The sequence below is a fragment of the Anolis carolinensis genome, chromosome 4 (assembly GCF_035594765.1).
Source record: "Anolis carolinensis isolate JA03-04 chromosome 4, rAnoCar3.1.pri, whole genome shotgun sequence".
In the NCBI taxonomy this organism is placed as follows: Eukaryota; Metazoa; Chordata; class Lepidosauria; order Squamata; family Dactyloidae; genus Anolis; species Anolis carolinensis.
Genome location: NC_085844.1, coordinates 52258571 through 52372017, shown reverse-complemented (window position 1 = coordinate 52372017; position 113447 = coordinate 52258571). Strand labels below are relative to the sequence as shown.

The following is a 113447-nucleotide window of genomic DNA, read 5'->3' as shown; positions in this document are numbered from 1 at the left end:
TTTAGAGACAGCCCAAGGTTGTACTTTCACAATGCTATCTGTCCATTTGATATATTGTCACCTATACCCATAAAGAAACAAAATGCTCTTGCTTACATATGACATTGTCTCAGCTAGCAAGATTTTTCAGTGTGATTGCTATAGATGATTCAGGTGCTTTCCTTAACATGTCTCTAGTAAAATTTAGAAAACATCGGGTTTTTTAAAATTTCAAGTTCCTAGAATACTGCTGCCATAATTCTAAGAGCTATGTAAACCTCCTCTCTATCATCTACCTATCTTTCTGCCTACCTATCTATCTAATTTAGCCATATCAATTCATCTGTTTAACACCAAACTCTGTTTTCTAGTCATATTAGAAATTGTTTTTATACACAATGATAATAATGCATTGTGTATCAGCCAATATCTTGAGTTTCTGTGTCTAAATGGGTCATGGGGTAGCTGAACCTGGAGTACTACAGCTTTTCATAAACATTGGAAAGCAGCCTGTGTATTTTTTTTTCTTTTGTAGGAACAGAGAATTTTCCAAAATGACCTGCTTTACTGCATCAAAGGAAGCCATTTCTATTCCTTGGCTATTATTCCTTGCTGGCAGTGATGGGGAAAGGTATGAATAGAGGGATACAGGGCTCCAGAATCTGAAAAAAAAATGGGCTGTTGGCAATATTTTCAAGCAAGCATGGAGATCAGTAGCAATGTGAGGAAAGTATCATTTGCATCTTCTGCCTTTTCTAAGATAAAGGAGTCTTAATCCAAGGATTATTCCAAATGGTTGAAACTAACAGTGCTTCACAAAATGACACTTTAACCACAATGTACATGTAAACACTTGATCATCAAACAAGGATCAAACTAAATCAGATTAAGGTCATGTTCACCCTTGACTCAATTCTTTGCAATACAGACTCTCTTTCCACAAAAAGGCATATAGTTAGACAAGATTCCTTCATTTATTCCAAGCAGGACTTTGAAGTTTCTCATAAGCAACATCCTCCTTTCTCCCCAGTTCCACGTGAGCTGGCCTCTAGCTGATGACTAAAAAAAGAAAGCCATTTCCCCACAACTTTGCCTCTAGCTGATGACTAAAAAAAGAAAGCCATTTCCCCACAACTTTGCTTTTGCAATAAGAGCAGACATATCTCTGGGTGCTCATGACAGCATCCTCTAATTGCCCACACATTGACATGCAAATGAAAAAAACAGGGTAAAAATAACTTTTTTTCTATCTGGGCACACTTATTAATTATCCACAAGGAGAAAAGTAGGTCAAATATGTGCCTCAACAACCCAGGCTGTGACGTTTGTTCAACAACCATAGTCAGCAGCAAGTGACAGGTGGCTCCACATGCAAGCCTGAAACACTTCTTCAGCAGCGGCGTACATGTTGTGAATAAAAGTAATGCCAAGCTGAGATGACAGCCTGTTACTTCATTGGAGCTGGGCAAACCACAGCTTTCCTTAGATTGAAACAGGCAGAACCTTTTCAGTTGCAAATTCATTCAGCTTTTCTTCACTTCTACTTGGAAGCAAATATTCAACTGATAACATTTTCAGCTATTCTAGAACGCTGAGTTGCATTAATACAAGATTAAATATCAGACACAGAAACCTTGACATATACACATGGATTATGTACATAATGAGATGCATATTCATTTGTCACATTTGATAAACCAACATGCATGAGTCATACCATTGCCTTGTAGAAATAACTTATCTGTAAAAGAAATCAATCCCCTGGCAATGTGGCATAGTGCACTTCTAAACAAGAGTCAATATGATGTAGTGGTTTAAGGGCTGGGCTAGGTTTCTTGGGGATTTAGACTGAAATCTCCACTCGGCCATGAAAATCTGCCTCAGAGTAGGGCAATAGCAAACCTACTCCAAACCGATCTTACCAAGAACTCTCCATGATTTACTTGAGGGTTGCCATAAATAAAAATGGTTCAAAGGCAAACAACAACAGCCTTTGTAGGGATAAAGAGTACAACCATCCTATTATATTTACCCCTGAGTTATTTCAAGTGTTTTTTTCTTGTGGCTTTCCATCCTTGAAGACACTATTGTGGTGTCTTAGCATTCCTTGTTGCATGAATGGTTTAAATTAATTAGGCTGCCCACATATCTAACTTATTATTTGCTAAAAGGCACTTCAGACCAGGAGCCAGTGTGGTATAGTATTTGAAATGTTGAAAGTACTTACAGTATGATGGCCATATCCCATAATTAGGCATGTTCTTTCAAGTGTAAAACAATATTTTTACTGCTGGGTTGAGAATACACAACAGTCATTGTGTACATATAACTGTACACTCAAAATAAAATAGAAGTGCAACAGTCCCGCTACCAAACATATGTGCATACATTTAGGTGATCATAAATTATATCAGGTTAGGCAAGCAAATGGGCACATCCCACTCAACTACAAAAATGAGAAGTCATATGGCTGTCACTCCTAGAACTTACACAGAATAAAGCAAGATTGTGTACCCTAGAAGGATCAAAACCTGATCATTCCCCAAAAATATTCCAAAAGGTGTACACAGACCCAAACGGATAAAAGTAGACTGCTAGGCTCAAGAGAAGAAGAGATAAGCTGAGGGACAATTGGGGGGAGGGGTGAAGATTTTCCCAAAATCAAGCAGCGGGACCTTTGGCAAGCAGAATTCTTCCCCTAGAGAAATGTAGATCCTGGATCCAAACCAACAGACCTTCCTTTCCAATACTATCACACGAATCTGCCCAGATAATCACACATAAAGAGTAAGGTGTTCCAAATATATATTAGCAGTTCTGAATTTTGCAAGGGTTGCAAGGTGACAATAAATGTTATAAATCCTTTAAAACATTATTCCTTTATAATAGCCCCCAAATAAACCTAGTCCTCACCATGATTTTGCTCTGGCTGAATCTTACTGTCAACGGTCTCTCCCTCTGTCAGCACAGAGCCTATTCCATTTGTGACATCATAAATGGCATCATAATGCCATATTGTGATTCAGTCAATGTGATCTTTCAGCCTTCAAAGAAAGTAGTGTCCCAGATTTTGAGAAAAGAATTGATACAGATTTTGTGGTACTTCTAAGGAAATCAGTGAGAAATTGCTAACTCACTTCCTAATAATAATAATAATAATAATAATAATAATAATAATAATAATAATAATAATACATTGTTTGCTGTGTCATAAAATAAAATAATAATAATAATTATTATTATTGACACAACAACATAGTCTGACACAGCAAACAAGATAGATATGCTGGATTTCGTATAACAAAATCACAAGTCGAACACTTCCCAAGTGTTTAGGACTGTGTGATGCATTTTTAGATGATGCATGCAGATCCCAGTAAGGTGGCCTTTTGCAGTTGGCAGATCGTGATTTTGTCAATGTCTATTGTTTCCAAATGCCGGCTGAGATCTTTTGGCACGGCACCCAGTGCGCCATTACCACTGGGACCACCTGTACTGGTTTATGCCAGAGCCTTTGCAGTTCAATCTTGAAATCCTGATAACAGCTGAGTTTTTCCTGTTGTTTTTTGTCAGTTCGACTGTCACCTGGTATGGCGACATCAATAATCCAAACTTTTTTCTTTTCCACAACCATAAGGTCTGGCGCGTTGTGTTCTAAAACTTTGTCAGTCTGGATTCAAAAGTCCCACAGTATTTTTGCATGCTCCTTTTCCACTACCTTTGCAGGTTTGTTTTCCCACCAATTCTTTACTGCTGGCAGGTGGTACTTGTGACATAGATTCCAATGAATCATTTGGGCCACATAGTTGTGCCTTTGTCTGTAGTCCATCTGTGCAATTTTCTTACAGCAGCTGACAATACGATCAATAGTTTCATCAGCTTCCTTGCATAGTCTGCATTTTGGGTCATTAGCTAATTTTTCGATCTTGGCCTTAATTGCATTTGTTCTGATGGCTTGCTCCTGGGCTGCAAGAATCAGGCCTTCTGTCTCCTTCTTCAGTGTCCCATTGGTGAACCATAGCCAGCTCTTCTCCTTATCAGATTTTCCTTCAATTTTGTCAAAAAAATTATTATTATTATTATTATTATTATTATTATTATTATTATTATTATCATTATCATCATCATCATCATCATCACCTGATTTGTTCAACTCCATACTGTACTAGAGCCAACCATTTCCCTGTGTTTCAGCTCAAGAATATATAATCATAAATAGACCCTGCATTTTCAAATAAATAGAAGACCAGTGAAATTACAGTACAATTCCTGAATTTCTGAGGAATATGTTACTGGACTTTGTGATGACATTCAGAACCTTTGATAATAGCTAATCCTATTGAAATGAATTACTTCCTGCTGAAAAATATCAAGGAGTCATGCTGGAGGATCTAGAAAATGCATATAGAGAACACATTTTATTAGATATGAATAAATGGAACTACAGATACCAGTCATGTGGATATGAGGTTCATACTGTAATTAGAATCCCAAATTAACTGGAATCCTCCTGTAGATTAACCACTTTGGTTTTTAAAGCCAGGTAAAAATATGAATGGTCTTAATGTACTTTTCCTAGTGATAATTGCCATACTCCATGGCCCATCACCAAACAATTGATCAATGACATATCTCCCATATGCTGTGCATGCAACTATTTATATTGGGACCTGTTTTGTATTGCATTCTTTGGAGATGCATTCTTTTTGTTGGGCTAAAAAGATGTCCAAAATAGAACCTAGACATGTGGGAAAAATCAGTACATCTCTGCAAAAGATCCTCTTTATAAATTTATCAAGTTGACAACCAGCAAATTTGATGGGTACTATCACAGGCATCATGACTTTGGAAAGCGTCTGAGTTCCTTGCCCTTAGTACCATTCCCATTAACTGCATCCCCTTAACTGCGACATTTAATAATCCAATGCTTTTCAAAAGAGAAGAACATGCCATATCTTCTTTGGCTTTCATGATTATCTTTTTTTGCTCCACAATCCATGACTTTTTGAAAACTACTCCAAGTGGACCATCTGGCTAACATTAGTTACAAATCCAAGCCCCATGAGGCCGTGCTTTCACACAGTGCAGTGCCCCAAGAAAAGAAAGACAAGCAAAGCAAACATCTTCTTGGTGGAAATTAATGTAGTCACGCTCTAAATAAATTCAATTTGCATGATCTCCCCTGTACTTTCCTACAAGAAAACAAGACAAAGAACAGCCTTGAGAACACAGGGCAATTTTGAACATGATTATCATAAGACTTGTCCCAACTGAGAGGATCTTAGACATGTGTGACGCTATCAAGGTCTACTGAAATTAGTGAAGTGTTCGTCATTGCTCTTAATCAAATTCAGACAGTGCCCTATTTACTGTAGTATCTCTAAAAGAATAGTGTTGCTGTTTCATGTCAGTTGGGGAGGATGCCAAAAAAAAATTCCAGTATGGGATTTATGAAAGGTTTTATCTACTAAAGGTCTTGAAAATAACGATGGGTCACTATGGACATGTTTCAAGATATCTCTCTCCAAACTTTTTTTTTTTTCCGTGTCAGGAGCAACCGGAGTTGCTTCTGGAGTGAGAGAATTGGCCGTCTGCAAGGACGTTGCCCAGATGTTTTGATGTTTTACCATCCTTGTGGGAGGCTTCTCTCATGTCCCCGCATGGAGCTGGAGCTGATAGAGGGAGCTCATCTGCACTCTCCCCGGGTGGGATTCGAACCTGGCAACCTTCAGGTCAGCAACCCAACCTTCAAGTCACAAGGCTTTTATCCCCTAGGCCATCGGAGGCTCTCTCCAAACTGCCCTACATAGACATTAGTAAAGATTTTATTTGTAACATAGCCAGTCTTTTCACCCATAGTTGTTTCCAGGTATCAATCACTGATAGGAACAATGATACAAGGAGGATAATATTGCTCTTAAAAAGAAGAATCTCATTAAGTAATACTTGTTGCAGGATTTATGACCTGCCATTGCTAAGATGCTTGCCCTCCCACAACCCCATCAAGTCTTCATCCACTTCTTTCACAAACATTATCAGCTTGCAGGTATTTAGCAAGGGTGGACATGTGACCTGCCCAAAATTGTTGAGCTCTAAACTACATGGTCAGTGAGTAGGAATACTGGGAACTACAATCCAACAACTTCTAGAGCCCTGTGTTTTCCCCACTCCTGCTTGGAGTATCAATTCCCACAAAAAGTTGAGTTCATACTTTTAAATGTGTGATTGGGTCCTTGAAACTGCATGATAACTGTTCCATCAATATCAGTTCATCTGTTATGGCTCTTTCACATCACCAAATCATCAGTCCCACATTAACCTTATAGCCTCATTCTGAAGCCCCCAGACTTACTTTGTTTGGTTAGATAAAGGAAAGACTTTGGGGATGGTGCTTTGATGATGTAGGTAAATTTGGGTCTCTATCAAGGGAGAAAAGTGAGGTATAAATAATAATATTAATACTAAAGCAGCAACAGCAACTGCATAAGACACTATAGTAGGCTTGATAAGTAGGTTCAAAAGTGGTACAAATGCATCATCACTAATGAAGGCTCTTTTGAATAGTAGCATGGGGTAGACAAAAAGTTACTTTACACAGTCATGGAGCTGCATAGGCCTCATGTTGTTAAGAAAACAGTTTATGACCTGTCAAGCATCACTTTCAGTACAACTCTCATATTATCAATTATTTGCCAGTCCCGTGCTACATTAAAAGAAAACTCTTATTTTGGTTGGAATTACAGTATATTGTTCCTACGTGTTTCTAAAAAAGGAAAGATATTTTAGCATTGCAATTTAAATTATATTTTATTAGGCATGGCTAATAATACATAGAATCACTTGGGCTTTATTGTCACATTTTTTGTTCAGCTAAACATAGATTTAAGGGAGAATGAAGTACTTGCATAAATGTAAATAAACACTCCACACGTTATTAAATGGAATAGGTGGAGTAAGTTTGGAAAATAATATGTACTGAAAAAGATATAACAAAGACCGAAGTATAGCCTCTGGACATGACTTTTTCCATTAATGTTGATAATTTGAGACCTTATAATTTGGCAAATGTCTATTAGGTAGAGAAAGAAGATATGCAGCCTTGTGTAGCCTAATAGAAATATGTATCACATCTGGAATAAGTAGATATGATTGTGGGAGGTGGGAAAGAGCTTTGTTGAATCACCAACAAACATTTTTAACTAGGCTGATTCCAGGAAGCCCACAAGATGAAGTTGAGGGCAACTGATATTCACTAATATACTTCTAAACATCACAGTCTATTGATTTTTGACTTCTGCCTCCACAAATACTTTCTCCATCAATCTCAGAAGTCAGAAAGGGTAATAGTCATTTCCTGATACAGGTATGAGTCAAGAAAGAATATATGTTGCATCCTGGGCTTTAGTTCTTTAACAGTTGGTACCGGAGGCAGAAATAACATGGAAAGAAGAGGGACAGAAAGAGAAGCAGTTAAACATGTTTCAGCATTTTTTATTCAAAGCCAACATTATACACATGTGAAATGAAACAACCAGGTTGCATAAGCCTTGGATTAGTAAAGAAAAGTATTTGGAACCTTCCAGAGACTACTTGAAGACTTGTTCCAAAATGCATCTAGGGATTACTTTTTTTCAACAGTTTTTGCTATTCTTATCACTTTCTATATGCTTTCCAGCATGTGAGATGGAGATAAGGAGCCATTCTTGTATGCTCACCTCCTTTCTCTTTGTTTTATTGCTTACAGAAGCTCTGTAAGAAATTTGAAGGCAGCTGGTGCATATATTGCAATAGGATCAGTTAAGAGTAGAATCTCATTCTCTCCCGATCTAAGCTTTACTACATTGTTTACTGAATATACACTGCAACGGTGTATCTGTCTGTGGACCTTTCCACACAGCCACAAAATACAACTTGAACCAGGCTAAAAAATGTGAGTTCTGGGCCATGGTTTGTCCATACTAGGCTCTAGCCAACTACTTCCACAGCGTGAGACTGGCCACATTGCCCAGCCATGCAGGAGCTAGTTCATCAGGGCTGGACACGGACAGTGCATTCCTACCTTCCCGGACCTCTGATTCCCCATGCCACCCGCAAAAAAAAAAAAAAAAATCCAGCCATGGAAAATCCTTCTTTACCTTCATTGCATAGTCTGTACTTCCTGAATCTGCATCACTCAAGATGCAGTGAAGCTTTGGAGAAGTGAGCCAACCTTCCTTCAAAGCTGTCACATCATGACTGATGTAGATTCAAAAAGTCCATACCATGCAGCAGTGTAGAGACTGCGGCTACAGTAAAAAGGATTTTTCATAGTTTGCAAGGGGTGTGGAGGGGCAGGAGAGAGAGAGAGAGAGAGAGAGAGAGAGAGAGAGAGAGAGAGAGAGAGAGAGAGAGAGAATTGTGGGAAGGAAGGAAGGCAATGCAATCTCAACTCCTTGTGCTACCTGAGCCTGAGGAGTCTGAGATGGCTGTGGGGATATGATCTCAGTTTATGCATGGAGATCTGACATGGCAGTCCCCACTTTCATAACATTGGCAAAGATCCAGATTTTCTGGGAAGATTCAGAATTTTTTGGTATTTTTTTGACCAAGGTCAAACCGGTTTACCACAGGTTAAAGTGCATTAGCCTGCGTGCATCGTGTGGCCGCATCAGGTTAATGCAAGCGCCGCACTGTGCCAGTGTAGATGCAACCAGCGTTTCTACAGCCCTCCTTCACCATTCTTGAAATGCCAATTGTGCTAGCAATTAGCAAAGTAGAAGGAGAAAAGGAGAAGTTGGACAACCATAAAATGACTTTGGAAACAGTAGCTTTTTTCTCGAGGCTATGCTAGCTGAGTCATGCCTGTACTAAATTGCTTTTCAGACTTGTATTTTATGACCACTATTGGGTTGTGCAATTAATTCCACTTAGTGGAACATCCAGTAGGTCCATCCTAGTACACCTCTTGGGATAACTGTGTACCACTGATGCTTTCCATTTCACCAACATTCTGTAATACCTACTGCCTATTTTTTCACAAGGTTTTTAACACAAGTGTTTCAAGTGCACACATTCTCCACATTAAATATACAAAATATACTTTGCTCCTTGCTTAAAGTCTTTTTGTAGAAATGCACTGTAAATCTAGTGTATATAAATAATGTATGAATCTGCCTTAGTGCCTTAACGAACAGACAGTCAAATGGCTCTTGCACCAGCACTCAACTCTTTTTGAGTTTTAGTCACTAACTTCTAGTTGTTTTACCTAGTGATAAATTCATATTAAAAATTTAAATGAGAGAACTTGTGCAATAGATAGATATGGAATTATGTGCAAGAAATACATTTTAATATGTATTTTTTAAAATGATGATGTGCTTTGATTATGTGTTTGGAGAGGCAAGTAAGAAATTATGATGATGATGATGATGGTGGTGGTGGTGGTGGTGGCGGTGATTATTATTATTAAATAGAAAGGTGAAAATTCTGGCTTTCCAAGGGCCAAGAAACTTAATGAAACCCTACTAATTTAACCCTTGCAATGGCAAATTGGAATACTGTGTATGAATGTTGGAAGCAGGAGTCATCTCTTTCCTAATTTGTTTTTTTAGTCTAAAAATATACCCTTTCTGTTCTTTCAAGCTAGTTTCATTTCAAAATGGTTTTGAAACAGATAGAACCTTCACTTCCAGAGTTTTACTCCTGGACTGAACAACACAAATGCTCATTTTAAATAATTCAACTTATTTAAGGTTTCTCACATAGATATACCTCAGCTAATGAAGCAGATGACTTCTTGGGCATTACTTCTTGAGCAGAAATTTGGTACCAGAGGCAGAAGTAACTTTGAAACAATATAGATAGATACCACAAGAAAAGAAACAACAATTCAACGTGTTTCAGCAGACCTGATCTATCAGAATGCACATGTGAAATGAAACAACAAGATCAGGTAAATCTTGCAAAAATAAATCAAAACATTTTGAATTTTCCAGACATGGCTTGAATCCTTCTCCCAAAATGCATGCCCTTTTTCTTAAATCTACCTCTTCCTTTATTATAATTTCTACTTTGCAAACCAAGCTTAGGGATCTGTGCTTTTTTAACGTGCTTGGGCAGCTGATGAAGACAGGCTTTTCTCATCAGTACTTAAAGTTTGTTATGTTGGGCAAGTTTGCTCTAGATGCATCATTGGTGGGGTTCAGTGTGGTCTCGGGTTGCAGGATAATCTACAACTCCCACCATGACGAGTCAGTCCCCTCAAACCCCTCCAGTAGGTTGAGTTAGCCATGGGGGTTCTGTGTGCCAAGTTTGATCCAGGTCCATAATACCTGGCACAATTAGCACTTTATAGTTGGCCATTCCAATGCTAAATCTTGGCCACTGTATTTGGACTCATTGACGGAGTTCTGTTATTAGGTTTTAAATGGTGGATAACGTGTTTTCTTTATTATTTGTTATGAACATCTGTTATTGTGTCTAATGTTTTAAATTGCTGTATTTTAACTGATTCTATGTTTTTTAATGTTGAAGGAATTATTGTTGTGCTTCTGGATTCAGTTTTAATCCAGCTATAACAGTGTGTGAGAATTCATTCTCGAGTTTGACACATGTTGATACCAAGTAGGTATTTAACACTTCAGATAATACATTAGGAAAATGTAAATTTAGTTATCTTTGCTTTTGGAAAATCATATTTGATGAATTTCCAAGTGATCCGTTTCTCTATAACAGCATTTCTCAACCTGGGGGTTGGGACCCCTGGGGAAGTTGCAAGGGGGTGTCAGAGGGGTCACCAAAGACTAACAGAAAACACATATTTCTGATGGTCTTAGGAACCCCTTTGGCAGAGAAGGATGAATATTTCTCCACCTGTCCTTCTCTTCCTTTTTGGAAACAGATGGCAAATCTTCCCACCAAATCAACTCCCCACCAACTCTCCCCAGCCCCACCAGTATTCAAATGTCAGCATATCAGGTATTTGTGCGAAATTTGGTTCGGATCCATTGTTGTTTGGGTTCACAGTGCTCTCCAGATGTAGGTGAACTACATCTCCCCAAAATCACTGTCAGTTCCTTCCAAAACCCTCCAGTATTTTCTGGTGGTCATGGGGGTTCTGTGTGGGAAGTTTGGCCCAATTATATCATTGGTGGGGTTCAAGGGGCTCTTTGATTGTAAGTGAACTATACATCCCAGCAACTACAACTCCCAAATGTCAAGGTCTATTTTCCCCAAACTCCACCAGTGTTTAAATTTGGGCATATTGAGTATCTGTGCCAAGTTTAGTCCAGATCCATTATTGTTTGAGTCCACAGTGCTCTCTAGATGTAGGTGAACTTCAACTCCAAAACACTAGCTCAATGCCACCAAACCCTTCCAGTATTTTCTGTTGGTCATGAGAGTTCTGTGTACCAAGTCTGGTTCAATTCCATAGTTGGTGGAGTTAACTACAACTCCAAAATGCCAAAATCAACTCCCTCCCCCCTCGCCCAACCCCACCAGTATTCAAATTTAGGCGTATCAGGTATTTGTGCCAAATTTGGTCTACTGAATGAAAATACATCCTGCATATCAGATATTTACATTACAATACATAACAGTAGCAAAATTACAGTTACAAAGTAGCAATGAAAATAATTTTATGCTTGGGGGACACCACAACATGAGGAACTGTATTAAAGGGTCACGGCATTAGGAAGGTTGAGAACCACTGCTCTATAAGGTTATGGAGAAATCATGGTGCAGTTCAAATTATTGTGCTAAGATAACTCCTCACTCTCCTTGGCTTGGCACTACTTCTGGCATTTTTGAATTTCCAGTTGAGGAAATGGTGGGAGTGGTTATTGGAGCCAGGGATAGTATTGACATTCTTTCCCTCTCTGAGGAATGACCCTCTGATCATATCAAAATCCATAATTTTGACACCAAGACAGGTCCTTAATTTATGCACGAGGTTGACTTTAACATGAGTATATATGGTAGTGTGTAGCACAGCCAAGTAGTTGGAAGCTGAATTGCTGCATATATTGAATCAGTTAATTAGAAACATCTCTTCTCATTCTTTGCATATTTGTCTTTCCGGACTGATGCTTTACCATGAATAGTTTTATATATCTGGAACTGAAATTGCCCTAAAGTGACAGCAAAACACAGGGAATTTAATGCTTATATGACTAATTGTATTTTTAGTCCTCCCAGCTTCAAGTAGTTGGGAGTGTGCTTTCGGCAGGGCTGCTTGATAAACTGGTATAATTAGACTTTATTCAAGCTCTCTACATCTCCAGGGAAAAGCATTTCCCCATGCTAAACAGCCAAAAATTATAATAATTATATCCAGTGTCTGAAATATTTGTATCTTCCACAACCATTGGCATTAAGTCACTTTCCATGATCTTGATTAGTAGCATGAAAATTAACACAAAGTGGGAAGGCTAAGAGCATATTTTATTTTTAAAAAACAATCCATTCTATCATTCATACAAGCAGGAAATGTTAAGAGTAATCTGTGGAGACCATGATTCAATTCCCTCTGGGTCACCTTGCAGAAATAACACACACTTAGCCCCAAAAAGCCCTGTTAGGATCATTTTAGGCACAACATAAATCAGAAAAACCTTGCGGGCACATAATGATAAAATTTAATCTTTTGCAGTGTAAAACAGGAGGAAGGGAGAAGAAGAAATAGACTCATGTACTTCAACTAGTTTTCACAGAGCAGAAGATCTATTGTGCTAGTTGGCATCAAGTAGCACCTCTTTGGATACAGACCCATATTGTTCTTAAGCTGCAAATAATAGGAATAAGTATATGAGAGAGGAACATTGGAAGATACTTATTTGCTTATCCATCACTCCTAGGCCTAAATCCAAGAGTTAGTTCCAACTATGTCTTGCATCCAAACTATCTATTTTAAGATCAAGTCATCTGGTTTTTACTCTGAACATGTTTTAATCAGTTTTTAATGGAGTTTAACTGTGAATTTTTAATACCATTGATATTTAATTCTGTTTTAATGTTTGTATATTTATAGATTTTAAATTATATCGAAATGCTTTTAATGTAAACTGCTTTGAATAATAATAATAATAATAATAATAATAATAATAATAATAATAATAATAATTGTGTGGTTTTCTGGCATTGTATATTTTTGCCGCTTCTGTGACTGTTCATTTGGGTTTTGATGATTCCGTAGCCCACTTGTCGATGGATGTCCAGAATCAGCAGCATCCACCGGGGTCCTTTTTATCCTGGGCGACGACCGAGCCAGTATAGACTTCGTTTGGGTTTGATTCTCCATAATGCTAATGGGTTAGGTGCTCTTGGTTGTGCTCCTCAGCTGAGGCCTCTCTGGCTTGGTTGGACCTGCCGGTAGTTACACTACCGCCAGCACAGCCCTCAGTCATCATTGGAGCAGCTAAGCCCCCCCACCACGTCAAGGTGGCACCTGCGGGGGGGGTTATTGAAAACATGATGGAGCACTGGAAAACTGAACTGTTTGTTGGAAATGAAAGCTATGGACTTGTCAACATCAGGAGAGGAATTTTCCAGGGAGATTCATTGTCCCCTCTGCTTTTCATTATTGCCATGATCCCTCTGTCAACAATCTTACAAAAAACAAATCTCGGCTATCAAATATCTAAGAATTCTCACAAAATTTCACATTTGATGTACATGGATGACCTGAAGCTATATGGGAAAACGGAAACTGAAATCCAGTCTCTGACCAACACTGTCCGAATTTTTAGCACTGATATCAACATGGAGTTTGGTTTGGACAAATGTTCGACAGTGGCATTGAAGAAGGGAAAAATCATTGAAAGTGAGGGCATAAATATGCCCAATGGCCAAACAATAAAGTCTCACCAGCCAGAGGCCTATAAATATCTGGGCATACTACAGCTGGACAACATCAAGCATGAACATGTGAAAACTGTGGTCAGCAAAGAATACACACAAAGGGTCAGAAAAATTCTCAAAAGCAAGCTCAATGGAGGCAACACCATCAAGGCCATAAACACCTGGGCCATACCTGTCATAAGATATACTGCTGGCATTATAAATTGGACACAGGTGGAACTGGACAATTTGGACAGAAAAACAAGAAAACTCATGACCATTCATCATTCACTGCACCCTCGCAGTGATGTTGACCGGCTATATCTGCCTAGAAGATCAGGGGGCAGAGGACTCTTACAAGTAAAGCAAGCAGTCAAAGAAGAAGAACATTCCCTGGCAGAATATGTCAAGCAAAGTGAAGAACCTGCTTTGATTGAAGTCAAAAATCAGAAACTCCTCAAAACACAGCAGACAAAAAAACCAGTACAAGAAAACCGCACTACAAACTAGAGCTGACAGCTGGCACAACAAAACACTGCATGGAAAGTTCCTTGACAAAATTGAAGGAAAAGCTGATAAGGAGAAGACCTGGCTCTGGCTCACGAATGGGACCCTGAAGAAGGAGACAGAAGGCCTGATCCTTGCAGCCCAGGAGCAAGCCATCAGAACAAATGCAATTAAGGCCAAGATTGAAAAATCAGCTGATGACCCAAAATGCAGACTGTGCAAGGAAACCGACGAAACCATTGATCATATCCTCAGCTGCTGTAAGAAAATCGCACAGACAGACTACAAACAGAGGCACAACTATGTGGCCCAAATGATTCATTGGAACTTATGCCTCAAGTACCACCTCCCAGCAGCAAAGAACTGGTGGGATCACAAACCTGCAAAAGTATTGGAAAATGAGCACGCAAAGATACTGTGGGACTTCCGAATCCAGACTGACAAAGTTCTGGAACACAACACACCAGACATCACAGTTGTGGAAAAGAACAAGGTTTGGATCATTGATGTTGCCATCCCAGGTGACAGTCGCATAGATGAAAAACAACAGGAAAAACTCAGCCGCTATCAGGACCTCAAGATTGAACTTCAAAGACTCTGGCAGAAACCAGTACAGGTGGTCCCGGTGGTGATGGGCACACTGGGTGCTGTGCCAAACGATCTCAGCCGGCATTTGGAAACAATAGACATTGACAAAATCACCATCTGCCAACTGCAAAAGGCCACCCTACTGGGATCTGCACACATCATCAGAAAATACATCACACAGTCCTAGACACTTGGGAAGTGTTCGACTTGTGGTTTTGCGAAACGAAATCCAGCATATCTATCTTGTTTGCTGTGCCATACAACGTTGTTGTGTTGATAATAATAATAATAATAATAATAATAATAATAATAATAATAATAATAGAAAAGTTACAGGAAAAAAACACATCAAACTGCTCTGGAACTTCCTAATTCAGATTGACAGAGTTTTGGAGCACAATACTCCTGACCTCATGATCATGTTAAAAAACAAAGTATGGATTGTCGATGTTGCAATCCTAGATGACAGCAAAATCGACGAGAAGCAACTGGAAAACCTTATGCAATATGAGGATTTAAAGATCGAACAGCAAAGACTCTGGCAAGCCAGTAAAGGTGGTCCCAGTGGTGATCAGCACACTGGGTGCAGACCTTGACCAGCATTTAAAACAATCGGTACTGACAAAATTACCATCTGTCAGCTGCAAAAGGCCACCCTACTGAGATCTGTACGCATTATTTGCCAATGCCTCACATAGTACTAGACACTTGGAAAGTGTCTGACATGTGATCCAATACAAGAGTCAGTATAATGATCTTGTTTGCTGCGTAATAATCTTGTTGTGTATCAAATTATTATTATTATTATTATTAGTAGTAGTAGTAGTAGTAGTACAAGTACAACCTGCTAGCAGTAAAGAACTGGTGGGATCACAAACCTTCAAAGATAGTGGAAAATTAACACGCAAAAATACTGTGGGACTTTCGAATCCAGACTGACAAAGTTTTGGAACACAACACACCAGTCCTCACGGTTGTGGAAAAGAAAAAAGTTTGGATTATTGATGTCACCATACCAGGTGATAGTCAAATTGATGAAAAACAACAGGAAAAATTCAGTCGTTATCAGGACCTCAAAACTGAACTGCAAAGGCTCTGGCATAAACCAGTACAGGTGGTCCTGGTGGTAATCGGCACGCTGGGTGCCGTGCCAAAAGATCTCAGCCGGCATTTGGAAACAAAAGACATTGACAAAATTATGATCTGTCAAATGCAATTATTGGGATCTGCGCGCATCATCCGAAAATACATCACACAGTCCTAAATGCTTGGAAAGTGTTCGACTTGTGATTTTGTGATACAAAATCCAGCATATATATTTCATTTGCTGTGTCATACTATGTCTTTATGTCAAATAATAATAATAATAATAATAATAATAATAACAACAACTGCAAGAGTGTATCTCCCAATAGGAATCTGCCCAAGTTTTAAGCTGTTCTGGAGAAGGCTTTCTCTCTAGAATTCCTTAGGAAACAGTATTTTAATGCTGCAGAAAGAGCCTTGCTCCAGGCATTACAGGCAGCCTTGGATTACGAACAAAATAGGTTTCTATAGGTTTGTTCTTAAGCTGTGTAGGTATGTAAGTCAGAACAGGTATATTACATTAAAACCATTTTTTTGTTTGGATATCATAAGGAAGGATTAACATCCCTGTTGTTTTGCTGTCTGTGTCCCATCTGTCTGTTCACAAGATTTCACTTCATTTTCTGTTCCTGTGATAATTGGATTTTAAAAATTTGGGGTGGTTGTAGAGATCACATTGGTGATAAAGCTTCAGTGGGAACACCTTTTCCCTGTGATTACTCTTTCAGGAGTGAATTTCCCTTCTGGGAGGTAGATTTCCTCTCAATTCCTGCTGTCTCTCCCCTGTTCTTAACTATGAGTCATTTGTAAGTGGAATGTTTGTAACTCGGTGACCACCTGTACTTTTAATGTCTTTTCAGAAAAGTTGAAACTTGGAAAATTACTTTCTGAACTACAAATTTTGAAACCTTCTGTGAAATGTCAGCCAGGAAAGTAATTATTTCTGGCTCTTAAGAAAAAGCATGTGTTCATATCATTCAAATCATGGGATTAGTATCTTTTCTGTTTGTGAAAATGTTACATATTACATGGTGTAGAGATTAATCATTATGGTGTCAAAAATAGTGCAGTATCTCTAACTTGCCAAAAAAACAAGTTCTATCCCAACAATCATTTTAATTATTCTCCCATCTTTCTGTAATCTCCTGGAGGCTCAACTGTAATTGAGGTGGAAATCTAGACTAGTGAGGCTCCAAGAAATAATATTCAGATATATTTGGGGTTGATAACCTTATTTTCAACAAGTAAACATGGAGCCTCCGATAGCCTAGGGGATAAAAGCCTCATGACTTGAAGGTTGGGTTGCTGACCTGAAAGCTGCCAGGTTCGAATCCCACCCGGGGAGAGCATGGATGAGCTCCCTCTATCAGCTCCAGCTCCATGTGGGGACATGAGAGAAGCCTCCCACAAGGATGGTAAAACCTCAAAACATCCGGGCGTCCCTGGGCAACGTCCTTGCAGACGTTCTCTACAGTGCAGCCTCACTGCCAGTCCTAATTTGTGCATGCAAAGTTCTATGCTCACATTCATAGAAATATAAAAATCATGGAGTTGAAAGGAACACCAAGGCCCATAGAACCCAGTCCCCTGCTATCCATAGTTATGTCATCGCTCAGGGGTTACCATGTCAGCTCTGCTAACAATCCACTAATGAAATTGACTCAACCGCCTTCTGGAGCAGGCTATTCTCCTATAATGCTAACCTTTAGGAAGTTCTTTTTCATGTTTAGTTGGACTCTCCCTGCTTGCAATTTAGCTCCACTGATTCAGATTCTAAACCCCATCCACAGAAATAAAATACAAAGTTGCTTCTTCTTGTACATGACAGTCCTCTGGCTATTTCAAATTGGTTGTCATTGAGTGATGGGCTAGGAGACCAGAATTTTAATCCCCATGCAGCCATAAAATCCTGCTGGGTAAACTTTGCCAAATCACACTTTAAAAAGCTCAAAGGAAGACAAGGGCAAACTCCTCGTCAACAAATTCTGCCAAGAAAATCCCATGATAGGTTCACCTTAGGGTCTCCATAAGTCAGACATGACTTGAAGCCACACAACAACCATCATATTTGCCCCCTATCTTGGAAAAAAAATAACTAAAGGCTTTATAGATGATCTGAAATAGGTTTGTTGGATCATGTTCACTCAAGTCCCTGAGATTTTGAGGCCACAGTCTGTGACTTAAATTCCCATTGTAGCACAGAGACAGACCACAGTGCATTAAGAATAGATTATGCACCAGTCACAATTCTTCATAAAAATTGTTCAGACACAATCAGAACAATATTGCCATGGTTAAAGATTAAACTACTTCATCCCACCGAACAGGTCAAGTGTTTGGGAAGGTAGGTTTACCATTCAGCTTAGGCATACTCCGTTTTGAAAATAAATGGATGATTTTCCATTTAATTCCATGGAAGAGGAAGGAAGGGAAGGAAGGGAAATAAGGGAAGAAAAGTGGAAAGAAAAGAGAAAAGGAGAAAGAAGGGGGAAGGAAGGATGAAAGAAGAAAAGGAAGGAAAGGGGGAAAGAAAGAACAGAGGGAAGGAAGAAAGAATGGATAGGATGGTAATGAGAAAGAAGAGAAAAAAGAGGGAAGAAGGGAAGGGAAGGGGAAGGAAAGGGGAAAGAGGACAAGGAAAGAAGAAAGGGGAAGAGAGGAGGGAAAGAAAGGAAATGAGAAAGAAGAGAAGATAGGGGAAAAGAAGGGAAGGAAAGGAGAAAGAAGAGAGCAAAGGGGAAAAAGAGAGAAGAAAAGGGAAGAGAAGGGAGAAAAGGAGGAGGAAGAAAAGAAAGGTGAAAGAAGGGAAAGAAATTAGGAGATTTCTTTCTCCAGGAGATGAAGCCAATGGTCCCCCTTTCCTTCCACTGCCAGGCCAGCTATGCTCCCCCTCCCCCCCTCTCTCCCCCCTCCCTCCCTCCTTGAGCAAAAGTGAGCAAAAGGCAATGGCAGAGCTTCTTTTCAAAAACGCATTTTGGCTCCTCCCACAAATTGTGTAACCGTTTCATTTTAAAGCAGAGAATAGGGGAAATACCTTCACATGACAGAATTGGCCATTTTGCCCATCTCTATGCAGATAATTTACAAAAAAAATCACTTGCCAATCAGCTTTAAAAGCATCTGAAAAGATAACCCTTTAAAACACTAAAAAATGAAATGCCAAGATATCTCTACCCTAGATTTGAAGCCTACGTCATGTGATGAACACAGTAATTTGCCGTTTCTTAAGTGAGTGGCTCAGTAGAATATAATGAATGTGATGAAGTGGTCACAATCTATATATATAAAAGAGTAATGAAATTTCAGCCTAGGACAAAACAACAAAACTACACATCCCAGAAACTCTAAACTTGGCAGCACAACCCCTCATCCATGCCTCTACGTTCATACAACAAAAAGAAAAGAAAAATAAAGTCCTAATTAGTGGGGGAGGAATAATTGTTTTTATCCAATTGCTGCCAGTTAGAAGGCTAAGCTCCGCCCACTTGGTCTCCTAGCAACACACTCAGCCCAGGGGACAGGCACAGTTAGGCCTCAGGCCTCTTCCACATATAATCCAGATTTTAACTGGATTATATGGGAGTGTAGACTCAAGGCCCTTCCACACAACATATAAATACTATACAATACTACACAGGGTAGACCCCCTCTATCCTCACCACTTTCACAATACACAAACAACCAAATGCATACTAAACATAAAGACAACCATACAACAGACATTCAATACCATCACTACCTCAACAAGTTCTCACCAACACCACCAGACAACGCCACAGCAATGCGTGGCCGGGCACAGCTAGTGTAAACTAAAGGGGCTCCTTGCAAAACCAGCTCCCCTCATTGAATCTGCTTCACACATGCATATACCAAAAGCCATTCAGGACATATCATCATTATCACCATCATCATCAATATCATTAACTTACTGGTATATCTTTCCTTCTTTTCAGCTGTAGGCACCTTCCAAAAATCACAACAAGAGTGCTTCTAGGTTGTAGATCTCAGCCATCAACACATACAGTTTTGGATTTGGGAGTCTTCTGGATTTCCAGATAAAAGATGTTCAATAGCGGTGGCTAACAATGTGATCAGCAAGTGAAGATGTTTCCCATTTACCTCTTTGAGCCCCAAACTCAATGACCTTATCACATTAACACTCCCATGGAGTGTTGCTGCGTGGCTTTTCCTTGTTGTTTCCTATGCAACATGGGAAGCCTCCCATGTTGCCGCCACTGCCTTTTGCGAAACTTCAACTTCATTTGAGGCACAGAGCCACCAAAAGTAGATCAACAACATGTGATGGGAGCCAGTGGGCTCCATGCCTTAAGTGAAGTGGAAGTGTTGTAGGACAGGCAGTTTTGCCCATCTAGTGAGATTGGTAAACAGCAACCCTCAACATTCCTAGGTGGGGGTAAGAATCATTGAAACTTATGGGGATTGCTTCTGGGTAAAAATGCATCCCATGATTTTATCAGGAGATTAAGATTTGGAGATATTTATAATATCCTTTGTGAAACGCACAATATTTTGAAAACAAAATGTAAATGCCGGTATTAATCATGAATCTGAATAGTAACTCGCTTGCATTGTATGCCTCTCCAAATTACCTTTGCTGAAAAAAGCACATGGGTCTCTTCTGAAGAACCCTGAGGCTCTAGTTAGATTCCAGAGAAACCAGTTAATTTTCTTTATGCCACAGACATAAATCTGAGGAGCAGCTGTAACCTCAACAAGGCCAGTTTGCTGGAGGCTCTGAGAATAGAAGTGGTGAAGATTACTGTAGTTATTTTGGGCTTGATGAGTTGTCTGGGAAAGCAGGGTGGATAGGTAGAGGCTGCCCAGCAAAGTGCTCCAGGATCTGATGGATTTCATTTGACTGAAAGGTCTAATGGTTCTTTCGGCCCAGAGAGTTTATAGGTCCCTGGTACAGAATAGTGTACCAGCAATGCCCGAACTAGGTTTTTTCTAATGATAAATGTTAGAAGTAGTCATTGATTGTTTTGGGGTTTTATAAATGGTCCCATTAGAAAATGTATAATGATGTGAGTGAACTACAACTCCCATTAATCTGGGTCTATTACCTCCAAACACTGCAGGTATTCAAAGTTGCCCATGTTGAGATGCATCATCAGTTGGGTACACAGTGCTCTCTAGATGTGGGTGAACTATAACTTCCAAAAATAACCATTTAATATACTGTATGCTAGCAGTAGTATGAACTTAAATAAAGGTAAAGGTTTTCCCCTGACATGAAGTCTAGTTGTGCCGGCTCTGGGGGCTGGTGCTCATCTCCATTTCTAAGCCGAAGAGCCGGCATTGTCCGTAGACGCCTCCAAGGTCAAGTGGCCAGCATGACTGCATGGAGCACCGTTACTTTCCCACCGAAGCAATACCTATTGATCTACTCACATTTACATGTTTTTGAACTGCTTGGTTGGCAGAAGCTGTGGCAAACAGCAGGAGCTCACCCTGCTCCCTGGACTCGAACCGGTGACTTTTTGGTCATCAAGTTCAGCAGCTCAGCAGTTTAACTCTCTGCACTATCGTTTGTTTAAAAGAGAGAATTAAAAAAATTGAAATGAGAGTATTTGTATAAAGTAATTGGAATATGTCTAGTACAGCTTAAACAATCATTCTCCTCCAGACCTAGATGACACAACTTTTGAATTGCAATCTTAAAATTGTATCTGGTCATAACAAAGCATCATATGGAATATCTATAACAACTATAGAGTCATCTAGTGGAAATCAGTTCAAGTGATGACATGCATGCTTGCATGAGGCAGTTCTATATTTGCTTCAGAAGTATGTTATGTAAAACAAAGCACTCAGTATGGAAGTCCTGCTGACTGTTTTAGTCATGGGTGCTTTAGCGGCACCATCTTTTAGAACAATACCACTCAAAGAAGTTTGCTGAACCTGGGCTAATGCATGGGACATTGGCTGACTGCCCTAGTAAGTTTCTAGGAAAGAAAGGAACAATTAATAGCCAGGAGGCACACACATATAAGCACTGGTTGCTCACACATTGCAGATAATACTTTACTTGTCTCCCATGTTGGACAGCTTGAGATGCACTGCTTTAGAGTACAGTAGAGTCTCATCCAACGTTCTGGATTATCCAACCCATTTTTGTAGTCAATGTTTTCAATGCATTGTGATATTTTGGTGATAAATTCATAAATACAGTAATTACTACATAGCATTAATGTGTAATTAACTATTTTTTCTGTCAAATTTGTTGTATAACATTATGTTTTGGTGCTTAATTTGTAAAATCATAACCTATTTTGATGTTTAATAGGCTTTTTCTTAATCTCTCCTTATTATGCAACATATTTGCTTATCCAACGTTCTGCCAGCCCGTTTATGTTGGATAAGTGAGACTCTACTGTAGTTACATGGATTCTTGATACTTTTTTTAGAAATATCATTCATTTTCTATTATTTTTGCTAGTATTATAGAATGCATTATTTAATGAATATTATATAAACACAGTGAGAGGGGTGAAAAATCCTTTGTGAAGCTATGTAATTCTAAGAATGTCCATGTCCTTTCAAAAGCAGAAAAATACATTCCTTAGTGGGAATTGAGTTTTACAGTATTTTTAAATGCTGTCCCTGTAGTATACTTGTGTGAGAAGCATACTTGCTGTGAGAAGCAGGTTGAATAGCCTTTCCTATGTTTAGTAGGGGTGTTGTATGCTCCCTGTAGTTAGCTCCAGTTAAAAGCCTGGCTGCCAATCTTTGAACCAGCTGAAGTTTCCAGGCCGTCTTCAAGGCCAGGCCCACGTAGGAAGCATTGTAATAATCCAGTCTGGATGCAACTAAGGTGTGGACCACCGTGGCCATGTCCAACTTCTTGAGGCACGGTCACAGTGTTTATTAGAACTAAACACTCTCCAGTCCAAACAAATACAAACAGTCTCAAAGTTACAAACAAGATATGTTCTGTAGGTTTGTTCTTAAATTTAATTTATTTGTAAGTTGGAACAGATGCATTTTTTAAGTGTAACTCTAGCCAAAAATAAATATTGTTTGGCTTTGGATAGCATAGGTAAGGATTTAAATCCCTGTGGTGCTGGTTTTGCTATCTGTTCCTCTGTTCAGAAGATTTCACCTCACTTTCTGTCTCTCTGATAACTGGATTTCGAAAAAATGTGGCTTGCTGTGGAAATAAGGATTGGTGATAAAGCTTCAATGGAGACACCATTTCCCCATAATAACTCTTCCAGGTGTGAATTTCCCTTCTGAGGGGTAGATTTCTCTCACTTCATGTTGTCTCACCCCTTTTCTTAACGGTGAGTCATTTGTAGGTCAGATGTTTGTAACTCGGATACTACCTGTGGTTATAAGCAAAAATATTTCTAACCTCTGAAATGCTCATAAATGTTAATGCACATGACATATATAAGCATATGTAGACATGCACTGGGGACACAGAGCTTCTTAAACATCTGGCAGTCTTGTATTTGCCTATTTCTGTAAAGACTTTGCTGTATACATGTGTTTGTACCACATGGAACTGCTTGTTAAATTGTATGATGAGGAAAGATTGATATGGAAGCCACAGTGTCCTTGGACACAAAAAAGTTAAACCAGTTGGAAGGAAACATTTCTGATCATCAAGTTAAACTTTATGGGGAAAAATGACAGAGCAATCACTTTCAAAGTACAGCAACAAAATGCTAAATATTCCTGTGGTGCAGAACAATCAAACATTAGGTTTGAACACCCTCATCCTATATTTTTCACCTAGGAAACAATGCTCTATTGACAGAGAAATTGCCTGACTGGAGAAAAATCACCCTTGGATAGGGCAGCCACCTCAATATTACCTGCATTTATGAATTAAATATCACCATAATGTCTCCAGCTCAATGAGGTGGTCTTCATTATGTTTTGGCACCCATTTCTAGCTAACGACAAAAATGAAGCCATCAAGCATTGGAGCCTCTTCAGTACTTCCTCAGCAGTGACATGAGAATGACAGGAGGGTGAGCAAAGCTGAGGAATGCATACAATAAAAATGAAGAAAAGTGAAAAAAGTGAAGCTGGACTTTAAACAAAAGTGTGTTCCTCTAATGAAAATTTCCCAGTTAAAACTGCTCCCCAAGTCCACTTCAAGAGATCCAGGAGGGATTATGCCCTGAGATATTTTCCCTTTTGGAAGCAACTGTGTTTTAGTAGCTAATGAATTGTGTTATTATTATGTATCAAAAGATGTGATGTTCCCCAGTATAATCAATGCAGATGTTTAAATTTGTGTATTAAGTAAGATTTCCCTGCTGAATGGTAGTATATGAGTGTAGGTCACTCAGACTAATTTGCCTACATCCCTTAGAACAGACCTAGGCAAACTTTGGCCCTCCAGGTGTTTTGGACTTCAACCACCAGCTATTAGGAATTGTGGAAGTTGACGTCCAAAACACCTGGAGGGCTGAAGTTTGCCCAGGCCTGCCTTAGAAGTTTTTATACTCAGAACATGCACAAGTACATACATGTGTTTTGAGATATACCCTGGTAATAAACTCACATATGGCACCCAGCCAGCCTTCAAAAACAGTCCAACACATAGTGAAGTCTTACATTGGAGTCATGGGGTTCCTATTCAATTCACTAACCTCATTGCAAATGCTCTTGCTGCCAAGCATTTGTAGCCCACTCTTCAACGAAGTTCCCAGCATGAATTACATATTATGGAATCCACCATCTAAGCCTTCCATTGGTTTGTTTCATATTAGGAGAAAATTGCCCTTTTTAGGACAAAAAGTGAAGTATCCAGTAGTAGAAAGATTGCACTATTTTATTTAACAGCATACTGGGCAATATATCAATATTCAAGCCGAGCAATTTGGCATCAAAGAAAATATACACCTTATTACTTACAGCAGTTGTTAAAAGTCTACCCAGCACCCAACATGTAGCAAATGACAGGAGTTAAATAACATTTATTAAATGGGATTTCATCGTATCTTAAGGTTTATACAATTATAATGGCAATGTTTTTGTGTCTTGCCAAAAGCCAATCAGGTGGCCAGGAATGTCACACAAAACTGCCGTAGATTTGTGGACAATGCTTTTGCAGATGTTAATACAGTGTTCTCCTTAAACTACTTTAGCAACACTGCCAGATTGAACTGGAAAATTCAGGAGATACACCAAATGCCACATTTCAATAACTGCATTTTCATTGCTTGATGTTTTATGAGAATCAAGAGATTTGTCCTTTCTCAGCACTGGAAAGACAGAAACAGTATATTTCATCTGGTGTTCATTATCTGAACTCTATGTAACTGGACGACATGCTATTTTTACACCAAGCAATAGTCTGGAAAGTCTTAGCTTAGTATTCCATATTTGAACTCAAAAACGTGAGAAGGCAGATTTACACACTACCTTTCCCCATAACAGACAGGTGCAAAGTCTCTTGCACATGCACACACCCATTTTGAAAAATGCAGTTTGCAAATGGTAATCTAGTGATAGCAATCAAAGCCAAATATAATGTCAGATGTGTAATGGTAGATTAGTTATGGTTATGTTACAATTTGTTATTACTTTGTTATAGACATGGACTTATTTCTGGGTTTTGGTTGGGTTGTCTTTTTGTTTTTGTTTAGTTAATTACGGCACTGAATGTTTGTCATTTTTTGTTGGAAACCACTCTGAGTCCCTTCAGGGAAATAGGGCGGGATATAAATACAGTTTTATTATTATATTATTATTAATGTATGTAAATACTTCACTATGGAATCAATGAATAAGACCTCTGTGTAATAATTGCATGTGATATTTTGTGACTATGGAGAAGCATCACAAGTAAGTCACACTGTGTTCAATAAGGCTTACTTTCAGGGAAGTATATGTATCCTTTAATTGGTTGAGAAGTCCTTTGATTTGGCAGACCTGCTGTGCTATTGCAATACCAGATGTGTCAATGCATTATTTAAAATATACTGGCAACAAAATTTAGCCAAGTTCCTGTGAAAGAAATGTTAGAATAGCAGCTGAAATTTGACAGTCATGGGCAGGTTGTAGTCACAGCCCAAGCATACTATGATGCCTATCTAATTCATGGCTGAATATCTGGCGAATTTTCACACCACCCCCCATATTTGACATATACACACATGCAATGCACATACATATCTCCCACTGCCTTCATTAGGAGGAGTACCCTTTCACATATCAGCCTAACCACACAACCATGGCAAAGCATAGGATATGGGGTAACGTAAAACCCAGACATTCAACACACTGTTAGTACATAAACATCCTTCAGAATCACTGGAATTTAGATGTTACATACATGCCTGCCCTTCCTCTGACTTGTTCACTTACAACCTTCTGAATTATGAAATCCTTGTATAATATTTTATGGTGATTGTTGTTATGTTTGTTCAACTTATGATGACCCTATCACAAGGGTTTCTTGGCAAGATTTATTCAAAGGACTCCACACACACACACACACACACTGTCTTGCCCTAAGGCTAAGAAGCTGTACCCTATATGGCTTAGGTTCAGACTATTTGGCATATCTCATCTCCCAGGAGAAAGAAATATGCCATAAGACAGCAGTGGTTCTCAACCCAGATGTTTTGGCCTTCAACTCCCAGAAATCCTAACAGCTGGTAAACTGGCTGGGAGTTCTGGAAGTTGTAGGCCAAAACACCTAGGGACCCACAGGTTTGAGAACCACTGCCATAAAATCTTCAGGAGAGGCCCTTTTCTCAATCCCACCACCATCGCATGTACAGTCGGTGGGAATGTGAAAGAGGGCCTTCTCGGCGGTTGCTCCTCAACTCTGGAACTCCCTGCCCAGGGAAGCCATAGTGCCCTCCTCCCTTCTGTCCTTCTGGCAGCAGGCTAAAACATTTCTATTCAGACAGGCTTTTAAAGAAGAACGTTTTTAAGACTGAGCCAGGGAGTGTTGTGTAGTGCTTTATGTATTTTAATAGCTATTTAATAGTTTTACAGATTTTGACTATTTATTTTTAATACTCCTATGTTTAATTCTATTTTAGTGTTTATATGTCTTACGTTTTAAATTATACGTTGTATTGTTTTTAGCATTGTTAGTCATTTTGAGCATCAAATCCCTGAGCAGGGACTTGAACCCTGTTCTCCCAGGTTTCCTACCCTACAGCCACATTGTGACCTTTCACCCAGCTCCTTAGTGCTCAAAGACAGTTTTTACTGGTTGGAAATGTTACAGCCTTCCCAGTATTCACCTTGACTCCACAAGGTAGTAACTTGATTCTCATGGGTGGTCAGTGCATCTCCTCCTTGCCTAGGCTCATGTGGTCCTAAAGTTCCTGTGATGAAGTGCTGGCTCCTTCTCCTCAGCAACCAACAGAGCCTCAACAGCCTTCCATTCACAATCTTTACAACCAGTAAGAAGGTGTGGGAGATATCCCATGGGAATAAGACACCAATGTGTATTTGTGTCAAATACTGCCTCCTGCCTCCCTGCTGCCAATTATACTGGTCATTCAGTTTTCAGGAATGAAGCCAAAGGATTCTTGATCTAGATTTGAACTAGCAATGTTTGTGAACAGCTTTGCATCGGATTTGCATGCAAACTATATAAGAATCCCTTTGCCTACTGTTACTTGCAAATGTAAATGGAGTAAAATGTTCTCCTCAGTGCAAGGGGCTTGAACAATGAGTTCTTGAGTATGTCTGGGCCCACTTTAAGAAAGCACATGAAAAAGATTCCCTTGTCATTCCCAATGGCTGCTACCTATTCCTCTATGTTCCTTACCAATAGCGAGTGTGTGCAGCAGCTAGAGCTCCTCATTAAGGAGCAAAGACACCAATGGCTTGGAGAAACAACCAAAAGGCTTGATCAGGTTTCTCTCTAAGATAGGAAATTCTTTCTCCAGTAGCTGCTTTGGAGAGCGAAGACAAAAAGAAGGTATCTGAGTTAACAATTTGGAATGTTGAGTTAAATGTGAAGCCACTATCTCTCCTGCCAATGCTGTACAGACCTCTACCTGAACCATTTCCAATGACTCTGTGGAAGAAGGCCTTGGCTATTCCTCTAGTCTCAAGGAGGAACATATGAATTCTACAGAGGCAAATGCAATTTGTCAACTTTCTGGTTATGTTTCAACATGGACAGTTGTAAGGCTTGAAGCAATGCGATCAGAACTGAGGAATGAGAGATCCTCCAAAATCCTGTCATACTTTGCCTTCTACTTCTTCGTATGTCGTTTTCTGTCATTTCCATGTGTGGAGGCCAAATTAATTCTCTCAATATAAAGAATTCATCCAGGAGTAGCTGATACATCAAAATATACCTCGAAGCAGGTTGACTACTGAACTTAGATATATCTGTACAGACACATAATCAAATAGCGGCAATTTTCCTGCTATTCTTAATGATGACTCAAGGGCACCAACACAGAGTGAATTGGAATGGATCTTGAGTTGAAAGTTACATATTGGAGAGCCTGCTCAGACAGGAGCGCCTTTCACCTAAAATCACTGTTTTTGTGTTCCTAAGTAATAAAAGCCTTGAAATGGATGCCAGAACCCATATTATGGCCAACTCCAAGATGCAGAAGGCAATGAGAATCCCCATCTCTTTTACGAATCTTAGCACCACAGGAAGTACTTTTCTTGAACAGAATAGAAGCAGCCATTATAGGACAGCAGAAACCGCTAAGTCAAAAATGTTGTAGATAAACTAAGTGTTCACGAGAGCATAGCCAAAACTGAAGGAGTAACCAAGAGAATGAAGAACTAAGCCAGAAGTGTGAGAATCATAGAATCATAGAGTTGGAAAAATGCAAAAGCTAAAGACTATCTGGCAAGAACAGTCTTAATATCAGAAAATAACTCTGAGCAATTCCCATGATGTTGCAGGAACTGCAGGGCTATAGCACCAGGAGGGTGGAAAGGATTACCTCCCAAAAGCTTAAGTCACAGCCTAGAAAGGTTTAAAAAGCACTGTGCACAGGTCTAGATAACATGTTCACAGAGGCCACAAAAAGCAGTTAAAATGAAATAATGTTTCATTAACAATTATGTTAGACAGGGCAATAAAGTATGTGGTGCTAATAAATTAAATAGTATTTTAAAACATTACACAACACACTCAAAAATAGAGTTCAGCAACAATGTCAGGATCCTAATGATTCCTTGCAAAAAATCTGTTTTGAAAACACAATCAATTTTGAGTTTCCCTTCTTAGCAACCAAGAAAAACAAATACCCATCAAACATTTGTGGATGAAAGAACAAATGCTGAGAGAACATTGTAATCAAATTAAGTTGCTTTATCAATGACTAAAAAACAAAACTATTTAATGATGTAATATAATAAATAATTATAACTATGAGGGCTGTCAAAGCAAGTGTGCTTGTGAATGTCTTTTCCCAGGATTTTGCAGTAATCGTTACTTATCTGAAAGCCTGAGAAGTTTCACAATAGTCAGAAATATATTTAAGACATGGTTCAGAACAAAGAACAATTTCCAGCTATAACTTTGAAGTCTCAGCTGATTTTATCTAGTTTGATCTGCACACTAGTTGAATCAATGTGTGCATAATATCACATTTAGAATATCATATATCTTCTTGTATGAAATTTCTCTTTTTCTTATATCTGAAGTAAAGCATAATACATGTTGAGTATCCCTTATCTGAAATCTGAGAATCCATGTGGACAATTCTGGACTATTTCAGATTTCAGAATTCCAGATAAAGGATGCTCAACCTGTGTAATAATTCTTCATTGTATGTATATATGTTTCATTCAAAATATCAGTGAATTGAACTAATATATTAATATTAATTACATTGACCATATTGTTCATATGAAAAAGACTTAAACCAAAATATAAAGTTCATTTTCCTCCAAATGAAATTTAATGGAATGTTCTGGAGAACAATGATGGGGAGAGGAGGGAAAGAAGGATAGAGGGTATACGTGGCACCAAATATGGATAACAAGAAAGGCATAAATGTTGCTGAAATAATGGGAGAGTAGGTAGGCTTGAAAGAAGTGAGTAAGTAGTGAAAATAAGAGAAGGGGATAGAGAAGTGTACTTTGATCCAGAAATGTAAAGGGGGGAACAAGGCAAATTATCTCAAGGCATTTCTAGGTCCTCTAGTTCATTTCTATGATTACCTTTGAGAAGTTAAGCATAGAATCATGCTGGAGAATCTAGAAATATCTAGAGAAGGCATCCTCAGGTTTGAAAAAGGTGTTTGCCATATTTATTTATTTATATTCACTTTTTCTCCACTTCTGTATGTCATCCACAAATGTGATGGGACATTTGTATTAAACTAAAACGTAGGTTTAATTTAAGGTTAAGGATGGTTTCAGTGAAATACAAAGGAGATTTCAATGCAGTATTGTTCTAAATATAATTCATTTGCTCTGTTTAAATTAGCCTAAAATACTGTAGGATTAGTTAAGGAATCATACATACATGTGGCTATTTGGCTAGTTATTAATTTCAACCTTGAGTCTGCTGTGGAGGAAGAGACCAAAAAACCAGAACCGTTCCATCCAGCTCTTCTGTTGCCTGACTGGTCTTCTCATGAGTAGATTGCAGCCCCAGGCTCATTCCATCTGGGTACGGCTCGGCAATTTCCAAGGAAGGAGCAGTATAAAGCTGTGTCCACCAGGCCTAGGAAGAACTTTTATTTTAATGTATATTGTGTATTGTTTGTAGAAAAAACAACTCATTTGGTGGATACTGATCGCTCTGGGACTGTTATACCAACTGGTGGTGAGAGAGCCAGCTAAAGGACTGTGCAGTGAGAGGACTACCCAAAACCATTTAGTTGGCTACAAGGCAGTTGGAAGTGGAGTGCTGCTGGACTAACTAATCAGCCTGGTTGACTGGGAATACACCCAGTAACTGTGTGTTAAGTGTAATTTTATTAAGGTCTTATAATTTGTTGTTTATATTTTCATTTCTTGTTTTTGGTTGTATCTTTGGCTGTATTTTTTTGTTTTTAATTCAATGTATTCACAATCTAGGCTGGCAATACAGGTCATACAGGATGTTGTCATAGAGGGAAATATGGTGATGGCAGGGTAACATACCCTTACAGAGGAAGGAGAGAGAGGTGTTTGATACCTATCTCATGTTCCAGTCGCCCTGCAAGCCTGGGGAACTTGGAGGGTGAGCCAGACTACCCAAAAAACCTCACTTTGCTCTTAAATATTGCCATGTCAGTTAAAAATAACACACATATAATCTATGATCTCCTCAAAGATGAGGGAGTTGGCATTGCATGCTTCATTGCAACTTGGCTGGGAGATAATAGTGGTCCAACCTGGGCCCAGGCCCTCCCAGCCAGGTACTGCATCAGTGAGTGTACCATCTGCCCCACTGTTGAAAAGACTCCCTGTGCAAGTTCATGGAACTGGTCTCGGAGATGTTGTTGGTGTCACTCAGACTTCTGCATCTGGATGACTTCAACATACCACTGGAGGACAGTTTGTCAAATGCAGCTTGGGAGTTCATGGTATCCATGACAAACATGGCCCTATCCCAATTGGTTTCTGCTCCAATGTATTCAGCAGGTCATACCCTCTGCAATTCTCTGATCAGAACATATGGATCTGTCAGCAAAAGTGATCATACCTCTGGTTGCCCTGAACTGATGCATTTTCTGGTAAGGGCCAGAAGAGCAGTTACAACCCACCTCCGCAGGGGTGGAAGACCCATTAAAATTATCCAAAACCCAACTGGCAATCACCACCCAGAGGACCTTTTCATTAGCTGCTCCCCAACTGTGGACTGATCTGTATTAAGATACAAGTGAAGACCTATCTCTTCCAGCAGGTCTACCCAAACAGTTTTAATGGTGAATGTTAACATTGTATGCCTAATTTTTGTTTTGTGGAAATATGTTTAAGATATGTTTTATGGAGTGTTTTCAAATGATGATGTGTTTATGTTTTAGTAATGGTGTAACCCACCTCCAGCCGTGAAGAGAGGTGGGCAAGAAATAAAACTATTATTCTTATTCTTATTAAGTTTTGACTTGAATACATATAGTACTCTGATGTTGGATGAAATAGTAGTAATCCTTATAACCAGAAAAGGGAGAATTCTGTTGATAAAGGACAGAATTCTAATGTATTGTGGACCTTTGTGTTGGGATAAATTATTTATCCAAAATACAGCAATATTTTAAGATAATCCTTACTCAGCGTGATGGTCTTCTCCAAGGGAACGTTTAGCTTTCCCACAAGACTATATTTGGTATTCCCAGATATTTTGTGGCATTTCTTTCCAATTTTGTCTCAGGGATTTTATTTCTTTTTCTAATTTTCCAGAAAGTACATCCAGAGAATTGCAAGGAAATGATGATAATTAAAAGGACAGCAAATAGGAACTGAACAGCAGTAGTGTGATTGCTCCCTAGGGAAACAACAGATATTGTACTGAGCAATGACACTATCATTGTTGAACTGTTTTCAAAGAAATAGTTGTGCTAGTTTATTCCAGTATAAAAATTGTAGGAGTAGGGTAAAGAGGTCTGAGGCACTTTTAAGACTAAATGGTTTCTTTGAGCATGTACTTTTGTGAATTTCAACCCACTTCCATTCTTTTTGGTGACATTGCTTGTTGAAGCTAAAAACAAGGAGCGGAAGATGTGAAAATATTGCATGGAATTTTTCGTATGTATGTAAGGTTTCTTTTTTATCATTTCCAACAAACCCATAATCAAAGCTTGGTAGTGCAAAAATAACATAATGAACATCTTTCTAATAACTTTCCTATCTCTGAGGAAAGACCCACAGAAATGCTAAGCCTTGTAAAGTGTACAATGTGTGAGTTATAATACCTGAGATGTGACAGATACTTTTTTATTTTTATTCAGAATAAATGTATGACAATCTGAAAATATTTGTGATGCCAGATGGAGATTTTTATCCAGTTTTTACTGTACTGTTTCCCCAATTTAATCTATCTATCTCTCAAACTTCTATTGTCATCACAGAAGAAAAACGTTTATTAGCGGACTAGATTGATAAATGTGCAAGTTAGTTAAAGTATTGCTCAAAATCCATGCTACTAGCCATGCAGTTCCGGGCATGAACTGGTTAAATAGTTGGAATGTGAAGAACATGCACAGACTGAAGGGAAGTGAAGGGAACTATGTCACAACTACAGGCTGGTCATGAATTAATGAACTGATAAAAAGCCATATAAATGTCAAGGATCATCATGTCTCTTTCTATTTGGATACTTGCCTCTGATGTATGAGTTTGAATCTGTTGCACATAAAAGGACTGTAAATAAAGATTAAGGCTACTCAGTTTGAGCAGTTATTTTTGCAGCCAGTTTATTTGAAAGGCATCAGCACTTTGGCCAAATAACTAACATGACGTTTTCACCCAGGACGAATGTCAGGTTCATTGGGAAATAGAAAACACAGATTATTTATTTATTTATTGTAGATAATTCCATTTATTTTAAAAGATTTCATTTCTTTGGTAATGCCAGTTGCTCTGATCAAACTCAAGTCTTCCATAACTTCTTTAAGGAAAAATAAAAATGTCAAATGTATACCATAAGATATAAGACAAACATTGCAGTGGACGAAATATTTGTCATCCTTTATATGCTAGACATTAGAACACATTTGTCTTTTGACCAACCCTTTAGAACTTTACTACTGTAAGATATATACCCAGGAATCTAGTGTTCTACAAATAGAATACACTGAATAAATGTCCGTTTTGAGCAATCCTTCCTTCTGTTCTACAGCTTCCCATGTCATGAGCCAGTTTGTTCCAGTAACCTTTTCAGGAGCAGATTTGGGGTGTAGGTGGGTGGTGACAGATTTTTTTTCCACCAGGAAGATAAAGTCCTGCTCCATGAACAGAGCCTCCATCCCCTTCACTGAGACAGAGCAAGTATCTTTATTGTGATATACGTATTACTGGAAAATGAAGTCTTTGTCCTTACAAGGACCTCAGAGCCCATAATTGCATTAACATACAAATATAATATAAAATATATGCATAATTAACATTTACAGGAAATATTTCTGGAATACATTCTTACACTTTCCTGTTACAGCCCGGGTATATATATTTTTACTTAAGGTAAATCCTAGTGAGTTCACTGGCCATGCTAAGTAAAGGGATCTTGGAATTGTAGCCCCAAAGGTATGTTTTCCAAACTCTGGGCAACTAGTCAAAAGAAACTTCTGGAATGTAAAGTAGTTGGGTAAAATTCAGTTGAAATGGACTCTGATAGATGTACTGGCAGTCCCCAAGTTACGACCAAGATAGGTTCTGTAGGTTTGTTCTTAAACTGAATTTCTATGTAAGTAGGAACAGGTACATAAGTGTAACTCCATACAAACATTCATATATGGGGGGGGGGGGGGGGAGTGAGAGAGCTCCATATATAGAGGGGGGAGGGAGCAAGTGAGTGAGTTACACAAATTTGGGCTTGTTATGGAAACAAGGATTTGTGATGATAATTTTTTCAGGAGTTAATTTCCCTTCTTAGAGGCAGATTTCTCTCACTTCCTGTTGTCTCATCCCCTTTTATAACCATGAGTCATTTGTAAGTCAGATGTTGGTAACTTTGGGACTGCTTGTAGAATTCTCTCCCTAATTCTGAAGAACAAGGCTTTCTATATAACAGTGTTCAGATCCTGTGAGTTTTTCATATGATGCTGACTACCATGGTTGCCCTTTGAGGAACTTATTTTAGTTCTAATGCCCAGACCAGGACATCGCTCCACACAAGTGTCATCTTGAGAACTAACTAGAGCTGTTACTTCCCAAGAAAACAATGCTTCTAGTAACACCATAAAAAATCACATTGACTTAATTATGTGGCTGCCCATGTCACACTACTTCATGCTGACCTTGGCTTGTCTCCAACCTCAAGTTCCTTTTCGCAAGTACTTCTGCCAATCTGGCTAACCCCCATGCTATACTTGTGGGTTTGCTTCTGCTTTACCTGATGCAGAATGTTTCATTTCCCTCTGCTTAATGTCATTCTTTAACTTTATTTTTCCAACCATTATAAAAAAAGAACTTCAATGCTCTTACTAAATTAGTGAGAAGAATAAGGCAAAACCACAACTTTGGGGCAGGGATCTCTTTTCTCAAATAATGTCTTGCCATACTAGTGTAGCTAAAAGATCAGATACTGTTTGCCTTCAGATGGGGATCCAACAATAGTAGTATTTTTCCAGACAAATATACCAATGGACTCACCATTAAAACCAAAGTCAGGATTGTCCATGTTATAGTATTTCCTATTTCAATGTATGGTTGTGAAAACTGGACAGTGAAGAAAGAGGATTGCCCAATTAAAATGTGCTAGAGGAGAGCTTTACACATACCATGAACTGCCAAAATATGTAGGTCCTAGAGCAGTGATGGTTAACCTTTGAAAGACAGAGTGCACAAACAGCTGGGGGGGGGGGGGAGTTAGGAGGATGAGCAAGGGGAGCAAGTAGCAAATGAGCAAGGGAGCAGGTGGGCAGCAGATGGGAGGTGAACAAACAAGAGGGCGGGTGGCAAACAAGTGTTGGGAGAGCAAGGGGTGGGTGAGTGGGGGGTGGGCAGGGGTGGACAGGCAAGCAAGCAGGGGACAGGCGACAGCTCGCATGCCAAGAGAGGATGCTGCGTGCCCCTTCCAGCATGTGTGCCATAGGTTCGCCACCACTGTCCTAGAGCAAAGCATTGCCTAGAAGCCAATATCACCAATTGTGAGGCTTTTATATTTTAGCCATTCCAGAAATATGCCTCATCAGAAAACAAAATAACAGTAAAGTAGGAGGCAGTACAAAAAGGACTGTTGACTACAAGGTGCCCTGGAGGTCTCTCATGCTTAGGATTACCATAAATTCATGCCAACCTGATGAAAATTAATAACAATACCAGTGGAAAGTATTTAGCAGCAAGATACAAGCTTCTAAATAAGTGGTTCTCAACCTTTGTTCATTCATGTGTTCTAAATGTTGGGTACTAGGGACCTCATCAGATGGCCCTTTGTAAATTAGGAGACAATGGGGAAAATCATGAGGATGTATAGGGAACTGTCTGGCTGTGTTCCTTACCATCAGGATCCATGGTTAGGGACCTCATCAGACGGCCCTTTGTAAATTAGGAGACAATGGGGAAAATCATGAGGATGTATAGGGAACTGTCTGGCTGTGTTCCTTACCATCAGGATCCATGGTTAGGGACCTCATCAGATGGCCCTTTGTAAAGAAGGGAACAGTGGGGAAAATCATGAGGCACTGTAGGAAACTGTCTGGCTCTGTTCCCTACCATAGGGGTCCATGACATCCCTTCCAACAATGTTTCCCTGCTGTCCCCACTTCGTCTTCCAGCTCCTTTGGGCTGTTTCTCTCCACTGCTGCAACACTGCTGACATGGAGCCCCGTGGAGTCCTGCCAGAAGTATCCCTGCATCATACGATGGATTCAATTCTGGCAGTGCAAAGAAGCAGGGAGAAGACACTTCTCTGCCTTCGTCCGATGTCGTAGAAGACCATGGACTTCATCAGACAGGCAGAAGGGAAGTGGGGGAAAGGTGTCGGAAGAATGGGGGAAAACATCTTACCCTGTTATCCCCCAACAGGGTCCACCTTCAGGGATGGCCAACCATCCCATAACCTTTCCCCATATGCTTTTTGCTTTCCCTTGCTGCCCCCCCCCCCCACACACACACACTTTCTGGAAGCAGGAGTTGGGTACACCCAACTCCTGAAAAGTGAGTCTTCTCTCATTTGTAGCATGCTGGCAAGACCGAATACCACGGACAGCCACCGGGTGGATACTGAAAGTGATCGTATGTCATGGGATGGCCTCTGTGAGACTCCGTTTCACCAGTGTGTGAAAACAGAAAGAACACGGGAGAAATTTCCATATGATGAAGTCCCTAGTTAGCTTCATCAACAATCAGGAATTCTGGTAACTGAAGCTCTGGAGGATCAAAGATTGTAACACGGTTTTGGATGGAATATCAAATGCTCCTTCTGAATACATAATCAGCTATTTTCCTGGATGTGGCTACCTGACATATTTTGTACTCTATTCTAAATGGCTCAGTTTCTGAGTTTTGCTGTGAGGTAAATCATTTATCATCACTAATCTATTTTTAACATACTGTAATCTATACCTTACCAAATAGGCAATACTGTCCCCACAATGCTTCTTAGGAGATCACAGCTGCAGGATAGGTCCATCACATTACAAATTTAATTTTAAAAGAACAGGCTGGGAAGCTTACCTGTACAGGCAATTGTCTGAAAACAAAATATCAACACCAATTTGTACCAGAATAAGGAGCATTTCCAACTCCTTGATCCTGCAAAGAAATCAGCTGAGAACTTGAACATAACCCAATCTGAAGGTGAAAATGTTATCTGCAGCTTCCAGCAAAAGTGGAAGGATAATTAGCTTTTTGTGATGACAATATCAGTCCAACAGCATTATATTATTATATAAAATACTCTCCAAGTGTTCAAAATACTTTTGCTGACTGTATAAAATATATACACCAAGAACTCAAAGGTTAATGTTTTTTAGAAAAATCCCACAAGTATGAAGTTTAGTTCCATAAAGCAGAGTACAGGCAGTCATCATCATAGCCGATCCCTTGTGGCTGGGTATGATTGTCTCCCAAGTGTCTTGGTGGTGGGTCTGTAGGTGACTGTAGAGACCTATTCTTGATCTGCAATTTCCAGATGGAAGGTGGTCTCGACAAGGGTTAGCTTGACATGCCTTACTCTTGACACGTTTCTCCCTTTCACCCTCCATTTGTGCCTCTTCAAATTGCACAGTACTGTTGGTAACAACTGACCTCCAGTTAGAGTGCTCAAGGGCCATGGCTTCCCAGTTCTTGGTGTCTATGCCACAGTGTTTAAGGTTAGCTTTCAGCCCATCTTTGAATCTCTTTAAATCTCAACATTCTGTTTTCCATTCTTGAGTAGAGTAACTGTTTTGAGAGGCGATTATCAGGCATTCAGACAACAGGCATTCGGAGTACAGGCAGTCCCCAAGTTATGAACAAGATCACTCAAAAAAGGTTTTTTTTTGGTCATTTTTAACTAAAATAGGTGACTTATACATGAGTATACAAGCAGCCCCCAAGTTATTAACAAGATAGGTTCTGTAGGTAGGTTTTCAAGATGAATTTACATGTAAGTCAAAGCAGGTACATTTTTAAAGTGTAACTTCAGCTATATGTATGTATGTATGTTTGTATTTGTGTGTGTATGTGTGTGTGTGTGTGTGTGTGTATATATATATATAGAGAGAGAGAGAGAGAGAGAGAGAGATTGAGTGAGTGAGTGAGTGAGTTTTTGAATAGCATAGGGAAGGGTTAACACTCCTGTGGTTCTTGTTTTTCTGTCTGTGCCTGTGTTCAGAAGATTTCCCCTCACTTTCTATCCTGGTGATATTCGGATTGTGAAATATTTGGCTTGTTATTGAAACAAGGATTGGTGAGAAAGCTTAGTGGAGACATGTTTTCCCCATTATATCTCTTAGGTGCAAATTTCCCTTCCAAGAGATAGATTTCTCTCTCTTCCTGTTGTCTCACCCCTGTTCTTAACTATGACTTGTTTGTAACTAGGGGATTGCCTGCAAATAACATCTAAAACCAAAGAGTCTGAAGCAAATAAAATGCAGCAAGCACAGTTTGTTCTGAAAGCTCATAGGTCTGTTAAGTGCATGGCAAATGCAAAACATATTTTAACACATTTCCGCTGCTTTGTTTAATCCTACTATAATAGTAAGATAACTGCATAAAATTGATAGTGCCTAAAAATGTTTACATTCATTCAGTCTATGCAATTAAACTATTGCTCAAAGAGTCTGCATATGCTAAAGATTGGCAAATTTAATATCTGTAGGTATGTGTTCTAATGTTATTTCCAAATTATCAATATCAGTGTTTTTTTCTCCCCTGATCACAACCTTTATATATTTTTCAGAAGCATGTTTTGTTTTGGATTGCATGTTATTTTCCACTGATATACTTTCTCGAGGAGTATGATCCAAAACATTTAGCCTCCCTTGGCAGCATTTTGGATAGTTCTTGAAGCATTCAAAGGGATCATGGCACTTCTCACAAGGAAAGTATGAGCATCCTCCCACGATTTGCACAGAGTTACTGCTTGATTCATTTCTTCCTTTAAATGACTTCAGTGGAGCCTCAAGAGCTGATCTGTAAGAGCAGTTCTGCATGCCTCTGGGACAAAAGCAGCTTTTGAGACATAATCGGTGGAGTACTGTAAGATCTTTGGCAATGGTGCTTCGGAAATTGGGCTTTAGAAAAAGATACATAGCCGGGTTGTAAAGTGTTGAAGACTTTGCAAATACAGCTGGAACTGCAAAAGCTAGTGGAGGAATCATGTCAATTGATCCAAAGGCGGCCCACATTGCAATGATAGCATATGGACTCCAGGCCACAAAAAATCCAATGCATACAGCGATGCTCAGCTAGAAATGAGAAAAGAAAACCTTGTTATCAAGATAGAAAAATGGGACATGTCAAATAAATAGATTCCTTCATCCATATCACCCTTTTTCCAACAATTGCCTAGTACAAGTATTTCAAATGTTAGTATTTTCAACTGATTATGTTTCATCATCTAGTTTTAAGCTGTCAGTAGACAGGACAATTCTACTCTTTATGTCAGTTATTTGTATTACTGGAGATAGTAAAGAGAAAGTGCAGAAGAAGCCTATTGGTATCTTACACAAGCAGATTGATATTTTTGACTGATGTGTGACAGTCATGTATATAGTAGACATGTGCGCAAAAATTTTTTCCTTTATTTCCTTCGTGCTATTGTTTTGTGTCAACTATTCATCTACACAAAACGATAGACAACATTTTCGTACAAAACGATAGGCAAAATATTGAAAGCAGCACAATCATTGTTCTTGCTTTCATTTTCAGCCACATGGCCTCCATGCCTGCAATTCACTTCCTCATGTGTTAAAGAAGGAGGCAAGGAGGAGGTGATCCGTAGCCAATCACTGAAGTGGGCTGGGCAGGGAGGGCAGAAGCGTATATAAGGGGAGGACTGCACCCAAAAGAGCCATTGCTGCCACTGCTGGGCACTGGGGTTGGTTGGATTGCACTGCTGCTGTGCTGTTGCTGTGTCTCTGCTTGGGTTTGCCTTGGCTTGCCTTGCCTTTTTTTGTGTCTTGCCTTTCTGGTGAGGGCACTTCTGGGGCTGGAAGATTTGGTGTTTGGGGGTTTTGACTGGCTACTACTTGCCTCATTTTAAAAAATTCATTTTCTTGTTGGCTTTCCTTTCCCTTCTCAGTTTATCTCACTTGCTCAGTTGCCTGCCTCTGCCTTGGTCCTCCATTTTCTTTGGTGTTTTATTTTACATTTTTGAAAGCAAATACATTTTGGGGTTTGTAATACCTAACTCTTGAGTGCTCTGCTTCGCCTTGCTGGGGCACAGTGATTTCTGCCTTGCTGGCTGTAGTGCTCTTTCCTTATTTTAAAAATTCTATAATTTAATAATAATTTTAAAATAAACAATATCAGGGAAGGGGCTGGGGTTTTTCAAGTGGGTTTGGCTGGGAAGTGTGTGTGAGGTTCTTTATTCTTAGTTTAAAACCCCCTTCTTCCTCCTTCCCCCAAGAAATTGGGGGAAAACCCAAATGTTTTAAAAGTTGGTGGGCTAAAAGGGGTTGATATGCCCTCAATGTGTGGAAATTTTCACCCCTCTAGCCCTAAATCTGAGTGGGGGGCAAGCCTCTGAATCTCTTCTATTGCCGCAATGGCACGAAAATTTTTGGGGTTTTTTTTTGTTTGTTTGTTAGCGAGACGGAAATTCTGTTTGTATAGGCACCCCATTTTCATTAGCAAAAACATATACAAAATTTAGACAAAACAAATGAAACTACACAAAACGAACAGCAATTACCTACAAATGCACAATACTAGTATATAGTTAAAGATCATGAAAGAGGAGTTGTGCATGTGGTAGCACTGTCCAACACTGCATGTTTTGCTTTGTTGCATATTGTACATCAACTGTATGGTTGTGCACTGCACATCAATACACATTTGGTTGTGCATAGCATAATCAAGTTGTAATTACACATATGTAAAGTATAGAATGTCTCTTCAATGATCAGACAATATTATAAGTGCTTTTTTATTTTCCTGGAAGTGGATTTTTGATGTTCCCTCCTACCGATCAAGTAACGTGAACCATAGGTTCTTTGGCCAAGCAAGATGTGTATTAAAAAACATCATAGCTCTCCATTTCTGTTCACTGACCACTTCTTCATATTAATCCACCCCTAGTTTACCTTTTCTGCATTTCCACTATTTTTTTTGTATAAAACTTTAGAAAATATTACAAAAGGATTCTTTATGATTGTTGCCTTTCCTGCAATGGATATAGTTGCCATGTAGGACGGACATGTGCTATCCTGTTTAAAGTGTGATATGGACTTTTATTTTGTCATGTGTGGACTGGAAATTGCATGCATTATATCTATTAGCAATATATACTGCATGCATTATATCTATTAGCAATATATATTGCTTTTCCTGAAGTTATTTAACTGTGCAAAAATATACATTTAAAGAATGAATTCCATGTAAAAAGAACGCTGCATGTCAAATAATCAAAGTGTATACTATTCATTTTAAACCATGAAGGTATACACACATCTCAGCATATTTTAATTAATTAGTGCCTAACCAGCATTCTAATTTTACAAATTGCATCCTTTGAGTACCCAAACAAGTATCAAAGTTCTTAACCTGTCAATTGTTATAAGGTGTATTCTGTCACAGAGTGTTTGATGAAAGCATTTTTGGCGCAGGTTACTAGAAAATGTGCATTTGATTTCTCAGTGTCTACATGTGGTTTGCAAATCTTCCATCAAGATTATATTACTTATTTGTTTGTTTGTTTGTGGTATTTGTATACCACCCTTCTCAACCCCGAAGGGAACTCAGGGCGGTTCACAATGTTGGCAACAATTCAATGCCCTCAATCTATATATATAAAATGATAAAGTTGTTTGCGCAGTGACTATAACAACAAAACTAAACATCCCAGAAATACGAAATTTGGCAACACAATGCAAAACGCTTGCCTCCAGGTTACAACAACACAACCACACCACAAAACCACAATCCAGACCCACAAAACTCACAACAACGCATCATGCGATAACAACACAACTAAACGCCCCAGAAATACAAAACTTGGCAACACAATGCAAAAGCCTTGCCTCCCAGTTGTAACAACACAACCATACCACAAAACCACACAGGACCCACAAAACTCACAACAACGCATCGTGACTTTAACAACACAACTAAATGCCCAAGAAATATGAAACTTGGCAACACAACGCAAAAGCCTTCCCTCCAGGTTGTAACAACACAACCACACCACAAAACCACAATCCGGACCCATAAAACTCACAACAACGCATCGTGACTATAACAACACAACTAAACGCCCCAGAAATACGAAACTTGGCACACAACTAAACGCCCCAGAAATATAAAACTTGACAACACAACGCAAAAGCCTTGCCTCCCGGTTGTAACAACACAACCACACCACAAAACCACAATCCGGACCCACAAAACTCACAACCATGCATCGTGACTATAACAACACAACTAAACGCCCCAGAAATACGAAACTTGGCACACAACTAAACGCCCCAGAAATATAAAACTTGACAACACAACGCAAAAGCCTTGCCTCCCGGTTGTAACAACACAATCACACCACAAAACCACAATCCGGACCCACAAAACTCACAACCATGCATCGTGACTATAACAACACAACTAAACGCCCCAGAAATACGAAACTTGGCACACAACTAAACACCCCAGAAATATAAAACTTGACAACACAATGCAAAAACCTTTTCTCCCGGTTGTAACAACACAACTACACCACAAAACCACAATCCGGACCCACAAAACTCACAACAACGCATCGTGACTATAACACAACTAAACGCCCCAGAAATACAAAATTTGACAACACAACGCAAAAGTCTTGCCTCCCAGTTGTAAAAACAGAACCACAACACAAAACCACAATCCGGACCCACAAAACTCACAACAACGCATCATGACTATAACAACACAACTAAACGCCCCAGAAATACAAAACTTGGCAAAACAATGCAAAAGCATTCCCTCCCAGTTGTAACAACACAACCACACCACAAAACCACACTGGACCCACAAAACTCACAACAACGCATCATGACTATAACAACACAACTAAATGCCCCAGAAATACGAAACTTGGCAACACAACACAAAAGCATTCCCTCCCGATTGTAACAACACAACCACACCACAAAACCACAATCCGGACCCACAAAACTCACAACAACACATTGTGACTATAACAAATACAAAATTTGACAACACAACTCATCCTCCTCCCCAATCCCTACATTCACACTTGGCCTCCAAAAAAAACAATTACAGTAATAACAATGACAACAACAACAACAATAAGAATCAACACCATCACAGGCAAGAAACAGCCAGGCACTGAGGCTGAGAGGCCAGTCAGTGCTACACTGGGCCTCCAAAAAACAATACAGTAGCCTCTAACTTATCCAACCTTCATGACCATTACAACAACAACAATAATAAACACCTACACAGGCGAAACAAAAAAAAGACTATTGCACTACAATAAAAATATAAACCGCACTCAGCAAAATCAGACATTACAATTAACAACAAACCAAAGACAACAGGGATCTCAAGCAATTATCAATCAACACAAAAATTGAAGAAGGTAACAGACTTCAAATACTACTACTAATGTGAGTATAAAGAAGGTGGAGGTCACAGCATAAATACAACCTAATGTAGACTGACCAACACCACCAGACTAAGCCACAGCAACGCGTGGCCGGGCACAGCTAGTCTATATATATAAAATGATAAAGTTGTTTGCGCAGTGACTATAACAACAAAACTAAACATCCCAGAAATACGAAATTTGGCAACACAATGCAAAAGGCTTGCCTCCAGGTTACAACAACACAACCACACCACAAAACCACAATCCAGACCCACAAAACTCACAACAACGCATCATGCGATAACAACACAACTAAACGCCCCAGAAATACAAAACTTGGCAACACAATGCATAAGCCTTGCCTCCCAGTTGTAACAACACAACCACACCACAAAACCACACAGGACCCACAAAACTCACAACAACGCATCGTGACAATAACAACACAACTAAACGCCCAAGAAATACGAAACTTGGCAACACAACGCAAAAGCCTTCCCTCCAGGTTGTAACAACACAACCACACCACAAAACCACAATCCGGACCCATAAAACTCACAACAACGCATCGTGACTATAACAACACAACTAAACGCCCCAGAAATACGAAACTTGGCACACAACTAAATGCCCCAGAAATATAAAACTTGACAACACAACACAAAAGCCTTTTCTCCCGGTTGTAACAACACAACTACACCACAAAACCACAATCCGGACCCACAAAACTCACAACAACGCATCGTGACTATAACACAACTAAACGCCCCAGAAATACAAAATTTGACAACACAACGCAAAAGTCTTGCCTCCCAGTTGTAAAAACAGAACCACAACACAAAACCACAATCCGGACCCACAAAACTCACAACAACGCATCATGACTATAACAACACAACTAAACGCCCCAGAAATACAAAACTTGGCAAAACAATGCAAAAGCATTCCCTCCCAGTTGTAACAACACAACCACACCACAAAACCACACTGGACCCACAAAACTCACAACAACGCATCATGACTATAACAACACAACTAAATGCCCCAGAAATACGAAACTTGGCAACACAACACAAAAGCATTCCCTCCCGATTGTAACAACACAACCACACCACAAAACCACAATCCGGACCCACAAAACTCACAACAACACATTGTGACTATAACAAATACAAAATTTGACAACACAACTCATCCTCCTCCCCAATCCCTACATTCACACTTGGCCTCCAAAAAAAACAATTACAGTAATAACAATGACAACAACAACAACAACAATAAGAATCAACACCATCACAGGCAAGAAACAGCCAGGCACTGAGGCTGAGAGGCCAGTCAGTGCTACACTGGGCCTCCAAAAAACAATACAGTAGCCTCTAACTTATCCAACCTTCATGACCATTACAACAACAACAATAATAAACACCTACACAGGCGAAACAAAAAAAAGACTATTGCACTACAATAAAAATATAAACCGCACTCAGCAAAATCAGACATTACAATTAACAACAAACCAAAGACAACAGGGATCTCAAGCAATTATCAATCAACACAAAAATTGAAGAAGGTAACAGACTTCAAATACTACTACTAATGTGAGTATAAAGAAGGTGGAGGTCACAGCATAAATACAACCTAATGTAGACTGACCAACACCACCAGACTAAGCCACAGCAACGCGTGGCCGGGCACAGCTAGTCTATATATATAAAATGATAAAGTTGTTTGCGCAGTGACTATAACAACAAAACTAAACATCCCAGAAATACGAAATTTGGCAACACAATGCAAAAGGCTTGCCTCCAGGTTACAACAACACAACCACACCACAAAACCACAATCCAGACCCACAAAACTCACAACAACGCATCATGCGATAACAACACAACTAAACGCCCCAGAAATACAAAACTTGGCAACACAATGCATAAGCCTTGCCTCCCAGTTGTAACAACACAACCACACCACAAAACCACACAGGACCCACAAAACTCACAACAACGCATCGTGACAATAACAACACAACTAAACGCCCAAGAAATACGAAACTTGGCAACACAACGCAAAAGCCTTCCCTCCAGGTTGTAACAACACAACCACACCACAAAACCACAATCCGGACCCATAAAACTCACAACAACGCATCGTGACTATAACAACACAACTAAACGCCCCAGAAATACGAAACTTGGCACACAACTAAACGCCCCAGAAATATAAAACTTGACAACACAACACAAAAGCCTTTTCTCCCGGTTGTAACAACACAACTACACCACAAAACCACAATCCGGACCCACAAAACTCACAACAACGCATCGTGACTATAACACAACTAAACGCCCCAGAAATACAAAATTTGACAACACAACGCAAAAGTCTTGCCTCCCAGTTGTAAAAACAGAACCACAACACAAAACCACAATCCGGACCCACAAAACTCACAACAACGCATCATGACTATAACAACACAACTAAACGCCCCAGAAATACAAAACTTGGCAAAACAATGCAAAAGCATTCCCTCCCAGTTGTAACAACACAACCACACCACAAAACCACACTGGACCCACAAAACTCACAACAACGCATCATGACTATAACAACACAACTAAATGCCCCAGAAATACGAAACTTGGCAACACAACACAAAAGCATTCCCTCCCGATTGTAACAACACAACCACACCACAAAACCACAATCCGGACCCACAAAACTCACAACAACACATTGTGACTATAACAAATACAAAATTTGACAACACAACTCATCCACCTCCCCAATCCCTACATTCACACTTGGCCTCCAAAAAAAACAATTACAATAATAACAATGACAACAACAACAACAATAAGAATCAACACCATCACAGGCAAGAAACAGCCAGGCACTGAGGCTGAGAGGCCAGTCAGTGCTACACTGGGCCTCCAAAAAACAATACAGTAGCATCTAACTTATCCAACCTTCATGACCACTACAACAACAATAATAATAAACACCTACACAGGCAAAACAAAAAAAAGACTATTGTACCACAATAAAAATATAAACCGCACTCAGCAGAATCAGACATTACAACTAACAACAAACCAAAGACAACAGGGATCTCAAGCAATTATCAATCAACACAAAAATTGAAGAAGGTAACAGACTTCAAATACTACTACTAATGTGAGTATAAAGAAGGTGGAGCTCACAGCATAAATACAATCTAATGTAGACTGACCAACACCACCAGACTAAGCCACAGCAACGCGTGGCTGGGCACAGCTAGTCTATATATAAAAGAGTGATGGCATCACGGCGACCAACAAAACAACAAAACTACAGGCCCCCCAACCTCGAAATTTGACAACACAACCCATCATCCATGCCTCTAGGTTGATACAACAAAAAGAAAAGAAAAATAAAGTCCTAATTAGAGGGAAAGGAATAATTGTTTTTATCCAATTGCTGCCATTTAGAAGGCTAAGCTCTGCCCACTTGGTCTCCTAGCAACCAACTCAGCCCAGGGGACAGGCAGACTTAGGCCTTGGCCTCTTCCACAGATTATCTGATTTGAACTGGATTATATGGCAGTGTAGACTCAAGGCCCTTCCACACAGCTATATTACCCATTTATAATGGACTTAATGTAAGGTAAAACCTTGACCCTTTACCTTAACTACCACCAATTCCTCAATACTTTTATTTCCCATACCACCATACTTCGCCACAGCAACGCGTGGCTGGGCACAGCTAGTAAAATATAAAACATCAAAATTGACCCTCCCCTGATAAAACATTAAACATTATTAAACACATCACATAAAATAACATCATATATCACACAGACATAGCCGTTGTCTGTAAACAGTCCTGGGTCACTTTTAACTTTCACTTTTAATTTAAATATTCCTATGATGGGCCCTTAATGTCTCTCTTCAAGGAACATTAAGGAAACTCACGTCAAATGATGCTATGGAAAACTGCACAGAACCTGGCTGCAGAGATATCATGCAAGTTCATCTGCCTGAAGCTGAAACTAGGACAGTAATTGTACAGATTCTTATGCCTGAGCATTTGTTGGGTCTCTGGTGCACTTGATCATGCTTCGTTCCAATATATGGATACATTTGCATGGTTCTTCTACAATGATAATTGCTAGTATTCACAGCCATTGAAAAAAAAACAAAAAAAATACAACATGGTACAATACTATACTCCATAGACATAGGAATAGATATGCACATTATAAATCCTTAAAAATTAAAAACACACAATCTTACATTGCATCTTTTTACTTTATGTTAAGATTGTACCTTTTCAAGCAATCAAACTTCCTGATGATCTAGTGCCAACTGATTCAAGGTTTCATTAAAAAAATATTTGCTGTAATTATCAACAGTACAACATGGTGAGACACCTAGTCTTGCTCATCAGGCAACATAGGTTACAATCAGGGCCGGCCCCACCATGGAGGCCACGTGACGCCGCCGCCTCGGGCGCAGGTCCCGGGGGGTGCAGTCAGGCTGGGCGGGAGGTGGGGCACCGCTCTGACGGTGCCCCGCCGCCCGACCAGTGCGCCCTGGCCTTGTGGCCTGGCTGGCCTTGCCCAGGCTCCCTCTTTCGCCGCCCGGGAAGGAGAGGAGGGATCCCATCCTCCCCTCCGCGGGCGGCAAAGCCTCTCTCTTTCGCCGCCCGGGAGGGGAGGAGGGATCCCATCCTCCCCTCCGCGGGCGGCGAAGCCTCTCTCTTTCGCCACCCGGGGAGGGGAGGAGGGATCCCATCCTCCCCTCCGCGGGCGGCGAAGGCTCCCTCTTTCGCCGCCCGGGAAGGGGAGGAGGGATCCCATCCTCCCCTCCGCGGGCGGCGAAGCCTCTCTCTTTCGCCGCCCGGGGAGGGGAGGAGGGATCCCATCCTCCCCTCCGCGGGCGGCGAAGGCTCCCTCTTTCGCCGCCCGGGAAGGGGAGGAGGGATCCCATCCTCCCCTCCGCGGGCGGCGAAGCCTCTCTCTTTCGCCGCCCGGGGAGGGGAGGAGGGATCCCATCCTCCCCTCCGCGGGCGGCGAAGGCTCCCTCTTTCGCCGCCCGGGAAGGGGAGGAGGGATCCCATCCTCCCCTCCGTGGGCGGCGAAGCCTCTCTCTTTCGCCGCCCGGGGAGGGGAGGAGGGATCCCATCCTCCCCTCCCCGGGCGGCGAAGGCTCCCTCTTTCCAACCCTGGCCGCGCCTCCCACGTTGCGTGGGAGGCGGGTCCAGGGCGAATAGCATGGGAGGCGGGGCCAACCCTGGCCCCGCCTCCCACGCAGCGTGGGAGGCGGGGCCAGGGCACGCTGGGTGGGAGGCGGGGCCAGGGCACAGGAGGCGGGGCCGGCGGGGGGCGCTTTTCAGCACCCCCGCTTAATATTTAAATTTATCTCCCACCGGCCCTGGTTACAATAGTCTAATTTCGAATGCAGCATGTCACAAAATGTGACAACAAACATATCTAGTACAAACATTTAGTGAGCAAACCAATAGATAACATAGCTCAACAAAAAATTGTGTCTTAGGGGGGTTCCAGCAGGGCTCTTGGACACGAAAGAACAATTAACTTACCCGGCTAGCATTTCCATTGTTCTGTGTCCTAGTCTGCAGGGCAGCAGAAAACAAGCTTGCTCCCTCCTCCCTATGACTTCCCCTCACATATTTGTACATGGCTATCATGTCTCCTCTCAGCCTTCTCTTCTGCAGGCTAAACATACCCAGCTCTTTAAGCCGCTCCTCATAGGGTTTGTTCTCCAGACCCTTGATCATTTTAGTCTCCCTCGTCTGGACGCGTTCCAGCTTGTTAACATCTCCCTTCAACTGTGATGCCCAGAACTGGACACAGTATTCCAGGTGTGGCCTGACCAAGGCAGAATAGAGGGGGAGCATGACTTCCCTGGATCTAGATGCTATACCCTTATTTATGCAGGCCAGAACCCCGTTGGCTTTTTTCGCTGCCGCATCGTTATAATTGTTTTCTTTATAATGGTTTTCTGTGGGTGATCAGATGAAGACTGGCATATGGTATATGTTCTATTTCTCAAAGACTAGAACCAATGAAGGAAAGCTAGTGCCATTTTTGGAATCAGCAGGTCAAATATACCCAGAAAGAGGTCTAGCATTTGAAGCATCAAAGCATGTGTTGGTCAGTGTAACACTTTAGATGCCTACACAGTCTTTCTACAGATGCACAATATCATCAGTTACACTAATGTGATAATATTATTATTTACCCTTCAAAAGTCAAGTTCAATTTCTTGAAATCTTAGGCCCCATCTACACAGTGTTAGTGTAGACTCATATAATCCAATTCAGTGCAGTTAAACTGCATTCTGAAGATGCATTATATGGCAGTGTAGCTAGGTCTTGGTTTTGTCAGTGTTATTGTCAAGAAGGTCCTTTTAATATTCAATTGAAATCTACCCTTCCTGTAATTTAAAACAATTAGAATGAAGAATATCCATTAGGGCAGAAGAGAAAAAAACTTTTCCTTCCACTTTGTGATAGCCCTTTAGATATGTAGGGTACAACTATGTGCCTTCTCAGTGTTCTCTTCACTAGACTGTACATGTCAAACTGCTAATGCTTCCTCATATGTCATATGTTTTTCATATGTCTTAACAAATGTTCCCTAATTTTAAGAATGTCTTTGTTCTTGTTCTTGTAGTTCTTGTGTGCCTTCAGGTCATTTCCAAGCTGGCAGCCTTGAATAGAACTTATTGGCAAAATTTATTTAAAGAGAATTTGCAGCTGCTTTCTTCCGAGGCCGAGAGTGTGTGAACTGTTCACGGTGACTCAGTGGGTTCTATGAACAAGCATGGATATGAATCCTGGTTTCCAGAGATCCAAGCCAATCCTCAAACCACTATACCAAACTGGCTCTCCTCAAGCAACTTAGTAGGGCTCAATAAAGATCCTTTCCCCCCAGCTATACATGTGCTTTAAAATACCCATGCTGACATATCTATTCTGCCTCTCTAATGGTAATTTCCATTTTATGGAACCATTTTTCAAATGGATCATGTAATACAAAATCATTTCCAAATGGGGAGGCAGGCTTTTAAAATATACTAGCACTTAGGAATATTGCTTGCAACTTTAAATAAAAGTAGGATATATAATGATTTGTCCTGGAACATTACAGATCACTTATACATTTAAGTGCCAGCATGTTCTCTCATAAATAGTGTTGTAATATCTTATTGATCATTTTTTATCTATCTCTTTAGTCCAAGCTGAATCCCAAAATAACTTTCCAACCTCAGCTTTCATCAATTCGATTGTTATACAGGTCACCAATAAGGGCCCTGTTTTTAGGAGCTACATACCGTGAGTAATTTTTACTTATAATTGTGAAAGTTGAACTGTGACCAAAGCTCAGAGGAAGTGAATCAGTTAATTTGAAATATAGTGCTGGAATTCCATAAATACCAGAGGCTGCCAAAAAAAGCCAAATAAATGGGTCAAATAGCAAATCAAGCCTGAACACTCCCTACACACCAAGATGCCTAAACTGAGACTGTTGTACTTTGGAAATATCCTGGAAAAACATGACTCCTTCACAAATACAATGCTCCTTGGTATGGTAGAAGGCAGTAAAAAAAGGAGATCCCATTGAAAGTGGATAGCCTCAATCAAAGAAACCACAGCCATGTTTCTACAAGACCTGAGCAGAGTTGTTAGTAACATGGATATTTGGAGGTCTCTGTTAAGATCATAGGATCAACTTAAGTCAAAGTCATTCTGCTGGCAATTAACAACAACAACAACAATAACAATGTAAATACACTTAGGCCTCAATATTCCCTAACCTTCATGTGTTTTTTAAGGATGTCTACAGAGACATCTGTGGAAGTGTGCATCACCTTGAGCATAAGCTTCCCAACAGCAATAAGTGAAATTGATTACATCCATGCAAATTGAAAATAAGCTCTTACACATCTCTTTGCTCACCATAACATATTAGGAACTTAAAGTTAGCATGTACAGATTAGCAGGACCACACATGTGGGTTTGTTTCCTTTATCCATCTTCATGTACATTCAGAGACATTTGAACACAATGTTGAATAGGGTTACAATGTGCATTAGTTTTTTTATTTCCTAGCACATTTACTATTATCCATAACTTTACCGTTATCCCACTACTATTATTAAAAGAGAGGTAATCCTGATAGAAGGCATTTTCCACCTATAGTTCCACAAACAATTTCAGTGTGAAACTGCAAAGTCCCTACATTTTGCTATAGTAATGTAGTCTCCAGTTGTTTTAGTGATTAATGAGAAAATTTATCAGTATAGATAAAAAGGAGTAAGCACTACATGCTATATGTCCGGTTTATTGTTTATTAAGTGTTTGAAGTAACATAGTTCCATGCCACCTAGAATATGTTAATTCAACTTCCCAAAAAACAATAAACTAGCCAAATAGCATGTAGTCTTTTTATTTTAAAAAATCAAATTCAAACTGAGCAGATTCTTTGTTAATTTTCCTTCAGCAATTCGATGCATTTCCCCCAAAGGTTTCAACTTGAAGATTTATGCTACAACTCTTAGTACAGCAGTTTATCCACATCATTATGATTTCTGAAATCAGATTTGTGCTTGTTATGTTTAGATCAAGTGGCAAGCTAATTTAGGACTGCTCAAAGCAGCCTTTTATACAGTTCAGTCTTCTTAGTTCTCTAACTTCACTTGGGGATATTCCCATGAAATTCAGGTTGAGGATTTCCAAGAGTTCTGCTAAAGCGAATGGGAACTTTGCAGGACTATCTGATTCTACAAGCCAGACAAAAGCCAATACACTGGAGGCCAAGTTAAAGCCCATAGTCCTCAATTCTTTTTATTATATTTCTGCAAAATACAAAATTACTTTTAAAAGTATCACACAAAGAGGTTATTTGTTATCTTCCAATGTATAGCAATGCTTTCTCTCTCTCTTTTTGATAGCACAGGATTTCATACAAAGTTTAAAGTAATGCACCATAACACATAGATTATTTTCAGACTGCGATGTCCTTCTAACCTCAGGATCAGCATACCTACCCAAGGTGAAATGAGATCACAACTTTTAATTCGGTCAACAATCTTTTTTTTTCACGATGAAGCCAACTCCGCCTTTCCTTGATCGATTGTCATAGGCCTTCCCAAGAAAAACTTGGTCTCCATTTTTCCATTCAATGACTAGATCTTCTCTTCTTGTTTCACATATTCCAATGATGTCAGCTTTTATTTTTGCTGAAATGCTGATGTAAGTATCAATAAGAGCATCTAAGGACATAATTCTTGTGTTATGAGTAGTACCATCTTATCTAAAGATTGGACAACTTCTGAAACCATACATCTAATGAAGAAAGGAGACACAGGACCCATCCAGACAGGCCCTAAAATGCATGCCCTCCCTCATATTTACTTGAGGTGTCCAGATGACGCCTCAGGTAAACATGACTGCATTCGGCACAAAGCATGAAAATTCTGCTTTGTGCTGAGGTAATTTGATAGTAGATTAAATTACACTCCTCTCTCCACTATATAAACTGCTCACAAGGATCCTATTACAAAGAATATCAACAGGGAACAAGGCGACTCCATCCTTGACCATATCCACTCAGTCAAACAACTACTGGAAAAAAGCATAGAATATTAAGCTGTGGTTTGTCTTGCTTTCGTTGATTATGATTACCAAAAGGCCTTCGATTCCTTTGAGTTCAATGCTATCCTTAATGCTCTGTACCAAGCCAGGTTAAATCCAGTGTATATAAACATCATAAAACATCATAAAAAGCATCAATACAGTGTACATAATGGATATAAAACTGTTGTCAGCAGTGTATTACATCAATATAAACAAAGGAGTGTGTCAAGGAGACACAATATTGCCAAAACTGTTTGCGGTGACTTTAGAAAAACCCTTCCGAAAAATCAAATTTAAAGGCAGGATTTCAACTGAGGATGAACTTTCTCACCTCCTCTTCGCAGAAAATAGTGTTCTTTTCACCAAAAATCTGGAAGATTTACAATATGATCTCCAACAACTAGCTCAACTCTCAAAATCAGTAAGACTGGAAATGAACTTGAAAAAAATGAAATGGATGAAAAGGATAAAAAATGAGCCGTGTATCCAGGGCTGCATCATTATAAATTGAGGAAGTGACTGAATATTTATATCTTGAACAAGTACATTAAAATAAATTGGCAAAAGGAGAATGGGCAAGAAGACGAAAGGCGACTTATATGGCATTTAATCGAAACTGGACAATGCTAACAGATGCTAAGCTGCGAATGAAGGTCAGAGCAGATATCTTCAACACTACAGTTTTGCTGGCAATGGTATATGAATCTGAAACATGGGCAACAACGAAGTTAGAAGAGGAAAAACTGGTGGTGACTCAGAGAGCGATAGAAAGAAGGACATGTGGCATGATAATAAGAGGTAAAGTCAGCAATAAAGAGCTGTGTCAAAGAACCAGGGTACGTGACATGGTTAATGAAATCTATGAGGCAAAAAGAAGATGGACAGAGCATATAGCACAAACAAAGACAACCAATGGACAAGGTGACTAACAAACTGAATACTAAGAGACCATAAGCAGACTTGGGCAGACCTTGTACTCGATGGGATGAACCAATGGTTAAGCTATTCAGCCAGAAATGGAAAAGAAAAGCACATATATTTTAGCAAATGATAGATTTTCATGAAGCCCAAAGGAGTGGATCAACAGCAAATCAAATCGAATAAAATAGAACTAAAATTGGAAAGGCGACAGAGCTATATACTGAAGCCAACATATATCATCCAACATCTCTGCTTTTACGGAAAGCAAAAAAAGTTTTTATTTTATGCGAAGGGGGAATCAAGAGGCATGTACCTCTTCTTATATTTTGAAGTAGTAAAAATTTATATTTATTATGTTTCAAGGTTACCGGTATGGAATTTTGACTTTTTCACGTTTCCCTCTCCATTTGTCAAGACGTCTAAGCTATTTATTTCTTTATTTATTACATTTCCCAAATGTTATGATGTAAGTTATCCAGCAGACTAATAATCAGCAGATTCGCAAGAAAAGTAAAATCTAATATGATGATATATAACATACTTTGTTGTATTATGGATGTCTTCATATTTGTGATGGTAAAATACATAAATAGAATAAATAAATATCCTACATTGTTTTCTTTATGTTTTGATTTTACGTCATAGGAATTTCATGTTATTCAAGTGATCCACATGGGAAGCAGAATTAATCTCAACATTTCCCTTGGTCAGAAGACCAATGACAAGAATATATTTTCCTCTCTGGCAACCTTCATGAATTGCAAATATTGTGCAGGTGGAGTAGAAGCATCTGTTTCCTTTTCATGAAGCATAAGCATGAAATGCTTAGAGAAGATTGGAAGTGTGCATACATTAATAACATAACCATGTTTGGTATTATGAAATCTTAAATTGCAATGCTGTTTTACAGCATGCCATCCTGAGAATCTCCCAATATATAAATAAATAGTAAGCATGCTTCCTGGACATCGGATCTTAAAATACAGCGAGACATGTATGGTGTAGCCTGCTATTATTATGAAGACAGACTTGTATAAATAAGCACCAGTCTGCTTGATTCATTAAATTAGACAGATGAACTTTTTCAGATAGAAGACCAAATATAAATCTGGGAAGAATCGTATAGCTGGGAGTTCAACATTTTTTGGGGCTACATACATGGGACAGAGTCTAGTATAGCACATCATTTACAGATTGTAAAGCACTGCTCAGTTTTGCACTACAGCTTTCAAACCTGTGTAGGGTATTCAAAATTTAAATGCATTCTTAAATGGGAACAAAGATGGGGTATAAATAAAAAAGATAAAATATTTCCAATCAGAAATACGAAACACCGCTTTGTTGTATGCAACAGCTTTCAAACCTAAAATGCACATTTCAGTTCTAGCCAGGGTATTTAAAGTTTAAATGATTTTAAAAGTAATCATATCTCTTAATCAGTGATCAGAGATAAAAGAAGCTTGCTTCCCAAAACAGCAATCTCCATGGACCCCTGACATGTTTTTGGCAAAACATGCTTCACTCTCTACTGTATGTTTAATGCCTCTCATTATTATGTGATTATATCTCAAGAAAAAATACTGCAGAGTTAAACAAACTGGCCATCAACAATACATACAGGTGTATATATTACTTGAAATCTTTGACAAAGCAATGCTTACATGTACAGAACAGCTTTTCAAAAAGAACGGAAACATCTGAATACCTTGGCTGTAATGGTGTGCACACTGCTCATCCTGGTGGGTCCCAAGGCATGTTGTTCCACTGCTTTTCTGGAATCCTTCACAGTAATCAGGATAAGAGTGTAGGAAGTAATAATTATTCCACAGGGGATGATGTAGCAGAAGACAAAGAGGGCAGTAGTGTAAGACATGGCTGTCTTCTTCATGTTTGATATACGCCAATCAATGCAACATGCTGTACCATAAGGCTCTGCTCCATACTCTCCCCAGTGAGCTAGTGGGGAAAAGGCAAAAATGGCTGCGTAGACCCAAGCACAGGCTATCAATATCCAACCATGTCCTGGTCTAAATCTGTTCCCTGAAAAAAAATTCCACATTTAAAAACATGAGAGAGCTGTTGCTTCCAATAATGTAATTGGTTAGAAATACACAAATCAAAACAATGGCATTTATTACACAGGGGACAGATGTTGTAATAAGCATACAGGAACGGATTACTGTATAGTGTCTTAAATAAGGGTTATTTATGGTATTTTTTATATTGGGAATAAGGAACCTTTGTGTTATGTTATATAGTCATCCCTTTAACCTTGTGGTACTGTGTGGAGGGGTATTGTAGAACCGATTATTCATGGATTTAATTTTAAAATTCTCTCTAGGAAATTCTAAATCCTCCAGTGTGTCTCTATGGTCAACTTACTCCAATTTCTAGAAAGAACGTCTAGGATTTTCTATGTCTCCAAGGTAATTTTATGATCAGCCAGGCCTTGAAGATGCAAGGCTTTTCGATGCTAATCAAGGTGATTAATTGCAACATTCACACTTGCCTCCAACAGACAAAAGTTTTTTTCTCCCACCCTTTTTTCATCATTTCCCCTTTTCTGTTGAAATTGTCCACATACTTGTGGATTTCAATGACTTCTCTGTGTAATCTGACATAATGGTTGCTAGAGTGGTCTAGAATTTCTGTGTTGTCAAATAATATTCTGTGTTCAGGTGGGTTTATCATGTGTTCTGCTATAGCTGACTTCTCTGGTTGAGTTAGTCTGCAGTGCCTTTCATGTTCTTTGATTGGTGGTTTCTATGTAGACTTGTCCGCAGCTGCATGGTTTACAGTAAACTGCTGCAGAGGTGAGAGGATCCCTCTTACATTTTGCTGAACGTAGCATTTGTTTGATTTTCTTAGTGGGTCTGTAGATTGTTTCTAGATTCTTCTATGTGCTTTGCTATAGGAAATACACTATTATCTCAGCTTCCTAAAGTTTTGCTCCGAACAGAATCCTACATCTATGCAGCCAAATATGGTTTTATTTTCTTTTTTATAGTTCTCAAAAACAAGAGGGCTCCAGCAAGCCTGAAATAAATCAGTTCCAAATCAGGGGGCTTTTTACCCAACACAACTGTAATGCTGAGGTTCCATTTCAACCACCACGACTGCCATGAATCCTGAGATTTACAGTTGGGTTTTCTTTTTCTTTTCTTTTTAGAGTTTTCAAAAAGAGATATCTCGTACCTCACCCACTACAAATCCCAGGATTTCTGAGGATGTATCCATGGCAGTTAAAGTGGAACCACAGCACTATAATTTTGAGATATGAAAGGGCAGCAGATGACTAGAACGAATATTTGTATTACAACACACTTTGGGACATTTTGTAATTGTATGGTCTGTTTCTTAAAACATCTGATAAGAGAAGGAAAGAAAGTATATTTACCATAAACTGGAAAGCAAATTTTTAGGCAACACACTATACTCAGTAGTGTCAGCGTAGTTAGACTGCAGACTCCAAAAAACACTCCACAAAATGCATAGAATAAACAAACTTGTTGCCCAAACAGCCACCTGAGGGAAGGAACAGATAAAAACAGGTATTAACTTCCAAAAGCTCTTTAGCATTTTTCTATTATTTTTCAGTCATTTGAGCAACAGCAATTTACACAGTTTCTAATAGAAACAATAGCTCTGATCCTTATGTAATATGAAGGTACAGGAATATTATTGAATATTTATACCTCAGTATGATCAAGCATTTAATTGTTTCCCTTGATTTCACCAGCTATTCTATTATCACTCAGAATCCTATTAATCTTATACATAGTCATCTGTCTGAGGTTCTTTTGAGAACAATAGCTCTGATTATAATTGATGCTTAGTCCATAAGGTCATATGGCCTCACCTGTCCAACAAAATTGAAACAAAACAGTTGCCATGAAGTCACAGGCGAAATCCTGTTGCTTCATAAATTAAACAAAACAAAAGGAAATGTAGCAGCCCCAAACAGAGATCTCTGGAAAGATCCTGGCCAGGTGACCCGACAGATCCTTAATATAGCAAAAATATAATGAATGGAACAGAGCTTTTAAATAAATTATACACAATTTATTTTAAGACTTTTAGTATTTTGTAAGGATTCAACAGCTCCTTACTTTTACTCAGAGTGAGATGGCTTTCTTAAGAACCATTACACTGAGGTGGTGGAGGACGCAGAGGTGTGTACTATACAAATTGCTCTCCAACTCCAAATTAGGGTCACAGGTGGTGATCAACATTGTTCTGTTGCCAGCACTGAAGTAGTCCAGTTGGCCCACCCACCGCTGGCAGGCAAAGCCTAAGGTGTGTGTGTGGGGGGGGGGGGGGGGGGATTGGAAGCACACTGAGTTTTCTCCCATGTCAGGAGCGACTTGAGAAACTGCAAGTCGCTTCTGGTGTGAAAGAACTGGCTGTCTGCAAGGACATTCCCCAGAGGATGCCCAAATATTTTGATGTTTTAACCATCCTTGTGGGAGATTTCTCTAACATCCCCGCATGGAGCTGGAAGTGACTTTGAGCAATTTACACTCAGCCCCAAAGGAAGATCAGGGCAAACCCCCTCTGACAAAACCTTGACAAGATAATCCTATGATAGATTTGCCTTAGGGTCACAATACATCCAAAATGACTTGAAGAACAAAAAGAAATACTTATGATCTCCAGATAGTCACCTTTTTAAAGCACTGATAGACTAATACGGCTCTTTCATACAACACAGTTATAGTAATCTGGACCATTTTAGTTGCCATTTAGACCCTATGGGATCCTTGGAAATGTAGTGTGGTGGAATATTTAGAATACCAAACTACCAAAACCAAACTACAAATGCCAAGATTACACAAAATACAGCCAAGGCAGTTGAAATGTTTTTAAAAGCCAATGATTGTTTAGTGTGGAAGAGCTGATATACCTGTTTAGTTTCAAGCCTATCATGTACTTTCTGAACATGTTGTAGTGATGTCTCAATTCTACAGACTTTAAAACTTATTTAACTAAGTTCTGAAAATGTTGAAATTATGGAGGATGTTAATGATATTTACAACGTTGCAAGTTCTAGTGTTAAACTTTGTAACTATTGATACAGCAATTAACTTTTAAAAGTTTATCAATTTCCAAGAAATAATTGAGCAGGTAATGCACAATGGGCCATACAGAAGAACAACCACAACAACTCCCTCAAGTTTTGATTAGGAAGAGCTTTCAAAAAGGTAATTCACAAAAGATGAATCTCAGGCAGAGGCGGTCCACCGGCGAGGCCAATGAAGCGGCCGCCTGTGGCACATTGTTCCAGGGGGTGCCGTTAAGGTGCCCATGCCGCCACCGCAGCCCCCAGGAGAGCGCCACCCATCCGCGTGACGCAGGCCTTCCAATCACCCAAAAAGCAGTTGAGGTCCCCAAAAGATGGCGCCACCCCCCCCCCCCCGGCTCCTTCGCATTCGGGCCGGCGTGGGCCTTCCACCCAGTGCTCTGGCAAACACTGGGCCTTCCGGTGAACACTGGGCTGCCCGGGACCTGTGGCTCACCCTCCGGAGCCTGTGGCAGGCATCCTCAGAGGTTGTGAGGTCTGCTGGAAGCCAGGTAAGTGGGGTTTATATATCTGTAGAAGGTCCAGGGTGGGAGAAAGAGGTTGGATGGCCATCTATAGGGAGGTTTCTAATTGTATCTCCTTGCCTGGGAGTCTGGGTAAGTTTCCTTCCCGGTGCTTTTTTAAAGCAGAGTCTAGATGGCCATCTATTGGGAGGGTTATAATTGTATCTCCTTGCCTCAGAGTCAGGGGAAATTTGCTTATCTGGTGTTTTTTTTTAATATATTTTTTATTAGGGAAAATAAAAAAGAAGGGGGAAGGGAAATTTTTCTTTTACAAGTAAAGTGGGAGAACAATAGAGATGATAGGATAGTAGGAAAAATCTATAAGGGAGTATGGTAAGTGTGGGTAGATGTTTCAGGTATGCCAGGTGATGGAAAAGGTAGAAGGGTAGGGATGGGACAAGGGGTAGAATGGTTGGGAGAGGGGGGTTCTTGACTTCCCAATCTTCATCTTTGTGTATTCTTCTAGTTTGTGGTATTGTTGATATTTATCTTTCTTTATTTTGTCCTTTCCTTTTCCTTTAGTCTGATTCGCGTTCCTTCCTTCTTAAATTTCATTTCTTCGTTGCTTAATTATCTGGCACTGATACATGCCTTCTTTGAACAATCTCCAATCTGTTGGAGTCTCAGGTCACCCTGTGTGTTCTTTCATTTAAAACATTAATCTATCAAACTCCATTATTTCCAAAATTTTATTTCATCAATGTTCTATACTTGGTATTTCCTCAAATTTTCGTTTCTTCACGTACATTATTCTTGCTGTAATTCTTCCGTTCCTTATATTTATCCCAATTTGTCTTCGTCTTCATCCACCTTATTCAGATTCGGAGGGTCTTGTTCCATATCCGTCTTTTCTCCTTGCCTCAGAATCTGGGGAAGTTTGCTTATCTTGTGTTTTTTTAAAGCAGAGGCTGAATGGTCATCTATTGGGAGGGCTCTAATTGTATCTCCTTGACTCAGAGTTTGGGGAAGTTTGCTTATCTGGTGTCTTTTTAAAGCAGAGGCTGGATGGCCATCTGTCGGGAGGGTTCTAATTGTATCTCCTTGCCTGGGAGTCTGTGAAAGTTTCCTTCTCTGGTGTATTTTTAAAGCAGAGGCTGAATGGTCATCTGTCAGGACAGGTCCTTTTTTCTCTCTCAAGTCTCCCCCTTTTTTCTCTCAAGTCATCTGGCAAAAAGGTAACTATCATGTCTCCAGTGGATTAGTGAAATGGTGTCCTTTTGGATTAAAAAAATATTTTTAAGCTATTGATGGTTGAATATGTGGGTACAGAGTTAGTCCAGATAACTTCATATAGCTTTATCAAACTTTCTTCTTTTTAAAAATATATTTATTTATTTATTTATTCAAGTTTTACATATATATGATAAAAGAAACATGGCAACGCCAAAAGAAAAAATAAAAAAATAAAATAAAAAGAGGGGAAATGTAAAAATAAAATAAAATCAAAAAATAAAGTTCCCTACTTCTGGTCTGTAGGATTCAGGAAGCAAGGCAAGTGGGGTTTATTTATCTGTGGAACAATGTCCAGGGTGGGAGAAAGAGCTCTTGTCTGTTTGAGGCAAGTGGGAATGTTGCAATACTTTTATTTTTGAGCGATTGGTTTTTTTGGGGGGGGGGGCAAAATTCTGTTCACCTACACTTGAAAATTACCTAGGGCCGGCTCTGATTTCAGGGTATAGTAATATCAAGAATGTACACAAGTTTAGTTCCATAACTTTCTCAGATAATCTTGGGAACTGTTGGTAAAGATTATGTGATTTTTTTATCATTTATTTCTCCTTTCCTTGGACAAGATAATGACTTATGTAACAATTTCCACAAGTAAGATATAAAGAAGACAATGGGGATCTATTATGAGGAAAAGATATTGTTCCTAAATAGCAGCAGCTTGTAGTTTTGTTAGCTGATCATTAATTAACTATTTGCTCCTACATGCATACCAAATGCATACTAGTGGCACCTTTTCTCTCATTTATTATTTCCCTTCACTACTGCTGCAAGCCTTTTCCCCCTCACTACTTTGTGGTTCGCTTTTTGTGGACTCACTGTTTCACGGTTTTTTAATAAACATGAAAATAATAGGAGAAATCATAAAATAATATTATAACTCCCTCTTTCTACTTCCTTCCTAACGAGAAGCCGAAGGAAGGAAGGAAGGAAGGAAGGAAGGAAGGAAGGAAGGAAGGAAGGAAGGAAGGAAGGAAGGAAGGAAGGGGAAACCGAAGGAAGATAAAGGGAGGCTGAAGCAGCTTTGTTTTCGCCTCACAAGGCATGCGCGTGCTTGAGAGATGAGGAGGGGACAGAGACGCTGCTTGCCAGTGAGATTGTAAGCAACACAAATATAGTGTCCCTACTTTGCGGATTTTCACTTTTCGTGGGTGATCCTGGAACGTAACCCCCGCGATAAGTGAGGGAACACTGTACAGTATATCGCTGTGAGAGATCCAGGTGAAATACAAAGTAACTCATTATTGTATCAATGTCTTACACCTCCTTCACTGCTCCTTGGTGGCCTAGAAATAGTTCTTTAGCTGACCACTAGTCTATGTATTTCCAGACACATTCAAATTCCACACAAATTCTTTCTAGTTATTCTAGAAACCTGTTTTCAGCTCCTGGCCCAGACTCTCTTTTGCAATCAATCTGCTGCATTTGGCCATGACAGCAGCAAAACATTATGTGTTTGAGAAATATGCATGCCTTCTGATTTCTTCGGGGTTCCTACACCTTCAAAGATCATTATAAATTCAGGCCACATATCTCGACATAGATCCTCTGTGCTTAAAAACAGTATGACACGCATATAGTCACATAGAACAATTATAGAACAAGGGCTGGTAAAGTGAACCCACCAGATGTTATTGAACTGCAAATCCCATTAGGTCTAGCCAGCCCAGCCAATGGGGAGGAATGCTGGGAGTTGCAGGTCAATGAGATCTAAAAGCTGATGGCTGCAGAGGAAAAAGCTGTCATAAAAAGCAAGTTAGAAAAAAAATCAATATCTGTTTGGTTTTATACATGTACAGATCAAAATTCCAAAATGCAATTTTATATTTTGCATTTTAAAGAATGCAGGAAGTTTGAAGCACCATCAAGCAACTTAAAAGGTAGCTTCAGTCATACATGTTCAAACCACTAATGATGAAAGCCAGAAGTCAAAAAAGCATGACTGCATGAGCACTTTGACATTTTAACCACTCACATCATGAGTTATGCAGAAGTAGGGCTGTGAACAGGAACCATGATTTGATTTGCAGTTAAATTTGCTGGCTCAGATCTGGACTAATGTGGTTTTAAATGATCTAGCCTAATTCAATCCAACATGGACTCTCAATCTGAACAGAAACTCTGAAAACTGGATCATGATTTCTCCCTATCAACTTTCATTAGGAAAGCAAAATGAATAGATATGTGTGTTTGTGTTTGTGTGTGTGTGTGCTCTTTTTACACATCTGCATAAAAATTAGAGGCATAGTAGACCTTAAAGAAAATGTGAATTCTGCCAAATTTCAAACAGGGGTCTTTTGTGGTAGCCACCAATACATGCTGCTGTTTTTCCAAGGAACAAAACAATTTTAAAGGCTGTATTATCTAAAGCTTTCACGACGGGAATCATTGGAGTGTTATGTGGTTTTCCGGCTGTATGTCTGTGTTCTAACAGCACTTTCTCCCAATGCTTCACCTGTGTCTGTGGCTTGCATCATCAGAGGAACCACACAACACTCCAATTTTAAAGGTTGTTTGCTGCTCAGTCCTGACAGTTCATGTTGCCTTTGTCCTGGCACTATCTCCCTAGTGGTGGGACATTTTCCTATAGTGCTTAGATTACCTCATCTTGTACAGCTGAAGAACAGCAGCAAAAAGGGCAGTCAGTCTGAATTCCCACAGGCAGAGCTGGGCAGCAAGACATGAAGGCTGGTGTTATAAAAGCCTTAGCAGTTTAGCACCACTTTTTTGATCCTTACTATGCAGCAAAGTATTCCAAATAATGCCTGTCTTCTATCTCAGGGGCTATCTTTGTCATTGCACTGCTGCTGTTACTCAAGTGCCTCTGATTTTTTAAATTCAAATAAAGCCTTCCTAATAATAACAATGTGCTTCTTACCAGTACCACTACCCTGAACCCTTCTAAGTATTACTTGGGATGGAAGCACCAACAAACCAATGTCTTACTGGGTATAAAGTCAAAGGAGTGCACGTTCCTCTGACTCTAGAGACATGCTGATTTATATAAGTGTTGCAAAGATGTCTCGTATTTTATTAAGCTAAATTGATCAATAATTCAACTGAATCAATCTTTAAGTAATAGATTTGAAGGGTAAGAAGAAAATATAGAAAAATTAATGATACAGAAGTTTAGCAAATGAGGAGACAACTGGATGTGAAATATAATGCTTTCTTGCTCAATCAAGGGGGCAAAGATGTTTTGCTTGGTTCCATCTTAACAATTAAAAATATGGTGATATCTTGAGTTTAATTCGTACTGTGACCAAGCTCTTAACTCAAAACACTGTTATGTCAAGTTATATTTTCCTTTTGAAATGCTTCAAAATGATATGAATTCATTCTGCCACCCCCAGAGCACCCCCATTTTTGGTTAGATTTTTTTTAGTAAAAATGTACTTTATAAATAACAAATAATGTATAAATGCACATGCACATAAAGCAATTTAAAAAAGAAAGATCAACTTTAAAATGGTAGAAACACAAAGTTGCACAAAAGTGAAGAGACAGAAGCATCATTTTGTTCATACTCTACTCATTCCAGCCTTCCTCCCTCTCTTGCTCTATCTCCCTCTATCTCTTCATAAAGTCAAACATAGCAAAAATAAAAACCACACAAAATCTCTTAACCCAAAGCTTCTCAAAGTGGACAAGAGCACAAGAGACAGAAGCACAGAGGCACAAAGCATAGAGGCTGCTCCCTTGAAGCCCTAAAGCCCTGTACTCTTGTGTTTATGCTCACTCTGGCGCTAACTCTTAACTCAAAATGCTGCTCTTATATCAAAGTGAAACCCAGGCTGAGTGATGGCCCTTATCCTAAAACAATCTTAAGTTGGGAGTTCTTAAGTAGAGGTTTCACTATACAATATAGTAATAATGTATGAGCTTTATTAATTTAATAATTTCACACAATAATCAAGACAAAAACTTAGGATTTTTTAAAGATTCAAATAGCTCAGTCAAATGAAAATTATCCACAGCCCAAATCCTTGCCAAAACTCTATCAATGTTTTCCTATAAAGAACTAAACCGAATAAACAAACAAAGAATTATAGGGTAATTGGTTACACAAGTCCAATAACCACACACAATAGCCCTTGCTATTGGAGAGTGCCAGTGTGTTTCTTTTCTCAGATTGCAAGCTAGCGGTAGCAATAAGCAAAGATTAGTTCCTCTATTTCTTTAACCCTGTCCATCACATACTTGGCATTTTCCTCTTAAGGTCATTGTCGGATCCCCCCCCCCCACACACACACACACACACACTACTTTTCATATCCATATTCCCAGTTATTTCTCTCTCAAATCAAACTGAGTCTATCTGATCCTATCTGATCCTCTCTGAAGCTAATAAAATCAGTCTAACTCAGGTAGCTTTATGAATCGGTCAAACTGGTAGAGCAGCGCAATTCAGATTTTGTGGCATGAATAAAAGTCAGATATTTAAAATTAGGATCAATTTCATGTTATGAAATTTATCACCCATACCACGTATTTACTGGAGCATTCCAGAAGCTTTTGTCCAAACAAATATCCTCATGGGCTGGTTGCGAGCAAATACAATACATTTTAGACATTATTTATTTATATTATCCATTAAATATAATATGTGAAAGGGAAATTTCTTTAATTTCACGAGCTATCATAAATAACAGTTATTATTTTCAAAACAGAAAAGGGTGGGCTACATTTATTGGGGGGGGGGGGGCAACAGACAAGATACTGCCATTGCTCAATGCAAAGAACATTCACAGAAATGAACAATGAATGGTAACTACAAAATCTCTAAGATTTAACTTTTTCCTTGTTGTTACCCTGGCTTCTTTACTAAAGTAGGAAACTTTTCTCAGAAAGTTAAGCCTCTTTTTCTCATTTCCTTATGTAATAATGCCCACTCATATTTTGTCAGCCACAAACTCCATCAGCTTCATTGGGTAAGAGGCCATAATTAAAATATTGACAAGAGTTCCATATCTCAAAAAAGTGAATCTATCCAAATATGTTTTTGTCCAGAAAATAAATAATTAAAGGAAAATAATACATTGGGAATTTATCATGCGGGTCCAATCTAGTCAAGGAGAAGGAGCCATCCATGAAGGGATTAACACCAGTCATTGCCCAAGTGATGTAAGGGATCACATGTGGTTTTTGAAAGACCAGTATTTCTAACTGAATTCCTTGCTCCTCTTTTAGTGCACCCCAAAGCCATGAAAAGGAAAAGAACAAACAGAAAGAATCCTTTCAAAAAGGAAATGAGTCTTGCTACCTCAGGTGGGGCCGGATTGCTTCTTCTCCTTGAGTAGAATGGTCCTTTCAATAAGTTCCCAATGTGCCATCGTCAGTCAGTATAGAAGAAGCCACCATAAAAAGGAGTTACCTTTCCAATGTGTGCCTGAATTTGTGGAAAAACTGTCACATCCAGATTCCATTCACCTGAGTGCTGTGTGTGATGGTTCTGGAAGTCTGGTTCTATATTCAGAGCGCCCTGAATGTGCTATGCTGCAAGGAGCTGTTTGGCTTTGTTGTAGAGGGATAAACTCTCTCCTTTCTTTTCAGGTAAGATTTTGCTGTCTTATTGTCAATACCAGTGTGCCTTCGCCACACTGGCAATGAATGTCCACAAAGTTAAAGCAATGGTATTCCTCGTAGTAACCTATGGATACGAGAGCTGGACCATAAGGAAGACTGAGCAAGGGAAGATAGATGCTTCTGAACTGTGGTATTGGAGGAAAATTATGAGAGTGCCTTGGACTGCAAGAAGATCAAACTAGTCCATATTCCAAGAAATTATGCTCACTGGAGGGAAGGATATTAGAGGCAAAGATTAAGTACTTTGGCCACATAATGAGAAGACAGGAAAGCTTGGAGAAGATAATGATGCTGGGGAAAATGGAAAGAAAAATGAAGAGGGGCTGACCAAGGGAAAGATGGATGGTATCCTTGAAGTGACTGGCTTGACCTTGAAGGAGCTGGGGGTGGTGACAGCCGACAGGGAGCTCTGGCATGGTCTGGTCCATGAGGTCAAGAAGAGTCGAAGTGACTGAATGAATAAACAACAACAATAACAACGTCAATGCAGACTAACATATGTTCCTACAAGGGTTTGATGGAAATGAAGAATGACCCTGATAGCCCAAGGCTCTAGCCATTGATCCTGTGAGGGTTTTCTATTTGAGTTCAAACCATGTGAACTGAGAGGGCCCATAAATGAGCGTTCCAGCCCTGGAGACTGGTATCTGTCACAGATGAGACACAGTGAATACCCAAAGAAATGAAGCAAAACCTGAAAAGCAGGGCTTTAAATTGGTAGGTGGCATAGAGATAAAAAAGGAAAGGTACATGTGCAATGATAAATGGATAAGGGAAAGATGCTTCTGAAAGACACAGAAAGATGAGAAAATCACTCAGAAAGATGTATTCCTATATTGTTTGGCAACTCTACATCCAGAATTTTACATATTCATTGTTGAATGTGCAGTTCAGAATTGAACTACCACCACACCATTTCTATCAAGGTAAAAACATAAATAAAAAAAATAAAAACAGTACAAGATAACAAAACTAGTTAAAAACACAGTTATCGTAAAACTTCAGAATATACAATAGCTGTGTACACAATACTCAGTGAAATCGGTTGCCGTAGTAAAACGGGCCTGATCAGGATATACAAGAGCCAGGCAAGGGGTAGTGCAAACAGCATTGGTAGGTCTAGGTATAGGATAACGTGAAACAGCAGCATAATCTTGCGGAACCTAGGCACTGGGCATTTGTGACTAGGGACTAGGCATTGTCAAAAGCAAGCTGAAACAACCAAGTTTTCAGGTCTCCGCGAATGTCGGCCAATGTTGGGGCTTGTCTAATTCTCGTTCCAAAACTGGGAGGCCACCACTGAGAAGGAAGGCCCTCTCTCTCATCCTCACCAACCACACTTGTGATGGAGGCGGGAGCGAGAGGAGGGTCTCCCCGGAAGAGCTTAGAGCCCGCTTCAGTTCATAGGGAAAGGGATCGAGACGACAAGCTGAACCAACAGTGTGATGTGGCAGGTAAAGCCAATGCAATTCTAAGCACCACCAACAGGACTCTAATGCCTAGATCAAGACTTTCCAACTATTTTGTGTTGGTGACTGAGGAGATGTGCATGCGTATGAGAGGGAGGGATGGAGGATGTGTGAATGTATGACAGGGAGGATTTAGTGGATAAGGAAGGATAACAGAACTGATGGGTTTAAATGAGTAAAGATGGTAACTTATATAGAAAAGTACGGTAACTTATATAGATAGGTACAGTAACTGCCACCAACATGAGGTAATAGTCTTCCTTCAGAGTTACAGAGAGGCAAGGAGACTGATCTTTATGAACAATAAAACTCAAGTTTATTTTGGTACATAAGCGTGTGTGGTTTCAATCAGTAAACGTTCCGGATATTAAGTTACAATGTAGTCTTTCTTGAATGGATATATCTTAAATAACTTCTCTTTGAACAGTAAATAAAACACCCGGTCAACTTATATCACCAGCCTTTCTCCTGAGTGACCATTAGCTGCCGTCTGCTTGTGACCAAGCCTCTATTTCCTAACTACCTAAAACTGTCCAAGAGCAGCGTCTCTTTTTCTGATTCCCCACAGCTCCTAACTTCCTTAGAAGTCTAACAGCAAAAACTGTTTTTTTCAAAAGGCACAGGCTTTTTTAACTGCCAACTAAGCCACGCCCCCTTCTCCTCCAGAGAGAGGTTACGTTGCCATGGCAACCCGCTGAACACAGCTGGCTTCCATGTGAGACCTGTCTTCATCAATACATAACTCCCCTTTTTTCCTTTTAATAAACAAATAAAATCATATCAATAATTCCCATTAACTCATAACATCCTTACAGTGACAAACTTTCATTTTGTGACACATTATTAGCAAATCGGAAGGTAAACCAACCCCTAATAATGAGAACATTAAGGCAGTTGGATCCATTCAACGGTGATCCTGCTGACATTCCTTCAACTTACAATCCTGGTGAGGTGAAGGAGGCACAACAGATGGAAGAGGAGAAGTCCCGTTCCACCTGGAGAGTGACCTGAGTCCCGCCCACAACCGAAGGGCCTCCCAACTGAGCAGAAGCTTGCTCCTCTCACCATCCAGAGCAACTATCTGCATCTACTAAATACACTCTCAAGTATCTGTTTATATTGCTGTCAGTACATATGTTTCCTCGATACTGTCTAGGATGCCTCTAACAACACTGAACCACCTCAGTTCTTTATCACCTTTCTGGTTGTTATTTTTTTCACCACCACTCTTCCCTCAATACCTGATACTACATGGGGTGTTTTACATAAACACTGCTTAGGTTTGCAGATGTTTTTCCCCAACAATTAAATAAATTATAGGAACATAATTAAGGCATTTCCAGCTACAGTTTTGAATGCTGAAACATAAATAACAGGATGGCCTGTGCAACCCTTCTTAGCCAGTATCATTTTCACATGTGTGTGTGTGTGTGTGTATATAATTTGTAACTCAACAACAATAAAATGCTTTACTACAGAAAGACACCAGTTCTTTTGTTATTCCTCCCACAGTGATCAGGTGGTAGCAACAATACAGTCACTGTATTGAAGAAACACTCCCTTTCTTAATAAGACATTTTAATGACAACAATGTTGTAAACATAACAATGTTAATTACTGCCAACAGCTTGGAGGACTATTGTTGTATAACCCTGCTTTTTTGCAGTCCCACTAATTACTTGTCATGCTCTTAAAACAATGTGGAGGAAAAGTACTACAGTTGTTAGGGTTTCCTACTAGTAGAGTTCCGGTGCATGTGGTGGATGTATATTGAACAAACCTGTGTGCAAGGCTGGATGTAACAGCTAGAGGGTACAAGGTCAGAGTCATACCAAGATCACTGATGGCCAAGTTGATCATGAAGTATTCTGCTGGTTTCAATAGGTTCTTTTTCTTGTAGGAAACATAGAGGAGGATACTGTTCCCACAAAAAGAGCATATGCCTGGAGGATAAAATACAATAAGTAATTGTTTGTTGTTCTGATTAATGGTAGCCCTAAAGTGAATCTATCATGGGGTTTTCTAAACAAGATTTGCTGAGGTTTGCCATTGCTTTCCTCTGAAAATGATTCATCAAAGATCACTGAGTAGGTTTCTATGGCCAAACATGGATTTGACCCCTGTCTCTCAGGGTCTTAGTTAGCTGTATTCAGTCTCAATTATCACTTTGATTTTACAGACAAGTATTATGCTGTCATTGTCAGTAATTCTCATGGCAAAGGTAAGAGAATGACTAATGCTAATTTTCTTTATGCATTTTGCAAAAATGATTACTCCTTAGTCCTTGTAGCATGATTTCCAACTTCTTTCTTCTCTAGTGCCAGATTATTTTTATCGCCCTTATCTCCAAAGTGGCCAGGCACTCTGAAAATCATTAAGAGAGAAGAACTTCATATATTATCATATATTATCATTTCCAACTTATCTATAGGGACAATAGGCAGATTAGAGAGAGTAGAGAGAGAAAGGCAGCATAGAAATCTTCAAAATAAATAAATAAAAATAAATAATTGTCCCTAAAGAGAAGTTGGAAATGGTAAAACATTACAGGATGGAAATAGAAGTGCATTAATGTGCACCCAATTAAGGTGAAGTTAAGCCGAGTGAGACTTCAGCCCACTCCACAAGAAACTGATGAGCAATCCAAGCCTCTTACACCGTACCAAATGTCTCATGACAAATATAGCTGATCCTATTGCAAATGGCAAATTCATTCACACACCTATTTACTATATGGCAAAGGTCAATTACACCACATCCAGCTCCAAGCCCCTTGTCTTCTGGAAATTTTCAACCACATTTTGCATAGAGCTACATCACAGACTTTATGGACAAACAATAAAACACTATATTCATATATTCCCCCTCTATTCTGCATGACACAAGCAGGTTTAAGAAGCAATTTAGAGGGCAGAAATCACACTGGAAAAAAGGGCAAACCAAGCGCCTTCTCAGCAGCCTTCTAGTTATTAATTTTGGAGTTCTGTGTTCCTCTTTTTTTTTTTTTAAGGAAAACATACCCACTCCAAGAAATCTCACTTGATCTCTGGAAAACTACAATCCTGGATATTCACAACTGCATTTTACTTTTAACTTGCAGTACTCTCAGGGCCCATCTAATCAGGCACCTATATTTAGGGATGGTCCAAAACATTGCTTCTTTAGACTGGCCCAGGATTCTTGAGAGATATTTTCACACTTTGCTTCCAAGTAGCAGAAGAAGAGCCCAGAACATCCAGCTGGGCCAAACCTGGTTCGGGCCACTGGACAGTCACGTTACCTTTTCCATTGTTTGTAGCAATTGCACCAACTATGGAACTCATTACTGGGTGCTATTGCTGGTGTCAAAAAAGATGCCAGCATAAACTGTGAAATGGAGGGGCAATTCCTCTCCTTTTCCCAGATCATGTGGTTACTTGACATCAGCAAAGACGCCTATATGAACTTGGGGAAAGAAGGTGATCACCCCTTCTTTCTCCAGTTCATATAGGCGTCTTTGCTGACTTCAGCAAAGGTACCCAGCAATAGCCAGGGACTGGCCATCTTACCCTCGGGCTTGTGTGAATATCTGGAATGGTTGGTATTAGAACCAGTCCTGCTGTTTTTATACCAACCCTAAAGAGTGAGACTGCTCCAGAGCATTCCTTGACTTCTGCTAATATGTTAGGGGTCAGAAGTCTCTGAGCACTGTGTGAACATTCAGGAGCCATTTTGGCCTGATTTCACGATATGTGGCCCATATAAACATACCTTTAAATATATTTGAATTTAACTAGGTGCAGATTTACTTAAGATAAATTATAAATTCTATTAGCCATTGTTAGGGAACAATGAGTTAGACTCTGCCAGCTGGATACTCTCCAGATATGTTGAGCTCTAACTCCCAATATCCCCAGCTAGCATGTTGGCCTAGGCAATATATAGCCCAATATATCCAGGAAATTCCCAGTTGAAGAAAAACAAAATATTATGTACTTCTGAATTGTACTTTTGGTTTCTTATCAGAACATCAGTTTTAGTTCAGCTTCCTACTAGAGATGATGTTTCACTGATGGTTTTAATGATTCAAGACAGGTGGAAGAAAGCTTTGACCTTCCAGATACTTTGGCCTACAATGCCCACCAGCCCCTATCCAATACAGCCAACAATAAAGGTATATGTAAGTTGAAGCTCAAAACATCTGGAAAGCATTTTTTTACTCCAGTTCAAAGCATATCTGGGGGGGGGAACACTTTGAAGATGAACTACTCCACACTTCAGGCATAATTATGATCATTCTAACACACTTCAATTGAAAAGGTGTTCTTTTAGCCCCACAAAAATCCTGTAACAAGTTATTAACATATATTTTGTGAACTCAGACTGATAGACGATGAGAAGCTAGCTTGACAAAGAATCTGATTATTTTGAGTGGTGAAGAAGTTCCTATGTGTAGTTTGGTCACTCTTGTTTAGCTTCTCCTGCCAGGAGTGACTAAACTCACTAGGAATTGAAACGGCTTGCTGGCCTTTTCGATGCCAACATCACAAACTTGGTTTAGCACATTTTTGTTTATGATCCTAGCTTTAAAAAAACCCCCAACAAATCAGAAATATTAATTCAAATGCGAACAAACAGCCTGGATGAAATTGGGGCTTACGCTTGTGTGCTAACCCGTTGGCCACACACATTGTTCCTGACTGAGCAGATCAATAAGAGAACATCATGTCTAGTTCAATGCAGGACCATGTGGTTGAAAACCATCACGTACGTACAACTAAAAGAGTGCATATTATGCTATGGAATTTGAAATATAATCAACATCATATGAAGAGAATCTTTAACAACTCTACTTACCAAATACAATATAAAAGACGCCAACAATAACATCAGCTGCTTCTGTTATTTTGGAATGAAATGTCGTATTTGCAAAGTAAGACTCCATCTGGAAAAAACAGAGGTGGTTAATTATGTGTTAGTGGTTTTCAATATCAGTGACAATGTTTTCAGACACAAGGCTAAGTATAATGCAGTAGTTCAACACCTATGTTTTTCCTTCACATATTACAGTAGTTTTAAAAACTGACTGAGAGTAGACAGAGAGTTTTGTTTTAGAATTATTCTTCAATAGAACATTTTGAACATTAAAAATAAAATAAAAACCATCATTCACAAGAATTGTATTACAGATGCCCATGTGTTAGACAAAATATTTGCATCAAGAATAAAACAGCTGTGATTACCCTGCAGCACCCTCAGTATTTCTCCACATATCAGATTCATAAAGGCACCGGTGAGCTGATCTGGCATGCAAGAGTTGGCTAGCCCATAATGTTCTGTATATAGAAGCCCTGAGCATAACAGCCTCATCTACATAATGTGTCTGGTAAAGGCAATAAGATTGGAGTTAAGTCAAAAGTTGAACTCTTTTGAAGCACTGCAAATGCACCTCTGACTGTCTCAAGAATCAGTATCAAATTGTGACATAAACCTTTCCAACTTTATCCAGAATAGCCTCTCTTACTTTTTCAGTCTAATATTAGCAACTAGGTGCTACAGGAAAAATCAAACTGTGAACCCTTATTTTTTAAAATCACAGAGAAAGTATAAACAGCATAAAATGATTTATTGTGAATACTGACCTAACCAACAACTTTTTTACATTTATAGCTCAAATTTCACATGCACTTTTGTATTAAATTACTATGGAAGGCTTATTCAAATGAAGAGTCAGTTAAAGTAACCTAGAGAAACCTTTTTAAAATATGGATGAGTAATCTTTAAGTGCTAAGGATAGCTTCACAAAAAGCAAATCTCTGTAGTAAAATTTAGGCCAGCCATTCTGAGTGTTGAGCTGATAGCCGGTAGACACCATGGGATCACATACATCTTTCCAATGACTCACCAAGTTGCTTATTTTGGCAAAAAATTAAAATTCAAGATTCAACTGTATGCTTGAATCACTTAGTGAACCTGATTAACACCATCTTGACAATAGCTGACATCTCCCCATGATCTGTATTGTTTACTGAGCTCTGCTATCAATATTATGTTAGAAATGCCAGAACAGTAATATTCTGTACCCAGGATCAACAGCCAGAATTAAAGGCATACATGCCAAACCCTGAAAACATCCTCATCAACAAACACATTCTTGATACATTTTGTACTGGACACATAGTTCGCAGATAAAGATTGCCACATATGGATTAGATATTGCTCATGCATATTTTGTCTTTGTCTGCTTAACTCTGATGCTTGAAATAAACTTTATCTCAAGCAGTGCTGTGAGCAGGTTGGATTGAAAGCAGTGCTGAATCCTGGTAGATCATTTGGCCAAAGGTTTTGTTTGAGTTTTTGTTTTGTTTTGGGGGGGGGGGTTGGGGAGGGGGGGTTCTATTAGTCTTGTTCCAGGTTTGTTCCAGTTCTGTTTCCCAACTGGAGGATAGAGGAGGGTTGATTTTCAGACCTCCGTACAACACATATAGTACATGCTTAGAAGAATGATATGCAAAAAGAATTAAACACGAATCCATGTGTAGGTGCAAATACACATTTGAGTTTAAATTGAGACTACTGGGTTGGGTTGGATCAAAAGTGATGCTACTTGAAAAGGACAACTACAAGCAACTAACACAACCTTTCCAGTCTAGGAATGGAGAAAGTGCATCCCAAAGTCTTCATGTTGCCCATAAAGATGTTTTGCAGTTCTTCACAAAATTATTTTGTATTTATTTTCTGCTTTAGACAAAGATCTATCCTGGGCCCCTAGGGATTCAGGACTACGTATAAACACAGTATTTCAAATGAATCTGAAAATATTGCAACTTTGGGATGCATTTCCAAAATATTATGGTTCTACATTAGCTTCAGTACTTTTAAGGACTGACTCATGAGAGCATCATTTGCCATTCTGCTTCAGGCAACAAAAATGTCCTTGGTGCAGCCTTGGTTGTTGACATACAAATTATGTTTTGAATCAAGCGTTTCTTCTGGTTAGGTCTTCCCAAGACATAAGACCAGTTCAAGGAAGGTGGAAAGTTTGAGTATATGTAAGAGGAACAGACCATGGAAATAGATTATAACCACCCTTATCTATGGGGAATACATTCCAAGACTTGCTTGTGGATATCTGAAACCATGGATAACAGCAAACCCATTATTGTTACAATTATTCCACTTTTATTTCTTGATTGAGACACAAACTGACTCACAACATTGAAATGCAATTTTAAAAGGGCCTTTCCTTACATACAGGGAGACGCAACCTGCCAAATAGCCTGAATCTGAGCCATATAGGGCCTTATATGTCATGTCTGTCACTTTGAATTGTTCCCAGAAGTCAGTGGAGTTACTGCAACAGGAATTATGTGCTCCCTGTAACCAGCCCTGGTTAGCACTCTGGCCACTGATCTCTGGACCACCCTGTTTCTGAACATTCTTCAAAACCACAAATAGCGTACTCTACTGTAATATAAACAGGATGTAACTAAGGCATGGCCAGATCAAAATCTCAAGGAATGGGTGCAGTTGTCACCAGGTTTTTAATGTGCAAAGGCACTCCCGGAAATTGCAGAAACCTGAGCCTCAAGCTTCAAAGCTGAGTTCAGGAGTAACTCCAAACAATCTACAAATCTGCAAATGTGGGAAACCAGCATTAAGGGCCCTCATAACCACCTGTGTTCTAAGGGCTCTGTCCTACGATGTTGCCAGGACAGAGCACCAGCGGAAGTAGCCCTGCGTCATGTGATGTGCTCTGGCGGAAGTCCTGTAAGTAGGACTGGGCAAAAGCCTCATGTGATGAGGTCATATGAGCAATTTTGTATTGTCTGGAATACATTTCAATTTCTTTGCTGTGCCCAGTCTATTATTGATAACGAACACTTGTTTAGAGCCAAAACAGCTTTCTTGACTCTGGCTGGAAAGGAGTAGTTAAGTTGGATGTCTTCCACATATAGATGGCATCACACTCCAAAAGTACCGCTGACCTCTCTTGGCAGTTTCATGTATATATTAAATAGTATGGAGGATAAAACAGAGTCGTGAAGGATCAATGGCCAGGAGTTCAAACAGGAATTCCCCTTCTAGCTTTGCCCCCCCCAGGAGGGAACACCACCACTGTAAAACACAATAATAATAATAATAATAATAATAATAATAATAATAATAATAATAATAATAAAACTTTATTTATATCCCGCCACCATCTCCCCGTGGGGACTCGGGGCGGCTCACAATGTTACAAAAGTAACAGTACAAATACATTAACAATACACACAGTTTGAAACACAAGAGGATGATAAAACAAGTTAAAACAAAGATTTAAACAACAATAATAATATCAATAGTAATAATATCAAACAACCACCAATGCGATTCAGTCAACTTCAAAGGTGGGGGGACTATAGCAGCAATATAAGATAAAATCATTAGATTAAAATATCCCAGTGAAAGGAACCTAATAACATTCAGAATAGAATTATAATTATAATGAGGCTGGTCATCCAATGGCTGTCTCTCCAAAGGCCAGCCCAAACATCCAGGTTTTCAATTGTTTCTTAAAGGATGGTAGGGAAGGCGCCAACCTAATCTCCCTGGGGAGGGAGTTCCAGAGCCGGGGGGCCACGGCCGAGAAGGCCCTCCAAATCACTACCTCCAAATCACAATTCAGTGAGATGGCCCAAAAGGATACCATGGTCAATGGTATCAAAAGCCACTATATTTTTACTATTCTGTAACATTAAGAGACTTAGGACCTTCTCGCACCAGTGTGTGTGCGCGTCCTTTTGCCAGCAAGTGTGGTGAAACAGCAGGTGAATGGGGTGACTCTGGCAGTCCATGTGCTGCTCTGGTGCAGCAACACTTTCCCCATCACACGTGAGAAGTGTTGCCCAACCGGGGCCTCCACTGAAAGTTGAGGGACATCATGTGATGGGCTGCATGCCCATCAATTTCTCTACTGGCTGGCAAGTGTCCTAGGATGCTTAAATTGGTAAGTATGATGAGGTCCCTAGAGAAACCCCCAAATACTTTGGAGGGGAGGGGGGTATTTAGGATAGTGTGGCTAAGTTAAGTCATGTATATCAAATCCATTGATAAGGAGCCATACTATAGCTGTACCGAGCACAAATCCATTTATAGCATCAAGTGGCCCTATTCATTTCTGTAATAGCCTTTGCTGTACATATAAGACACATGACTGCAGCTTCCAAGTTCACTAGTAATTGTAGAGAACTCAAGCAGTGTAATATTTTTACATCTATTTCTCAAAATGGAAACTGAAGTGTCTTTGTCAATTTTTAGTTACTAATATAATCATAAATATTTTAGCAAAAATAAGTTCCCATTAAAACCTTAATGACATTTTCAAAGGTAACAATCCTATATGCATCACTAGAAAGTTCCCACAATGAATTTGATATCAGTATAGACATATGCAACATGTGGGGCTTGATGAATCCAAGGCTGGAGTTAAAATTGCTGGAAGAAACATTAACAACCTTAGATATGCAGAGAACACCACTCTAATGGCTGAAAGTGAGGAGGAACTGAGAAGCCTTATCACCAAGGTAAAAGAAGAAAGCGCAAAAGCTGGGTTGCAGTTAAACATCAAGAAAACCAAGATTATGGCAACCAGACTGATTGATAACTGGCAAACAGAGGGAGAAAACGTGGAAGCAGTGACAGACTTTATATTTCTAGGCACAAAGATCACTCCAGATGCAGACTGCAGCCAGGAAATCAAAAGACGTTTACTTCTTTGGAGGAGAGCAATGGCCAACCTCAATAAAATAGTGAAGGGCAGAGACATCACACAGGCAACAAAGGTCCACATAGTGAAAGCAATGGTATTCCCCATAGTAACCTATGGATGTGAGAGCTGGACCATAAAGAAGGCTGAGCGAAGGAAGATAGATTTTTGAACTTTGGTGCTGGAGGAAAATCCTGAGAGTGCCTTGGACCGCAAAAAGATCCAGCCAGTCCATACTCCAGGAAATAATGCCCTGCTGCTCACTGGAGGGAAGGATATTAGAGGTAAAGTATTTTGGCCACACATGAGAAGACAGGATAGCTTGGAAAAGATCACGATGCTGGGGAAAATGGAAGGAAAAAGGAAGAGAGACCGACTAAGGGCGAGATGGGTGGATGCTATTCTTTGAAGTGACTGGCTTGGCCTTGAAGGAACTGGGGGTGGCGACAGCCGACAGGATGCTCTGGCGTGGACTGGTCCATGAGGTCACGAGGAGTCGGAGATGTCTGAACGAATAAACAACAACATAGACATATGGAAAATTGCTTCATTTTCTATCTCCTTATCCAAATATTTCTGTTTGGCTATTTTTCTAAATTTGTTTTAGAAAAATTACCAAATCAAAGATTTCTATAAATGCCTATATTACTACTGTTACAGAGGTACTACCAATATGTGGTGATTAAGCTCCACGTTCTACTTTTCCTCCTACAAAGTGAGTGAAAAACATTGTTTATTTGTTTTGATTTAGATGAGCAATATAAAAACAATGGATGGGGTGGTAGTAAAAAAAAAACAAGAAAAAACACCCACAGTGAAGCATTACATCTGAATTCCAAACTAATTGAATGCTTTCTGGCAATGTCTAGAACATAAAATGTTCTGCCACCGAAAGATTTGATTTATGCAGCTATCAAATACATGGCTTTAAAAATGCATTTATGAGTTATCTAAGGACATCAGAAGAAACTGAAGAACTTGTTTATAGCCTAGTATGCTCAAAAAATAAAGTCAGAATCAGACAGACAGATGATGGTATATAATTCTACCATTCCTCAAAACTAGAACCAAACCATTGAAATCAGTTGATCTTAAATTAGTTGTGATTAGCATATCACTATTGTTTTAATAACTCTTTTCTAAATGGGACTAAGACTGAATATAGATCTCCATTTTTTAATTAATTTAGTCGCTCAGATTGCCAAGGAAAGTACCATTGCTTCACTTTTATAAAAAAATTTATGGTGAATGAAAAAACCTAGCAATTGCTTTTGGCAGCATTAGCACAGACGTGTGCTATGAGATGTACTATAAGTATTTTTGGAAGATCACAAACCCTATCACCACACACCTCCTGCCTCCCATATGATTTTTTTCAATAGTTTAAAAATAAATTCTGCAAGTGATTGGTTAGTGCTTACAAGGTTACTGACTTTGTGGTTTAAAGGATTAGAAATCTACACTATAATAATGAATTCTGGATGTATTTTTTAAAAAATATGGAGTTAGAGTAAGGACACTCAGTTCTCAATTAATATAATGGAAATAGTAGCTCAAGCTGAGGCAAATGACTTTGAACACTGCTTTATTTTCACTGGAGAGAAAGTGATACTTCAATAGCTTTACCAATCTCTTACTGTTTTACATCTGGCTAGCACTTGCTCCATCGTTTTTTGTTTTTTGGCTTCTTCTCAAGAGTTATTTATGACAAGATAGAACAAGGATACGCCCAAAACATATCATTTGAAAATAAAAGAGGTTAATGTCACATTGATTAGGACAATGGGTGCCTACTCAAGGTTATTGCTAAGGTTATAAGCCTTAGTTCTCTCACTGGTTTTATGAGCCTAAATTTTGCTAATGTGTTTGATATGTACTTGCTTGTCACCCCTTGCATGTTTGTCAGCTACCTTTATTCCTGATAGAACTTCCTTGTTAAAATGATCTTTAAATATTAAAAATGAAAATATTTCTTGAAAAATGGAACAGATGATAAATGAATATTCTTAAGCATATCACATTTGCATCCCCTGCCAGATAAATTGCCTTCATGACAACTCTTTATGCAACTCTTCCAAGCACTTTGTTTTTTCACCTATACCAGTAGTTCTCAAGTGTTTTGTCCTTCAATTCCCAGAAATTCTAATATCTAGTAAACTGGCTGGGATTTCTGAGAGTTGTTGGCCAAAACACCTAGGGACCCACAGGTTGAGAACCTCTTGTACTTTATTTATACAAAATGTGCCATTCCCACCTTCCCATAACTTTCAACCAAAAGAAAATGAAGCATTCTAAATTAAATCCTCAGTTTTAAGAGTGGATTGCCTCAGAAAGTAAAAAAGTATGTGTACATTGAGGTACAATATCACTGTAGAGGACTTTTTTTTTAGTTTGGAGATTTTAATTCAGTTACATGAACTGTCACAATAATTTTTCATGACATTCCTTGTTTAATATTAACAGTAAACTCTGATGTATCATCTGTTCACACGGCTCACAGAATGACTATCAATTGGCAAATTATTACAACACCTTACAATTAAGAAAATCCTAAATTAGCAAAATATACACTGTAATTAAAGGCAGTAAGAACGTTCTTCTGCATAGTTGTTCATCTCTCGTTAAAGGTATATTTCTCTGGTGGGTATACAAGAGAATATTTTTCCTCGATTTCATGTAGTATCTTGAGAAGTATAAAAATGCTGCTGCAGGCAAACAATTATTTCCATATGATCCAACCTTCTGCGTTCTCCTAATGGGCTTTTATGACTTCCTAATATATCACTTCAAAGCATTTGCTAATTATGGACACTTAATTTGTCAACAGAGCCTTTGTGTCTCCGGCTTTCAAACTGGTGTCTTAACTGCAGTAACTAGCTATATAATTTAAGTGGTAAAATAAAATTGGTGCAGTTATGTTAATATTACAGAATGATTGCAGTAGTTGGCAAAACAAACACATTTAGTAATTTCTTCTGTTGATATAAAGAATGACAGTTGATTTATTAACTGAGGACTAAATATTTTTGAAGTACCCATTCTTGTCTATTCCTGAAAGATAAGTAAGTTGGACCCTTATTAGTACTTGGATATGAGAATATCAGGTGATGTAGCTTATATTTCAGATGAAGGAATTGGCAAAAACACTTCTTGGTTATTTCTTACTTTTTAAAAACCCTATGATCTGTATGGGTTGCTGCAAGTTAGCAGGCAACTTGAAGACACACACACAATGATTGTACTTATTGTCATTCTCTTTGTACTATATATATATATATATGGCTGCCATTTATTTTCCGGGCCCAATTCAAGGTGCAGGTTATCACCTACAAAGCCCTAAACAGTTTGGGACCCACCTACCTTAGAGACCGCATTTTCCCCTATGAACCTGCACGACCTCTTCGCTCGTCGGGGGAGGCCCTCCTCTCGCTCCCACCACCTTCTCAGTCTCGGCTGGTGGGGACGAGAGAGAGGGCCTTCTCCATCGTGGCCCCCCGGCTCTGGAACTCGCTCCCCGGGGAGATTAGGCAGGCCCCTACCCTCCTCTGCTTTCGGACGAGCCTGAAGACTTGGCTCTTCCGGGAGGCTTTTGGTGACTGATCTCTATATCATTGACCGGCTGCCCATTTCAGTGAACGCCTTCCCCAGTATTATAATAGCACTTTATAGCCATTACAGCTGAGTAACCTCCTTCCCTTGATGATATGATTTATTTGCACTCTTAGCACTTTGGCCTAGATTCTTTGAACTTTATCCATGATTTTAACATTTTATCTTGTATGTGGTTTTTATGACTTGTTTTTATGGTTTGATTATTGGTTTCATTGGTTTCTTGTCTTGTTTTTATTGTTTTATTCGGGCTTGGCCCCATGTAAGCCTCCCCGAGTCCCTTCGGGGAGATGGGGCGGGGTATAAGAATAAAATTATTATTATATTATTATTATACAGCATATATGAGAAAACAATAAACTATGTTTGGTTCCTAGCCCCATTTTACGACCCCTAAAGCCCCTCAGGTGTTTCTCAAGGACCCCTGATCCTCCACTAAATTACGCTTAATGTCTTAATTTTCGAGCCAAAAATCCACTCCAGAAAAAAAGCCAGTAACTGTCAGAAAAATGTTTGCATCCACCTTCCCCATCCTCAAATGAAGAAAAATGAAGAAAAGTATGAATATCTCAAACAAAACAGAAATGGTCATTTGCAATTGTACAATAAGGAATAGAGAGGACTTGGCACAACTAGAAGTAATACAAATAGCTCTTCCAGATTTCACACACAATGATATCCACCTTTAGTTTAAAAATGTTGCTTAACTGAACTTACATCTTTGAGGTACTGAAAATTATAGTGTTGTCGAAGGCACACCATGACAATGAACAAAATCTGGCTACCAGTTTTTAAAAACTCTAAAATCAGGACAATAAATAAAGAACAACACTCTGAAAACAGTAGAATTCCTGACATGAAACAATCAGGGCCTGCCAACACCTCCCAACAAAGGATTCCCCCAGGCAGGAATTAGCCAAGCTTTGAGGCTGCAAGGTTTTTCAGTGATAATCAAGGTGATCAAATGCAACATTCACACTTGCCTCAAACAGACAAGAGTTCTTTGTCCCACCCTGGACCTTCCACAGATATATAAACTCCACTTGCCTAGTTTCTAACAGACCTCACAACCTCTGAGGATGCCTGCCATAGATGTGGGCGAAATGTCAGGAGATAATACTTCTAGAACACAGCCATACAACCTGGAAAACTCACAGAGACTCAATAATGGATAGGTTTATTTTAGCATGCTTATTTGGAAAGGGAAGCACATTGTTTGCTTTTTGAAATTCTTAAAAATCTTTGCTTTAAACGTTTTTGGGGGAAAAGTGAGGTACATATAAAACAAATGAATTGACTAGTCTTAGAATGAAATATAAAAGAACTTACAAATAGCCACTTGCCTAATGACCAAGAACCATAAACAATGAATCAATCAGTAAAACTTATAAAATTGGCAGGATGTAGCATTTATGTCAGCCCCACAGTACTGATGTTACACATACCAATTCATTTTACCCTGTCTTTCCTCCAAGAAATTCAAGATGCCTTATTAGGATGTCACATATCTCACTTTGTATTTACAGCAATCCTGAGAGTTAAAAGCCAAGGTACACTGACTAGTCACCATAAAATCCAATATGATTCACCACTCAGTTGAGACTTTGGTGCTAGTATACCTTCTCCTAACTTAAAACATTAAGCAATATATTACTCTGGATTCCCAAAAATGACCAGGAAAAAACTTTACAAATACAATCAGCCCATGGCTTGAAAATATATGCTACAAAATTTCAAAAAGTAAACCTTGGTTTTGCCATTTTAAAGGGCAACATTTACTGCCTTTGTATATAATGAGACTTGAGCATTCACAGATTTTGGTATTCACGGTGGTGGTGGAGTCCTAGGACCAAACCACAGTCGATACCAAGAACCCATTATAACAGGTTTACAGAAGGGAGAACCCAAATAACTTAATTCCTGATCTTGAAACTTTGTGTTCTTCTATCAGAGTTGTTATCATTTACAATATGTCAACCTTATAAGTAAATGGAATATATCAACTGGCGTGCTATGACTCAACAGCTGTAGGGGCATAAGAGCTCAAGTCATACAATATTCAGTCAGAAAGTGAATGAAAAAAATCAGAAAAGTAAGTATTTTTCACATTTATAATATAGGTGGTTTCGATTTAAAGAGCAATCTCATGCAAATTCCTGGAAAACGAAAAAGCTATCTTCTTAAAGTGTATACATCTTCTTTGGGGAGAGGAGGAATATTCTTTTTAAAAAGAAAAGATCTTAGAATCATATTCTCCACTTCAATCTTCACAATAATCCTTGAGGTCAATTAGACTAATTCAAAAATAACTCTCTCTCATTGTCAACTGTAATACAGTGTTCCCTTACTTATTGCGAGGGTTACGTTCCAGGGCCACCCGCAATAAGTCAAAATCCACGAAGTAGGAACACTATTTTTAATATTTATACATTATTTTAGTAGTTATACACTATTTTAAGTCTTTATCAACCAATTGTGTGTTGCTAAATCGCCTCCTTCTCCTCCCGTTGCCACTTGGCCTCCTTTCCGCTCCCTTCGGCTTCTCCTTCCTCGCTTCCTTAGGCTGTAAATTGTAAACTTTTATGATTTATAATATTCTTTTAGAGTTTATTGAAAAACCGAGAAACAGCGAATAAGCAAAAAGTGAACCGCGAAGTATTTATTTTTTTTTTATATTTTTTTAATAATTTTTATTAAGGATTTCTCGATTACATAGGTTAAAAAGATCGGGGAAGGAAAAGGGAATAGGTGAGGTAAGGGTGGGGAAGGGTGTGAGGAAGTTGGGAAAGTGAAGGAAGGGGAGGGGGGGTAAAGGGTTGGGTAATGGAGGGAGGGTATAGAGATAGTCTTCCAATTACTTCCATATCAGTAAGTGTAGTAAGGTTCTAATAGTCATTCTTTTTGTTCTTACTTTGATAAGTAATTTCTAAATTTTTCCCAGTTTGTTTCCTTGATACATTTTCCTCTAGATTCTTTCAATAAAAATGTTAATTTGTCCATTTCTTGTATGTCTACCAGTTTCTGTAGCCAATGTTCTTTCGTTGGGGTTTCTGCCAATTTCCATTTTTTAGCAAATGCTATTCTTGCTGCTGTTGAACTGTACATGAATAAAATATCATCATTTTTATCAAATTGTGTGTCTGAATCTGTTATTCCAAGTAGGTAGTATTCTGGTTTGATGGGGAATTTCCTATTTAATATGGTTTGTGTCTCTTCGTGTATTATCTTCCAATATTTCTTAGCCTTTTCACAGGACCACCAGATATGATAGAAAGAGCCTTCATGGATCTTGCATTTCCAGCAAGCATTGTTGTAGAATTTATACATCTGTCCAAGTTTTTTAGGGGTCATATACCAGCGGTGAAAGACCTTTAGCCAATTCTCTTTCAATTCGGCTGCATATGTATACTTCAGCTTTTTGTTCCATATTAGTTCCCAGTCATCTAGCATGATTGGGTGTCCTATGTTTCTGGCCCAATTCACCATGCAGTTTTTAATTGTGACTGTCTCTGTTGACCAGTCTAGTAGTGTGTCGTATATCCTGGAGATTGTCTTCTTTTTTAATTGCATAATTTTGTCCCAAATCGTATTGGAATCATTAAAACCAATTTGAGAATCCTTAACATATTGCTCTTTGATAATAGCATATTGAAACCATGACATACCTTTGAATTTTTCCTTCAGTGTTTCCTGTGGTTTTAGCTCGTAAGTTCCGTTTTTTTTCCTCAGTAAGTGTTTATAACACGGCCAGGTTGTCCATTGTGTAATGTGTCTTTGAGTGGATTCTAATGGAGAGATCCATAACGGTGTTTTATTATGAAAGTGTTTCTTATATTTCTCCCATACTTTTATTAATGCTGCTCTCACGAAATGATTGCCGAAAGTCTTTTCGACCTTTCTTTTATCATATCCCACGTACGCGTGCCATCCACGGCGCAAATCGAATCCTTCTAATGTCAGTATATTGTTATCTTCTAGAGTTGTCCATTCTTTCACCCATTGTAAAGCACATGCCTCATAATAGAGTTTTAAATTTGGTAGACCGAAACCGCCTCTTTTTGTTAAATCAGTCATAACAGTATAACTGATTCTTGGTCTTTTGCCTTTCCACACAAATTTAGAAATGTCTTTGTTCCATTCCGCGAATGGTTTTTGGGTCCTTATAATGGGTAGATTCTGGAATAAATATAATATTTTTGGGAGCACATTCATTTTGATAACCGCCACTCGACCTAGCAAGGAGATGTTTAAATTTTGCCAATTCAATAAGTCTTTTTTAATTTCCTTCCATTTGTCTTGATAATTGTTTTTTAGTAGCTGTGCATTTTTTGCAGTAATCCAGATTCCAAGATATTTCATTTTTGTTACTATCTTAAACCCCGTTGATTCTTCTAATTTGTTCTGTCTTTCTTTTGTTATGTTTTTGGTCAAAATTTTAGTTTTATCCTTATTTATGAAAAAACCTGCTAGCTGGCCGAAACTTTCAATTTTATTGATCCATTTTGATAGCTGCGAACATGGTTCCTCAATGAAACATATAATGTCGTCGGCGAAAGCACGGATTTTGTATTCTTGGTTTCTTATTTTGGTGCCTTTTAAATGGTCGTCCTTCCGAATGTTCCTGATCAAAATTTCTAAGGCAAAAATGAAAATCAGGGGAGAAAGGGGACATCCCTGTCTTGTTCCTTTTTCAATTGGAATTAGTTTTGAGTGATGGCCGTTAATTAATAGTTTTGCTTCCTGTTTGGTGTAGATCGCCTCAATAGCATTTGCAAAGTAATAACCCATGTCCAATTCTTTTATGAGTAATTTAAAAAAAACCCAATTTAAATTGTCAAATGCTTTTTCAGCATCAATAGCTATTAGGGCGATTTCCTTTTGGTGATATGTTTCGTAATATTCAATGATATCAAGTACACATCTGACATTATCCTTCATGTGCCTGTTTGGTAAAAAACCTTTTTGATCATATCCTATCCAATTATTCAAGAATGTTTTAAATCTATTTGCTAGAATTGTGGTAAAAATTTTGTAATCCGTGTTCAATAGTGAGATCGGCCTGAAATTCTTTACGTCCGAGTTGTTTGTGTTGTTCTTTGGTATTACTATTATGTCCGCTTGTTTCCAAGATTCTGGGATTATTTTTTCTTTTAATACTGAATTCATTATTTGTTTTAGAAATGGCGTGATCTCTTCGGCCAGAGTTTTATAGAAAATTGTTGTAAATCCATCTGGGCCAGGGGCTGAGTTGGATCTCATCATTTTTAAAGCTTTTTTGATTTCTTCGTCTGTTATATCTTTGTTTAGTAGTTCCCTTTGGCTTTCTGTTATTTTTTGCAGTCCTTGATTGCTCAGATATAGTGAGATTTCATTTGGGTCTATGTCATTTTTTTGATAGAGTACCTTATAAAAGTCTTGAAATTGTGATATTATATCTTCATCTCTTGTCAAGGTCTTTCCTTCTTTATTGATTTTGATTATCTGTTGTTTTTGCGCTTTTTTATTTATTTTTCGAGCTAGCCAAGCACCTGGCTTATTTGCATTTTCAAAGCTATACTGCTTGATGAACTTAAGTTGCTTTGCTGTTTGCTCCATTTCCAAATTTCTTTTGTTATTTTTCAGTCCCATTAGGAGTTTGGCTAGTCCTTCTTCGTGGGGTCTCTCTTTTAGCTTTTTTTCTATTAGGGTTATTTCCTTGCTAAGTTCGTTCATTTTTTGATTTTTCAGTTTATTTCTTATCGCTTTTTGCTGAATAAAGTGACCTCTTAGGACAGCCTTAAATGTGTCCCATACAATATGGTCACTTGTTTCAGGGATCCAATTGAATTTAAAAAATTCTTGTGTAAGTTTTTTGCAATTATCTATATCTTCTTCTTTTTTAAGAAGATTGTCATCCAGTCTCCATTTTTTCATTGTCCTTTTTTGATTTATCTGCATTTCTATTGGACAGTGGTCTGACTTATCTCTGGGTAAGATATTAATATAGTCTACTTTAGTGCAAAGAGAGTTAGACAGCCATACCATGTCAATTCTTGACCACGACCTGTGGCTGTGGGAATAAAAGGTATAGTCCTTGCTTTCCAAATTGTGAATTCGCCAGATGTCTTGGAGGTATAATTCCTCTTTTAATTTTTTGAAATTTTGTGGCATAAGTCTCGCGTTTGCCTGTTTCTTATTTTTTATCTTTTTACTTGTATCTAAGTTTATATCCATTATACTATTGAAATCCCCTAATATAATCAATTGGTCAAAGTCCGAATTGGTTAACTGTTTTCTTAATTCACTAACAAAGTGACGTTGAGGGCCGTTGGGAGCGTAGATATTACAAATGAGTATTCTCTGCATGTCTAGATGTATTAGCACTGCTACATATCTTCCCTCACTATCCTTAAACTCTAACGTAGCTGGGATATTTTCGTTAACATAAAGTACTACACCCCCTTTTTTTTTTTGGTCTGAGGAACAGAATTCTTTTCCAATCTTTCTGTTAATTAACAAGGCCTCATGTTTATACGCAATGTGTGTCTCTTGTAAGGCCACAAAATCATACTTTCCTTTAATTAATTGATTGAACAAAATTCTCCTTTTATTTGGTAAATTAATTCCATTAATATTGTTAGAGTAAAATTTCAGTTGACGTTCCAATTTACATACATTCCTGTCCGTGTTCATCGTCTGCTTCTTTCTTCTTATTCCTTTCTCTGTTGGTAGTTACTTCTTCTTCCGTTATTATTTCTTCCTCTGTTACGTTTTTTTCTTCTTCCTCGTCTTCTCCTCCCACATCCGACATATCCGAGGCAGGCCTAGTTTTGGTTGTCCTGGAGTTAAGAGCCAATGGAGAGAGATGCCTTGCTCTTTTTGGTTTTTTCCTTTTTGTTGATGGAGGAGTTGTATCTGGGGAGTGTTTTACTTTGCCTTGTATATGTTTTCTATAAAAGTCTTTTGCTTTGTCTTCAGATGTAAGCCAATATCTTTCTCCTTCCAGTGTTACCATGATGCCTTCGTTTCTTTCCCACCTGAATCTAATCTTTTGCCTTTTCAATTCCTCCGTTAGGAAGAAATATTTTTTCCTTCTAGTTAAGGTTAGTTGAGGGAATTCTTTTAATACTATAATCCTTCTTTCTTTGTAGTTCAATGGGTTACGATTGTTTCTCAGCAATACTTCATCGCGTATTTTTTTCCTCACAAAATGCACAATCACGTCCCTCGTGGCCTTGTTTCTTCTTGAAAAGTTCGTTTGTATTCTGTAGACCTTGTCTAGCTCGTATTCGATGAATTCTTCGGATTGGGATAGCAACTTGGCTAGTAGTTTGATAATGATTTGTCTAATGTCTTCATTGGTTTCCTCTTGAATGTTACGGAATCTTAATTGAAACTCTTTTTCATGTTGTTCCGTTTTTTCCTGTAGTTTCTCCATTTTTTCATTTTTGGCTTCTAGTCTTTCTAATTTATTTTGTAGTTGCGTTTGAGTCTTGGTTAGCTTTTGATTTTCCAATTTCAGATCATTAATATCCTTAAGGGATTTAATCATTTCTTTTTTCAGCTGTCCAATATCTTCTTTAATTTCTTTTTTCATGTCCATCATTTCCTGATAGAGTTCTCTTTGTTGTAAATTTTGTTGGTCCAGTTTCATCTGTGATTGTTGTTGGTGTTCTTCTTGTCTTTCTGCTAATTTCTGAATCTCTCGAAGGATATCTTTGAGATTGACCTCCTCGGTTTGAGACGGTCTTCTCACCAATCCTCTGCTGTCTTTTATGTCCTTGTCGAATTTGGTCTTGGGAACCGCCATGGTGATGGTTGCGTTATTTTAGATGAACAGTTCGTCCTTTGGATATTTAAAGGAAGAAAAAAGAAAGAGAAAAAAAAAAAAAGGAAGTAAGGGATGTAAAAAGAAAATAGAAATGTAACAGAGAGATAGTGAGGACAAGCCAGAAGAGGCTGGAAGAAAGAAGAAGAAAAAAAAAAAAAGAGGGGGGGAAAAGAAAGGGCTAACTTGGGTCCTTTAAGTCGCTGTTAGCACAGTCTGCTTGCCGCCAGGTTTCCAGATAGCATCTGCAAGCGCCTCCTGCTGTCCTTCGTCTTCCTATCTTCTTGATTGGGCTTTATCTTCTCCTCTTTCTTCCTTAGCGGGATTTAGAAAGTGGCGGACCAATCGCGCTTCCTGGGCAGCTGAGGTTTTCCCTTCTCAGGGCAAGATATGAAGTTCCTTTTCCGGTTTATTACCGCCACTCTCCGCCCCTTTTGATCCCGCGAGAATTCCGCTGTTACCTCACTGGCACACAGATAAGGACACAGATGAGGAGGAGGGTAAGGTAGTCAAAACAATTTAAGTCAAGGTCATAGGAGTTTAATTGTTTTGTGGCGACACCTTTCTGGTTTATGTCAATGTCCTTCTAAGCAGACTCTCCTCCGCGTTCGAGTCTTAACACATGGCTAAATATATTATATAGGTTTGGAGCGTCTTTCTCTGAGAGTTCCACGCTTCTTCTCCATATTCACCATCAGATCACCCGTTTGGCTAGGCAGTCAGCGCGACAGTTCAGCCCTTCTTAAGGCAAATAAGAGAATAAATTTTTGTAACTTGTAGCTTTGTTGTTTGGCTATGTAAACACGGGTAGCGGCTCTTTGGAGACCGTCGTGTCCCCACAGGATTCCGAGGGGATAGCCGGGTTGGAGGGGTGAGGGTGGATTTGCCCCTCTCCCTAAGGTGAATCGGGGAGCAGCACCTCAGTGCGCGCCGCTGCCGGGCGTCTTAGAGGTGTCTCCTTGAGGGAGACGCCCCGTTTGGCACCATCGGCCGGTCGCGCTCCGAGGTTTGTGCTCCCTCGCTCCTTCGTCTCCTTCGTCGCTCTTAAATTAGCATTTGTTGGATTGTTGCTTTAAGTTGTCTTGCAAATTATATTTAACTGTTTATCTACTTATCGTGCTGGCAGGAAGGGGAGTTTGTTTGAAACTTACGTTTCCTTGCCTTTCCTTGCCTTCGGTTTCTTCTTTGTCTTCTCAAATAGTTAAAAGAGCTAGGTCGGCAGTTTGTGCCGGCTTGCCGCCCGCTGCCGTCCCCGCGGTTCGCGCTCCCCAACAACAACCCGGACCCGTTCCCCCCCGACAGGATTCGGGGGGTCGGCTCAACGGGGTGCTGGGGCCTTGCGTCCCTTCTTGTATCAATCCACAAGAAGAGGGGAGCCGATGCTCTACCCAACCGCTGGAACGTTGATCTATCGAGAGCTCTCAATAGACCCGTCCTGCCGCCATGTCAGCCCACCGGAAGTCCCAGTATTTATTTATTTATTTCCAACATTTATATCCCGCCCTTCTCACCCGAAGGGACTCAGGGCAGCTTACAACAAATGGCAACAATTCAGTGCCTACACATACCGTGTTTTCCCGAAAATAAGACAGTGTCTTATATTTTTTACTCCCAAAGATGCGCTAGGTCTTATTTTCAGGGGATGTCTTATTTTTCCATGAAGAAGAATTCACATTTATTGTTGAACAAAAAAGTGAACATTTATTCTATACTGTACAGTAGTTGTCATCACAAACCAACATAACCAAACCAGACAAACTGTGACTCCTGTCAAGAATTTCTTGTTACTACCATTATTTCCATATACAACTGGTATGTACATTTACCAATCCTGCATGCTATGGTGTTTTGTTTGGCGGGCACCGGGCATGCTTCCAAACAAATACTTTGCTAGGTCTTACTTTCGGGGGGAGACCTTATATTTAGCAATTCAGTAAAACCTCTACTAGGTCTAATTTTTTGGGGATGTCTTATTTTCGGGAAAACAGGGTAGTTAAAATCATAACTGTACATAAAATCAATTAAAAACTATTAAATACAATATAAAAATTTAAAACATATGGTTAGATCCATTCATCAAAGAAACCTCATGCTTTAGCCATAAATCGGTCCATGTCGTCTTTGCCATTTATTCATTAAAATAAAGTAGTATTTTGACCATCTTCCGACCTGGGGGTCCTATTTTCCGATGGTATACCGACATTTCTCTGGTATAGAATAGTAGTGAGGGAACACTGTATTCAGTGCAGACAAGACATGCACATTGCTTGTAAAATGAGAAACAAATGGAATTAGGCTTTCAGAGAATAAAATCTTTCCAATATTAATGTTAAGCTTGTCAAATGTTCAGATTTAATTTTCATTCCTTCTCACAGGACACATTCCAGAATTACCACAGGACATTCCTATGCATCTCTTCATTCAATAAAACATCCCAATTTACATGTCTAAGTATAGCATGCGTGTATGAGTATCTGACAGCATACATGCAGCACTTGATTGCAGGCAACCTTATTTTTCTTTCCAAAGCACATCTTTTTTCTCATTTTTGCTTTCGTTCACTGGGAACCAGGACATCAAATTATTTACAGAGCACTTACCAAGATGAATACTCAGAATATATCAAACAATAGCAAAATAAAGATTTATCAACATTTGTAGGGGAGAAGAGTGCTTTGCTGAATTGCTAATGAATTAAGTATTCCCTAAGCAAGAACAGCACCACATAAATAATGCTGTTGTAGTAACAAATGTGTTTCATAATATGGATTTTCAGACAGAGAAGACTTCGGAAAGGTTTATTTTTATCTTGTCTCTAGATTTGTACTACTCTTTGTGTTATCTTCTGCTATTTTAAAATATTTAAATTGAATGAACCATGCCTGGCAATCCCCTTTTGCTTTAAAATCATGGTACAAGAGAAAGGTCTGGCAGAAATCTTGTATGTTCAGTCCATTGTAAATGTCTCTTGAATAAACTTCGGTATAACTGCTGTCAGTACTGAAAAAGATAGCATAACCAACCACTGAGATCCAGGTCTAAGACATATATAATATATCAATCGGTTACAGGACTCGTTTGAAGAAAAGGGTAAATGTATGGGAACCACCAACACTATAGAAGCCTGACCATGTTTAAAGAATTCCTTTCAGATTCTTGCTGTATCTCAAACTATCCATACACACTTCCATCTCATATGTGCATACATACACACAATTATTGCTTGCAGCTTCTTCTAATCAATGATTAATTAGACAGTTATCTCAATCTCTCACAGCAAACGACACTTAACCAAAGGGTTAAGAAATCTGCCTAGCTTGATTCTGAAAAAGATGAAACCATGATTTTAACTTGAATATGGGTAAAGGACAGACGGAATTCTATTATTATTATTATTATTATTATTATTATTATTATTATTATTATTATTATATTTATACCCCTATTTATCTCCACAAGCGGCTACTTTATGAGGCAGGCGGTCATTAAGTATTTATAAAGAGATACGGTAAATATTCAAAAACATTTAACCTACTGATGCCTCAGTTAATGTAATTTTATTGGTATCTACTTTTATTTTGAAAATTACCTGGAGCTGTTACATTTCCCACCTTTGGCTTATACTCGTGTCAATAAGGTTTCCCAGTTTTTTGTGGTAAAATTAGGTGCCTTGGCTTATATTCCAGTCAGTTTATACTTAAGTATATTTGGTAGTTAATAAATAGTTTTTAATTAGTACAAACACCATGGACAAACACTGATGCTCAGATTAACATATTTTTACCTAACAGGCTGCCACAGTGAAAATTACAAATATTTTGTATATTAAAAATAAACTAGTTAAATTCCATTTTAGTGCACATTTGTTCCATTTTTTCCTGATTTAATTTTTTTATCTATCTATCTATCTATTTATAAATGTTATGTGCATAATTAGGACTGAGTTAACAACAAAACGACTGGGCCAAATGCCAACAAATTTGGCCACAATACACCAACACATCCAAGGTATGTCCTTCATTCAACCCCCCCCCCCCCCCCGGACTGGCCTTTATCTATATTTCGCTTTTCCCCCTTCCTTTTCGGCCGGAATGGTATGCTCCCCTTTTTTCCCTTCACTCTCTGCACTTGCCCTGAGGGGGATGACTGTGTTTACAGCTGACGGGAGAGCCTAGCACGTGGAGAAGAGCAGGTAGAGAAAGAGCCAGATGACAGCGCTGTTCTTCTTGAAGGGGCTTCCCTCCCTCCTCGCGCACACAGGAACACATAGACCTCCAATTATAAAGCGGGGGGAGGGGCAAGGATGAGGAAGAGCCATTCTTCCCCTGGCTGCCAGTCAGAAGGGTAGGCCCTGCCACCTTTAGGCCCCACCCCCTTCGTGTCATAGCAATCCCTTCAGTTACAATGGCGCCCAGAAGACAGGCAGGGTTCACTTAGGCCTCTTCCACACTGCCTATAAAATACAGATGTTCTGATTTGAACTGGATTATATGGCAGTGCATAGGAGCCCCGGCAGCGAAGTGCGTTCAAACCCCGGGAGCGGCGTGAGTGGCCGCTGTTAGCTCCAGCTCCTGCCAACCTAGCAGTTCGAAAACATGCCAATGTGAGTAGATCAATAGGTACCGCTCCGGTGGGAAGGTAACGGCGCTCCATGCAGTCATGCCGGCCACATGACCTTGGAGGTGTCTACGGACAACGCCAGCTCTTCGGCTTAGAAATGGAGATGAGCACCAACCCCCAGAGTCGGTCACGACTGGACTTAACGTCAGGGGAAACCTTTACCTTATATGGCAGTGTAGACTCAAGGCCCTTCCACACAACTATATAACCCAGAATGCCAAGGCACATAATCCACAGTATCTTGAGTCCACGCTGCCACATAATCCAGTTCAGTGTGGATTTTATACAGTTGTGTAAAGGGGGCCTCATATAATCCAGTTCTAATCAGATAATATAAGATTATAAATATCATATATAATAATGACTGTGGTATAATAATACAGAACAATATAATTTCTAAAATCCGGACAGTAAATAAAGAGCAACACTCTGAAAATGGAAATTCTAGAAAGGAAACAATTAGAGCAATCTAATATCTCCCAACCAAGGATTCCCCCAGAGAGGAAGCATCCAGGCTTTGAAGCTGCAAGGCCATTAAATACTAATCAAGGTGACTAATTGCAGCATTCATACTTGCTGCACCAAGACTATTATTGCTATTAAAGGATCTAGTCAGGGGATTTTTTTTTCTGCTGACAGAAAGCCTTTCTTTATTATGTTGACTTAGAGAGTGAGACTTTGGGTTACTTTAAGATGTTACTTTAAAAGTAGTTTCTGAGTGACTTTCTTTTATGTATTTTCTCAGCCTTTCCTTCCCAAAAGGCTTTAGTAATATTACTCCTAAAAACTGACTTCTAAAACCTAAACTGGACTCTGAAATCCTGACTAAACTGCATTTTAAACCCTCCCAAAACCTAACTGCTCTCTCTGAGCTCCTCGATACCAGCCTATCACATTAGCTGTCCCAGCTAACTGAAATGGAATGTTCAGTTAGCCTCCAACTGCCATTCTTGGCTCTGCCCCGCCCTCAAGCCTCAGTACCTGCTTATTTGCATCTGGCCAATCCAGCCACTCCTATGCAAATAGCTACTAGTCGGCTCCTCCCCTCAGCTCTACTGCACAATGAGAGCCACAAAATGGCTGCCTAACTTGCTGGTTTTCTCCAAAAATGGCTGCTCTCACACTAACCCTTCGAAGTAGGCCACATATCAACTATCCCAGATAAGTCAGATCCGTTACACTATTCAACCTGGCCAACCTAGGATTCCGCAAGGTAGAAAACGGCCAGGATGCAAGCAGCAAGGCTATTCAGTGCTATTCAACCTGGCCAACCAAGATCTCCCTTAGATAGCAAACCCCCACGCTTTGAAACCACTAGGCTACTCCATCCCATTCAACCTGGCCTAGCAAGGATGCCCTATGTAGAAAGAGGCCAGGCTTTTAAGCTGCAAGACTATTCAGTGCAATTCAAGCTGGTCAAACAAGGATTTCCTACAAAGAAAGTAGCCAGGCTTCAAAGCAGCTCTTTGATTGAGGGTGCTACTTCAGCTCATCAAACAAGGATCCCCCTGGATATAACACAGCCAGGCATTGAAGTTGCAAGGCTATTCAGTGCAATTCAACCAGACCAACAAAGGTAGAGGGCAGCCAGGCTTTAAAGCAGCTATACTACTATGTACTATTGAAGCTGACCAGCCAAAGATTCCCCTAGGTAGCAAGCAGCCAGGCTTTGAAGTAGTGAGGCTATTCATTGCAATTCTAGCAGCCCAAAAAAAACATTCCCCTAGAATGCAAGTACCCAGCCTTCCAAGCAACAGGCTTATTCTATTGTATTCCAGCTCATCAAACAAGGATTCCCTTAGAAGAACGTGGCCAGGCTTTGAGGCTGCAAGGCTATTCACTCCTATTCCACCTGGCCAACAAAGGATTCCCATAAGCCACAGCAATGCATGGCCAGGCACAGCTAGTTATATATATAGGTTGACAGTTAAACACGTTTGTTGATGTTGACCACAAGCCCACCGACCTACACATGCTTTGACTCTGTGTGTGTGTGTGTGTCAGTTAAACACATTTTCCTTTGTTTCTGTTAGTTTATTGGTTGCTATGGAGATTAGAACTCTGAGAGGAGGCCTCACATACAGGTCCGACAGTAATGCAGGCTCCCATAGTGGTGTTTTGAATGATTAGGACTCTAAGTCCCAGAGGTCTCTGCTGTCTCAGCCAATGAGCATGAATACTGAGAAATGAAGTTCATCCAACCAAGGAGACCAGAGTGCGGGAAACACTAAGGTAAAGGTAAAGGTTTTCCCTTGACATTAAGTCCAGTTGTGTCCGACTCTGGGGGTTAGTGCTCATCTCCATTTCTAAGTCGAAGAGCCAGCATTGTCCATAGATACCTCCAAGGTCATGTGGCCAGCATGACTGCATGGAGCACCATTACCTTCCCGCCAGAGCAGTACCTATTGATCTACTCACATTTGCATGTTTTCGAACTGCTAGGTTGGCAGAAGCTGAGGCTAACAGCAGGTGTTCACTCCACTCCCCGGATTCAAACCTGCGACCTTTCGGTCTTCAAGTTCAGCAGCTCAGCGCTTTAACATGCTGTCACCGGGGAAACACTATCCTATCTTAAACTAGATAGAAATACAGATTAAAAGCCTGGGTTACTAGTTGGTGCAGGTCCACCTCCTGTTGGCTGAAGTCAGCCAAAGAGAAGGAGGAAAAGTACAGATAATCAGGCTCTAGGGGCGGGCGCTGCTGCTACCTCTATGCTACCTCCTTCACCCTCCTCTAGGCCTTCCAGGCTTCTAATCTGGTTGCCACCAGAACCACACTGAAGAGCCCCGTGCCCAGAGCAATAATGTCATTCTGACCAGGTCCAGCTGGTAGAGCCTAGACCCTTGCCTGCCCACGGAAAGAACAATGACAATGCCAGGGTGCCTCCACTAGGTATCTGGTCACACTGAACTGAGTGAAAGAGGGCTCCAATCATGAAGAAAGCTAGTCTTTCATAAAACTCTTTTGTAGATTACTGTGTTGTAAAACCATGAGGTTTTTTTAAAATTTAGCAAGAGAAAGCCCATCTTTAACAAAGAGATAGTAACAACTTCCCCTTCTTAGTCTAGTAGAAATATAGGACAACAGCTTCACATCCATGCCTTGAAGGACTTTGTTCATCACCTTAGAATGCATTAGTTGCTAGTTTGCACGTCTCTCTAAGTCAAAGCATTATGCATAATAAGCACTCATTTCCTGTTCATTGGTCTCACTATATCATCTCTCCTCCTGTATCAATTAGTCTGTGGTTTGAGTTTGTTCATCCTCCATTTTGTACTATGCATCATCTCACTACTGAGCAAATCTACTGTTGCAATGCCCTTTCCCAGAAAATTGCTAATAGTACCCCTCCCCAATAACTGAGCTAAAATCCCTTTCAGTTCACCCAAAGTAATGCACCAATAACAACCATGAGTCTATTAAAAGGTTTAGCCTCTCTGCCCAACTCGCATGACAGAGCAAATCTGCAATGTAAAAGATAATTAAACACTACTATATTTTATTATAAAACTTTCCGTTTAACTACATCTTTCTTTCATCCCCTTGTTTGAAAGTGTTACCTCTGGAATTAGCTGCAAAAAACCTATGTCTGACAAATAAAAACTGCTCCAGTAACATTCCTATTATATTGTAAATTGGTATTTAAGCCCGTAATGGCTAACTGGACACATTTATGTTTGTGCATCTGCTTAAAGTTGAGAGTTCTCAAAAAACCATGAACTGCAAGATCAAACTATGAAACAGTTTGTCAGTTATCAGTGTGCAAGGCTGTAGCCAAAGGGGGGAAGGTTAAGGGTCCAACCCCTCCCTCCCAAAATTTTCTATTTTTTAAAAAACCTGGTTTACTCATGAATTTTAACTAGTTAACCAAATCCCCATGAATATCCACTGAAATTTATCTGTCTTGAGTGTCCAGTGAATTTTATTGATGGGTCCTGATTTCTAAACTATTTTGCATATGGAACTACTCTTCATTATTTGCTAAAAAAAGTTTCAAACCCTCCCCTGATTTTTTTTTCTGGCTTTGGCCCTATCAGTATGCATTCACTTTCCTATGTGTCCCTTTATTGCTGCAATTACACTGACGAATAAATAAATAGCCAATTTCTCAGATTATGCCTATTTCCTATACCATTTCCTATTTTGAAAATACTTACATCAGGGACATTAATTCATCGTACTACAGGAATGTTCTAACAAGACACAAGTTGTAATACTGAAAACAAAGATAAGAAAGAGATTTGGAGCGCTAGTACAATTCAAATCTGCTGCTGTTGCTTTCCTGGTGAATTACGGTACATTTTAGAGCAACCTTAGAAAAACTATGTATGCTACCTGGCTTTTCAAAAAATGTTCCACACATTGAATCTTCTACACAGTTCTCCCTTTTCCCTGTAGCTTTATGAAATTTATGGGATCACAGGTGACTTGAAGGTGCATAGACACACATAGGGACACACGATGTTGTGGCTACCAATCTTTACACAACCTCCCTTGTGGGGGCAATATATTCTGCTAGGTCAGGGTATACAATTGTTGTTGGACTGCAAAACCCAGCTTTTCCACCATAGTCCCTGCTGGCTAAGGTTGATGAATGCTGCCGTTGAAAAACATCTGAAAAGTTGCCATTTTTCTACCTCCGCTCCAGAAATGTAAAGGTCCTAGGCTGATTTAACAGAGGCCTGCACAGATCACACTAAAATGTAGAAAATATGCAAGTATCTGATAAAATACAGGACAGGACAGACATTAAGGTAACTAAAAGTAACTTCTTAAAGCATCTCATTGGCAGAACCACCACCCTGCAATATAATGATGCTCCACTTCAAATGGGGCAGTTTTGTCTGTATAGATTTGCACTGTTTACACAGAAAGATTATTCTTTGTGGCAGGTATCTCATACTTGGAATTTGTTGCATTTCAAAAAGCAGGCTGAAAAAAAAATGCTATTTTTCTACCTCCGCTCCAGAAATGTAAAGGTCCTAAGCTGGTTTAACAGCTGCACAGATCACACTAAAATGTAGAAAATATGCAAGTATCTGATAACATACAGGACAGGACATGCATTAAGGTAAATAAAGGAAACTCCTTAAAGCATCTCATTGACAGAACTACTGCCCTGCAATATAAGCAACTAGCAGAAGGATGCAATTCTGCCCTCTTCTGGAAAAGAAGTAGGAAAAGAACACCCAGCTAATACAAACATTCTCCAAAATGCTTGGAACCAGAAACATTCGGATTTTTTTTTTTCACATTTTGGAATATCTCTGAAATGAGAACAATCCAATTCTCATGTCTCTCTCCAGCTTTATGTCTGGTCTCCAGTCTCGCATTTCACTCACCCTTACTTATGTTGTGTATAATACACAAGACCAGAAAGAGACTGTGTGAACTGGAAGGGAATCCAAGTGTTATGCTCAGCATGGATCCATGCTTTCCACAGTTTCATAGATCCTCACATCTCATTCGCTACTTGCATTGCATATGGGATGTGAGCCTGGAGAGAAATTGAGGATCTGAGAGACTGAGGATAGAAGGTATTTGATATTGGGAAGGATACAGTACTATACAGGAGGTCTTCAGGGAGGCTGCAACAAGCCTTCTTCTGCCTTGAAAAAGCACAAATTGGAGTGCCACATCTGGTAACAACAGGTTTTGGATTTCCAGGTTGTTTATTCAGCTTGTACAATAAGTATTACTGCTACAATGTGACTGGGTATACTACACAAGAGCAATTCATTTTCTTCAGTTCTGTATGGACACCATAATTTCTCAGACAGCTACCAACAAGACCTAATGTTGCCTATATACCTACCTAGCTGGATACGCAGAGACACTAAGCCATTTCAGCATCTCTGTGTTCTCTTTGCAGACGCAACAGGTTTGATCAAGATTGTCAACCATCCCTTACTCAAAAGAGCTGCTGTTTATTATTTGGCATGACAGTCCAAACAAACTAAAATAGGCATTTTTTTCTTAGCAACACTGCAGCTGCACAGCAATCTACAAAACAAGGCACTACCACTTCAGAAAGGATGCCCTACTCTTTGTACGCTTTACATCCTTCTCCAGCAGCCTCAAAGGGGTCACGGCATCTTCAACCCCAGCTGCAGCCTCAAGATATTCAGAGTCACTTCCCTACTATTGGTATGTACATTAAAGGGGCTTAAACTACCCAAGGCAAGGAAACTGCTCATTTTCCAAAACCTTTTGTGATGAACTCCACAGCAAACAAGAAGTTCTTGACCTCATCAGAATAATAAAGAGAGACTTTGGACTTTCTACCAGAATGTGTCAGAAATAGGACACCTTTATAACAAACCAGTAGCACAAACTGGGAAAGGATGTTACACACTACTTTAATTGTTGCTAATAATTGCCACGGTTTGGCTCTGTTATTGCTTGAACTTATAGCAAAGGTGACAAGTAGCCTAGCCAGTCTTCATTCTACTACCGTATGTCATCACCCTCCTGAATACTGGAACCGAAAAGACAGCTGGGTGCCCACCCACCCCATATATACCCATATCCACTTTTTAATAAAAGTGACAGGGTTTTTCAGTGGCTGCATGATTCAAACAAATGTCATTCCCCAAGTTACAAACAAAAGCTGAGCTGATCCGAAGCATTTTGCTGCAAGAGGCAGAGAAAATCTTCCCTGCTTCTATCCCCAAGACTTCCTCAACTCAAGGCAAAAATCTTTCTACTGGAATCAAGTAAATTTGCAGACAATTCAAGATAGTTTCTGCGAAGTAATTTCTTCCCTTGAACAACATAAGTATCAACTGACAGGCAAATACAGTAAACCAAAACTCAATCAACCAGAATTCTCAACCAACTGGCAAAAATACTTTAAATTTAAAAATAACATACATTTATATTACAATAACACTGTGTTGAATTAAGCTGCCCTTGATTTGCCATCACAGGCTTTTAATGACTGTGACGACTCATGGGCCATGTAGTCCTGTTCCTAACACTGTTGTGACAGATGAAGAGGAAAACTTCGGTTTCCCACCGTTTCAGCCAGAATTGGAGCTTTTTCAGCCAGAATTGGAGCCCTTGCACCTGCAAGAGACTTGCCTTCCAGAAGTCTGCCAAACAAGCCTTGAGCCGAAATCTCCCCCATTTTCTCGCCGCGATTTTTATAAACAACAGAAAAGCGCTCAGGAGGCTTCTCGCAGGAGTGCTAGGATCGCTGCCAGGCATTCAGATGATTAAGCCTGCTTCCCATGGGAAACTTTAGGGAGTCATGCATCTGGACACAGAGAATGGCTTTCGGTTCTGGTTCCCCAGAGAATTGCTCTCTGGCGGGAAAACGAGACCCTATTTAGGTGTTTTGCCCACGTTAGAATCTTGCGGAGTCAATTCGTCAGCTACGGGAGTAGGTTGTGTGTGGACTACGCTACTCCCGCTTCCAAGCCCTCGTTCCCGTTTCCAGCCTTGCTTTGCTTCCCAGGACCTTGTCTTGCTCCACGGACATTGCCTTGCTTCCCGGACCTCGCCACGAATTTACCACGGATCCTGTTCTTGCTCCTCGTTTCTTGTTGCCTTGAATTAAGCCTAGTGTTCCAAGAATCAAGTTTACTTCCCAGCCTTGCTTAAGTTTCGTGGACTAAAGGACCTTGTCATCTCCCCTCACTTTGCTTGGCAAAGTGAGTGTTTCGGTTATTGGATTACAACTTTGGACCTTAATATTTCATATTGGACATTGTTTCTTTGGACTAATTTTGACCTTTCCTGAAAGGTCTACTTTTGGACTATTTTCTACACTTGTTTTTATTAACTTTATATACTCCTACAATAAAGATATTAGATAGATTCTGGCCTCTGTGTATGGTTATTGGTGCTCTGCAGCCTGGGTCTTGACAATGACTGTGTTTCAATATTAATAGCGAGTCAATACAGAGGTTATGGTATAGCATATATGGGGGATGGTATTGGTAGCAACTCTAAACCAACCAGAAACTATATCATGTCATCATCATCATCATTAATATACCATTTTTTTCCTCTTAAGGAACTCAAGCAGGAACTCAAGCAGTGAACAGTCGTAAACACAATGCAGAAAATAAATTGAAACCTAAAACCTACAAATACTATATTAAAATAGAGTGAAAGTTAGTCATATGTGTGTGTGTGTATGTATAATTAAAAGCATAAAAACTCAGTTAAAATACATAGAAGACAACACATTAGTTAGGCCTGTTTAATAGTAACTCTTAAGCAACCAGAAACTACATCATCATCATCATTATTATACCACTTTTCCCCTCTAAAATGAATTCAACAGGGAACAGTAGTAGACACAATACAGAAAACCATTTGAAACCTAAAGACTATATGTCGTTGAAGGCTTTCATGGACGGAATCACTGGGTTGCTGTGAGTTTTTGGGGCTGCATAGCCATGTTCCAGAAGCATTCTTTCCTGACGTTTCACCTGCACCTATGGCAGGCATCCTCAGAGATTGTGAGGTCTGCTGGAAACTAGTCAAGTGGGTTAATATATCTGTGGAATGTCCAGAGTAGGAAAAAGAACTCTTGTCTGTTTGAAGCAGGTTTGAATGTTTCAACTGGCCACTTTGATTAGCAGTGAATAGCCTTGCAGCTTCAAGGTCCAGCTGCTTACTGCCTTTGTTGGGAGATGTTAGCTGGCCCTGACTGATTCATGTCTGGAAATTTCTCTGCTTTCTGAATGTTGTTCCTTATTTACTTGATGAAGCAACCTCGACACAGAATATTATGTAAGAACACTGAAATACCACTTTTAACAACTACCAGGTCAGACTACACAGAAAAGCCATTGAAATCCACAAGCATGTGGATCATTTCAACAGAAAGGAGAAAACCATGAAAATGAACACAATCTGGCTACCAGAAACAGAGGAACTTCAGATATGAATCAACTAGGGCAGCTAACCCCTCCCAACAAAGGATTCCCCCAGGCAGGAGCCAGACCTTGAAGCTGAAAGACTATTCAATGGTACTCAAGGTAGCAAATTGAAACATTCACACCTGCCTCCAACTGAGTTCTTTCTCCCACCCTGGACATTCCACAGATATATATAAAGGGCCACAGCCAAAAGAAAATTCAGGGTGGGGTTGAAACTTTTTTAGCTAATCATGAAGAGTAGTTCCATAATGCAAAATAATTTAGAAATCCGGCTCCATCGATAAACTTCAGTGGACACTCATGGGGGTTACCTAGTTAAAAATCATAAGTAAACCATGTTTTTTTTATTTTAAAAAAACCCAGAAAACTGAACCCCTAACCCCCCCCCCCCCCCTCCCTTGGCTACCACTTGACTACTAGTTACCAACAGACTCCACAACCTCTGAGGATGCCTGCCACAGATGTCGGTGAAGCGTCAGGAAATAATGTTTCTGGAACATGGCCATACAGCCCGGAAAATTCATAACAACCTTAAAGACTATAAATATTAAATAGAATGAAACCTGGTGCTATCTAAAATATATATATTTAAAAGCATGAAAACAGAGTTAAAGTACTTAGAACATCACACGTTATAGTTAGACCTATTTCTAATAGTGTTTCCCAAGCAGCCAGAAGCTACATTTCTCCAGTTAACTGAGAGCGTGTCTCAGGATCTACACCCCAATACACAATTGATGGGTTTCTCTCTTCCGGCGTAAGCTGAGGGCGCCTGTGACTTTAAGACAGGCACGGGCAAACTCCGGCCCTCCAGGTGCTTTGGACTACAACTCCCACAATTCCTAACAGCCTACCGGCTGTTAGGAATTGTGGGAGTTGTAGTCCAAAGCACCTGGAGGGCCGGAGTTTGCCCATGCCTGCTTTAAGAACTTGCCCCGCAACTCCTCCCGGCTTCAGCTCTCCGCCTATTCGAAGCCCTTTTCCCCCCGTACGAAAGATTCAGCTCTTCCCGGGGTTCGTGGAGACGGAGCTTCCCCGCACCTTGGTGGCCGGAGCCCCGCGCTGCGTGGGCCGCCCGGCGCCACCGCGCATTCTCCTCCTCGCTCTGCGACGCCGGGAAGTAGAGTCAGCGCCGAAGCCAAGCCAGAGGACCTTTCGCCGCCTGCCGCCTCCCCAGTGGACAGTGCCTCTCGAGCATCCTCTGGGCGGCCGCTCCGGAGCCCGGGAAAGAAGCGGCGGGGCGCTCCGGGTCTCCTTCGCCTCCTTTACCCATGTCGGGACGGGAGCGCCCGGAGCCCCGCGCTGCCTTCTTATATAGAGCAATTGCGGAGGGAGCGACGGGGCTGTTTCTCAGCCGGCCTCCTTCCTCCTGGAAGGGCTTCCCTGGTGTCGGGGACTGAGCCAAGCCCACCCTCTCCTCCAATCAGCGAGGAAAGGAAGCCCACAGAAGCCCCTCCCCACTTTCAGTGCGCCTGGCCGAGGAAAGTCTCCCAGGGCTGTACTGTCGCTCTCAAGGCAGACCGTGTCTCAGAAACAGAAGAGGCGTCGTCCAAGGCTTTGATGGCCAGAATCAATGGGTTGCTGTGAGTCTTCCGGGCTGTATGGCCATGTTCCAGAAGCATTCTCTCCTAACGTTTCGCCAGAGGTTATGGAAACTCGGCGAGTGAGGTTTATATATCTGTGGAAGGTCCAGGGTGGGAGAAAGAACTCTTGTTTGCTGGAGGAAAGTGCGAACGTTGCAATTGTTTATTTATTTACAGTATTTATATTCCGCCCTTCTCACCCCAGAGGGGACTGAGGGCAAATCACAATGCACATATCCATGTGCACAAACATTCCACGTACGACATATGGACAGACGCTGAGGCAATGTAACGTTTTCCAGCTTCCAGCATCATGAGGGTATGCTCGATTCCGGCCCCAGGGGGAGCTTCCGTTTTATCATCCACTTGTGACACCGAGTCCTTGATGGAGTACTTCCTCCTTCCTTCCTGCATGCTGCTGGAAGTCTTTATGGTGTCGTAAATTAGTTACATTAGCCTCCTCGCATAAAGCGGTACCTAAATTTTCTACTCGACAGATTTGTTTATTTACAGCATTTATATTCTGCCCTTCTCACCCCGAAGGGGACTCAGGGCGGATCACATTACACATATAGGCAAACATCAATTACTTACCAGCTGTGCCACAGCCCGGCCCTTTTTAATCACCTTGATTAGCATTTAATGGCCATTCAGCTTGAAAGTCTGGCTGCTTCCTGCCTGGGGGAATCCTTTCTTGGAAGGGGTTATCTGGCCCTGATGATGATGATAATAATAATAATAATAATAATAATAATAATAATAATTTTATTTTTATACCCCGCCACCATCTCCCCAGAGGAACTCGGGGCAGCTCACAGATATAAAACAAGCATACAGTGGTATCAAATACAAAAAACACACAAATAAAATTAAAAGGCATAAAATAAAATCACAATCATTATAAAACACATAATAAAACAGCAATAAAATCATACATTGGACTGGGCAAAGTGCACTGAGTAAAACTTGTAAACATGAAGGAAGTTAAGGTGCTATAAGATCATGGGAAGAACTTTAAACTGGGGTGAACCCTGTGGCTATGTCGAGGAGTTAACCAACAGGTACAACTGGTCAGAAGTAACCGCTAGTATAAGGGTTTAGCGTACAGTGGGCGGTATTTATTCAAAAGCCTGTGTGAAGAGCCAGGTTTTCAGGCTCTTCCTGAACACTTCCAAGGTGGCAGCTTGCCTAATTTCCCTGGGGAGCGCGTTCCAGGGCCAGGGGTCCATGGAGAAGGCCCTCTCCCTCGTCCCCACCAACTTGTGATGGAGGTGGAAGCGAGAGGAGGGCCTCCCCTGACGAACGAAGAGATTGTGCAGGTTCATAGGGGGAGATGCGGTCAGAAAGGTAAGTGGGTCCCAAACCGTTCAGGGCTTTGTAGGTCAACACCTGCACCTTGAATTGGGTCCGGAAAATAAACGGCAGCCAGTGGAGCTCCTTAAATAGGGGGGTAGACCACTCCCTGTAATTCGCTCCTGTTAGGAACCTGGCTGCCGCCCGCTGAACTAGTTGGAATTTCTGGGCCGTTTTCAAAGGCAGCCCCACGTAGAGTGCGTTGCAATAATCCAACCTAGAGGTAACTAAGGCATAGACCACTGTAGCCAGATCAGACTTCACGAGGTATGGTCGCAGCTGGCGCACAAGTTTTAGTTGTGCAAAGGCCCTCCCGGCCACCGCCGACACCTGAGCATCAAGCGTCAACGCTGAGTCCAGGAGGACCCCCAAGCTGCAGACCTGCGCCTTCAGGGGGAGTGCGACCCCGTCGAGCACAGGTTGCCACCCAATACCCCGATCAGACATGCGACTGACCTGGAGGACCTCTGTCTTGTCGGGATTAAGCTTCAGTTTATTCATCCTCATCCAGCCCATCACAGCGGCCAAGCACTGGTTCAGTATCCGAGGGGCTTCCTTGGATTTCAGTGGAAAAGAATAGTAGAGTCGGGTGTCATCTGCTTAGAGATGGCACCGAACTCCAAAACTCCGGATGACCTCTCCCAGCGGTTTCAGGTAGATGTTGAAAAGCATGGGGGAAAGAATAGAACCTTGCAGGACCCCACAGATCAAAGGCCAGGGGTCTGAGCAGGTATCCCCCAGCTTCACCAACTGGGAACACCCCTCTAGAAAGGACTGGAGCCACTGCAAAGCAGTACCCCCAAGGCCCATCCCGGAGAGCCGTCCCAGAAGGATACCATGGTCGATGGTATCGAAAGCCGCTGAGATGGTATCGAAAGTCACACTCCACCTATCCAGTTCCCTGCGGAGGTCATCCACCAAGGCAACCAAAGCCGTCTCGGTACTGTGCCCAGGTCTAAAGCCGGATTGTGATGGATCCAGAAAATCAGTGTCATCCAAGAACCCCTGGAGCTGAGAAGCAACCGCCCGCTCCAGGACCTTGCCCAAAAAAGGAAGATTCAAGATTGGTCTGTAGTTATTTAGGATGGTTGAGCCTGTTTTAGGGCAGATGGAAATTTGCCCTGAACCAATGATGCATTGATTATACTCACAAACCAATCTCACAATCCTCCTCTGGCCGATATTATAAGCCAAGAAGGGCAAGGATCCATGACACAAGTGGTCGCCCTCACAGCTCCAAGGATCTTGTCCACGTCATCCAGGTGAACAGGCTGATACGAATCCCACAAATACGGACAGACAGGTGCCTCGGTTACCTCGTTTGGCATTGCATTTAAGCTGGCGTCCAAGGCGAATCTGAGCGACTTTATCTGCAAAATGGTGCGTGAACTCGCTGCACTGACTTGCCGGGTCTTCGGGTACCCCTCCCCCTCGGGAGGGTAGAGGAGCTCCCCGATGACCCAGAACAACTCCAATGGTCTATTTGTTGCAGATGCTATGCGGGCAGTCGAGAAAGCCTTCCTGGCTGCCTGCAAAGCCTACTAAAGCTGCTCTCTACATAGTTCCACAACCATTTTTAGCCACATAAGCTGAATTCACACCAGGGATATATCGCAGTTCAGGTGTCCATTATAGTGTTTATTTATATAGGGAACAACCCCTTCCTCCTCCTTCCTTCAGATGCAGCAAGATTGCCCAAATTTGAAATTACACCCCCACAAACCATGCCCTATCTAACAGTGCAGATACCTTGTTCCACTCTTTACCGCCTCCTTGTTCTTGTTTTTCATTATTTAAAAGCTCCTCAGCATCATTGTAAAGGACAAAACTCTCCTATATTGAAACCATGTTTAATAAATGAAAGGAAATTTCTTATAGGGCACTTAAAATAAAGCAGTAAACTAGACTAACTGAATATTGTTGATAACTGGGGTTCTTTTAGCCTGCAACCTTGGCATAGAGCCTGTTAAAAGATGTTGATAAAATGCAAACAAATTATGATCCTTTGTCTACTTCATAATGGCAGGCATATTGGACTGAAAACTGATATCTTTAAAATATTTCTTAAGTTAATATGAAATATTCATACATATTTCAGATCCCTCAAACCAAAATTGAAAATTCTTGTATACTTAGCCCCTATCCCAGTGTAATTTTGCAGCTGTGAAAATGTTGAGCATGTCTTAATATCTGTGGAGAGGGCAATTTAGGAGAAATACATTGTTGTTATGGGAGAGGGTTCAAGCCAACATTCTTAATTATGTAATTTTTATGAAGTTCTGTAGAATATAAACAACAAATCTATCTAGTTATTCATTTTTCTGTACTGATAGCCAGTTTTCCTTGGCAACTGCATTCAGTGCTTAATATTTTAAAACTTTTGAATCCAGTTTATATATTTTCTCAATCATCTCAATACAAAAGGTACTATTTCACAAACATGAAATGTTGTTCATTTAGACTCATTCACTTTATTATGTTACTAAAACAATGTAATTAATCTGTTAAAAATACCAGTTAATTAAGCTTTTCAAGAAATGTATATTTATAACAAATGTACTGTAAATAGAATAAAATATGCACTGTATTTCCTGTACGGATGTTTTACATTTTTTTTTGCAAATCCTGGAAGAGATTAAGGCAACTGCTTATTAATATCTGATGGTTACTGCTGGTTTAAGTAGCATGACAATTTATGCCCACTAACTAACAGCAGAATGCTCATAGACAACTGTCAAAGGTATTGCAACATTCTGGGTGAATCAGACCCTCCCAAAAGTGGGAGAGAAAGAGAAAAAATATTTAATAAAGGGGACCATAGCAGAAGAATATATTTTGACTGTGAAATGGAAGGATTGGTACTGAACATTGGACTCATTGCCACTGCCAGTTTACATATTCCTGCAGTGAAATGTGCATGACTAAAGCTATAGATTTTTTAATATCCAATACCTGTTGAATTAATAAATTGACTATTATTAAAACTAACCCTAAATATACTAAATAGCTACTCAGAGAGTCTAATTTGTGTAACTATAAAACTGGAAATCTATCATCTTGGCATAGCTTTCTTTGAACTTGGGGCAACAAGATAAAGTATTAGTCCCAAATAGATTTCATCCTTGCATTTTCCTTCATTAATTTAGGAAAGTAGTATGCCATCAGGATGGAGCCAAATATCAGAACCAGAAAGCTAACCAATGTTTTACCAACATTGATCTCAGACTTTGGGAGGGCACCATGCACATACACACTGACAGTTGTGTTTAGGTTACAGTAGCTGTAGAGAGGATCCACAACGACGATTTTGAAGACATAAATGCCACTGTACTGTGGAAATATTACTCTGTTATTCTCGTTCATGTTTAGAACTTGATACTTAGAGGCAGCGGATGGTAATGAATGATTTCCTTTGTGTGTCTTACAACTGTGATAATTATATCTGCTCCAGGCATCAGTTGGGTGGATGTCGGGATCCACTTGTATCTGAGTGGTCCAGTTCTGAGCTGCTGACAGACAATTTGCCTCTACTTCATTCAAGAGATAATCATAATTATGCATTCCATTAATTTCGATGAGTACAAAATCAGCAGGTACATATTCCACAAATGCATCATTTTCCCACAGCTCAAGACTTGGAATCCATGGACTGTCGTAATATAGGAGCAGAGGACATTCCCATTCCTCATATTTATAAGGAACAGGATGGTCCTCCTGTTTTATATCTTTTCTGCCAAGAAAAAATGGATCATATAAATTCTTATCAATTAAATAAGTAAAATTTTGCATTAGGCGTGGCTTAAAGAGGTCCTTGCAGCATGCTGTTGTACTCTTAACAACTCTGATGTGTTTCTTAGGTGGACAGTCCACAGCAATAAGAGCGGTCTGTGGGTTCATGTCAACACAGAATATGCCTTTGTTGTAAACATCCACAGTGACAGTAGATACCTTGCCTGTGAGATAGTCATCATAAAAGTTTTCATGGGACATTCCCGAGAACCTTTGTTCAAGCAGTTTTATATGTAAGATATATTTAGGATTTCCATCATAGGTATAGCCTTCTTGCACAATGTGTGCCCGGAAGGCCAGCACATGTGGGTTGCCCACAGTTACATAAGGATGTGCCCCAGTGCCTGGCTTGGGGACAAATGTGACATTAAAATAAAGCTGGTCTTTTACATCAATATAAAACATACGATCATGAAACTCTCCATCCAGGATCTCTATTGGGCAAGGCTGCATCGGTGGCTGCAAATCCATGAGCCTGGCTTGTATATTGATGGTACATTTATGGAAGTTATAATAATCAGATAAGTCACTGGGAACAGGATGTATGATGCTAAGCGTCCCGATGTGGTCAAACATCATGACTTCACAAGGGTCAGCTAGCGTGGAGACGTTCTTTTCTCCAAGAAGTACCATCTGACTGGAAACCATGTCTAAGCTTCCATAGAAAAGCCGATTCTTGGTGATGGCTGCAACTTCAGAACTGGTGGCAGCCACAAAACATACACCTTCGTCATGCGTAGGGAAACTGGTGTTAGGATAATCATGTGTGGGAAGTACAGTGACAATTTCTGTTGTCATCCCATTGTTGGATGAGCTCATAAAGTGGTCATGGGACCAAAGTATGATAAAACCTCTTAGCCCGGGAGGAAGTATGCTTAGGATTTTGTCGTCATCGTGTAGATTTAAAACAAATGGTGTTCCTGTTTGATTAGCCACGTATTCTACATCTCCATATGTGAAATAAGTCAAAGTTGCATTATCTTCAGTCCTATTAACAAGCATTCCAATTTCTGACGTGGAAGCAAAATAGTACACACGAAGCAGTGTGCCATCATAACGTGGCTTACTTTCTATAGACTTAAATGTAAATCCACCATCTTGGGAGTAGAATATCTGCCTGGTGTTGGCCAAATCGCCTGTGTCATAGGCCAGGACCATTTGACTGATATCAGAGCAGATAAGATCTTTTGGAGCAAAGCAACAATCGTAGTTTGAGAGCTCAGTAACTGGATCTTTAATTCCTTTTGCTGTTTTCCATAAATTCAGCTGGTAAATGAAGTGAAGATAAACTATCCCATTTACCACTATCAGGAGTCTGTCTGTTTGGACAAAGACAGCAGAACTAACCAGGGCTGGCGGAGTTGTTAAGGTTGATGGGATAAGTACTGGCTGTCGGCTGCTTTCAAAACGGTCAAAACTGAGAAAAACATTTTCCCCAAGGTATAAAGTTGGGGGAATCCCTGTTTTAAATCTCTTTCCACATGGGTGTTGTATTAAGATTGGATCCCTGTAGACATAACGAAGGTTCACACCACTTGGAGGTCTTGTTCGTACATCTAGCACATCAAAAGAGGCAGCTGAATGAACTATCCTCTCAGTGCTGCAGGGCCAGGCACTGACCTCCACATTGACTGGGAGCAGCCAGAGGTTCACAAATATGGCCAAGTAGGTACCAGACTTCCACAAGAATGTGGTCATCTTTTCCCTCTTCTCGATTTCATCAATTATAGCCTGTGGCATCAGAGCTTGTCTTAAAGAAGTCAGTTATATCAGGTTTTGTTAGGCCCTGCCATTCAGCAGTCCTGGTTCCGAGAGGCAGTTGGCCCACTCGGGGGATGGGTGACAGAAAAGGGTAATTTCCTGCTCACATTCTGCTTCAGAAAAGGCCTCTCCTTGGTGTAAATATGGGCAAGAGAGAATATGAAGGAAAGTCCTGGAGGACATTAGGATGTAATTTTAATAATCCACAAATATTATTTGACCTCTAAGAAGCCCAAACATGGTAGCAATGTTCTCCACATCCCCTACAACTAATTTAGGGACATTTTTGTGCAATATTGCTGCTCTAACAGTTTCGGAACTAGATTCTAGGGTTCATTTTGGACTACTTAATATTTCGCAGTGGGAGGCCTGGTCATTCAGGACTTTTCTGAATCATGTTATCTCACTGGGCTCTATCGTACAATAGTCTTGATCCTCAGGTTTGCCTGATCCTGAATGACCAGGAAGACAGCATTCGACCATATCTCCTATGTCATCCGTTGGGAGCCCCTCCCCCCAAGGACTAACTGCCATTCTGAGGCCAGAGTGAAGAAGGGGGGCCAGGAAGACACCATTCCACTATGTCTCCTGGGTCAATATAACAATATAATAATATATAATACTAATATTATGCTATACCAATAATATAATATATTGTATATACTGTACATATAATATTGATAATAATATTATAATATAATACAACATAACAATAATACATTTTTATAATTGTATATTATATATTACATGTAATATTACTAATAATATTGCAGTATAGTGGTATCGTACAACATAGAAATATATAATGTTTATATTGTGCTATGCTAATAATATAATATATTGTATGTCCATATAACTTGTAAATCGCCCTGTGTCCCCTTTCGGGTGAGAAGGGCAGGATATAAATCCCACAAATAAATAAATAAATAAATAAATAAAATGCTTTCAGAATAGGCTCAGCCTATTCAATACTGAGATAGAATTTATACCAGTTGCTTTACTTGCCTAACTTTTGAGACCCAATGTCAGTTTTAAATTTGCTATTACTGTTTCTGATCCCATGCTTGGAAAACCAGACAGATACTGTATATTCAATTTGTTTACTTCTTTCTGTGTGCTGGTTTCCTTTCAACAACTGTTTCTTTCTGCATGCCATCTTGTAATTCTGTAACAAAGACAATGAAATTTCTTTAAATTAAAAACAAAGCCATATACAGGATAGTCTCACTTATCCAACATAAACGGACTGGCAGAACGTTGGATAAGCAAATATGTTGAATAATAAGGAGGGATTAAGGAAAAGCCTATTAAACATCAAATGAGGTTATGATTTTACAAATTAAGCACCAAAACATCATGTTTAACAACAGATTTGACAAAAAAAGTAGTTCAATACACAGTAATGCTACGTAGTAATTACTGTATTTACGAATTTAGTACCAAAACATCGCAATGTATTGAAAACATTGACTACAAAAAAATAGACTACTAAAAGGCCGACTGCGTTGGATAATCCAGAACGTTGGATAAGCGAATGTTGGATAAGTGAGACTACCGTACTTAAAATCTCCAAAGGTAATCATTTTTATCAGTTTTTTACATTTGTTCTGCTTTCCTTCTCTGTAGCCAGGTGACCATCGAAATACAGTAGTTGAAAAGTAATGTGATACTTTTTACATTTTAACTGCTTTACTTTTCTGCAATTTCTTGCCTTTTACATTTATATTTTACCTATTCTTGTACTGTTCTTAGCATACACATTCTCTCTTAACACATCTTGAAATTGCGTACATGTCCGGTTAATGTTCAGCATCACCTTGAAAATCAGGCTTCACATGCTCTCACTCTTCATAGAATCATAGAATAATAGAGCTGGAAGAGACCTCATGAGCCATCCAGTCCAACCCCCTGCCAAGAAGAAGGAAAATCACATTCAAAACACCCCCGACAGATGGCCATCCAGCCTCTGCTTAAAAGCCTCCAAAGAAGGAGCCTCCACCACACTCTGGCAGAGAGTTCCACTGCCGAACAGCTCTCACAGTGAGGAAGCTCTTCCTAATGTTCCCGTTGGCTTTCTTTGCTGCCACATC

The 113447-nt window shown here is 39.8% G+C and overlaps 2 protein-coding genes across 3 annotated transcripts; both read right to left on the bottom strand.

Annotated features, from left to right (window-relative positions):
* Positions 1–33282: 33282 nt before the first annotated feature.
* Positions 33283–105165, bottom strand: LOC100564656 (opsin-5). Of its 2 annotated transcripts, XM_062980419.1 has the most exons (7): positions 103913–105165; positions 73048–73135; positions 69992–70154; positions 57744–57871; positions 56052–56386; positions 52837–53036; positions 39346–39446 (listed from the first exon to the last, which is right to left on the bottom strand). In XM_062980419.1, exons 1-6 carry the CDS (start codon positions 103961–103963, stop codon positions 53013–53015), a joined length of 789 nt encoding a protein of 262 aa, XP_062836489.1. In that variant the 5' UTR covers positions 103964–105165; the 3' UTR covers positions 39346–39446; positions 52837–53012. The 2 variants fall into 2 exon arrangements, with proteins under 2 accessions (XP_003223576.2, XP_062836489.1); XM_003223528.4 differs by lacking the exon at positions 52837–53036 and having other exon boundaries at positions 33283–39446; positions 103913–104534.
* Positions 105166–108240: 3075 nt separating this feature from the next.
* On the bottom strand, positions 108241–111863 carry LOC107983099 (cation channel sperm-associated auxiliary subunit delta-like). The gene has a single exon (XM_016995133.2). It carries the CDS (start codon positions 111334–111336, stop codon positions 108907–108909), a length of 2430 nt encoding a protein of 809 aa, XP_016850622.1. The 5' UTR covers positions 111337–111863; the 3' UTR covers positions 108241–108906.
* Between the last annotated feature and the right edge of the window lie 1584 nt (positions 111864–113447).

Bases quoted from the DNA above. Each gene is read 5' to 3' on its own strand.
- LOC100564656 (XM_003223528.4), bottom strand. From the start codon at position 103,963: ATGCGCGGTGGCGCCGGGCGGCCCACGCAGCGCGGGGCTCCGGCCACC. The intron at 73,136-103,912 runs GTGCGGGGAAGC...TGTTTTTTCCAG, and splicing joins GCGGGGCTCCGGCCACCAAG to ATGGAGTCTTACTTTGCAAA. The intron at 57,872-69,991 runs GTTTGTTCAATA...TCCTTCCCTCAG, and splicing joins ACATCCAGCCTTGCACACAG to GTGGCTGTTTGGGCAACAAG.
- LOC107983099 (XM_016995133.2), bottom strand. From the start codon at position 111,336: ATGCCACAGGCTATAATTGATGAAATCGAGAAGAGGGAAAAGATGACC.